The following is a 144,179-nucleotide window of genomic DNA, read 5'->3' on the forward strand; positions in this document are numbered from 1 at the left end:
TGTATCTGTAACAGCACCAGAAAAACAAGCAATTAACGAAGATATCATGCATTTGCGATTCCAATCACAGGCGGAAAGTAACATACGTGAAATCAGACAGTCTGCACAGCAACAAACACGTTTCGAAGTTCTTGATGAACTAACGGCACCACAAACACATGCGGAACCACAAATGTATGTTTCAAGACAGTTTAGATCGTGCAATGAAACAGCAAGGTTAGCCAGACAAGATACCGAACCAATACGTGACAATGGAAACCCGGGCCCGAAGAGTACAGTGCAATGCATGCAGCTACACGTTCACAACCGATGGAAGAAAATTATTGCGTACCACTTCAGCGATACCACGCAAGGGTAGGCGAAAGTTACAGTGGACAATATCCAATGGATCTACCACAACCGGAAAGAACGACGGGAGACATGATCAGAAACAAAAGTGGCGAAGAATTGAGAATTTCAAATGGAACCATGACGAAATACAACGATCATTTCCTCACAGTCAGAAAATTTTAATGCTTTCGAGATGGAAACTAACTACATCCAAGTACTTTTATTGAACAATTCCGAGTAGGATTACCAGAATACTGGACGCTAGCACACAAATTAGACTTTATATGTGCACACATGTCAGGAACAGTCGCAGAAACCATGCAGAATGTTGCAGCGACATGCCGATCGTACAAAGATTACAGAGAGAAGTTTCTCTCACGATATTGGTCCAGCGAAGCACAGAACAAAGTGAAGTACGAATTATTACAGAACCCATATTTTGAAAATTCAGGAGAGAAGAGTCCCGTGAAATTTTTCGAAGTATTGGCAAAGAAAAATCAATGCTTAGATGTACCATATAGTGACGGAGAGTTGATTAAATTATGCGCGATGAAGTTACCATTGAAATACCAGCAATAATTAGTAGGTCGCGGAGGCAATGACGTCGAAGCATTTAAAGGAATTCTAAGGGAACTAGAGTTTATATTTTCGGAAGATGACGCAAGAAAAAGACGAAGCGCATGTGAAAACGAAAGCAAAAATCAGTGGAATCCGCAAGACACAGTACGAAGAAACAATAAGTACGAACCACGTGATAACTTCGCACCAAGAAACGACAACAGATTTCAACAAGGATCGGTTATGGATTTAGAAGAGAATATGGCAATAACTATAATTCACCGAGGAACGGCAACAACTATTACAGAGGGAATAATGACAACCGGAACGGGTATTGGAGAACCAATGGATCGACAAATTATCAACAAAGAAACCAGTATCAACAAGCGGAACAAGAAAAGAGAATACAGATAGAAGAGGTGGAGGTAAGACCACCAAACCTCGAAAAACGTTCGAATTGACAGCTAAGCGCCCAAGCCAAAGAGAACGACGCACCGACCCAGGATAATTGCAGCACATTGAACCGAGAAGTAAACACGTTATCACGGGAAGAGAAGAAGGAAGAAACAAAACCCGAGGGACCAGATGAAAACGAAGACAGTAAAATAACAATATCGTGTTGGGACGAAATTAATTGGAAGAATACTGACGAGGAAGATGAATTACCAGAGGCATGTACAACGAATGTAGGAGGAAAGGATGAAGTAATGAGTATTGCAGAGCCATTTGAGATGGAAAACCAGGGAAAGCGAATTCAATGAGGACAATGCGCAGTCGACAGAAGTTGAAAATAAGTTACTAGTGGGCACACAACCCAACGAATGTAATGAAGGAAGTTTTGAAGCGATAATTAGAGCGTTTAGATGCGATTATCTGGAAGTAGCGACGAAGAAGGAGAAGATAGACGAAGATGAGGAAGAAGTAGAGGATGTTGTGGAAAGCGTAAAATAAGGAAGAAATAGAGAAGGGGAAATAAAAGAGAGACAAGTAGCAGTCGAAGCTCATCCTAGAGAACGAATTCACAGGGGAAAGTCCTGAAAGGACTCATGTATGATTCAGTGGAGGATTCGTTGATGCAAGAAGAAGAAGAACAGAACCAACCCTTTCAAATTCAACCAATTGTGAAGGCCATGGTAAAACATATCCCATTCAAAATTGTAATTGATAGCGGAAGTGAACTGACCACGATCTCAGAAAATTTATTCATGCAGTGTAATGCCAATGAGGAATTGCCAGTTCTGAAAACACGTAAGATTAAAGTAAGAGGTCCTATTAGAAACAATGCTGCGGAAGTTACGAGACAAACAAGGTTAACTCTTTCGTGCCAAGGTCAAAAGATCGAAGCCGACTTCGTGATTATACGCGAGCCAGACGCTCTGTAGCGTGCATTGCAGTACCCTTAACCACCGCCATTTGCGACTTCAAGGGTGTCAAGCGAGAGCTCATTGGAAGGCGGAATGGAGGTCTGTTGTGTTTTATGATGAAAGCTGGTTCCGCCTCAGTGCCAGTGATGGCCGTGTTTTGGTCAGGGGGAGGCGATGCGAGGGCCTACAACCAATCGGTCTGCGTGCTAGACACACTGGACCTACATCAGAAGTTGTGGTCTGGGGTGCGATTTCGTATGGCAGCAGGAGCACTCTCGTGGTTATCCCATGCTCCCTGACTGCAAATTTATATGTCAATCTGGTGCGACCTGTTGTGCTTCCATTCGTAAACAACATTCCAGGGTTGTCTTCCAACAGGATAACGCTCGCACGCTCACCACTGTTGTAACCCAAGACGCTGAACAGAGTGTCGACATATTACATTGGCCTCTTCGATCACCAGATCTGTCTCTACTTGAGCACATATGGGACATCATCGGAGGCCGACCCCAGCGTCATCCATAAACAGCGTTAACCGTCCCTGCACTGACCGACAAATGCAACAGGCATGGAACTCCATCCCACAAGCTGACATCCGGCACCTGCACAACACAATGCATGCACGTTTGCTTGCTTGCATTCAACATTCCGAGGGTTACACCAGTTATTAATTGTAACACCGAAAATGCAGGATGCATGGCACCTGCTACTGATATATAACTTTTTGAATTGTATGTAAATATTTGTAATTTAAATGCTTTCTTTTAATAAGTAAGGACATTGCTTCACTGTATGTGTATATTTAGGTAGAATTCTGTTGATGTTTCATTGTATTTCTCTGTGTTTTACTGTGAAACTTATAAGCTCTGGGAAAAAGCCAAAGGAATTGTTATTTGCAACGACTATCAACGATAATAGCAGTGCTTGTGCTTTGTAAAGTCTTTGGGTAGGGAGTTGTTGCGCAGAGCGCGCGGAGAGAGAGGGAGACGGGTTCCAGCGCCTGTAGTGTGCGGAAGTGTAGTGTTAACGCTCTCGCAGTAGAGGGTGCCAGTTTCGGCGGCATCATGTACGCGCGCGAGCCAGGTGTCTAGAGCGGGAGTACCGACAGTGGACGGGCGGAAGAGGCTGTATTCATTACGCTCGCCCATTCGTATAATTAGCCGTGGCTCCACAATATACTACCGCCTTCAACAACAGCCGCAGTTCCAGCAACACAGTTTCGTCGTATGCACAGCACTAAAGTAAGACTGTTCATTGGTAGAAAGTATTAACGGCTAACCCAGCAGCACAACTGAATGTGATTTGATTGATAAGATTTATTTAAATAATAATCAGTTAACTCAGGGCGATTGTGTCCTCATTGTCCCCATACATTGTTACCAAGCATGATCCTTGTTTCTTTTTTTCCTAATATACTGAGTGTCATAAGAAACAAATTGAATAGTTACAGTCAGTTTATTAATGAATAATTTCTCTTTTAAGAATTTTAGCCTCAGTCTATTTGCAGTTAACTGTTGTACAATAGAGGCTTCAGTATATGACTAAAGTAAAGCAATTTCATTTTTCAAGTTTGAGAATCAATCACTGGAAAAAATCCAAATCTAAAGAAATGCACAAATTAAGAGTGCGGAAGTTTTATTTATTGTACATATAGCTTGGAGCACATGGCTGTTTGGTTTGGTACGTATTCTAGTATTTAATTCTGTTCAAGTCAGTAAAAAAGGCTCAGTTGTTCAGACAATAATATGAAATCCAATTTGCAAAATAAGTAATGGCAAAGTAAAAAGTGCTTGCTTTTTTTCTAAATTTCTTTGATGACATTATGCTGAGATCACTGAAAGTCATTGTTCACGTAACGAAGTTCAATACTAACATACAGTTTAATTGCATATTTTCAAATCATTACTCGATTGCCTTTTTCAAAATGTAATGCCAAACATAACGTAAGAGCGACTTCTCAGTTTCCTTTATCTTTACATACTCACTTAAAATTAGTGTCAAAAAAAAAAAAAAAATAGTGGCAGCCTTTAGTTGACACGTCAGTGTTTAATAATATGTGTTTCTTTCCCATCATCTTGTACAGGATTTTGGATGTTAATTGCCCTAATGGGCTGGCGACCGTTAATTATTTCCTTTTCGTTCATTAGTGTACCTTCTGGATTCATGATCAGTGGTACCCCTTTCTGTCCACTGTTGTTCGTGAGTGAATGCACAAAATAACTTTCATTTTCCAAATTGTAGCCCTGTTCGGTTTAATTACTTTTATTTTTAGTAGGCTTTCAATCAGAAGGGTCGGTTGTACACTTTCCTCCTACTTATCGGTATCACTATCTGTATTACTTCTTCGGAAAAGATAGCCTTATGCAATTAGAAAAAAATCCATTAGGCATACACGCGATCCACGGTCATTTTTTATATCGCAAGCTGGATATTCCGATTAGTAAGAGGGAGGTTACATACTATACCAGCGTTTCACATTTGCAATGGTTTATCTCAGGCTTACATTAACCAAAAAAAAAAAAAAAAAAAAAAAAAAAGTGGTTCAAATGGCTCTGGGACTTAACAGCGGTGATCATCAGTCCCCTAGAACTTAGAACTACTTAAACCTAACTAACCTAAGGACATCACACACATCCATGCCCGAGGCAGGATTCGAACCTGCGACCGTAGCAGTCGCACGGTTCCGGACTGAGCACCTAGAACCTCTCGGCCACCACGGCGGGCTTACATTAACGTGTGATCTTGCAATGTTAATCACTCAAGTACGTTACCTAGACAATGTGCCCCCGAAATGTCATTACTCTTCATTAATTATTTTTGTTGTTGCAATTTTTTCCATCAGTGTAATTTGGGGCAAAGACGTTGAGAGCACAATGACGACAGAAAACCTGCCTGTTGAAACTAGGTATGACGAGGCTCACTTAAGGTAAGGTGTGGCGCTGACGACCGTTGCCTGCGCGGGAGAAGAGCCTCACATTGCACGTTCCGCGTGAGGCGGTAATTCCGCAGTGCGTTAACGCACAGCACTGTCGTAGACCGGTTTCTTGCTTTCGCCCATCTAAGTGAGGTGCGTTTCACGCGCTTTCGGCAGCACGCCATTTCAGAATCGCGAGCAATTTCCATTAGGGAGCGTACGGCGGCCATATAACAGGGCCAGGCGTGCGGAATTTGAGGCGGTGCGGTAGTGGCGGCCGAGGGAAACAGTTGGCGGGGCTTTAGTGCCGTGTTGTCCCCGCTGTTAATGGCGGCGCATAAAGCCGTAGCGGCCAGCCGGCGCAATTGTTAAGGAGCCGTAAAGGAGGGCCCGGCCGGCACTTCTGCGGCTGCCGCCGCCGTCTTCACGTCCTGGGCGCGTCTGCGTAAGAACATGGCGCCACCACCCCTGCGTCGCTACACCACCAGCCACACACGTTACACTCGCGTTCATCCTTCTACATCGCTCGTTGCTTGCCTTGCTTCGTTTCTCTCCAGAACATGTACAATTTTTTTCTGAGTCACCAGGCTGATTTCTATCCTGTGCAAAACTCAGTCTCAGAGTAACGATTGCAACTTACTTTCTCAATTGGGTGTTGTGTGCTGTCCTTAGGTTAGTTAGGTTTAAGTAGTTCTAAGTTCTAGGGGACTGATGACCATAGATGTTAAGTCCCATAGTGCTCAGAGCCATTTACTTTCTCAGTTACTTGCTGGATTTATCCCAGTCTGTGTCTTCCTCTACAGTTTTTACATTCCACAGCTCCCTCAAGTGCCATGGAAGTTATTCCCTTGTGTCTGAATATATGTCTTGCCATCCTGTCTCTTCTCCTTGTCAGTGTTTCCCAAGTATTCTTTTCCTCGGCGATTCTGCAGAGAACCTCCTTTCTCCTGTCCACTCTCTCCACTGCATTTAACAATGGAATTACCATTGCGCTTCTAATGTTACCGTCCTTGGTTTTAATTCCACTGAAGGTTTTTCTGATTTTTCTCTACGCTGAGTCTGTCCTTCCGATAATCATTTCCTTTTCGATGTCTTTATATTTTTCATGAAGCCATTTTGCCTTAGCTTCGTTGGACCTCCTGTTAACTTCATTGCTACGTGTCTTGAATTACTGATTTTCCGAATTTCACTGAACGCTTATGTACTTCTTTCTTTCGCCGATCAAATGAAGTGTTTATTCTGTTACCCATGGTTTCTTCGTAATTACCTTCCTTGTACCTAAGTTTTTCTCTCCAATATCTGTGATTGCCTTTTTTAGAGACGTCCATTATTCTTCAGTTGAACTGTCGGTCGAGTTATTCATTATCGTAGTAAACAGAAATTCAAGGTAATCTCTTCATTCCTGATTATTTCCGTATCCCACTCCTTTGCGCATTGATTCTTCCATACCAGTCTCTTATACGTCAGCCTAATCTTCATCATTATTAAATTCTGATCTAAGTCTATATCCGCTCATGGGTACGTCTTACAACCCAGTATTTGATTTCGGAATTTCTGCCTGACCATGTAGTAATCTTCCTGCCCTTTCCCAAGTATAGCTCTTCCTCTTGTGATTTCTGAACAGAGTATTCGCTATTACTAGCTGAAATTCATTGCAGAACTCAATTACTCTTTCTCCTCCTTCATTTCTACTACCAAGCCCATATTCTCCCGTAACGCTTTCTCCTACACCCTCCCCTACAACCTCAATCCAACCCCCATGAATATTACTCCCCCTGCTATTACTCCCCATACGGACTGAATTACCCGTCCAATATCCTCATATTCTATCTCTATCTCCTCATCTTCAGCTTGCGATCTCGGCATGTACACCTGAAATCCTGTTGTCGGTGATGATTTGCTGTCCAACAACCCCGTCACTGAGCTCTTCACAGTAACTCACTGTCCAATTTTCCTAATCATAACGAATACGGCCGGCCGGTGTGGCCGAGCGGTTCTAGGCGCTTCAGTCTTGCGCTTCATGCCTTGCATAGGTGTGTGTGGGATTTCAGTGATGCTGATTACAAAAATAAGCAAAATACTGCTGCCGCTGAGACCGTCATGTGCGATCATAACATAGATGGTTTGACAATATCTGAGCTGCAGGGCAAAATTTATTGTGTTAGGAGCACATATACAACTGAATTAAGAAAAAATAAACGCAAGTGTAATTCTACCTGTGGCAATGCTCTCGTCTACAAGACTAAAATCCCATCGTTCGAGTTGACCAACTGTTTGTTAAGGAATATTGTTGACGGATGGAAGGCTATACAAATTCAAGAAGCTACATTCTTTATTCAATATTCATCTGTTTATAACGTCGCTGCAGTGCGCTCCCCGTTCACATATGTTAGAATTTTGAAGTATTGCCGCTGTACAGATCTATCTTCAAGAGAGTAGTTTGCAAACCATTCTCTTCTAAATGCGGCCCGCTTCGAATAATTATTGTTGCTAATGTTCAATAATTATAAACATTAACGGTAATAATTAGCGTGTTAATGAAATAGCTCTGCCTCATGATGACTGGGTGTTGTGTGATGTCTTTAGGTTAGTTAGGTTTAAGTAGTTCTAAGTTCTAAGGGACTGATGACCATAGATGTTGAGTCCCATAGTGCTCAGAGCCATTTGAACCATTTTAATGAAATAGCGTCATCACCAACTAAAACCGTATCTTACAGCATGCCGAGTGTTCTCGATTGTAATGCACGCAATACGATATGTAATTTCTGTGTTGGCGATAGTGATTCAAGCATTACAGTACCTTTATTCCTTATCGCATAATTAACTCTATTTACAAGAAACTTGAACAGTTCTGGTGATATTCTAAGACAATTTAAAGAACTTCTTGGATCTTCCGTTATAAATTATTTCAGCAAGGATGCTGAGCAACCGAGATGACGTCTTTTCTTCATGCAGTCACTAATCGAAACACGTTACTTTTTTTTTCTTATGCAGCGATTCCTCGCAACAAGCTATAACTCCCGTACAACTCGTGCGACGTGCAGCTGCCAAAACTTTCGTTTCAGTAACGACTCAGGGACCCACAAAACGACGAATCTGAAGTGTATACTGGTGTCGCCGTGTCTACAGTCATATATGAAACCACTTGCATTCCACACAACGAGTGGCGCAACCCAGTGTCGCCCTGTAAACTAGGCTTTAGACTGCGCGGCCACTTTGAGGGGACTGAATTTTTAAAATGGAAGAAAGGACGTAAGTCAGCTGCTCCTTACATGGATGATCCAGCTGAGTGGGGGGGTGGGGTGGGGGGGGGGGGGAGGGGGAGGGGGGGCGGAGAAGGGGGGGGGGTTGTGGAAAGCGTTCTGGTGGAAGTTCGAGAAATATTGTTGATACTTCGGGTTCTTGACAAACGCACAATGCCGGTTGTTGCCAGAAATCGAGGGCTGATTTGTGACCACTATCAAACAGTAGTGGACTGCGAGCCCCCTAATCCAAGTCACCGAGCAGGTCTCTGCACGCGGAAAATAGTCCACGCCCGTGAAGAGAATCGTTTGTGGGGTGATGCTGTCCGGGGTCGTGCGTGTGACGAGCGCCTGCATCTGGCCTACCAAATGCCAAACATTACTCTACTCGCCGCACACAACTCTTGCACTCCCCAGATGATGCATAATGATGATTGCGCCAGGCGGATCCGGTGTAGACGCTGTCAGACCTGATTCCCATTAACTGTCACACACCAGGTGGATTGAACGTCAGACGCAAGAGTAGGGGCGTGCACTGCCCGCAACTCTGTGTTCCACCGTACGAGGGGATGTTTTTCTTCAACCACGACTGCAGCGAGGCATAAACTATCTCGGCCGTCGGTCGAAGTGGATCGAGAAGCGCGGTTCTGATGTACGAGGGTTGTCCAGAAAGTAAGTTCCGATCGGTCGCGAAATGGAAACCACAGTGAAAACCAGAAACGTTTTATTTGCAACAGTTAGGTACACCGTCCACCTAGCACTCTACAAAGTCACCGCTCCAACTTCGAATTTTGTCGTAGTGTTGTATCAACTTCCCAATATCCTCGTCAAGAAAGCAGCCGCCTGTGCTTTCGGCGCCCGCATCTCGTGGTCGTGCGGTAGCGTTCTCGCTTCCCACGCCCGGGTTCCCGGGTTCGATTCCCGGCGGGGTCAGGGATTTTCTCTGCCTCGTGATGGGTGTTGTGTGCTGTCCTTAGGTTAGTTAGGTTTGAGTAGTTCTAAGTTCTAGGGGACTGATGACCATAACTGTTAAGTCCCATAGTGCTCAGAGCCATTTGAACCATTTGTGCTTTCGGCCAGTTATCTGCACTGGTCTCCAGCTCGTTGTCTGTGGAAAAAATTTTGTCTTCATAGCCAGCGGTTCTTCTGAGCAGAGATGAGACTCAGGGTGAGCCAATTACGGACTGTATTGTGCATGATCAAACACTTCTCATCAGAAGCGCTGCAGGAGCGTCTTCATTGCCCATGTAGTGTGCGGAGGAGAATTGGCATGAAGAAGGAACTGCTCGACAGTTGTGTTATGTGGGCTGCATGACACAGGCTAAATCTCTAACCAGGCCCGGGAGACACTATTCCCTACGCATCTTTACGTGCTCACTGTTCCATCAAAACTGAAAAGAGCGACGCGACACGATCGACGGGCATACTAGAGACACTGCCCAGTACGTCTGTGCAAAGCTTTACTGGATTTCCCCAGTGGTTTACATTTCGCGACCGATCGGAACTTACTTTCTGGACAACCCTCGTAACTATATTCAAGAAATAAATAGCTTGAGTGGAAAAAGGGCGCTGGGACCTCTGTCAGCAGTTCTGGAGCAATGAGTGAGCTCGGGGTAAAAGCCCTCTCCAGTAAGCCGGTGACACATGTCTGAGTGTGTCGCCACATCTTGACATACGTGCTTACAACGAGGGGTGTTGCTCGATGGTTAACGTGACAGATTAAGGCCTCCTTTGTCCTTCAGGAGGGTGAAGAACTCATAGCTGACTTTAAATAACGAGCCTTGACTCACAAAGGAACCCAATAAAGCCAACATGCATCTAGCCATTGACGGCGAGATGGGAAAAGTCTGGGCCACGTGCGGGATACGCGACGCGACATAAACATTACCATCCATTGCAGTATGTCCAGAGTTCAGAGCATATGGTCAAGGAGGTCTGCTCGGATCGGGCTTAATAATCGCCTACTGTTATGGGCCACTGATCGCCGCAAGTCGGTCGTAAAATCAATTCGCAGACATCGTACAACGTCGCAGATCCGCAGTGGAGCGACGTATTTACCGGACAATCCACAGCTTACAGGTAAAGCGCGAGGTTTGCGAATAAAGGACGCTGACCGAAGCAGGGTCGTAGGAGTACACCCACTTAGCGCTACATGAATATGGTTGCCGTTGCGCAGAAGGAAGACCAAATAGTTCTCATAGACCATGCAATAAAGAGTGTGTCGTCGCGGAGTCATTCCAGTAAGGGGTTGGCGCAAAGTAGCGGTTCCTTGGCGAGAGCATACAAGTTCGTGGAGAGAGGGCATCCTTGCTGCACTGATCAATGCACCAGGATGGGCGACGTAAGACGACCATTGCACAGTACCCTAGATTTCGCACTCCGGAGTAGATGCATTATGACCTCCCCAAAGCTGTCTGGGAATCCCATATTCCAGCCGGCCGGGGTGGCCTAGCGGTTCTAGGCGCTACAGTCTGGAACAGCGTGACCGCTCCGGTCGCAGGTTCGAATCCTGCCTCGGGCATGGATGTGTGTGATGTCCTTAGGTTAGTTAGGTTTAAGTAGTTCTAAGTTCTAGGGGACTGATGACCTCAGAAGTTAAGTCCCATAGTGCTCAGAGCCGTTTGAGCCAATCCCATATTCCGTATCACCCTGTCAGATAGAAGTGATCAACCCTATCGACGGCTCTACTGAAGTCAAGACAGGCCAGGATCACTGTAATGCGCCGCGTCTGGACAAGTGTGATCATGTCACGGTATCGGCACGAGGTAGTCTGGATATCGTGATCGCCTACTAAAGAGCCCAATAGTGGGACACCACGTATCAGCGACGCTCCTGAGACGTGCTGCCAAAATCCAGACAAAGGTCTTCATGCCACATTTCACGAGTGATAGGGGACGATAATCACTGATGGAGGCTCCGCCGTTTGGCTTATGGACAGAGACAAGCAATCATTGGAGGAAGACATCAGGCAGCTGAACTTGAGGTATCAAATCACGACGTATGTCTTCCAGGCAGGCATGAGTAATTGGCGGTAGATCCTGTAAAACTCTGAGGCCGTGAGTTCTGGGGACTTGCGAGGTGTGGCTGACAGTATAGCTACAGGGACCTCCTCCTCATTCACTTACTCAAGTAATGCCATCTGCACAGTCCCGCGGAAGTGTGCCGTACATAAGACGAGAGATTTCCTCAGTCGTATCTGGGGGACGATGGTGCTCCGCGAACAGTTGACTATACTGAGCTTGGAGAGCATTTCCGATCGCACTTCGTGTTGTGACACAGCGACTGTCGGTTGAAGTTACAGCATGGATCAGCGCCCGTCACCGACGCCGGCATTCCGCGATGATGTGATACCTCCACGGCCCTTCGTGGTCCGTTGTATCCATGATGCGCGCACGAACAATTGTCCCTTCCAGGTGCTGCCACGTGAGTGCCGTGATCCGCGCTTTTGCACGGTTCGTTGCTTGCTGACGGGCAGGTGAGTGCGGCATTGCGAAATAATCATGCAGAATGCGGTAGTAAAAATCTAGTGATAGCCGTCTCCAGGCGGCAATCTCCTTAACTGTGACCAATCAACGCCTTCCTGAGAGCCAGCTTGGCGCGTATCAGCTACCAAGACAGTGTGATCGGGTAAGCCCCTCGCTGACTGGCGCATGACGTTGCCTCCACGACCTGTCGACCTTCAGCAGACTGTAGATGTGTCACGTTCAATTTACAGGGGCCTTGCCCATGCCTTTCTACCTGGCAGCGCAAGGTGACTGAGCATATATAAGCCGCATGGTCGGAAAAAGCACGTGGCCATATTTCAGCGGTCCGTGTGCCCCAAACAACGAAGCGCGAGAGACAGATGTGGTCTCTACGGCTGCAGGGGTGGCTGGTATAGTGCGTGAAAGCCGTCCAATCACCGTGTACGTACTCCTACATGTTCACAATTCGAAGGTTGGCTATGATGGCGGAGCGCGACGGACATGGAAGGTGGTGTGAAAGTTGATCCTTTGGCGCCTGGGTAGCATTAAGATTCCCAGTCAAGATTAAGCGTCCTGCGTCCCACGAAGATAGGTGCGACGACATCTGCAAAGAAAGCCGACCGTTCACGGCATCGTCCCGATCCGAAGTGTTCATAGATATTCACGATTCTGACGTCACGGAAAGTGAGCGCCGTGCCTCTCGCGTCATGGAGAATAGCAAAGTCTTCGGGAATTAGGCCATCACGAAGAAGGATGGCCACGCCACTGCCAGGGGCAGACGCGTGGGGAACGTGAGCAGTGTATTCGAAAGGGCCGAGGAAATCATCGACATAGATCTCCTGTAGAAAGACAATGTCTATATCCGCTGCATTCAGCGTATTTTGTAACATCGTCATTCTTATTTAACATATTATTTTTACCGTACGGCCGCCTCGTCATTTAATTTCAGTTACTGGTGTTACTGAATTGCTACCCATGAGAGGCAGCAGCAGCGCGTATCGATAAGTGCACTGTCGTACTGTCTCTGGACAACGGATAGTATTTCCGGGTCGTCGTGTGTCTGGAAGTCAGTTGGGGTTGGAACGCGGCAGAAGTGCAGTCGGGGATGAAGCCACCGTGAGGTCCCCACTGCAAGTACCATCGGGGACGAGCGTTGGTTGGTCGTTCGGTCGGTCGTCTTATCGATGACATGTATTTGGGTGGTGGGTTCCTTCCTGTGCAGAGATGTCGGTTGTGTTCCCTCTGCATGGTTGAGTCCGAGCCAGTGTCTCCGGGACGTCGTCCGTTCAAAGAGGCTCAGTGGGAGATCGGACCTGGAGCGGTTGGAGTTGGAACGCGGCAGAAATGCAGTCGGCACGTAGCAGCAGTCAGGGACGGAGCGCTCTGGAGGCGCGGACAGCCAGTACTCGCCGACCGCTCGCGACGTATGATGGCAGCGGGATCGACCGTTGTTCGGTCGTTCAGTTGGTCACCTTTTTGGGCAACGTGTGCCTGGTCTTTTAACCGTTGCTGGGCCTCGTCACTGGGTCATCTTACTGGACGTGGCTCGGTTCCTTCTTTTGCGGGGACGTCGTGGCCAAAGCGCAAGAGTTACCTCTGCATGATTGGGTCCGAGCCAGTGTGCCCGGATCGCCGTGTCTCCCAGTTCCCGACGGTCAGCGGACGCACAGGTTTTGAGTGCTAACGACATCGTTTGGTTGTTGGTCGGTCGTCTGGTCAGTCGACGTGTGTTTCGTCACCGATCGTCCTGCGGGTTTGTCCGCCGGTGACTTGTTCTAGTTGTTCGTCAGTGATTCGTTTCACGAGTGTTCGAGTTTCTTGTGGCAATGTTTCGTGCAACACTGTGTACCCCGTGTCAGTTGGACAGAGCAATGCTTTAAATGCTGTAATGCTGTCTGTGTACTGCAGTAGCCAGCTGGTCGCCTGCGACAGAGCAGCGAGTGAGTGTTTATTTACGGTGTCTATGCTGTCCGCCACGCCTTGTAGTTCCACAGCCGTTGCGATGGTCATGTATGTCAGTATTGTGCCTTGGCTTATAACCAACCAATATTTGATGACGAGTTTTACTGGTCTCTTCGCCTCGCTCACATTTTGGTTGCAGTGTTTTTTGTCTGGTGACCGAAATCGGATGGTTGGTTGGTTCGTCGGTTGTCTGTCGACTGGGTTGCCTTCCGATTTAGAGATTGTTGGTCAGGCTGCCTGTCTCGCCTAATCGGGCGTCAGTGTTACAATTCCAGGCCGACCCTTTGAAACTTCTGAGCACCGTTCCGTGTCTGGTAAATAGTAACTTCCCTGTTTGAGTTATTTGGTTGATGTGTGGCCTTCAGTCGAGTTTTTATATATCCTGAATTAATGTTCCTGTCTTGCCCTTTAGACATAATATTGTTATTTATTGTACGAGGCTTGCCGAATTTTACGTCAAAATTTTAATGCCTTAAGCCGTTAAACTATTGTGTTGATGTGTGGCCTTAAACCGAGTATTAATATCCCTTAAATTAATGGCACTGTCTTGCCCTTAAGGCATGAGATTGTTATTTTTTATTTTATATGAAATGTTTTAAGATAAGGCCTTCTGCCTTTTGATTGAAACTCCTCTTATTGCTTAATATGCGACCTCCAGCCTAGACCCATTAAAATTAAATTGCTAAGGCCTTCAGCCGATTAGATAGAAGATTTAGGAAATATTCTTTGGTGAAACTTCCAGAAGAATCTTGTATTTCAATTTTGCTTAGGCCTTGTGTCTTGCATTTTGAATGTGGCCTTCAGCTGATCTAAAGTTAACTAAAGGAGGTCGATTAAAGTTTTTTTTAATATTGTGTGTTGATAAATAAAGTTTGTATGTTGAGTGTAACTGACAGGAACTCATTTTGGCGCCTTTCCACAATTTAATCCGCTCTGACCTGCTAGCCCAGGTATTTCAGTCAGTTTATGGCGCGCATGGATGACAATCGCCAGTCGGTAATGTTGGGTCTCCACGTCCGCCGGGAAGGTGGCATCTGCTCTGGCGGCGGCCGCCGGGGCCGACCAGCCGCAGCATCCATCGCGTTTTCAGTCGCTGTGTCGTAGCTGTTCCGACACCTCCATCGGGACATGCCCTTCCGCAGCACCAGGGAGTGGCACACAGTCATCCTCGACGTCATCAGCCCAGAAGCTCGTCAGTACAAATGTAGTGCCTGCGCCGTGGGCACCTCGTGTTCATGCCGTTTATTGCTTGGCCTCTTGTCATTGCGGTTATGGCATCTCGTTTCCTATTCGATTTACTGGCGTCACTGAGTTACCGGCTTGCCTGCCATTGAGTGGCAGCAGCAGCGCTTGTCGAAACGAGTACTGTGGTACTATCTTTGGAGCAAATGCTACTACGTCCGGGTCACGTTGTGTGGAGTGGACCTGACATCAGGTCGGTTGGGGGCGCAGCAGCATGCAGGTGCGTGTAGCCACTGCCTGATCGAGGAGGGGTAGCTGCGAGAGCGACGACTTCGTTGCACGCCGAACCCTGGAAGTTTAAGTTGAGTGAAGAGTTTACTGCTAATGCAACCTCGACTATTCTGGTCGGCCGGTTGTTGCTCACAGGCTCGCAGAGCCTGGCAACAACGAGTGAAGTGTGATTCTTGAGTTTCTCCCGGCGTATTTGATAATCAAAATATCCACGGCTTTACTGCCGGTCTACAGGGTCCAACGGGCACAATATTTCAGCGATCATACATGTCGCCAGCATCAGGTGAACTGACGGACTGAACTCAGTACAAATCCTTAAAGCAAACCTCACAATCTTAGGAATCAGGACAAGCGGTTCTCAGCAAGTGTTCCAAGGGTCGGCCTGGGAAGGTAACTCAAACATAAGGTAAGGTGACACAGGCAGTCAAGAGTTGTACTCACGTAACAGGATGGCAACTCAAACTAGGGGCAGCTTAAGCGCCGACCGCCCGACTAACCAACCCGCCTAACGTCCGATCACCGGTACAACGATGGAATATTTTTAGGCAACACCCGTGGATATTTTGGAGTGAAGTGTTTCGAGGCGGTGAAATATTGCATCCGTCTTTCTCTTTTTGTTATTCATCACTGAATTTAGTATTATTCTCATTAGTGAAGTGCAACCAGCATTATTTTCTGCCTTGTGACCGCTAACGCCCCAGTTACCTGCCCTGGAGGTCAGCATACTTTTCCGGCAGTGTACCTTTCCTCGTCGTGTTGATGCTATCTGACCCGGCGTGTAGTTCGACAGCCTCTTGTATTGTACTGTGCATATTTTTTTTTTTTTTTTTTTGGGGAGGTCTACCTTGGTTCTAGTGTTTCCTTTGGCCTTCGGTGTTTTCTGAAGACGTAGTGCTGTCTGTCTCTTCGCCGTTGCCTAAAAATATTCCATCGTTGTACCGGTGATCGGACGTTAGGCGGGTTGGTTAGTCGGGCGGTCGGCGCTTAAGCTGCCCCTAGTTTGAGTTGCCATCCTGTTACGTGAGTACAACTCTTGACTGCCTGTGTCACCTTACCTTATGTTTGAGTTACCTTCCCAGGCCGACCCTTGGAACACTTGCTGAGAACCGCTTGTCCTGATTCCTTAGATTGTGAGGTTTGCTTTAAGGATTTGTAATTTTCTAATTGTTCTTGGTGTGGCCTGCAGCCGAGCAATAATTTCACTTCTTTTGTGATAAGCCCTTCAGTCGTGCTACAGTAAGCTAGTTTAAGCAAACTTGTTTTAAAAGCAAGGTATTTATTTTAAAAGTGCTATCTGGAATTGTTTTCCTGACTTCTAATTCAGACCTTCAGCCGTTTGTTATTTAGTATTGTGATAATATCACTTCTTTTATAATAAGGCCTTCAGCTGTGTTACAGTTTGTTTTAAAACGAAGCATTTACCTTAATATGTGGTATTTGGTATGGTTCTTCTGACTTCTAATTCAGGCCTTCAGCCATTTGTTGTTTGAGGTTGCCGGCCGGTGTGGCCGATCGGTTCTAGGCGCTACAGTCTGGAACCGCGTGACCGCTACGGTCACAGGTTCGAATCCTGCCTCGGACGTGGATGTGTGTGATGTCCTTAGATTAGTTAGGTTTAAGTAGTTCTAAGTTCTAGGGGACTGATGACCTCAGAAGTTAAGTCGCATTGCGCTCAGAGCCATTTGAACCATTTTTTGTTTGAGGCTATTGTTGGTGGCCTTCGGCCCTAAAGTTGTGGAATTATTTTTTTCTGTGATGAGGCCTTCAGCCGTCATACCATCAATTGTGTTTTTTTAAGAGATCGTTTTAAAATTTTAGTTTCTTTAAATAAAGATTACGTATTTGTTGTGCAACCAAGAGTAACTGATTACGGCCCAATCCACAATCGTTACCTTATCTGTCCCTCGACAGGTCGTCCGCTGTGCCCACAGACGAAGGGACGCCACCCAAGGCCGGCCACTGTGGCCGTGCTGTTCTAGGCGCTGCAGTCCGGAACCGCGGGACCGCTACGGTCGCAGTTTCGAATCCTGCCTCGGGCATGGATGGGTGTGATGTCCTTAGGTTAGTTATGTTTAAGTAGTTCTATGTTCTAGGGGACTGATGACCAAAGAAGTTAAGTCACATAGTGCTCAGAGCCATTTGTACCATTTGAACGCCACCCAGGGTGCTTGCGGGAGGGTGCGACACCACCAAGTCACTGCGATGTGAAGCTGTCGTGGGGTGAGGTGGATGAACATTACCGTCCGACATCTGCGTGTCAGAGGACTTTGCGTCATCGGTTATGTTGTCGTTTCCTTGTGGCCACATTCTTTGAATATTATCATCCGCGGGTACGCAGTGCTACTTCTGGCGCTTGCATGGGACCTTATATGCTCCTCTGTGTCGGAATGGGAGCGTTTGTCTGTCACCTCCTTGCCAAGTGGAAGGAAGTCAGGAGTCGGTACAACGCCAGGCGTCAGATCCGTCATCGTGTCGCAGTCAGCGGTACTAGACAAACGATCGTCTCTTACCGACAGTCCACAGCTCCTGGTCTCGCGGTCGCGTTCTCGCTTCACGAGCGCGGGGTCCCGGGTCCGATTCCCAGCGGGGTCAGGGATTTTCACCTGCCTTGAGATGCCTGGGTGTTTGTGTTGTCCTCTTCATTTCATCGTTCATGACAGTGGCGAGATTGGGCTGAGCAAATGTTGGGAATTTGTACGGGCGCTGATAACCGCGCCGTTGAGCGCCCCACAAACCAAACATCATCATCATCATCTTACCGACAGTGCCTCTGGTTGCAGTGATGTGAAAAGTGTTTCATTAGTCTCCACTACGGTAGTCGTCAGCTGCGACGGATCGCGTGGATCGTGCGGAAGATCGACAATTGGGGCGGTGACCGCAGCATAGGTGACAGGAAGAAGTGTGGACGGCGGAGTGGAGGCGGCGTCGTTTAGAGGTGTCTGTACAATCCGGCGCTGGAGACAGTTTTGGCGGACATGCCCTTCCTGACCACAGTCAGCGCAGGTACGGGGCTGTTCGTCATTCATAATTATGACCCTGCATCGTCCTAAAGCCAAGTAAGACGGCACATGCTTCAGCATTTCAATTTTCACTTGATGGACTCCTTTGAGTACAGGGTAAGTGTCAAGGGTTTTCAATTTTTCAGCCAGATGACTAGGTACATCTACAAATACATCTACAAGGATACTCTGCAAATCACATTCAAGTGCCTGGCCGAGAGTTCATCGAACCACCTTCGCAATTCTCTATTATTCCAATGTCGTATAGCGAGCGGGAAGAATGAACACCTATATCTTCCCGTACAAGCTCTGAATTCCGTTATTTTATGGTGGTGACCGTTCCTCCCTGTGTAGGTCGGTGTTAACAAAATATTTTCGCATTCTGAGGAGAAAGTTGGTGATTGGAATTTCGTGAGAAGATTCCGTCGCAACGAAAAACGCCTTCCTTTTAATGATTTCCAGCCCAAATCCTGTATCATTTCTGTGACACTCTCTCCCATATTTCACGATAATACAAAACGAGCTGCCTTTCTTTGAACTTTTTCGATGTACTCCGTCAGTCCTATCTGGTAAGGATCCCACACCGCGCAGCAGTATTCTAAAAGAGGGCGGACAACCGTATGGTAGGCAGTCTCCTTAGTAATACATTGACATAAAGCTTAAAGACCGACATGACGACGTCCGGGTGCGACTCCTAATGGGAGTACAGAAAACACTGACGGTAAGCAGGTCGAAACCTGCGTGGTCAATGATTACGTCATCTATTGTCCGACGGAGTGCTTAAACTTGAGGTTTCGAGCGTGGTGGCGCACAGTTTCGTTACACAGTTCTCCTTTTACCACCTTTTGGCCAACTTGGCTGTAGAGCCCTGGATTTTTCCTAGAAATTGATAAGAACTGCAAAATATGACCACATTTGCAAATGAAATAAGAGAATTAGGAAACAAGATGAAAATCATTTCTGATATTGTGAAAGGTGGCTACACTGAGCCACAGCGCCAGAGATTGCGCCAAAGAGTATTATTCAGCCGCCTCCACTGGCAGTTGTTGTTGAGATGTGGTGGTGGAGAGTGCTTGCTGAGAAGTCGTAGTGGAGAGTGCTTATTGAGAAGTAGCGGTAGGGAGTGCTTATTGAGATGTAGCAGTGGTGAGTCGTTGTTGAGAAGTTCCCATGGCGAGTGCTTGTTCAGAACTTGTAGTATTGTTTTGATGGGCTAGACACCAGATGTTGTGGGGATGCTGTAATGATCAGAGTGTGCTTTTCGTCAATATATATGAAGGTAAAAAAATTCCTTTTTTTTATTTCAATGTCTTAAACAATAATTCCTCTTGGTCACAGGTTCAGTCAACAAAGCATCTGGCTCGTGTTCTTCTATTAGACTGTATTTCTGGTTTCTATGTGCAATTATAGTATTTCTGGTTTTTTTAATTACTTCAGTATAAATGGTGTTTAAAATATCTGGTCTTATTGAGGAAGAACCGTGCCAGATGTGTACGTTGAATCACACTTCCACACACAGAACAGCGACACTTGTGCTTTGTTGTTTCGTAGGTTTTATAGTTGCTGGGGACTTAATTAATTAATTGTGTTAACGGAAGTTTTCTTTCGTTCTTTGTTGTTATTCTATGCAGTCAGATTGCGTACTAGTACTGGTCAGGGCCAACCGGTTACGAGACTGCGTAACTGGACAGTCAGCTACTAAGATCAAAATTATTTGCATTCTATTTAATTAAGCCCCCATGCAATTGAACGAAAGTTTATTTTATTAAATTAAATTTTATTCTTTTGCGAATTTTGGCCTCACAATAGAAGAAATAAAATGAAAACAGTTTTGACAAGAACAATTCGCCATCGAGTTTTATACATGTGTGTAGTAAAGGGCACACCAGATCTGAACAAAGTCAACTTCCATACCAGTCACTAATCACTTGTGTATACCCAGATTCAAAATCTGAAAGTTCCTGTCTGTCTTTCTTTCTTTGGGCCTTAGTCCCCTGCTAGCGTGGGGTCGGACATGTTACTATGGATTTGGTAGCGTGAGTTGCAGAGGGTGACCGGATGCCCTCCCCGAAACCGCCAGCAGTCTGCATCTAGTGTAAGCCATGAAATAGAGTGAACGTGTTCAAATGTCTGTGAGTCGTGTAACTGAGGCGGAACATGGGGACCAGCCCAGCATTCACCTAGCGGGATATGGAAAACCGCCTAAAAACCACATCTAGGCTGGCCGGCATACCGGCCCTCGTCGTTAATCCGCCGGGCGGATTCGAACCAGGGCCGGAGCGCCTATCCGAGCCCAGGAAGCAGCGCATTAGCGCTCTCGGCTACCATGGCCGGTCAAAATCTGAAAATTCCTATATGTCATAAAAAATCGGAAATTAAAGTTCATTACTTAATTCTGTAGTAACTAAAGACCAGTAATAAGAATTTCATTAAAATATATTTTGTTTCTCATTAGCGCTGCTACTTCAAGAGAAATTAATTTAAATAGTTCATTGCAGCACAGTGTGAAAAACTGCAAAATATCTGTTCACTTTCTAACATTCGTCTAGAGTTATCGAAGTCTGCGAACCAACGAGTGATAAATTGAAAATTTAACACATAGCGTAAAATTTAAAATCTTTCATATTCGGCATAGTCGATGTCATGCACCAAATCTCTTTCCAGTAGTGCCTGTTCCGAACTCATCACCGATGTCGTAACTGCGACTCGGGCGCAAAAGCTGCTGCGCCACTGGTGCGTCTCCCTTATACAGTGTTGCTGACGTCACACCGCCATGTTCGTTACGATGAAAAATACTTCTGCGTCATCAACCAAGTTCTGCAAATGAGACATTAAAACTGTACACCTGTACAGATAGCCCTCTTCTTGCGGTCATTTGCCGCCTACAAATTACGTTGTACATCATTTCGTTCCCTGTTTATTGGTAAAATACGTACTGGAATCCTTTCGCAACATTGGTTTCCACCATAAAAGTAAAACAAATAGTCGGCTGTGGTGGTCTAGCGGTAACGCGCTTGATTGGAAATCCAAAGTTCGCGGGACTGAAGCCAGGTTGGGCCAAGGATTTTTCAACGTTCTAAGTTAGTAATCACCTCTCATCGGTATGAGGATTCACTAGAAACGACACTTGGCTCGGGTTCCACGTTAAGGTGTAGGTTCCCTTTCCCCGGCTGGATAAATGGGGTAGGTTAGGGACACGCAAATCGCCAAAGTGGCGTCCAATTGAAAGACTTGCACCAGACCTGTGAACCACAAGAAATCAGTATTATAAATAAAAATTAAGTGTGCTGTTACGGTAACTCGTCTTTCGGTTACCTTTCGCCTGTGGCCCTCGGAATTTACAATACATGCACGGCATTCAATGGTAAAAGCCTGTATTAATTGCCGTTTTAAAAGAGCTAAATACAAATATTTAAAAAACCGAATATCACAAAATGAATGTCTAAACCGGGAAACGGGTAGTGGATGTGCCTACATGGTGCTGACTTTATAATGCGTGTTTCTGTGGAGAATTGCGAATTTTAACTTAATTTGCTTAGCGGCAAAATTGCTTGTTGATTGTAGCGTTAAAACTGTTTGGTGTCAGAAAACATGGCTCTTACAAGTTTGCGTATAAACAAGTACATTAAATTAGCCATCTCGTTTGAATTTGTAGCAAGCAGTGTCATGCGGCATGTTTATTTCACCCGTGAGCAGTTTAGTGGCTAGAGACAGTGGCACGCCTTCAGAGGGTGAGCTGCCCTCCCCCCTGACCAATGCGAGTGATAGAGGAGAGGTGGTCGACAGCCAACAGCACAAAGTCGTCTCCAAAGCTGTTGCGCCCAGGAGCGAAGATGGTAGTTTGGAAGCGGTCAGCGTGGAATGTGGCCACTGGGTGTGAAACACGTACTACCATGGAAGGCTGCTGTTGTCTCTTCCTGGCGGGAGCTCGGTGATTCCAGAGGAGACGCAAACAAGAGTTTCAGATTACAACAAGAGCATTAACAGGGTACTTTAGTGACTGACAGTGGCTTTGGTCGGCACTGGCACGCAACTTAGTGCACAACGTGTGCTCTTCACAGTACACTGAGTGTGGCTAATTATAAGTGATATTCCAAACAGAAGGTCCATGCGTACAGTGTGGTGAGTTAAGGTTATTGTGTTTGCTGGCACACTATGTGTATCGTCGTTTTCTCAAAGAAAGAGCCATATTGATCTTGTTATTATTAAGGCGTGAGCATAACTCATATTATACTCGTATATACCATTGTACAGGTACCTGGCTAGTACATTTGCGTAGGTAGTATTTTAGTGGGTTGGTAGTTGCGTTGCTTTAGTAGGAAATTGGTGATGGGAGTGATAGTGGATATGGATTGCTAATGTAAGAAAGCCGCAAGTAACCTAGCGGGCAAGTTATTTTCATTCGTCGTTATTGTATTAAATGGTTCAAGTGGCTCTGAGTACTATGGGATTTAACATCTGAGGTCATCAGTCTCCTACACTTAGAACTACTTAAACCTAACTAACCTAAAGACATCACACAATTCCATGCCCGAGGCAGGATTCGAACCTGCGACCGTAGCAGCAGCGCTGTTCCGGACTGAAGCGCCTAGAACCGCTCCGTCACAAAGGCCGGCATTTGTGGATTAGAGGCGTATATGGTGAACGGTCTTTTTGTTGGCCTAGTCTTAAGCAAAGCTTAATTTAAACTTTTTTGTCATTCTGAAGAAATTTTATGCTGATATTGTCTTGTTTCAAGCCTTGATTCAAGAACAACAGTTGAACTACAAATTAAGTTCAGTTATCTATTTGCCAGTTGTCTGGAAAGATATTTTATGTTTAATAAAATTGTAACATTAAGCCCATGTCTGCACAATCCCTAGCCTGAACTCCACTCCACCTAAATCTTACTCCACAATTTGTAGCAGAGTGTGATTGTGAGTTGTCAGTGTGCTGCTATAGGTTCATTGTATTAGACTGTAAACTAGAGATCGTGTCTCGCTGTTGTGTGCTGTTGCGGGTAGGGCCACTAGGAATGTGCGAGTCGTAGCACAGCTGCGTAAGGACGAGCTGTTGTAGATGGTAGCGATTCGTGGACAGGCCCCTGTGAACATGGTGGCGGAACTGTCTCTGCAGCTTCAGCAGGTCATGGATGAGCCGGTACATGCAGCTGATGGTGAGAGAGCTCACGAATGTAGGTCGCGAGATAATATTACTCTGCTGGCCATTTCAGAGTTGGAGTTAGTATCACAATTTATTAGAGCTGTGTCACCTTCCTGGCGACGACTGTGTAGTTTGCAAGTAAGAGGCATATATTATGTGAACAGAATTAGTGATTTATTGGCAGTAGTTGACCGAGAAATTAGGCTGGTGCTGAATGAATTACAGGAGAGAATGACAAGGCTAGAAGTTATAATTAGTGTTTTATTAGCAGAATCTTTGCTGCAGGATATCAAAACGGATTTAAACCTAGTATTGGGAGATGAGGTGAGGCAGTCAGATAATATAATGGGCGGATAAAAGCCTAAGACACAATTCACCACTCATACAACGAAAGCTTTCACGACCGGATGGTACTATTGTTGATAATTCTTCCGGGTTATATGGCCGTGGTCCATGGGATTCTTCTATTCCTAACGTTTCGTCCAATACTACGTTGGATATCCTCAGAGGTATGGCTGGTCCTGCTGAGTTGGCAGGACTCAGCAGGATCAGCCATACCTCTGAGGATGTCCAACGTAGTATTGGACGAAACGTTAGGAATAGAAGAATTCCATGGACCACGGCCATATAACTCGGAAGAATTATCAACAACACAATTCACCACTGTTCCCCACCTGTTGTCAGGAAAGTTCGATAACAAGGACTTTGCGATATATTCAATACCTGCTATTATGAAGTGTTTGTACCACGTGATTTTATCGATGGAACCAAACTTGGTGTTTGACGGAGATATGTGGATGTGTTGCAATTAATGTGTCCTCACACTAGAGGTAACTTGGCAACCAGAATAACAAGGGCCTTAGTTGTAGCATATTACGTGGAAACTTCCACCAATGATTGTGTAAAGATTACTTCTTGAAAGGTCATCGCAGAAATTGGTTGGTCTACGGTAAGGACACCAACAGGGAATAAATGAGGCGTTTAGAAAGTATGTTAATGGGGATTGTACAGCTGTGTCTAGAAGGTCCAGGTGGTGGCTTCTGTCGTGGGTTGCATTAAATCAGCTGACCATTCATGAATGATATACACTCAGCTCCCCTGTACCTTCAAGGATTTAGAGATACTAGCAAATCAGATCAAACAATTAAGGTACGTGAACCAAGGTCAGGACCTCGAACCGCAAGTGAATATGATAGATGAAACGAACGTGGTAGCGAGGAGGAGGCTCTAAACGTAACAGCTGTTTTCTCTGCACAGTGGAAGTGTTTGAAGAAATGGTCCACAGCAGAGAAGGGGTTTGGTAATAAATGTTCAAATGTTTGTGAAATCTTAAGGGACTTATCTGCTAAGGTCGTCAGTCCCTAAGCTTACACACTACTTAACCTAAATTATCCTAAGGACAAACATACACACCCATGCCCGAGGGAGGACTCGAACCTCCGCCAGGACCGTTTGGTAGTAGGAAAGGTACAGTCTCCGCCTCTATAGAAATAAAGGCACAGCTTGCACACAGCAACATACGACACCATTTATTTGCTGTGAAATTAATAATGAGCCAATAAGTGGTCTGTTGAAGCTGGTACCACAGTGACATTAGTGAGTGACGAATAGTTTTGCACCCATCAGGCAGTGTGCAGGTGGTCAAAATTGAATGAGGATAACATCCAGTATGTGACGGCCAATTCTAGTGCATTGCGAATGTTGATGTTAGATTTACTCCATTAATTTTATACATCCATTCCCTAACCTGATCGCCTATATGAACTGTAAAAATAGATGGAGACAAGCTACAACCCTGCCTTTTAGAATTTTAAATAGATGATTCGCATATCCTCTTTGAGCCATGATTTCCCATAATTTTTCACTACTTACTTGGTCGAACGCTTTCTCATTATCAGAAAACGCTAGAAGAGTTGTAAGGTTATATTCTCCTTTTTTCTGTTACTTTTTAACTGTGAAAGTGGCGTGTGCACAAGATCGTCCGTTTCTAACACCGTTTTGTTCTTCTAGCAACAAAACATATGCCAGGGTTCATACTCTCTTACTTAATATTCTTGGATATATTTTACATCCTGTATTCAGAACTTTTATTTCCCTATAATTTTCACACTTGTTTCTAGCATCTTTTTTGAATATGGACATAACCTGAGCATGTGACCGTGATCTTGGAATTTGATATCTATTTAACATCTATTAATTAGATTCAGGAATGTTAGGGGACCAGAAGTAGCATTAAAATCCTTTGAAAAAATTAATAGAATGATAAAAATTGTAAAAAACAAAAGCTCATTTGGTGTTGACGCAATTTGAAGTAGAATATGAAAAGTTGTTTCAACTTAATAAGCAGTGTGCTGAGCGATATACGCAATGCATCACTGGCACAGGGAATTTTTCCAGACAGGTTAAACTATGCAACTGTTAAACTCGCATTGTTTGCGGGTAGACTGCAGCTAGATCATGTTACTCTACTGGAAAAACCCAAGGTTTATGGAACTGATGGGTTTACACACAACTGATTTGAGTCATACTTCACAGATACGTTCTGAATGATTCAAACAGTGTTGGTAGGGAACAAATTTTATGGCTGGGGAAAAAAATCACAATGAGAGTCTCACAAGGTTCACATTGCGCATGTGAATGACATTCCACTTAATATTCGACAAGCAGAATTGGTAGCTTTTGTACACGATACTAGTGTTATAACAGAACTCATTAGGTAGAAAGTAACAGAAGGGACTGTAAATGATATTTTCAAAAGAATTATTAAGTTGTTCTCAGAAAATGGACTGTCTCTATATTCTGAAAAAGAAACTATGTTCAGTTCTGTACAACAAATACAGTCATTCTAACGATTGATGTAGCACGTCAGCAGCAGTCAGTAAGTGGGGTAGAATGCTTCAACTGTTTTGGTGTACACGCTGATGAGTCTTGGAACTGGCAAAAAACATGTTAGTGAACTTCTCAAACAACTATGTTCAGCTAATTTTCCTGTTTGTATAATTGCTAATCTTTGAAATAAACGAATCAAACTTTTGACATATTTTTCACATTTCCACTTAATAATGTATTGTGGAATAATTTTCCAGAATGACTCGCCACTTAAAAAGAAAGAATTGATTGCGTAAAAGCTATCAGTAAGAATAATATGCGTTAGTCACCCACGGGTCTGTTCAAGAAGCTGGGCAATTTAACTGCGCCATTGCAATACAAATATTCGCTAATGAAATTAGTCATAAACGAAACAATTTGAGAAGAACAGTGACGTCCACACCTGCAGCACTAGAAGGAGAAACAAACTTTATTAACCATTATCAAAACTGTCAGTCTCCCAGAAAGGAGTCCAATATTCAGCAACAAAAATCTTTGATAATTTGTCCAATGATATAAAATGTCTTAGAGGTACCAAAAGAAATTTTAAATCTAACCTAAAATCATTTCTCCAGGACCAATCATGTATACATTTTCCGTAAACTGACTCATTCCACATCATTTCGATAAAAGAATCGTTCATATGATCTGTGGAAAATGTAACTGATTAACTCTGGCGTAGTACTGGGCCCCTATTTCTCCGTAATTCTACATTTATTATTAACATTGATATTAAAATTATTACTGTTGCTATTATTAATACCATGATCATCGGTATTAGGTACTACCATTGGATTATGTATTTTAACGCTGACTCACCAATTATGTCAGGTTAATGTAAGAGAGGACTGGTAGGCCATAATCTTGCTGTTGAAATAAATCCATAAACAAACAGGCAGGACGACCTTACCTGCAACTACGTTATTATTGTACGGAAAAGGAACGCAGTTTATTACAGAGTTACGTATGTCACGTTCACAGTAGCGTGTTACTGGCGGGGCGTGAATTTTCCGTACCTCAGCGGTGATGGCAGCGCTATGGTCTGTCGTGGTGGCTGGTCGCATAAAGAAAGATCGTCGGCGTAATGAGTATTTGGCAGCAGAAAGGGACAACGCGGGTCCCCAGGGAGCTGCCTAATCCAGTTATTCTAATAAAGCGGTCCCGGCTAATGACGTTCATAGGGCCAGTCCTTTAATCGAAATACGATAGCTCGCCCGTTAGCAGCACCGTCGTTGGGCGCCACTTGAGACTAATGTATCGACCACGAACGCCCCTTTGCGTAAACTTGACTGGGACACCTCGGCACGTAACAACTTTTTAAAACGCTGACGCTCGTTGTTCGCAAGTTCCCTAATTAACGGGAAAAAGGGAAAGAACGTTGTACGCTCTTACCTCAGTCAACAAGGTTACTTTCCAGACGAAGCGCTGTGTATGGCGTGCGATTTTTATTATGATTAGACATTGGTAATGGTAAGCAGCAGCCTTGCCGTTTTTGTGGATACCATGATACGTTATGTGCCTATATTGCTATCAAACTCTTTCATTTTGCAAGGCAAGCTAATAAAACGCTGCCACTTTTGAAAGTGAAACGAGTGTCAGATAACAACGATGCCCAAAAACGACCAGCCCCTCTTTGTGTGGTTCTGTTATGAATTATGGAAACCATTGAAGCTATATACAAGAAATGATACAGCCGGAAAGAAATAAACATACACTGACAAGAGCAAAAAGATACTACACTCATTCGAAGACGTGAAGAATTCCTAGGTACAAAGCCGTTCCTGGATCGAGAGATACGAGGATTAACACTCATTTTCAAGACTTTCTGCAAACGTGACGTCGTTTTGACGTTACACGCAGTACTGTCAGCCTCAGGAATTGCTACAGACTTTGCGCCAAGGAAGAACGTGAATGTTATTGCTTCTCGTTTCACTTGCAGCACCTTAAGTTGTTCTCTTTGGTTCCTGACTTACCACACATTGGGAAATCCGCGCAACCTCCATGAAACACCACTGCGTGATGATAAGCTTGGAGTTTGGTGTGCAGTGTCTGCACGCCGCATTATTGGTCGTGGTCGCATCTTCTTTCATCAGATACTGACTTCGGCGCATTACATTGCCAACATTCTGAAACCATTTGCGACAGAATTAATGAAGGAGGAAAAGATATACAGTTACTTCCAATAGGATGGAGCAACTGCCCATACAGCCGGTCGAACCTTGGAGCACATTTGCACAGTCTTCATGGCCGAAAAAGTAGTTAGCAAAGGTCAGGCTGGTCGCGGCCCTAGCTGGCCACCCGGCTCACCTAACTGTCACACTTCTTACTGTGGGTCGTCCTCAAGTCTAAGGTGTATAACGACAACCCCCATAGTGTTCAAGAACAAGAGCAGGGCATTAAGGATGAGATTCCAGCAGTCTAGCTTCGACCCGCCTTCAGCAACTTGTTGGCCAGGGCCCAGAAGTGCAAAGAGATGAATAGTGGTCACTTTGAACATCTGCGTAGTGTAGTTAGTACTGAATTTCATTTTCTCTGCTATGTTTCTTTGTTCACTGGAACTCCGTTCTCCGGGCCACTTTCGTTTGCCCACCCTGTATATCTGATTACAGTGCGACAGTGCACAGTCTACTTTTGCTCATGAGGTTAAGCTCTGAAGTACTATTTAGCAACGTCGACACTGGAAACACGAATTACTATGGCGGGAAAGGGAAAGAACAGATTTGATGTATGGTCTGCACCATGCCTGTAGGCGGTCCGTGATTCCATATATCGATTGGAAGGAAGTCATATGAGGTACAGTGGCCGGCCGAAGTGGCCGTGCGGTTAAAGGCGCTGCAGTCTGGAACCGCAAGACCGCTACGGTCGCAGGTTCGAATCCTGCCTCGGGCATGGATGTTTGTGCTGTCCTTAGGTTAGTTAGGTTTAACTAGTTCTAAGTTCTAGGGGACTAATGACCTCAGCAGTTGAGTCCCATAGTGCTCAGAGCCATTTGAACCATTTTTTGAGGTACAGTGTTCACTTGGAATATTGACTGCATTTTTCCCTGCGCTCTGATTGACATCAGATTTTGTTGTCTTGGTTGGGTGGTCATCGACAGAAATAGAAATAACATCAGGCTGCTTCAGGTAAGTGTATCTGGGTACTTTCTGTTCCTGTTTCCTGTTGCTGACGTTCCAGGCAGTAGTACTAATAACTTCAGCCTTTTAGTGGCTATGATGCAGTTGTTTGTAATGAATTACTGTCTGATAAAAAGCTGCTTAAATATTGAGTCGTGTCTTTACGTTTTTAAAGAGGTACAAAGATGGAAAGCTTGCTTAAATGCCGCACCGGGTGGCGCACGGCTACAGGCGCCATGTCACAGACTGTGCGCCCCCTCCTGTTGGAGGTTCGAGCCCTCCCTCGGGCAGGGGTGTGTGCGTTGTTCTTAGTATAAGTTAGTTTAAGTAGTGTGTAAGTCTATGGACAATGACCTCAGCAGTTTGGTCCCTTGGGAATTCACACACACACACACACACACACACACACACACACACACACACACACTTGCTTAAATGAACAGAAATGTACAACTGTGAACTTCGCATCGCATAAAACTAGTATCTTGTGGCTACAATGTCAGTGAGTCACAATTGAATTACCCAACTCTTCAGGATAATGAGGCGAATTTTTTGCATGGGTATAATGTTGAACGATCGCATAGGTTCAGTCGTGGGCAAAGCGGGCGGCAGACTCTGGTTCATTCGCTGGATACTGGGGAGCAATACCGTTTACAAAACACTTATGCTTAGATTACTGTGGATGTGGAATTCTATAGGCTTTGCGCCAAGGAATAACGTGAATGTTATTGCTTCTCGTTTCACTTGCAGCAGCTTAAGTTGTTCTCTTCCTGCCTTACCACACATCTGGAAATCACCACTTATTCGTAAATAAAAATACAAATATTCATATTCCGAAGAGAACAGGGGATACTGAACGTACTCAGATAAGGGTAGAACGAATGGTCACAGGTTTTTGTTTGACTCACAGAAAAGCGCGGCGAAAAGGCTGTAAAGTCTGAATTAACAGATGCTTGAACATAGTCGCAAATTATGCTGCGAAAGCCTGATTACAAGATTTCAAGGAATGGGGCTAAGGCAGGAACTTGCAGGTATACTGGAACCTTCTAGTATCGATCTCGAAGGCTAGGTTAAACTAATATAAATGTGACATAAAGTCCTGTAGGTGGCAGGCGACTATTGTTATAATAATCAGTAATTCTGGATATAGTAGTGGCGAATATTGGACCTAAATTCTGGGGAGGCTAGAAGACATATCGGAAAATTCCCTTTCTTTTTAAAATACGCTTACCTAGCGTACCTGATGACCATCACCACCACTACCACCAGCACCCGCACCACCACCACGTTTCATTCACAATAATTCTTTTCATATTGTTTTCCAGAGTGAAATGTTTCTTTATGCTGTGCCTTAGAAGATCCCACCACACACCGAATTTTGCGTTGTTGTCTTCAAACGCCTTTTTTTTAAGTCTACCGTTTTTATTTTCATTGTTTTTGCTGCTGTTGAAAAATCAAAATGAACAGAAAACGTTTATATGATAATTCTATACATCAGTCCGGAACCGCACGACTGTTACTATCGCAGGTTCGAATCCTGTCTCGGGCATGGATGTGTGATGTCCTTAGGTTAGTTAGGTTTAAGTAGTTCTAAGTTCTAGGGGACTGATGACCTCAGATGTTAAGTATCGTAGTGCTCAGAGCCATTTGAACCATACTTCTATTGAAAGAGTACTTGAACAAGTCTTGAATGAATCAGATTTAGATGAAAGTGAAGTGGATGATGATATGGAAGAAATTGGAGCTGATTCACCATCTGAGAATGAAGATGAAGTTCAGCCCAACCCACCAGATGTTAATGATGCCAGTTGTGATAAATTCATTGCAAAAAACGGCGCGCGAGTATGTTACGGACCATCTCGAGAATATGGGCGTTCTCTACAAAATGTATCTCGGGAAAGAACGGGACAAAGACAACAAGGAAAAACTGAGTCTCCGAAAGAGGCTATAGAGACTATTTTACACCTCATGTTGTGAATCTAATAAAACTACACTTAAATGAAGAGGCTTCTCGATTAGGTATTCAGGACACCAACGAAGGTGAATTATTTTGTTTTATAGGGCTTTTACTAATCATGGGTTCAAATCATGACAATAACATATTTATCCAAGACTTATTGTCTGTACTATGTATAAATGAGTCGAACCAGAATTTTCGAACTTTTTATGCTAAGAATACCAAGGAAATTCGTCGCCAGGCTGAGAAGTTTGCTACAGTGAGGGAAATTTTAGAAATCTTGGATTCTTCAGTTTCATTCTATCTCATTCCTGGCCTACACACCATACTGGATGAGATGTTGTCTTTTTTCCGTGGTTGCTGCCTGTTCAAGGTATTTATAAAAGAAAATATGACATTCTACTTAGAATGCTGTCTCATTCTGAGACTAGATACAGCATTGACGTCTATACACGAAAGTTGAAAATGCACAGCATCTAAATGGACCCATGGATATTGTAAAGAGACTAATAAGACCCACTGAGAAATCAGGTTGCAGTGTTACTGTGGTTCGGTACCACACCTGAGTGGAACCTGCTGAAACTCTATGGAATGATAAAAAGTTATCTTTCTACGACATGAAAACATATACAGGCACATAATCAGAGCATTAATAAATGTGCAGAACAAACATATGTGTCACAATCAAGGCAGTTCAATTGATATATACAAAAAAAAAAACAGAAAGATATTACATAATGATATTACAGAAAGATATCCTATGTCTCCCTCCACAAGGGTCCCTGGGGAGACAAATTTACAATTGAAAATGTCACATTGTAAGTAGGCTGTTTAGGTTTTTATGTTGGTAATGCCAGGTAGTGCTCTGTATGAAAATCACTGACTGTGCTGTGTGCAGTCTGTGGCTGGTTGGACTCATTGTTGGAATATTCGCTATTGGAGTGTTGGGCAGTTGGATGGGAACAGCGTGTAGTGTTGCGCAGTTGGAGGTGAGCCGCCAGCAGTGGTGGATGTGGATAGAGAGAGATGGCAGAGTTTTGATAGGTTACTATAAGTGGTCGATCTGAACGTATAACCAGAAAAAGGAAATTTGTTAAGATGGATCTCATGAATTGATATATATATATATATATATATATATATATATATATATATATATATATGATGACTTTTGAACATTAATAAGGTAAATACACTGTTTGTTCTCTATTAAAATCTTTCATTTGGTAACTATGCCTATCAGTAGTTAGTGCCTTCAGTAGTTAGAATCTTTTATTTAGCTAGCAATATTGGCGCTCACTGTATTGCAGTAGTTCGAGTAAAGCAGATTTTTGTGAGGTAAGTGATTCATGAAAGGTATAGGTTATTGTTAGTCAGGGCCATTCTTTTGTAGGTATTTTTCAAAGTCAGATTGCGTTGTGCTTAAAAATATTGTGTGATAGTTTAGTGATGATCAGAATAAGTAAAGAGAGAACTGTCTGAGTACAATCAGTTTTACTCAGCTGTCTTTGTATCAAATAATGAAGAAGTTTACTAGCACAGTCATTCATAGTTTTTCTAAGGGGACGTTTCAACGTCAGTAGGGGAGCAAAGGTCATCCTGGTGCACTCTGCATTGTTGCCAAATTTACTCAAGGTGGCTGCTCTTCTTGGATGGTCACCTCCCCCCTCCCCTCACTTTTCCTCTGAGGGGTAGAGATGCAGCAATGTCACAACAAAACTGATATGCAAATTGATTAATATGATATGATAATACATATGTGACGCCCCCTTAGAAAAACTATGAATGACTGTGGTAGTAAACGTCTACGTTATTTGATATAAAGACAGCTCAGTAAAACTGAACGTACTCAGACAGTTCTTTCTTTACTTATTCTGATCATCCCTAAGGTGACACACAATATTTCTTTAGTGCAATGCAATCTGCTTTCAATAATCCCCAGCAATTTGCGCCAGAGTAGAGCGACCTCTCACTCAGCACATGACGTGGCAGAAGTGGTAGCAGATGTCTCTGGCGTTTTTCTCATCTCACAGCATCTGGCGAGTGGGCAGCAACGTGCGTCTTGGGCAGCTTGAGGACCGCAGCTGGACCATTGGCATCATACTGGTCAGGCAGCAGTTAGCTGTCAGCAACTGGTGTGACAGCATTGAATCTGACATGCAACCCACCCCCTGGAGTAGAAATCCATTCAGCATTAGCGGGACATGGGCAGCCCTGCTCTTCCCATTCACCTCTACATTGGAACGTGCCTGCCAGTGCGGGACATTGGATTCGCTCGCCTTTTGTCGTTGGGACGCGTCCCTCACGGCACCCCACTGAGTCGGTTAGGCTCAACACACGCATTGACTGTGGTGCCATGCGACTCGCTTGTCCCTCGATTTGCGGGCTGGCAGGTCGTTGGCTGCTAATGGTTGCTGCTGGCACATGTTTGTGTCCCACTGTCTGAGCTGGTATGAGATGTCCCACCTACACTGGCAGAAAACTATGCTGCGTGACGTAGGTGCATCTGTTGGCAGGCCAGTTCTGCTGCAGCAGGGGTGGGGTAGGGGGCTGCCACAGCTGACTCATTACGGCCACTTGTTCCCTTCTCCTCTTGCTGGCTGGTGTGGGCTGTGATGTCCAGTCTGCCGTGTTGGTTCTGGAGTCTGTGCAGTCCTCAAGTGTGGTCAAGTGCCATGTTCTCTCACAAATGTCATTACATCGCTATAATCCATTTACATAAAAAGTAAATAATGTTGAATACAAAATTTTTTCTTTATTTAATATAATTATTTATTTATTTATTTACTTTATTACTAAGGGCGCAAATCCAAAAATAAATTTAATGACTGCAGGGCCCTGCTAACGTTGCATGGACGTAAATTATGTGGTGTGAGGCATCTTTGTTTCTGTGTGCACTTGTTTTTTGTTAGCTTTTTGTTACTTATACTCCTGTCATGCACTCTAATTTTACGCTGGCGAGTACCTCTATATGTCCACCAAACATGCAGATTTCTCCCAATAGTAAATACTGACTTATTGTACTACCCTATTCCTTTGCCAATACTACTGAAGCGTATTTTCACGCATTTTATTCCTTGTTTACTTCTCTTTTATTCTTCGATGTCCGTTGGTGTTGTCTGCTGACGCTGAAGTGGCCAGGAAGTGTGTCTACTCTCTCAGGTGCTGGTGGTTTGCCTTAAATCCTTGAAGTGGCATTTCATGATTGTGTATTTGTAACTGTACATATTACAATGATGCCTCCTGTCTCCTCTGTCAGGATCGCTCCTGCTGAAATGAAGCAAAACCATACTGAATTATATACGTATCTAAATATTTTTCTGATTGAAGTCGAATCCATGGTCCATCATTTCGTTTCTGCTTCCTGTTTCCGGGTCTGGGGTTCTCCATTCTACCATGACTTGCACTTGTCCGTACTAATTCCCCATACACAATATTTCGCCAACGGCGCTCACATGGCGCTGGCAAAATTCCACCTCGAGACAGGCTACATCGCACGACAGGCGATGGCTCATATCACACCGAGTCATGGGCTAAACGCAAATTGAGGCGCTTATAGCACGTGTGACATGACACGACACTACAGCGTGACGCGCACGTTCTGCGAGTGTCGCGCGGGTCCAACGCATATTGAGACACGTACACTTACTTTGCACGCGCCGGTTGGCGACGCTCTGGGCTGACAGCAATGAAGCGCGCGCCACACTGTAATCTTTCTCACACGATTTTACAAAAGCTATTCAGTAAAAGTATTTCATTTTTTAAAAAGAAATTAATTGCTCAATTAATTACCCCCTCCCCTGTTGACATCATGGGTTTTCAATGTCATCCCCTCTCACTCCTCTTAACGTATTGTGCCGCTTTCTCCCCTCTGGCACCATTTCTGGTATCAAAGAAATAGCGCAGTTGCTCTACAAGTTCGTTGAGCAATTATTTATTGTTTTGTTCCCTGTCACCCCTTAACTTGTTGTACCCACTGCTCTCCCCTCAGCCCACTGGGAAATCCCCCAGTCCTATTCCCTCCCTCCCAGAAACACTGCACCATTTCGGTATAAAAAATGTACTATCAAATTGATTTCTTAATTAATTAAATCGATATCCTTTTGTGTGTGTCTATGTGGGACAGTTTTTCTTTCCTTGCATCCTGCTGGTGGAGTTTAATAAAAATCCATTGTCCTTCGATCTCACAACCCACGGTTCAGTCCCCCATCCCCTCCTGGACAGAAAAAATACAGATTATTGCATATAATATCTCATTGACTATTTTGCGGAATATTAAAACACAGGACAGGGCTGTGCATCTCAGATACTCCCCTGGTGAAATATGGGCACCGCCATTTCATTCGCTACAGAACTCTCACGCATTTCTAGCAATTATTATCTGCGACACTGCTGAACTGCAAATTATATTGAGCCTGAAGGGAAACACTTTCAGCAGTCACTAAGTATCTTGGATTTTTTTATTTTTTGTTTTTTTTTTTTGTTGTCACAATGTCCACGGAGTATTATGCAAGATTCCTAGAGGCGGCGGCGATTTCGACGCTGTTCTTCAGGCGAGATGGATGTGAAACTTAACACAAACGTGCTGAATCAGTGTCCTCAATCATTTCTCTGTCACTTACTAAAAATAAAACTAAAATTGTAATGTATCGAGTTATTTAAGGAATACTGCAATCAAGTAGCAATGATCTACATTCCATTTCTCACGTATCAAATGCTCAGTCAGTATTTAAACGGTATAATACCAGGTGTATGTTTCTAAGGTCTCATAAAGAATATACGACAACTACCAACAATAAGACAAACGAACAACTTCTGAATATCTTGTAGTGTCCTGACATGCAACACTCCAAGTAATATATCAAAACACACAAACACAATAAACATACATAAACACAAACTATTTCAGATGAGAATAACTCGAGCATCTAAAGAGACCTTACCTAAGATAGGTAGAAATAGGCTATTATCAACCAACAAGCCACACGGACTATAATACACATCCAAATATAATGTATCACTTCCCTCTATGTACTGCAACTTATTTTCACCACACTTATTGTATTACACTTTTTTCTTTGACATTTGCATTATATAAATTATATTATCATCAACTACACAGAAACAAATTATATAGAACCACTTTAACAATTGTTAAGCATTCATATCTCTGTAACTTTACAAACATTTTTATATATTACATTCTTTATATTTTTTTAAAAAAGTTTTAACAACTGTATACCAATAAGATTGTAAAAATAAGAAACTTTAGCTGTTGGATTTAGAATTGTCCGACCTACCTTACATTCCAAGGCGGTGGGTTCCCTGTACTGTTAATGAAATAAATAAATACATGAATAAAATAAATGTCACTTCATCACACTGCCCTTAGCGAACTGCAAATTCACTGGCGCTAGGATTCCGAGTCAAGTTCCCAGAAAAACATAATCATGGCAGCGGTAAACGTCATCCATCCAAAATCCCCACAAGGACGCCCCCGTCCTTTGCTGCTCCGTGGAATCACAACAGTAGCTTACCACTTGTCTGTGGACGAACAAGAGCCGTGATGGCCTGCTGAATTCACCTCCAGCTTTACGCGGTTCAGCTACCGCCGCGCTCTCTGAGGAATATCGTCATGCTGTACTGCAGGTGAGTACATTAATACTTAATACTGGAAACTAAATACGTCAGTCTAGGGAATGTGATACCGTTTTCTGCGGTAGAAGAGAGGAGGACAAAAACGTGAAACTTCGAGGTCGTAAAGATGTCCTCTCCAGGGGTTTGAACCTTCTTAGATTCTGTGGGGCGCAACACAGAGCACTTACAGAGCAACAAATTTTTCCAGTCCAGTTAGCCTGACTGCACCGTCATGCGACAAACTGAAGAGACGAGCATTGCCTTGGATCAGGCATACGCTGTTGAAAATCGGTTTTACCGGCATATTTGACGGTTGTTTTTGGATATTTCCCACGTTCAACCAGACGAATGCTAGCTCTGGATTCCAGTTTCCAACCAACCCAAATATTGTAGCTTTCAAAACATTTTATTTAACTGTAGTTATGCCAGTCTACAGCGAGAACAGAAAACGCAGACGTAATGCAATAGATCCACTAACATTATCGGATGTGAACCTTTGTAAGCAAGCAAAACGTAACGGAAGACATCAGAGTTGAATAAGTGTTTCTTCTTTTAATTTATTCTCTGTTTCTCCATCTCGTGGAATTCTGAGATTCTGAGCTGCATGTTCTGTTGTTTATTATTGTTGATAACCAACAGGATTTTTTAAACTTGTTCTGAATTTTTATGTTTGAGATTTTTAATTTGTGTCAGTCTAATGGTAATAGAATAACATATTTCTTGTGAATATTTTCTGCATATATTTCACAGATCTTTGGTTACCTTGTATGTAATCATATGATGATACAATGGCTGAAAAAGGTACTTTCGATATTGTAAAAAACACTGCATACACTACCGAAGTGCATACCGTTTGGGTATCAAAGTAATCTACCTTAGAAGAAGTGGATGATTATGAATCGTTTGAGAGACAACTGGTTTTGTATACTTCCTGTCAAAATTAGTGCTTGGGGCGCAACACGTTTTCAAACCCAAAAAATCAGTTACATCGATAATGGTACTTTTAGAATTTTTTCTCCTAATGGATGAACTTCTGCGAATGCCCGCGCTTAGGTGGTGCAGAGGATTCCAGTGTGTTCAGACAATTAGGAATGTTGAAGAATGGCTCGCGCAGTGCTTCGATATGAAATGGAACAAAATCCTTGCTGTCTCATTCCATCATTCAGCCTCTTTCTCGAAGTCCTTCTCAGTAGCAGGAACCCGGCTCTGGAATAACTTACTGCATTATATTAGAGAACTAAACAGCATCTGTAGCTTCAGAAGACATATCTGCTAAAGTAATATTAATGTTACCATTGCCCCTGTACTCCCTCGTACCCATTGTATATCATTCTTTTCAGGTAGATATTCCTCATTTCCCAGTATTGGTAGCTGGCGCAGTCCTCTTAAATTTCCTTTCGCATGAACTCACTAACTCAGAAAACATGTTTTGTACACCTATAAATTATTTTTATATCTGCCACTGTCATTGTTGTTATTATTGTCATTATTATTATTATTATCATTATTATTATTATTGTATAATTATAACTATTAGTGGCAGCAGCTGCGGTAGTGCAAGTACTTCCAGTTTTAACTTTATTGGTTCATAGTCATTATTTTACTCTAAGACAAAAAAAAAAAGACACACGACGAAGGAACTATTCGAATGGGCGGAAGTCGGCAGATGTGATGTACATGTACAGACAAGCAAACTGGATGATTTATTCAACAGAAAGAGCTCCACAAATTGAGCATGTCGATAACGCGTTGATCCACCTCTCACCCTTATACAAGGAATTACTCGGCTTGGCATTGGTTGGTACAGTTTTTGATGTCCTCCTCGGGGATATCGTGCCAATGTCTATCCAGTTGGCGTGTTAGATCGTGGAAATCCCGAGAATCTTGGTGTGCCCTGCCCATAATGCTCCAAACGTCCTCAATTCGGGAGTGATCTGGCGATCTTGCTGGCGAAGGTAGGGTTTGGCAAGCACGAAATCAAACAATAGAAACTGTCGCCGTGTGCGGGCGAGCATTATCTTGCTGAAAAGTAAGCCCAGGATGTCTTGCCGTGAAGCCCAACAAAACGGGGCGTAGAATATCGTTGGTGTACTGCTGTGTTGCAAGGGCGCCGCGGATGACAATCGAAGGGATCCTGCTCTGAAAAGAAATAGCAGCCCAGATTCGGCCTTGGATCTCATTGACTGGAGTAGAATTGTTTTCAGTGATGAGTCCCTCTTCGAAATGAGCCCCTATGACCAGCGTAGATGTGTCTGGAGAAGCCCGGGACAGTGGTGGGATAGCAACCTGAGTGTCGCCCTCCAAAAGACCCGAAAACCAGGAGTGATGGTCTGAGGTGCCATTTCTTTTCACAGCACGATTCCTTTCGTTGTCATACACGGCATCCTTACACCCATTTCTTTTCTGAAATTATTACATCTAGTGATTTCCCCCCCATTCGGGTAATCAATGCGTCTTTTTTTTTTGTCTTAGAGTTATTTACGCATACTGTCATTTCAGACACTCATAATTTTAATACTATCTGCCATAGTAAAATGGATATTCTGCGGGTAACTTCGGTGTAAAAAGGTACTGTATGGGTGAAACCGAGATCCGATGTAAGCGAGAGCCCGATGGCCGTAATCACATCGAGTTAAGTAAATGAGTAAAAATAAATATATTTCACATCGTTTTGCAGTTGTCCATTGGCTGTTGTGATCGGGGGTGATTCTGGAACATCTGTTAACTGAAATATTCTTCTGTCTCTTCTACTAGTACTTGATTTCATATTGTGCTTTATTGAGTTTATTTTGAGATAGAACTACCTTAGTGAAGTAACGCTTTATGCCAGTCTAACGGTTTGGCAACTCAAATGAAAATTGCTCAAATTTCCAATACTAAATCTTTGCTGCTGATTTTCTTGCATTAATTTGAGTGCTCGAAGGTTGACATACCGTAATCTAGATGATAACTGAAGAATTGAAAATCACTCACCAATCAGTTTTCATCTTGCGCGACATTTTGAACGCGAGGAAGGTCGCCTGCTGTCTTCCGCCACTGCTCACACCAATGTACTTCCTTTCTACTCTACTTGTTATTCCGATTTTCAGCCATATGGATGTGGCACGACAGTCGATTCAAAATGATTCAAATGACTCTAAGCACTATGGGACTTAACTTATGAGGTCATCAGTCCCCTAGAACTTAGAACTACTTAAACCTAACTAACCTAAGGACATCACACACATCCATACCCGAGGCAGGATTCGAAACTGCGACCTGTAGCAGCAAAGCGGTCCCAGACTGAAGCGCCTAGAACTTAGAACGACAGTCACTAATGCACTAGTTAATAGCCGTGTACTCAGCACATTCTTGTTAAGCAATTTCAGTTCATTTTAGTCATACAGAAACCTTAAACAAAATGTAATCTTTGACCGTAGATGTATTTTCGGATGTAAACAAATATATCACGTCGACAACAACGTGAATACTGGGCTGTTTTTGCGCAAAACAGAAGTATACAAGTATTTGAGCCACACCCGTAAGGGCGAAAATCAGTCTGACAACAAGCAGAACAGAAAGTGAGAACACCTAAACAGCAGTACAGCATGAATATACAAATCGTGAAATGTAGCAGCTAAACAAAATTGGTATTTTGCACAGGGAAGCTGTAGCGTCCAATTTGCTGTCGATTTTGTAACTGTGTACTGACAGAAGTCTCACATACGTAATACGCTACGGCGGGTGAGAGCCAGAAACGCGTATTAGCTTTAATAAAAATAAATAACGAAGTGGCTGTTTGTTTTATGTATTAAAAAAATAGTTTGCTGAGCAGCCGAAATGCAGACAGCCAAGGTCTCCGCCAAGTGATACGTCGATGGGAAAAATGTGTTGCATTTCAAGGTGACTATTTAGTGGATGCCTAAACCCAGATTCACCATTGCAGCTTGATTTGTTTTTAAAGTGATAATTAAACTTTATCTTTTTTACCTGTCTTCCAGTGGTGAGGTGTTGCAGCTCGAAGCGATGCGGGTGGGTGCCACAATTGGGTCCAAGTGACATCGAGCCAGCTGTGATTTGAAAAGCGGGTGCATGCAGGAAGCGAGGTAGGGCGCGAGCTGCGGCGGAAACAGGCTCTGCGAATAGCTCCCATACCCACCCAGCAAGAGAAGAAGCGCTCCAGCGACGCACGCCGCTATTTTCACTGCCGCAAACAGTTACAATGCGCTTCCGTGCCTGTTAGACGAAGCGCCACACATGACCTGCATGATCGATACATCGATGCTGCACCAACTGTCAGCTCTGTTTTTTTTTTTAGGGGGGATGGGGGGGGGGAGGGGAAGTGAGCTTGTTCCATTAAGGCTAACGGGTTCTGTACGTTAAGTAGAGCCGCCGTTTTGTTGGGAGTGGCTTGCACTCAAATTCATGTAATTGCTGGGGTGACACTGCTTTGCAAAATACTTCCTTGTCTCCCATTAGTGGATTTGAAACTAGAGCAACAGACTCACCGTATCACATTATAAGCAGTCCTGGCTTTTTCCTAATTTCCGATTGGTTTGGTAACAATGAATGGACACCAATGCTAAGCTGGAGGAAAACAAAGCAGGGCCACACACCAAGTTTGGCGGTCACAGGATGCAGGCCTACTAGACGAGGGCGCTCATCTGCGAAAAATGCTGGCTAGTGTACATGGGAGTACTCACATTTTGCGTAACAATTTCGTGTAATAAGTCGTTATGAAAATTGTGAAATGCTTTATTCTCTCGCTCAACAAAAAGTCTTCGCATCCTAAACGGTAAGTTGAAAATTCATTACCAATTTCTGTCAAGTCCATTTCTTCCTAGCGATCAACTTACCGTCAAAGATGGATGACAAAATAACGCGCTGCGAACTACGACAAGAGATACCGTACGAAGATTCGGAATGAATGCAAATTAGATTTCTTTCGATGTCTTCCTGAGGTCCATATGACAACCAGCTACATCTCACATGAACTGTAGACCTATTACATTCAAGCGCCAAAGAAACTGATATAGGCATGCGTATTCAAATACAGAGATATGAAGACAGCCAGAAGACAACTAGTGTCTGCCGCTGTTGTTAGATCGGTAACTGCTGCTACAATGGCAGGTTATCAAGGTTTAAGTGTCTGAACGTGGTGTTATAGTCGGCGCATGAGCGATGGAACACAGTACCTCCGAGTCAGCAATGAAGAGGGGATTTTCCCTTACGACCATTTCACGAGCGTACCGTGAATATCTGGAATCCTGTAAAATATCAGATCTCCTACACCGCTGCCGCCGGAAAGCATCCTGCAATAACGAGACCAACGACGACTGAAGAGAATCGTTCAACGTGACAGAAATGCAACCCTTTGACAAATTGTTGCAGATTTCAGTGCCGGGCCATCAACAAATGTCAACGTGTGGACAATTCAACAAAACATTACCGATACGGGGTTTCGGAGCCGAAGCCCACTTGTGTACCGTTGATGACTGCACGACACAAAGCTTTATACCTCGCCTGGGCCCGTCAACACCGACATTGGACTGTTGATGACTGGAAACATGTTGCCTGGTTGGACGACCCTCGTTTCAAATTGTATTGAGCGGATGGACGTGTACGGATATGGAGACATTCTCATGAATCCACGGACCCTACATAACGGCAGGGGACTATTCAAGCTGGTGAAGGCTCTGTAATGGTGTGGGGCGTGTGCAGTTGGACTACTGAGGGACTCCTGATACCTCTAGATACGATTCTGACAGGTGACATGTACGTAAACATCCTGTCTGATCACCGGCATCCATTCATGTCCATTGTGCATTCCGACGGACTTGGGCAAACCCGCAGTACAATGCGACATTCACACGTGCATAATTGCTACAGAGTAGCTCCAGCAACACTTTTCTGAGTTTAAACACTTCCGATGGACACCAAACTCCCCACACAAGAACATTATTGAGCACATCTGGGATGCCGTGCAACGTGCTGTTCAGAACAGATCTCCATCCCCTCCTACTCTTACGGAGGTATGGACAGGCCTGCAGTTTCCTCCAGCACTACTTCTGATATTAGTCGAGTCCATGCGACGTCGTGTTGTGACACTTCTGTGTGCTCTCGAGCCATACACGATATCCGGCTGTTGTACCTGTTTCTTCGGCTCTTTGGTGTATAATATTTATATTTTCACATCTTTCGCAGTAACCTCATATGAGGTTATTTTAGCCGCTTGCAAGCCAGTTGGAGAGTTCCTGATATTTCCCTATTTAACCAACTGGTTCGAGAAAAAAGGAAAAGTAGGGTTTGATACCCCACTGACGATGAGGTTATTAGAGAGCTTAATTTTATTGCTCTTTTGATATTTTATGCAGACACAAAGGATGGTCCGTACATCTCTCAATTGTGGATTGTCTGCTCGACCACCGCCGTTACATCCTCACCAACAGATAGCCCTAAGACAGTCAGTTATAAGAATAGTTATTGGAGTCCACTGTGCAAACGCAACTAAGATACGAATCTTTCGCCGTTCAGTCACATAAAACCACAGCGTTAAACACACATTTACTTAGAGTGGCCTTGCCGGCCGCTGTGGTCGAGCGGTTCTAGGCGCTTCAGTCCAGAACCACGCGGCTGCTACGGTCGCAGGTTCGAATCCTGCGTCGGGCATGAATGTGTATGATGTCCTTAGGTTAGTTAGGTTTCAGTAGTTCTAAGTCTGGGGGACTGATTACGTCAGATGTTAAATCCCTTAGCGCTTAGAGGCATTTGAACCATTTAGTGTGGCCTTGCCATCGATAATGCTTCACTGTAAACGTTATAAGAGAAGGAGGGCTACATTTTTAAATAGCTCACGAGCCATTATTTGTGTTTGACTCTATTGACCATAAAAGTACTTGGAAGTTCAACCAATATTTCTTATGACACCAAAGCAAAAAAAAAAAAAGGAAATGTAGATATCGGGAGAAAGGGAAGGATGAATATATTTTATAAATAAAGGTTTATCATATGGATGTACTTCCGTTATTTATTTACCTGTATGTATTTTGGAGCGAAAGCTGTGGCTCATGTGTCTTTTCCATACATTTAACAGAACAGTATAATCTCAGTCAGGTGTGTCTGCTTCATCAAGCCAAGGTGAATAGCGTCGACTGAAATTTGTAAACCTTTGAGTTGGAATTTCCGCTACGAAACTTGTGTAAGTAAATAAAATAGCAAAGCAGAGACAGTCGATAGCCTTAGATTCTTAAAATATGTATCTTCCACTGTCTGTGTGTTCTGAGTTTTCCAAGGATTGCGTTTATGGCAGGACGCAGGCGTATATTACATACACAGCTCATGTCCGAATGCACCAGCGCTTTAAGGGCCGCTATCGGTGTGGGCACTTCACTACCTAATATGTTGGCTCAACTTGCTTTTTGAGGAAGATCGGTCGTGCACTATTGCTTTAACGCCCATACATTTAGAAAGGAATTAATTCTAAAATCCTTTTATGTAAATAGGTAAGTAAGCGGGTAATATACATAAATAAGAAAACAAGTGAATGAATTATGTTGACAAAATCAGATGGCTACAGTGCAAACAAAATATTGGTTTATAAAATACTGTTCACTCACGTGTGAACTGCGTCCTCACATGAACTGCAGTTTAAAAATGAAGAATAAAAAAGTTAATCAATAATTAATGTATGTTGGTTGGAAAATAAGAAGTAATGAGGGGATCTACAAAAATATAGAGATAATACACTACCGGCCATTAAAATTGCTACACCAAGAAGGAATGCAGATGATAAACGGGTATTCATTCGACAAAAGTATTATACTAGAACTGACATGTGATTACATTTTCACGCAATTTGGGTGCATAGATCCTGAGAAATCAGTACCCAGAACAAGGACCTCTGGCCGTAATAACGGCCTTGAAACGCCTAGGCATTGTGTCAAACAGAGCTTGCATAGCGTGTACAGGTACAGCTGCTCACGCAGCTTCAACACAATACCACAGTTCATCAAAAGTAGTGACTGGCGTATTGTGACGAGCCAATTGCTCGCCCACCATTGACTAGACGGTTTCAGTTGGTGAGAGATCTGGAGAACGTGCTGGCCAGGGCAGCAGTCGAACATTTTCTGTATCCTTAAAGGCCCGCACAGGACCTGCAACATGCGGTCGTGAATTATCCTGCTAAAATGTAGGGATTCGCAGGGATCGAATGAAGGGTAGAGCCACGGGTCGTAACACATCTGAAATGTAACGTCCACTGTTCAAAGTCCCGTCAATAAGAGCAAGAGGTGATCGAGACGTGTAACCAATGGCACTCCATACTATCACGCACGATGATACGCCAGTATGGCGATGACGAATACACGGTTTCAATGTGCGTTCACCGCGATGTTGCCAAACACGGATGCGACCATCATGATGCTGTAAACAGAATCTGGATTCATCCGAAAAAATGACGTTTTGCCATTCGTGCACCCAGGTACGTCGTCGAGTACACCATCGCAGGCGCTCCCGTCTGTGATGCAGCGTCAAGGGTAACCGCAGCCATGGTCTCCGAGCTCACAGTCCATGCTGCTGCAAAGGTCGTCGAACTGTTCGTGCAGATGGTTGTTGTCTTGTAAACGTCCCCATCTGTTGATTCAGGGATCGAGACGTGGCTGCACGATCCGTTACAGCAACGCGGATAAGATGCCTGTCATCTTGACTGCTAATGATACGAGGCAGTTGGGATCCAGCACGGCGTTCCGTATTACCCTCCTGAACCCACTAATTCCATATTCTGCTAACAGTCATTGGATCTCGACCAATGCGAGCAGTAATGTCGCGATACGATAAACCGCAATCGCGATAGGCTACAATCCGACCTTTATCAAAGTCGGAAACGTGATGGTACGCATTTCTCCTCCTTACACGAGGCATCACAACAACGTTTCACCAGGCAACGCCGGTCAACTGCTGTTTGTGTATGAAAAATCTGTTGTAAACTTTCCTCATGTCACCCCGTTGTAGGTGTCGCCACCGGCGCCAAACTTGTGTGAATGCTCTGAAACCCTAATCATTTACATATCACACCATCTTCTTCCTGTCGGTTAAATTTCGATTCTGTAGCACGTCATCTTCATGGTGTAGCAATTTTAATAGCCAGTAGTGTATCTGAAGCAATGGCCAAACGAAGATTAACCTTTCTCGGAAACCTCTACCGAATGGATGGAAATATACTAACAAAACTAATACTCCTATATTTGTGGAAGAAGAAATCGACAATAGCATGGATTACAGAAGTAATGAAAGATCTAGAAAGAAACAACATCAAAGAATGAGAAATAGCAGAAAGAACCCGTTTTAAAAATATGATACTAAATTTGGAAGGCTTTCAGAGCAGAAGAAACAAAAAATCGGGAACAACGTGGACAGAAGAAAGGAAGAGACTTCACGGGGAGAAAATGAGGGAATACTGAAAAAATAGGAGACAACAACAAAGGAAGAAGAGGAACTAAAATTGTTAACGTGATCCTGACTGGTTTGATGCGGCCCGCCACGAATTCCTTTCCTGTGCTAACCTCTTCATCTCAGAGTAGCACTTGCAACCTACGTCCTCAATTATTTGCTTGACGTATTCTAATCTGTGTCTTCCTCTACAGTTTTTGCCCTCTACAGCTCCTCTAGTACCATGGAAGTCATTCCCTCATGTCTTAGCAGATGTCCTATCATCCTGTCCCTTCTCCTTATCAGTGTTTTCCACATATTCCTTTCCTCTCCGATTCTGCATAGAACCTCCTCATTCCTTACCTTATCGGTCCACCTAATTTTTCAACATTCGTCTATAGCACCACATCTCAAATGCTTCGATTCTCTGCTGTTCCGGTTTTCCCACAGTCCATGTTTCACTCCCATACAATGCTGTACTCCAGACGTACATCGTCAGAAATTTCTTCCTCAAATTAAGGCCGGTATTTGATATTAGTAGACTTCTCTTGGCCAGAAATGCCTTTTTTGCCACAGCGAGTCTGCTTTTGATGTCGTTCTTGCTCCGTCCGTCATTGGTTATTTTACTGCCTAGGTAGCAGAATTCCTTAACTTCTTTGACTTCGTGACCATCAATCCTGATGTTAAGTTTATCGCTGTTCTCATTTTTACTACTTCTCATTACCTTCGTCTTTCTCCGGTTTAATCTCAAACCATACTGCGTACTCGTTAGACAGTTCATTCCGTTCAGCAGATCATTTAATTCTTCTTCACTTTCACTCAGGATAGCAATGTCATCAGCGAATCGTATGATTGATATCCTTTCACCTTGTATTTTAATTCCACTCCTGAACCTTTCTTTTATTTCCATCATTGCTTCCTCGATGTACAGATTGAAGAGTAGGGGCGAAAGGCTACAGCCTTGTCTTACACCCTTCTTAATAGGAGCACTTCGTTCTTGATCGTCCACTCTTATTATTCCCTCTTGGTTTTTGTACATATTGCATATGACCCGTCTCTCCCTATAGCTTACCCCTACTTTTTTCAGAATCTTGAACAGCTTGCACCATTTTATATTGTCGAATGCTTATTCCAGGTCGACAAATCCTATGAAAGTGTCTTGATTTTTCTTTAGCCCTGCTTCCATTATTAGCCGTAACGTCAGAATTGCCTCTCTCGTCCCTTTACTTTTCCTAAAGCCAAACTGATCGTCACCTAGCGCATTCTCAATTTTCTTTTCCATTCTTCTGTATATTATTCTTGTAAGCAACTTCGATGCATGAGCTGTTAAGCTGATTGTGCGATAATTCTCGCACTTGTCAGCTCTTGCCATCTTCGGAATTGTGTGGATGATGCTTTTCCGAAAGTCAGATGGTATGTCGCCAGACTCATATATTCTACACACCAACGTGAATAGTCGTTTTGTTGCCACTTCCCCCAATGATTTTAGAAATTCTGATGGAATGTTATCTATCCCTTCTGCCTTATTTGACCGTAAGTCCTCCAAAGCTCTTTTAAATTCCGATTCTAATACTGGATCCCCTATCTCTTCTAAATCGACTCCTGTTTCTTCTTCTATCACATCAGAGAAATCTTCACCCTCATAGAGGCTTTCAATGTATTCTTTCCACCTATCTGCTCTCTCCTCTGCATTTAACAGTGGAATTCCCGTTGCACTCTTAATGTTACCACCGTTGCTTTTAATGTCACCAAAGGTTGATTTGACTTTCCTGTATGCTGAGTCTGTCCTTCCGATAATCATATCTTTTTTGATGTCTTCACATTTTTCCTGCAGGCATTTTTTCTTAGCTTCCCTGCGCTTCCTATTTATTTCATTCCTCAGCGACTTGTACTTCTGTATTTCTGATTTTCCCGGAACATGTTTGTACTTCCTCCTTTCATCAATCAACTGATTTCTTCTGTTACCCATGGTTTCTTCGCAGCTACCTTCTTTGTACCTATGTTTTCCTTCCCAACTTCTGTGATGGCCCTTTTTAGAGATGTCCATTCCTCTTCAACTGTACTGCCTACTGCGCTATTCCTTATTGCTGTATCTATAGCGTTAGAGAACTTAAAACTTATCTCGTCATTCCTTAGTACTTCCGTATCCCACGTCTTTGCGTATTGATTCTTCCTGACTAATGTCTTGAACTTCTGCCTACTCTTCATCACTACTATACTGTGATCTGAGTCTATATCTGCTCCTGGGTACGCCTTACAATCCAGTATCTGATTTCGGAATCTCTGTCTGACCATGATGTAATCTAATTGAAATCTTCCCGTATCTCCCGGCCTTTTCCAAGTATACCTCCTCCTCTTGTGATTCTTGAACAGGGTATTCGCTATTACTAGCTGAAACTTGTTACAGAACTCAATTAGTCTTTCTCCTCTTCCATTCCTTGTCCCAAGCCCATATTCTCCTGTAACCTTTTCTTCTACTCCTTCCCCTACAACTGCATTCCAGTCGCCCATGACTATTAGATTTTCGTCCCCCTTTACATACTGCATTACCCTTTCAATATCATACACTTTCTCTATCTGTTCATCTTCAGCTTGCGACGTCGGCATGTATACCTGAACTATCGCTGTCGGTGTTGGTCTGCTGTCGATTCTGATTAGAACAACCCGGTCACTGAACTGTTCACAGTAACACACCCTCTGCCCTACCTTCCTATTCATAACGAATCCTACACCTGTTATACCATTTTCTGCTGCTGTCGATATTACCCGATACTCATCTGACCAGAAATCCTTGTCTTCCTTCCACTTCACTTCACTGACCCCTACTATATCTAGATTGAGCCTTTGCATTTCCCTTTTCAGATTTTCTAGTTTCCCTACCACGTTCAAGCTTCTGACATTCCACGCCCCGACTCGTAGAACGTTATTCTTTCCTAGATAATTGAATCTTTTTCTCATGGTAACCTCCCCCTTGGCAGTCATCTCCCGGAGATCCGAATGGGGGACTATCCCGGAGTCTTTTGCCAATGGAGAGATCATCATGACACTTCTTCAATTACAGGCCACATGTCCTGTGGATACACGTTACGTGTCTTTAATGCAGTGGTTTCCATTGCCTTCTGCATTCTCATGTCGTTGATCATTGCTATTCTTCCGCCTTTAGGGGCAATTTCCCACCCCTAGGACAAGAGAGTGCCCTGAACCTCTATCCGCTCCTCCGCCCTCTTTGACAAGGCCGTTGGCAGAATGAGGCTGACTTCTTATGCCGGAAGTCTTCGGCCGCCAATCCCGATTATTTATCAAAATTTAGGCAGTGGCTGGGATCGCACCCGGGACCGAAGACGTTTTGATTATGAATCAAAGACGCTACCCCTAGACCACGGGTACAATGTCAACACGATTGCAAAAAAAAAGAAAAAAATTTATGTAATGCAAGCAGGCCATCGAATACTGAACCATGTATGTTCATGCACATTAGTTCACGAAAATCAAAATCGAACTTTCAAAATCCGAAAATGTGGTTTTCCACTATAATTCGGGACGTAAGCTAAAGTTTGCTATCCTGATTAACACCGCAAAAAAAGTCCCAGTAAGCCCACAAAACACGAATAAAAAAACAAATTATCGCGATAATTACAGTCCACAGTTGCATCACAATTAGTCACGCAAAATTAATCACTGAAAACATGATCCATTGAAAAGTTGTAGTCTGTAACTTGCGCTCACAATATTCTTCGAGGTCCATATTTCATGCGGCTGCTTGGCACACAGCCACTCAACAAAAGCACGCTCACCGATGCCAATCAAATACGAAAGACACCGACAAAAGAGCACTGACCGAAGATCCCGGACGCCCTACTGTTTTTCTTAACACACTTTCTGTGACGTCACAGAACCCAAGTTAGACAAATAACAACTAGCATCAAATTTACAGCTACTTGTGCATAAATTCCACATGCATATGAGGTATTATAGACCATAGACAATTACCGTGGTCGTGTTGCAAGCTCTCTATAAAATAACAACAGTATTAAACAAGTTATTAACAAAATTCACGAAGCATGCCTACATCCTGTTTTTCGTGACAAACTTGCGTCACATTAAAACTATGTATGAAACAGTGAACTGTGGCTACTCATCCGCCGGCCGATGTGGCCGAGCGGTTCTAGGCGCTTCAGTCTGTAACCGCGGGACCGCTACGGTCGGAGGTTCGAATCCTGCCTCGGCATGGATGTGTGTGATGTCCTTAGGTAAGTTAGGTTTAAGTAGTTCTAAGTTCTATGGGACTGATGACCTCAGATGTTAAGTCCCATAGTGCTCAGAGCCATTTGAAACTTGAACTTTTTTTCCCCCTACTCATCCACTCGCGAAATTCGTAACGACTCGGGAGCTTCTTGCTACCTTTATACTACGTGTAACTGTGGACAAATTTTAGTATTGCCACGTATGCATTCAACTTTTTAGGAAGTCACCTACAGTTGCGGTGTTTACTGACATAGTCTTCATATAACACGTAATGTGGTCAGATTTCTCCGCTGGATCTTTTGTTCTTCATTTTATTATCTATCATAATTAGAAACATGCTCTAGTAAAAGGAGCCTTGTCAAGATTGGGATGACAGCCTGAAACCAGTAATGAGAAAAACTTGAAATTTTTTTATATAAAAATGTTTGCGGCTTGATTTCGATCTACATCAATAATTCTTAGTAAAATTAAAGGTCTAATTACTTCTGTTGAGAAATGTTTGTTTAGAATGTGTTCTGTTCTATTGTTTTTACGAACACAGTGGCCAGAAACATGGACACAGTTTCAATACGTTCTTGTGAGCTATGCCTATTTCTAACATTAAACACTGGAGTGTTTTTTATAAATATACTACTGACCACTGTTGCGGTACTGTCAATATTGTGGCGTGTGGGAGCGTTTCACTCATCAGATTCGTGTTCATCAACCACTGTTCAAACTTCTTGATTGCGTAAATCACGTAAGAAGTCCAATTTATTGACCAAGTTCTGATTAATTGGATTGGTTGTTAACAACAATATCTTTTAATAGTGTATCGTCTTAACAATAACACTAAGCTACTGATTTATTACAGTATGCGATCAGACTGTGTTTTGAAAGGATAAAAATCAGACAAAATGTCATTAAAATATCTATAAGGCAAAGAGATTTTAAATATTTGTCCCAGTCACCAAGCATCGCACTAGCAACTGTAACTTTCACACAGTGAAACCTTCCTTACACAAATACAAACTGTTTGATTACTAAGTGACAATTCACTGGTACCGCGGTCTTCTACCAGTTTTTATTACATATGTGTACACAATATGCACATGGCGAACAAAAGCAACTTTATGGTCGATGCAAGGGTAAGATAACATTTATTATGTAGCTTTAAACAATAAGGTTAAACATAACACTGAAAAACGGAAAACTTTCATGTGTATACTTCTCTAGATGAGTGAAGACATCATTATTATTGTTATAACCAGCATTTCAACCAAGCAGGATAACCACTGGCTCAGTAACAGTCCACGATCAAATAGATACTAGCATATACTCTTTGGACTAGTATGTATGCTTTCAAGACAGCTGTCCGCCCTAACTACGAGTCACATGCAGTCTCACATGCTGCCTCGCTCCAACGGTATTTAGTCCACAATACGTAGTGTAGACAGACTTATGTTACAAGTCACTAAACAGTTCCGAGTCTCGTGGCCTGCTTTTTCTGGCTTCGCACTTCACCTGCATGTTACTATTTCCAAATTCAGCCAACTTCATATAGCCTTTGTCCCACTTCTCAAGTTGTATCGATCCTTCCGCATTGCAGTCAGGTCGGTGGCCGAGCACCAAAACTTGACAGACAAGGTATCGATAAGCTGGTGAACGCTTTTTCGCAGGGAGTTAAAGATTAACACTCGTAATTAGAGTAACAGCCTTCTTTAAGCTGTCATGAATGCTGGCATGTGCTTTCTAAAATAAAAGACGAATCAATCTTTTCCAGTTAACGATGTTTGATCGCAAACCAAAATACGTACCACAATACCAAGTATCAGCGAAACAATTCGATGTGCTATGATTCTCGATCTAGTCTGCTACGAATCGCAACTAGTAAACGAGGCTGCAGCACATGAACAACAAAAACCACTGGTTCGTTTTTTTACAGCATTTGCGAAATAACTGTTTCTTGTATGCACTAAATTCCACATATATTTCCCTCAGTGTGATGGGAGCATCGCAAAACTCAGGCATTCCATCACTAAATTTAGTCTATACCTATCAGAGTCGACCTTGTCACTGCACAGAAGCACTGTTCTACGTGGACACTACTCACAGGGAGATAGTTCGCAACGTCGTCGTATACAAAAATGATCAAATGTGTGCGAATTCCTAAGGGTCCAAACTGTAGAGGTCATCGGTCCCTAGACTTACACACTACTTAAACTAACTTATGCTAAGAACAACACATACATCCATGCCCGAGGGAGGACTCGAACCTCCGTCGGGAGACTCCGCGCAATTCGTGACGTAACGCGTCTAATCGCGCGGCCATCTTGCGCGGCTCGTCGTATACGGTTTGAACACAAGGCAGCCAGTAGTTCAGTCGTTCTGCCACAAAAGATATGGCCATCCACAATCCAAATAAGTTAGTAATAGTAAAATGTTGTTACTCAATATGTCTCCAGATTTCACCCTGACTGCTGTATCACTGCACGTTGATGTGATAGATAGACCACTGTAGTAAATGTCCAAGGGAGAACGAGATAGGTTATACTCAGTAGTCATCTGCGTATTGATGTAGGGTATTGCACGACACAGTTCTTCCAATTCTGATTGATTAAATCGCACTTTACCACCTTTCAACACATTATCAATCTCCATTACAACATACCAGTCACTTCTGCTGCTGCTTCTATGCCTACATTCAAAAGCATTGATCCACTAGCAGTTAAATTATATGTAGAATTGAATAGTATAAATAACACACTGGGAGCAGCAATTGGTATCTTCTCGTCCACAGTCTGTCCATGCAGTATGACTGGAATGTTCCACAGTTCAGTGGATGGTGTGTATCTTGGAGTCCAGTACAGATCTTCAGAGTCCATATCCATATTTATCTGTTGAGTGTCCTGTTCCAACACGCCGAGCAGTTCCACTAGAGGACCACACGGCACTGCTGGTGCTGCAGGTCCTGGCAAGGTCCATTGCTGAAGACAGAAGAGGAAAAACCATTACTCACGATAACACTACAGACAGATGCACGAACATGTATTTTTATTAAGCAAGGGGTGCTTACTCTTCTGCTTCTTCTTCATCCTATTATTACGCTGTTGGGAGACGTTGCATGATCTCACCAGCCTCTGTAGTTAATGCTTCATGGTCTATCCACTGAAAGGAGACTAGCGAGCTACCACGTGTGCCTTATATGCCCTACATCATGAACACGTGACCGGAAATTAATTAGTCAATCCGTTTATTGACATCAGCAATATTTCTCGACCGAATCCCTGTCAGTCATCAGTTGCCTCGGAAAGAGTTCTCGCATGCGCCGGCAGCCGAGCAATCCTAGCAGTACCAGTGACAAAATTAGACCGCATGCATTCCATAACGGCACCCCACTTGCATTCCTCGCGGGCGGCTCGCGAAAGCACGCTGCAGCGTTACCTGCCCGACAGATGGTGCCGGCGGCGGGCGCTGGATGATGCTGTCGTGGTGATTTTTATTTCGGCAGGTTATATTTTAAGCTATCTATCTGAGATCCACAGCCCTGTCCTGTGTTTTAATATTCCGCAAAATAGTCAATGAGATATTATATGCAATAATCTGTATTTTTTCTGCCCAGGAGGGGATGGGGGAATGAGTACGTTTTTCTCTATAGAAATATCTATTAAGTAGTCGTAGCACTTTTGTAGTTTTTCACACACACACACACAGACACACACAAAATCACAGGCGTCGCTGGCATTAAGTCCTCAACAAAACAGCCACAACCATATCAGCATCCAGCACTGGCAAACCAACTATGTAAGGCAGGAACTTTCCGATTTCATTTCTGACAAAGGGGTCATGTGCAAGTCTCAACGTACGTATCATCCGCCACCAGCTCTGTGTGAAATTTACAACCTTGTATTCTTAAATTAGTGTGTTCCGAAGGTCTTACAGTACGCACACAACACACAAATTGCCCAGATTAGCACAATATTCAACTGCCTTGCTTTGTTTGGAAATAAAGGGTGGCATTTTTTGTAGATCATTTTTCCTATCCTTGGTACGCGGTGAATTTGTTGGTAGTTCCTATAATAGTGGCAGAGTTCTGGAATTTATCTAAGATGTGACTCCAGGTTTGAAGACATTTCTCCTTCAAACATGATGCATAACGCAACCTTCTCACATTGAAGTGTGATTCCTACATAATCATAATCTACGGAATGCAGATGGCGTTATTTCTATAATCTGTGTGCTATTGCGTTGAAATGCTAATCAGTAACATAAGCAAACATGTAGTACACGTTGTACCAAATTTCCGTTTCTTGAACGCTGCCTTCGTGGTATTAAAATTGTGATGGCCCACAGTGTATTTTTCATATTTATGTTTTTATTTTCCACATTGTTGAATGTGGAATCTGTATGGCCGAAGAGCGGGTATTTAGCTGCGGCCAGCCGGCTCCAAACGGATAATGAAAAGCTGTAAAGAATGTGAGCATCGAAGTAGTCCAATGCTGCTGCTGATGACAAACTACAGCGCTGTGAGCTGGTGCGTGAGCAGAGGCAGTTCTTCTTATGCTCTGAACATCTAGGTAAATCTGTTGACTAAAAAGTGGTGTAAACGTCCACCATTTTTAATCCTTTCCAGCACTTCCGTTTCGCGTGACCAAGCGCTAAATTAAAACAAACTTTGCAAACTCGAAATGAAAAATTTATTTTAAAGTTTTATGCTTCTCTGCGGGCCAACGGCTTAGCCGCGCCTCGGAATTAACTCCAAAAGTAAACTCGGCCGACCACATAAAAAGTTGCGGGAGACGTTCTTTGTTTGGACTCCTTGGCGTGGGGTCTCTCGCTGGCTGTTGATTGTTTACTTCAGCTGCATTTCATTCACTTTTGCGCCGCAGAAACTGGGGCCCAGTTCTCCGCTCTTACTGGGTACTTAAACTTCTGCACGGAAAGAAGCCGCAGCAATGAAAATGTGGCCGTCACGAGGGTCTGGGGACAGCGCGGGGCTCACGTCACTGAGAGCTGAGTAAACAAGGCGCGAGGGAGGCACGCCGGTATCTGTCTGCCACAGCAGGTGCCCAGCCTGTCCAGGGCCGAAGCACTAGCGGCGCGGATTTCCTCAGCAATCGCTGAGACCGCCACCTTACGGTACCTTAGCCCTGTAGGCACGAGACCGATCATTTGGCGGCCGAAAGAAAGCCTGTCCTCGCTGCTACGCAAACCATTTTTAAGCCATCAAAACAATCAACGTATAGTTATAAAATGTTTCAATTCCTTCCTTCTTTTAGTACTTCATTTTCTGACAACACTTTTTGATTGAAGTGTGTGTAAAAACACTGCACAGAAAAATGTTAGAGGTAAAATTTGCGGATAGTACCATGAAGAGGTCTGAAAGCCCCTTGAAACACAGACAACTTGCTTGTGGGAGTGAAAAGCCTCCTGGAAATGTGTTCTTTCACGAGACTCCCAGGGGTCAGTTCTCGGACCAGTGTTGTTCTCATTGTATGTAAATGGCATCTTATCAGTTCCGTGTTCCTGTAATAATTTCTACCCCTACAACCTCCAGTTTTACTCAAACATCAGACACTGCCATCAGCCAGAGAATGACGACATCTGTTCTGTGCTCAGATGGGCACAAAACCATTGACTTATGCTAAACGTGAAAAAAAAAATCCCATCTAATGTTAGTATTCCATCAGGAACTATTAGTTTTAAACTGCACTGACTGAGTTTTCCTTTTCTGCTTCATGTTATGAATACCAACAATAGAACAAAAATAGTGAGTCAACCACTTATCACAAATTTGGAAAATCATTTTATTGTTGAGCTTATATTGGTATTAATACTCAGAGCAGAGATTTAGTAACGCAAAATTAATATGTTGCGCAAAGCAATTGTAATGCAAAACTGGCTCTGTAGAGTTATTATAATTTTCTCTGCGGTTTCAGATGATTGTGGTACAAAACTGCAAGACATACAGAAAAATAACAGAAGTCACTAAATAGAGCATCTCTCCAAATTCCGAATCGTAATACGCTCCCTGGATTAATTGCACTAGATGGCAGGTGTGTCGTAACATGGAGGGAAATCATCTGCTTCATGTTGTTGTATGTCGAATTAGTTTGCGCCTGCAAATAGGCGACCCAGCATAGCGACTTCCAAAGCAGTTTGCTGCCAATCATGCCCAGGCAATTCGTGTCGACTAATTCAACGATTTATTAATGTTTACGGCGTCACAATCAGTCCCCATACTGAGCATACCCATGCTGAGCATCTGTAATATGAGTTAAAAACTTCTAGAGATCCCCTGTCCACTGTTGTGTATCTATTTTCAACATGTGTTATAGTTTTCACGCAGTCTACTCAAAGATCTAATGAAGTGTACTTACGAAAGACTTTGTATAAGAATATAGTAATAGCATACAGTGCACCGCCCGGCTAGCCGCGCTGTAAGCTGAAGCCTGCCCTCAGATTGTTTGTAAATATTTAGCGGGGCCCCTTCACACCCACACTTGCATGATGACCATTCAAAAAGATCTGTCACATCTTTGGTTAGTACGTAAAAAGAATTGCAACGAAAATGCAGCTATTTATTTTCGCCTCGTTTGTTAACCATTTGTAACTTTCAGAGAAGTGTCATGAGTGGGAAATTTTGTTCTTCTTCTTGCGTTACGGTCTCTGTAAGACTACGGGTAGCCCCTTCGTGGACTGCATTTTCCTCTTCTTCTCCCAGAACCTCTTCATTCTTTCTCTTCATCTCTCCCGCTCTTCTTCCGAGATCTTCAGTTTCCGTTTCTTCTGGCGGCTCCACTGGTGACATTCTAATCTTTTCCTGTCTTCTTCTCTGTCATTGATCTCCGGCATATTTGTCGGTGTATATTTTTTCCTCCACTTTTCCTTTCCTTAGGCCTTGATCCCGAATTCCAACCAGTCCCTGCGAAGTTCAACAACCCACTTGGTTCCTGTCTTTCCCCTTGTCCTCCCTGTTGTTTCCCACACTCTCTTCGTCATTCTGTCCATACTCATCCTAACTACATGCCCAGAAAACCTTGCCCTTTTGAGTCTGATTTCCCCGATATTGTTCTCATGTTCCGGTACAATTTTGAGTAAAACCTACTCATTATTCTTGTTGCCATGTTAAAATTTTCTTCTTTTGCCAAAACTCAGAGGACTTTAGACAGTCTTACCTCACTAACATGTTGTGCAGGCGCAATTGTGAGAGAATTCTGAAACAGTGGTTTATTAAGTGAGGAACTGAGGAAAAGTAAGGTCAGCATCTTATGAAAAAATACACCGTGGAGCAAAATAAACGTGTAATGATCTCACTTATGTTATTCCAAAACCCATAGCGTGTCTCATTTCACTAGCTATAGATGGCCCTTAAAAATTACATTCTTTCACCGGAAAAGTCTATAGTTAGTGGAACAATACAGTAGATAATTAAGTTTTGCATTATAACAATACGGCAAAATACTCTCTTCTTTGTGTGCTATCATTCGTCAAAATCTCATTTCAATATCTCAAACAGTTTTTCACTCTGGCTTTATCACTGGCACAGAGCAATCGCAAATGAGTGCAATATGTCAAATCAATTTTCTCGAGACTGTTGAGAGGCAGAACACATTGTGACCCAAGTCTAAAGAAAAATGCAATATGTTAGCTAAAATTCATACACAGCAACATATTATGTAATATCCGCCAAACTCAAAATCATAGTGACATATATTTTTCATTGCAGACTTTCACAACCAGGGGTTCGGCTTGCGAGTTTAGGATCCTCTGTCACCTGTATAAATTCGGGACGCTGTGACGCCTATAACTACAGAGTGTCACCTAATTTTTTCGCCAATTTTATGTACTGTGTAATCGATATTATGTAAAACTGCAACAATTACCTGTTTATTTGTGATGCAAATACGTCAAATGTTTTGTTAGTGTTACATAATGTAAAATTATTAATGACAAACATTGTACTGATACTCAAAAACTGCCAATGGTCAAAGGGTACAGATCCTGCTCCTGAATTTGCTGTGGTTAAAGCAAGTGCGCTCGCCGCAGTTGGAGCTGATGGAGCGTTGCGCCTAAGACCACTTCACCATCTCGACGACTACAAAAAACTGTAAGGTCGTATAAAATCATTTACGTTGTGTAGAAACTGTGAAGCATTACCCAGTGACTTGATTGCGATAATTTTTCAAGTAATAAGAAAGGCAATAACATTTTCCTATTATTTTCATTGTAACCTAGACAGGGTCGAAACCATTCCTGTGTATGCTAATCCGAGTGTTATGTGTGAAAGGAAAGACCTGAATAAGTAAATGAAAATATGCCCAGCTTAGTTTGTTATTTAAAAATTAATAATATGGAACTATTAGAAACGTGTAATGTAGTTAACTGGTTGTCTTCTATAACAATCAGAGTCACTCTTCACTTTGAATTTGAGAATAAAAGTAAATGTAAAGGAAAATGTATTTAAATAGCAGTCATACATAACATTTCTTAATACATTATGTGATCAAAAGTATCCAGACACCTGGCTGAAAATGACTTACAAGTTCGCGGCGCCCTCCATCGGTAATGCTGGAATTCAATACGGTGTTGTCCAACCCTTAGCCTTGATGACAGTCTCCACTCTCGCAGGAATACGTTCAATAAGATACTGGAAGGTTTCTTGGAGAATGGTAGCCCCTTTTTCACGGAGTGCTGCATTGAGGGGAAGTATCGATGTCGGTCGATGAGGCCTGGTTCGAAGTCGGAGTTCCAAAACATCCCAAAGGTGTTCTATAGGATTCAGGTTAGGACTCTGTGCAGGTCAGTTTATTATAGGGATGTTGTCGTGTAACTACTCCGCCATAGGCCGTGCATTATGAACAGGTGCTCGATCCTGTTGAAAGAAGCAATCGCCATCCCCGAATTGCTCTTCAACAGTGGGAGGCACGAAGGTGCTTAAAACATCAGTGTAGGCCTGTGCTGTGATAGTGCCGCAAAAAACAAGCCCCCTCCATGAAAAACACGACCACACCATAACACCACCGCCTCCGAATTTTACTGTTGGCATTACACACGCTGGCAGATGACGTTCACCGAGCATTCGCTGTGCCCACATCCTGAAATCGGATCGCCACATTATGTACCGTGATTTGGTCACTCGACTCAACGTTTTTCCACTGGTCAATCGTTCATTGTTTACGCTCCTTCCAACAAGCGAGGCGTCCTTTGGCATTTACTGGCGTGATGTGTGGCTTATGAGCAGCCGCTCGAGCATGAAATTCAAGTTTTCTCACCTCCCGCCTAACTGTCATAGTACTTGCAGCGAATCCTGATGCAGTCTGGAATTCCTGTGTGGTGGTCTGGATAGACGTCTGCCTATTACACATCACGACCCTCTTCAACTGTCGGCACCCTCTGTCAATCAACAGACGCGGTCGGCCTGTATGCTTTTGAGCTGTACGTGTCCCTTCACGTTTCCACTTCACTATCACATCGGAAACAGAGGGCCTAAGGATGTTTAGGAGAGTGGAAATCTCGCGCACAGATGTATGACACAAGTGACACCCAATCACCTGACCACGTTCGTGAGTTCCGCGGAGCGCCCCATGCTGCTCTCTCAATGTCTAATGACTACTGAGATCGCTGATACGGACCACCTGGCAGTAGGTGGCAGCACAGTGCTATATGAAGAAAGTATGTTTTAGAGGGTGTCCGGGTACTTTTGATCACATAGTGTATCGTTCTCCTTCAGTGTACTAACTTGATTCAAATTTCATTATCAGTAATGTGTTGCAATTCACATAGTCAAGCACATGATCAGTTTCCTTTCTAATTAACTTTCAGAATTGATAAGGAATCGTGTTACAAACTATTTCATTAAACTTCAGTTAATTTGCGTTTCTCAAAAACTGCAAAAACTGCTAGTATCGAATAATCATTAGCGTGAGGTTACGTAAGTCTTGTCGCAAGAATGGTGAGCTTCAGTTCCACTAAATGCAGTGTCGTTTATTCCAAATGACATTCCCAATTATTTCATTTAACTGCATTATATTACCTAACATTATTTAATGCAATATTCATTTATTCTTATTTTTTGCTTGTAAGTTTAACTACGTGTGTGTAATCCTTCTGCTGCCACGCAGTTACTTCAGTATTACACTCCTGGAAATGGAAAAAAGAACACATTGACACCGGTGTGTCAGACCCACCATACTTGCTCCGGACACTGCGAGAGTGCTGTACAAGCAATGATCACACGCACGGCACAGCGGACACACCAGGAACCGCGGTGTTGGCCGTCGAATGGCGCTAGCTGCGCAGCATTTGTGCACCGCCGCCGTCAGTGTCAGCCAGTTTGCCGTGGCATACGGAGCCCCATCGCAGTCTTTAACACCGTATGCCGTGGCATACGGAGCGCCCCTGCCGTAATAGCTTTCGTACTGGTTTTTTCTTTTTTTTTTTTTTTTTTCTTCGCGGAAAATCGGGTCAACGAGTCTATCAGAACAGTGATAAACTTCAATTATGTGTGTTGTGGTACAGTGATGTGAAACATCCACAAGCTTAAGTGGAAAAATTGTGCATTAACGTGACATCGCATCTGCACTGAGCTGGACTCGCGTTGGACCTCACCAAAGGTATCTCACCTGCAACTAACACTCATGGAACATTACTAACACTCATAGGAACAATTGACGGTACTAACAATACTAATAACAGGCTGTGAAGTGCAATTATGAAGTCGAAAGTAAGAGATCCTGCGTGTGACGAGCCAAGACCGTAACATATGGTAGGCCGTTTTTCATTCTGGAACGACCACAATTCCACCAAAACTGTACGTAAACAATAGAACAGTGAAGGAAAGCTTCTGTAAAAATTTGGGCTCGTTAACTTTAACTTAAACGGAAATAGCAAGGAACATATGGAAGGCCAACACTAACATATGTTTGTGCATCCCACGAAATAGACTAAATAGATCTGACTAAAACCAGCATTCAAATAACCGTTACTATGAATGGAAGTGACCAACTGAAAGTTGGAACCGAATTCGTTTTCTAAATGACTTTTTCCTTTACAATTAACTGTGAGATAAAGTCGACACAGTTACAAAGCCTTCTCCGCATATCGAAGTAATTACCATAGTAAAAGACCAGAATAGTGCCTGTCAGTAAGCAATACAATCCCCCAACAGCATTAAATTCGTGTGAACTACATATATTCAACTTTAGGAAATTACGATAATTACAAACAGCCATGTCAAACACGGTGACAGAACGCAAGTCCCTCAAGTAGGTTGCTAGGCGCTGGTCGGAGTGCGTGTAAGTGTCGTAAGTAGGCCGGAGTGCGTTAACTGACACCCAACGGTGTTGCTAAGCGCGACACGTGATTTCGCGCCCTGCCACCAGAGGCAGCAGTGCCCGGGAGCTACTGCAGCGTGTCGCCTTCTGTGCACCGCGCTGGCGTTTCGCTTCGAACGCATTTCTATCCATGCCGGCTACGTGATGGCGCATCGCCCCTACGATAACTGAACAACTCTCACTAAAACTTAACAACCCTGGATCGTGTGCGGCAACTTGGTGGTGCGTGCACCACACCAACGTCAACCAGAGGCCCTTCTGGAAGAGGCAATACTGGCAGTAAAGCGTCGCCGGTTGGCATGGCGTCGGGTGTTCATGACTACGTGGTAATGTCCCCAAGCCAAAAAATCGCCGCCATCGACGATATACTAAACGAGATTGGAGCTGAACTCAAAGCCAAACACGTGTCGTCAAGTGTCCTACAAACAGTCAGAAACAAGATATTCCCCCTTGCATTCCAGTTAACATCCGCGGAAGCAAAGGTAGATCTCTTAAAAGAGCAGAACAAAGACCTTCTACGTGAACTACAATGTTCGGCAGACCCAGTCAAGGAGCTCCGTATTGAGACACTTAGCGAGCAGGTCAATAAACTCGAGGAGGAAAACTCCAGGCTCACAGAGATTAATCACGAACTTAGAGGGCAGGTCAGGGAGCTAACAGAAAAAGTCACGGAACAGGCTCAACAGCAGGCCAAAACTTTAACGTACGCTGCAGCCCTGTCCACCGCCCCAAAAGAACATAAACGAATTGAGGCGGCCAAGGCGAAACAGGCAACCACCCTCTTCATTAAGTCAACATCCAACCAAGACTCCAAAGCGGTGAGACAGACACTGACCCAACACATTAATCCAAGGCAGGACAATTTACACATCAAGTCGATAAGGAATACAAAAACAGCGGTCATAGTCGAGGCAGCCACACAGGAAGATTGCCGAAAAATAATCGAAAAAGCAAAGGACATCGACAACATTACCTGTGAAGGGCCCAGAAAGAGAAAACCCCTAGTCGCGATCTATCGGGTGTCCGACACAATTACTGACAAAGACTTCTTAGAGTGCCTCTATGACCAAAACCTAAGTGACGACTTCTCGAAAGACGACTTTGACAGCGAGGTCAAAATAAGATTTCGAACAGGACCCAAGGGCAGGGGTTACAACCATCAGGTCCTTGAAGTCCCACCGAAATTATACTGGTACCTAACAAAAAAGGGCAAAGTGTACATAGATTATCAATCACTAACTGTCAGGGATTTCACAGCCGTTAGCCAGTGTTACAACTGCTGTGACATTGGGCACACAACGAAAGGGTGCACCGAACAAGCCGCTATCTGCTCAAGGTGCGGTAAGAAGGGCCATAAACGTGCCGAGTGCCGAGCCAAGGAGGCCATCGACTGCATCCCTTGTCACAACAGGAATCGAAGGTGCAACAAAAGCAAGGGAGGTGCTTGTCAAACGTACAAACAACTCCTAGACCGCCTAATTGACAGCACAGACTATGGAAACTAGCAATCCCTCAAGTCCAACCGGTGGGAGACATAAACCTACCCAAGCACAGACGCACCCATACAAAGCACCCTCGACAATAAATCGCAATCATCAGCGTGCCATAACTTGGCGTAAGAGGCAGAAACTTCTCCCTGACGACTACCCAAATGACGGCTACATCCCAGGACTGTCACACAACACGAACTTGGAAGACAGCCACTATGCAACCATCGAATTCATAGACGACCTCACGTTAACTGGACAGATACCATCAGACGCAGCCAAACTAATCAAGAGACAAATCCTGCATTGGATAACTTTCCATACGACGCTAATGAACAGAATTGACGAACTAGAAGACGAATTAATAGTAACAAGCGTTACATCCTCACACAACCAAGACAACCATGACACATATAACCAACCGCAGCAACATCACAAAAGCACGACGCCGAAGAACCAAGACTACACTTCTACTCCAGTGCGCCCCCGTACCTACGACACCAAAAAATGCGAGGGGCGTATAAAGCCTGTCAGATTTGTACAAGGTGAGACCCTAAACCCCAAAGAAACAGACGTACTAGACATCCAAATCAACAAGACTGGCATACTGACGAAAGACCAACACACTGACAACACCACTCATCATCTGCAAAACAAACGAAAGATATGGCACACTGACATACCCACAGAAGACGACGATGACATATACTGCTGCCCTTACGCCAATGAGTGCAGCGTACACAATCATCAAAGTAACAAGACCACCCCTGGGCAACCTGAAGCGACACCCGAAAGAGCCAACAGCACACGTGTGACAGAAACATCCAAGGAGTCTAAACAACCGAAACGCGAGGGGAAAGTAGTTGCGTGTGACGATAATTTCCGACAACCGCGGGCGCCTCCACCCAGTGCCACAAAAGTTCCTTCTACAGGCGACCCCGGCCCCCTCTCACCACCCAAGTCCGTGTCTGCAAGAGGAACGCCAGCACCACCAGCTGCTCCCCCTGCGCACACCAACAGCAGCATCAACAAAGCACCCATCGCAGAGGGGCAGCGTGTAGCTGCCACTCAGCCACGACACCCCAAGACGGCGCAGACGCCGACACCCGCTGCCACCACCAGCGATTTTAATTATAACAACATAGATTTAAACTTAAAATTAAGTAGATTAGAAAAAAGGGAGCTCTTCGAAACAGCGCAAAGAATGATCATTAGGCTATACCACCCCCATGGCAACTCAGTCTGCTTTCGTACAACGGAGCAGACGGACAGAATAATCCTGAAAACAGAGAACATCCCCACGGACTCAGATAGTCTGCTAGACCTACTCCTGCAGGTTTGCGCTCGCAGAGAAGAAAAATTTGATCTCGAAAAATTATACAAAGATCACGTTAGGGCCTATGGAAGGACCTACTTCGATTTCAGTCAAACAGGAAGTAAGTGCTACGTTCACGTGAAGCATCCGATCTGAGGGTTGCTCAACTGAACGCCATGAGAAGCACACACGTCAGTCTGGAACTTCCACAGGTCCTGAATGAGCTAAACTGCGATATCCTGTGCATACAGGAGCCATATACGAAACAAGGCCATATCACCAATATCCCCACCCACGCGATATCAATATCGGGTAAGGCAGACTGCAAGGCGTCAGTCATAATCCTCAACACAGACATTCACCCAGTTAAAATAACGGAATTATGCACAGAACACGTTGCTACAGTGGAGATCACGTACAGGGGCGATACATGGGTCGTTGCATCGATTTATGCTCAATACAGCCATTGCATTAAACCCTATGCAAATGCTATCAGAAAAATTGCACAATACGCCGGCAATAAAAAATTATTAATCTGTGCAGATATTAATGCAAAATCCACTCTATGGCACTCCAACAGAACAGATGACAGAGGACGAATAATCAATGACGTAATACATGAAAATGGACTGAACGTCATCAACGAGGAAGGACACCATCCTACATTCACAGGGCATGACGGCTCCTCATCCAACATAGACATCACCCTTGCAAATAACGCCGCGACTACCTACATACTAGACTGGACGGTACATGACCACATTACCACGAGTGACCATAATGTTATCACACTAACTCTACAGAAGACAGCAAACAACAACACTGCAACACAACCCAGAAGACTGCTCTTTCATAGGACAGACTGGGACACAGTAAGACACAAGATACAGGAACAATCACTGCAGAACATCAGAGGCAGTGTTGACTACAGAGCACACAAGTTAACAGAAATCATTACACACATACAAAACACCTGCATCCCCACATCACGCAAAACAAAACAGCAGACCAGCCCTTGGACAGCACACCTAACACAACTCAAGCAGGACACCAGACGTAAACGCAGACTCTACCAAAGGGCAATCTCAGACAGAGAAAGACAAGTAAGACTACATGAATACCGGCTTGCCAAGGACAGATACAAACAAGAACTAAATAAGACTAGAAAAGACCAATGGAATGACTACGTAGCAAGACAAACACAACTTAACATATGGGGGGAACCTTACAAGATCGTGACCGAAAAAATCAAGAGCCCACTGGTTCTGGGAACGCTACGACAGGATGACGGGGTGATGACTAAAGGATGGAGAGGCACAGCGGAGTACCTGCTAGGCAAACTCCTTCCTGACGACATCGCCACCACAGACACACCTGAACAAGCAGCATTGAGACGAGAACTTACCACAGCCTACACCACACCAACCGTCACCTGTCCGTTTGCGCAGGAAGAGGTGGCGATAGCGATCTCAGAACTTAAAAATAAGAAAGCGCCTGGACCAGATGGTATCCACTCTGAGGTACTAAAACAGATAGCACCGCAGATCACCCCCTACCTCACAACACTGCTGAACGACGCATTAAGGCTAGGCCGTGTGCCTGCAGTGTGGAAAGCCTCTAGGGCGGTCATCATCAAAAAAGCACCAGACAAAGACCCCTCAGAACCCAAATCATACAGACCCATATGCCTCATCAATACACTCGCTAAAACACAAGAAAAACTCCTTTGCAAAAGATTACAAACACATCGCACACTTCGGGGACTGACACCACACCAATATGGCTTTCGGGAAGGAAAGTCTATTGACGATGCAATCAACAAAGCACTTCAAATTGTACACAACACACCTACAAAGTACACACTAGCCATTATGATTGACATCTCGGGTGCATTTGACAATCTATGGTGGCCGGCCCTCTTCAAGAGGCTCAGACACCTGCAGGTACCGGAAACCCTGTACAACAGTCTTGTAGACTACTGCAGGGACAGAACAGTCGCTTGGCACATGGATGACAAGAAAGTAATCAAACGCATTACCAAAGGTTGTCCACAAGGATCGATCTGCGGCCCCATCTTCTGGGACATAATGTTAGAACCGCTCCTAGAATTACTTGAGGAGCACAATGCGACAGATGGAGTTGTCGCTTACGCTGACGACCTTCTTGTGGCAGTGTCAGCAAACAACCGTGCCCAGCTAGAAGACAGAGCCAATGATACACTCAAAACAATTACACAATGGTGCACAGACAACAAGCTCAAGGTAGCAGAAAATAAAACAACTTACACACTACTAAAGGGCATCCTGCATAGGAACCCAGCAGTCAAAATCGGGGACACAAACATTAAAAGATCAAAAGTAACACGCTACCTTGGAGTCTACATAGACGAACGGTTGAACTTCCACGAACACATACGAATATCCACGGACAAAGCAGAAAAAATACTGCACAAACTGGCAAGGCTAAACTCGAAACAATACAGACTACCACTGTCAGCCATACGAACATATCATTGCGCTCTCTTCGAGTCTGTACTATGTTTTGCTGCCAGCACGTGGGCCCATAGACTCAGCCTATCCACTAACAGAACCGCCGTACGGCGGGGGCAAAGAAGCATTCTGCTTCGACTAACAGGGGCCTTCAACACAACCTCAGTCGACGCACTTTGCGTCGTGATGGGAATCTTCCCAATAGACGTAACCATAAGATACCGTGCGGCAAGGTACTGGCTAAAGATGGGGAAACTAGACCAGGTTCGGCAGATCACTGGTGTACCATATGCTACATCACGTCAACTCAAAGCATGGCGTGTGGATACCTGGCAGAGCGAGTGGGCTAACAGCGATAAGGGCCGACGAGTCTATAGCTTTTTCCCTGACATCAAAGAACGATTAAGACTGAAGCATATCGATCCTAGCCGCGGTATGGTACATTTTCTGACAGGCCACGGCCCTTATCCCATGCACCTGAGCCGCATGAGTCTGCAGCAGACTACCAGATGCACATGTGGGGAAGAAGGCTCCCCAGAACACACTGTCCTATTCTGCGGGCAACGCACAAACATTAGACACACACTACACATTACCCGGCAGAATACCCAAGATGAAATATACACCATTCTACGAGACCCAGACCTATGTGACAAACTTAATACACTAACTGACGAAATATCCAGGTCTCTGTATACCGAATATCTAAACAATAGACCATTCAGAAGGCAAGGCCGGGGACGCAGACCACAGAGTGCCCATGAGATGGATAGCAGTACAAACACCTCGGGCGAAGACACAGATGTTGAGATAGGCCATGTCGACGACCCATTGTGGCAACCTGCGGATGAGTAGTCTAGGTACCTGAACAACATCCAACACTAAAGTACACACACATGCACACAAAATCACAAATGAGTAATAGTCAAAAGCCAGGCACTTACCCCAGGGACCTACGCATCCTGGCGAGAAGCAACACCCAGCCTGGATGGAAGGATCTTAACTGTGGTTCCCCTTAGCTGGGCCCTACCCGACGGATACTTAACGTAGATCGGGGAAAACCACCGTCCAGGCTGAGTTGCCGCGTAACCAGGAGGCGGGAACTGGTCTTACATGCACATGTACACACATACACACACACGCACATAGCACATATATATAAGAACACACACAAGAGGATATGCAGTCAAAGGTGACATGACACCTGTAAACAAGGGTTAACTCCAAGATAGGCACCTACCATACGAACCTACGCCTCCCGACGAGAGGCAACACTGGGCCTGGATGGAAGGATCTTAATTGTGGTTCCCCTTAGCTGGGCCCAACCCGACAGATACACAATGTAGATCGGGGAAAACCACCGTCCAGGCTGAGTTGCCATATAGCCGGGAGGTGCCAATCATTCATCAAGCGAGAACTTGTCTGACAAGCACACACACACACCCACAACCACACATAATGACACAAACACAGACCTAAACAAATTCAATAAAATCACTCCATCACATCTAGACTAGTTAATATTTAATTTTGCACTATGTAAGTAGTAATAAGCTAATGAAGTATACAAGTACATATGTGAACTGTGAGTGGCGGCCAGCGTCTTGAAGGTCATTCCAAGACCCTGACCGCAACCCACACATAGGTGGTGGTAATTTCTCTATCCTTTTCTTTCCTATCTTTCTGTTTACTCCTTCTTAAATTCAAAATGTAATTGTTTTCCATTTCCGTATTATTTATATTATTTGTAATGTATCTAAAAGCTGCACAACGAACAAAAACGAACAAATAACGTAAAAGCCCGCCTCCACGTGGCAAGACTTGGGCAACAGTGTGAGTGGGATCGGGAACAGGGGAGGTAACTCACATAACCACTCCTGGGCCCGAGCCCAGTCACAGTGGCTAAGAGGCTTAATACGACCCACCATAAGCAATTAGAAGGTGGGTCAATAAATAAAGAAGCAGCAAGTGAAAAAAAAAAAAAAAAAAAAAAAAAAAAGTCTTTAACACTGGTAGCATGCCGCGACAGCGTGGACGTGAACCGTATGTGCAGTTGACGGACTTTGAGCGAGGGCGTATAGTGGGCATGCGGGAGGCCGGGTGGACGTACCGCCGAATTGCTCAACACGTGGGGCGTGAGGTCTCCACAGTACATCGATGTTGTCGCCAGTGGTCGGCGGAAGGTGCACGTGCCCGTCGACCTGGTACCGGACCGCAGCGACGCACGGATGCACGCCAAGACCGTAGGATCCTACGCAGTGCCGTAGGGGACCGCACCGCCACTTCCCAGCAAATTAGGGACACTGTTGCTCCTGGGGTATCGGCGAGGACCATTCGCAACCGTCTCCATGAAGCTGGGCTACGGTCCCGCACACCGTTAGGCCGTCTCCCGCTCACGCCCCAACATCGTGCAGCCCGCCTCCAGTGGTGTCGCGACAGGCGTGAATGGAGGGACGAATGGAGACGTGTCGTCTTCAGCGATGAGAGTCGCTTCTGCCTTGGTGCCAATGATGGTCGTATGCTTGTTTGGCGCCGTGCAGGTGAGCGCCACAATCAGGACTGCATACGACCGAGGCACACAGGGCCAACACCCGGCATCATGGTGTGGGGAGCGATCTCCTACACTGGCCGTACACCACTGGTGATCGTCGAGGGGACACTGAATAGTGCACGGTACATCCAAACCGTCATCGAACCCATCGTTCTACCATTCCTAGACCGGCAAGGGAACTTGCTGTTCCAACAGGACAATGCACGTCCGCATGTATCCCGTGCCACCCAACGTGCTCTAGAAGGTGTAAGTCAACTACCCTGGCCAGCAAGATCTCCGGATCTGTCTCCCATTGAGCATGTTTGGGACTGGATGAAGCGTCGTCTCACGCGGTCTGCACGTCCAGCACGAACGCTGGTCCAACTGAGGCGCCAGGTGGAAATGGCATGGCAAGCCGTTCCACAGGACTACATCCAGCATCTCTACGATCGTCTCCATGGGAGAATAGCAGCCTGCATTGCTGCAAAAGGTGGATATACACTGTACTAGTGCCGACATTGTGCATGCTCTGTTGCCTGTGTCTATGTGCCTGTGGTTCTGTCAGTGTGATCATGTGATGTATCTGACCCCAGGAATGTGTCAATAAAGTTTCCCCTTCCTGGGACAATGAATTCACGGTGTTCTTATTTCAATTTCCAGGAGTGTATTTCAAACTATTACTGTTCAGATAATAATTAACGTATCGAACAGTAATTGCCCTTCAGTGAAGACGACCGTAATTATCAATCATTTCGCTTGAGTTATTGTGCTAGTTGATCCTTGTGCCCCCCCCCCCCCTTTTCTTTAAGTATTTTATGTGAACGATTGTACTAATTATGAACCAAACGACATAAAGTATAATAGCAGCACATAGTAGTAGAGGAATAAGATATTTTTTCGGAATAGCTTGTACACATATTCACTCCAAGCGGTAACAGATTCCTTCGGAAACGGTAGCCTTATTCGAAATTTTATCATTTCTTTTGGGCACTTACGAAACACGGCCAAATTTCCGCAGTAACTGATTAGCGAAGGGAGGGGGATTTACAACAACCTGTATACTCGTTCTGTTGTTAATTTTCTCGGGTTTCGTAACGATTTCATAATGATGCCGCCTCACTGTACTCAATAAAGTTGTCGTCCAACAGCGTTTGTCTTGCTTAAGTTCTTACACTACTGGCCATTAAAATTGCTACACCAAGAAGAAATGCAGATGATAAACCGGTATTCATTGGACAAATATATTATACTGGAACTGACGTGCGATTACATTTTCACACAAGTTGGGTGCATAGATCCTGAGAAATCAGTACCCACAACAACCACCTCTGGCCGTAATAACGGCCTTGATACGCCTGGGCATTCAGACAAACAGAGCTTGGTAGGCGTGTACAGGTACAGCTGCCCATACAGCTTCAACACGATACCACAGTTCATCAAGAGTATTGACTGGCGTATTGTGACGAGCCAGTTGCTCGGCCACCATTGACCAGACATTTTCAATTGGTGAGAGATATGGAGAATGTGCTGGCTAGGGCAACAGTCAAACATTTTCTGTATCCAGAAAGGCCCGTACAAGACATGCAATATACGGTCGTGTATTATCCTGCTGAAATGTAGGGTTTCGCAGGGATCGAAAGAAGCGTAGAGCCACGGGTCGTAACACATCTGAAATGTAACGTCCACTGTTCAAAGTTCCGTCAATGCGAACAAGAGGTGACCGAGACGTGTAACCAGTGGTACTCCATACCATCACGCCGGGTGATACGCCAGTATGGCGATGACGAATACTCGCTTCCAACGTGCGTTCACCGCATTGTCGCGAAACACGGATGCGACGATCATGATGCTGTAAACAGAACCTGAATTCATCCGAAAAAATGACGTTTTGCCTTTCGTGCACCCAGGTACGTCGTTGAGTACACCATCGCTGGCGCTCCTGACTGTGATGCAGCTTCAAGGGTAACCGCAGCCGTGGTCTCCGAGCTGACAGTCCATGCTGCTGCAAACGTCGTCGAACTGTTCGTGTAGATGGTTGTTGACTTGCAAACGTCCCCATCGGTTGACTCAGGGATCAAGACGTGGATGCGCGATCCGTTACAGCCATGCGGATAAGATGCCTGTCATCTCGACTGCTAGTGATACGAGGCCGTTGGGATCCAGCACGGCGTTCCGTATTACCCTCCTGAACCCACCGATTCCATATTCTGCTAACAGTCATTGGACCTCGACCAACGCGAGCAGCAATGTCGCGATACGATAAACCGGAATCGCGATAGGCTACAATTCGACCTTTATCAAAGTCAGAAACGTGATGGTACGATTTCTCCTCCTTACACGAGGCATCACAACAACGTTTCACCAGGCAACGCCGGTCAACTGCTGTTTGTGTATGAAAAATCTGTTGTAAACTTTCCTCATGTCAGCACGTTGTAGGTGTCGCCACCGGCGCCAACCTTGTGTGAATGCTCTGAAAAGCTGATCATTTGCGTGTCACAGCATCTTCTTCCTGTCGGTTAAATTTCGCGTCTGTAGCACGTCATCTTCGTGGTGTAGCAATTTTAATGGCCAGTAGTGTAGTAAGACAAATAAAGCAGAAAGATGACTTCCTGTCACTAAATTTCTGCGACGAATTTAAGTCGAAACCTAGCAAGCCATTGTTATCGTTGTTACGAGCGACTGCACCTCTGTGTTTGGCGCTGCTACCGCTTTTTCTTATAGCTGGGTGATCTGGGTGGGGGTAGCGCTGCAGAGCGGGTCCTTCCCACAGCGCCATCCATCCTCTTTACTGCCCGACGCCACCCCACGCCGCCGAAGACCTCGCTCCAAGTGGCCCCCGTAACCCAATAAGCACATCTGCGAGACGCGCCCCGGATCCCAAGTGCGCTGATTTCAGCCACATTGCCGGGCCGAGCCGAGGCGGGAAAATGTGATCCGCATAAAGCGATCTTCCGCCGCAGCGGCGAGCCTAATTCGTCCGCCAGCGCGTTGCCTCGGGGCGGCGACAAATCGTATTTCGTGTTTCCTTTTACCGGTGCTGCAGCGGCTGCGTTTTAGCGCCGCTGCTCTCCGGTTCCCTGTACGTCCGCACCGGAGGTGTGAGAGTGGGGTGTGACCGGAATTTACTGTGACCTATGAAAACGATATTGCAATGTTCTGATTTACATCCAGACTTTCTCGCAAGTGCTTTGCGTTTCGACGGATCACATTATATCGGAAAGAACGTGTCCACGAAGCTAGATACCGTTTCAACTGGGAAACGGTTCGCCATAAGTTGGGGCAAATGCCGCAAATAAAGGTAGTGACATTGGCTGCATTTTAAGCAGTTGTTTGAGGCGACATCGATACATAAGGACAGGGAAGTTACGACGTATCTTTTTCTACCGCTGCACTGGGTGCTTCGAGAGAAAACGAGTTCACGTTGAGAGACTGTAAGTTCCCTGTCTGGTTTACAAGTGGCAATACTTGCATAAGTAAATCCGAATATGCCCTGATATGAAAATTATGCCCTCTCATACACAAAACTTCGGCCCTGAATCAAGTTTAGTAACACAATCTCGCTTGCAAAAGTTGTAGAAATTTACTCAGACAGAACACATTACTAACACAACTGTTTGTTGTTGTTGTGCAGTCTTCAGTCCGAAGACTTGTTTAATTCAACTATCCATGCTACTCTGTCCTGTGCAACTTCATCATCTACGAATAACTACTGCAACCTTCATCTTCTGAGTCTGCTCACCGTATTGATCTCTGGGTCTCGTACAATTTTTACCCCCTCACACTTCCTTCCAGTGCTAAATTGGTGATCTTTGATGTCTTAATATGTATCGTACCAACGGATCCCTTTTTTTAGTGAAGTTGTGCCACTAATTTCTTGTCTCCCAGGTTATAGTCAGTACTTCCTCATTAGTTATGCAAAATCTTCAGCTTTTTTCTGTAGCACTACATTTCAAAAGCTTCTATTCACTTCTTGTGCAAACTCTTTATCTTCCGTGTTTCACTTTCATACGTGGCTACACTCCATACAAATGCTTTCAGTAAAAACTTTCTAACACTTATATCTGTATTCGATGTTAATAAATTTCTCTTCAGAAACACTTTTCTTGCCATTGCTCAGTCTACATTTATATCCTTCCTACTTCGGCCATCATCAGCTATTTTGCTGCCCAAATAAAAAAACTCCTACTACTTTACGTGTCTAACTTTCTAATTTAGTTCCCCCAACATCACCTAATTTAGTTCCACTATATTCCATTATACTTGTTTTGCTTATATGATCCTTTCAAGAAACTGTCCATTCCATTCAACTGCTCCTCTAAGTCCTTTGCTGCCTCTGACGGAATTACGACATCACCAGCAAACCTCAAAGCTTATGCTGCTTCTCCCCGAATTTGAATGTATACTCATAGAACTGACTTTACAAAGCACTTAAAACACAGTAGTACAGGTACTGTTGGTGCACAAGATGCACGTGACATGCAGTTTCCAATACGTGAATAATTGAAGCAAACTAGATTCAAAATATTCTGTAACATATTTGCAATGATTCACTCATAGACAAAGCGACTAGACAAACTACACCTTGCTGAAGATGACAGCAAGCAGATTCTGTAACGAGCCTCGAAATGAACACAAGGAACCAATATCCACGCATGAAGGGTATACCAAATTCGCGGATCGAACTAAGAAATTACTTATGCATGTACCATACGTTCGTCGTGAAACTTCAACATCAACGACCAGCGACCTGCGGAATTCTGTCACCAACACGTTCTTTCTTCAGGCTATACAACGGAAGACAAGAATGTTTCTACACAACACAAGCCCCAGCGTCTCTAGCGTGGCGGGTAGCGGTCTGATTGGCTCGCTCACGCAGGAAACAACCGTCCACTTCCAGTTTCACCTAGAAATAAGGCCCCTCAACACTCCGTGTATGACGTCATTAAAAAATCCTTATCTAAAGCGAAAAGGATTTTCTCATACTTTAATAATGAATGTTTGTTCTCTTATTTTATGATACACAACCAATTTTTTCGTGAAATCACATAGAAACATAATTTGAAATTAAGTGAAATTTTCGGTTATCTGCTCAAATACCTGTTTCAGGGAATCAAGGAAACGTTTGGAAATTCGGTTAGCAATTAAATCGAATTCACATTTACACAATTAATAATTTTTTGTTTGTGCTTAAAAATTTAAACCCAAATGTTCAGTACACAGTATCTCCCTCTCTTGAAGGTTGTAACATTATTTGCACTTACAATGTCTTTGACCCATTTGCTATAAATATTTAAAAAAATACTCACTGCAGGACCAAGCATGACATAAATGATTTCAAGGACAATGTGATTTGGAGTATAATCAAACCCACCAAATATATAGGGTGGTCCATTGATCGTGACTGGGCCAAATATCTCACGAAATAAGCGTCAAACGAAAAAAATTCAAAGAACGAAACTTATCTCTAGAAGGAAGCCAGATGGCGCTATGGTTGTCCCGCTAGATGGCGCTGCCAGAAGTCAAACGGATGTCAACTGTGTTTTTTTAAATAGGAACCCCCACTTTTTATAACATATTCGTGTAGTACGTAAAGAAAGATGAATATTTTAGTTGGACCAATTTTTTCGCTTTGTGACAGATGGCGCTGTAATAACCACAAACATATGGCTCACAATTTCAGACGAACACTTGGTAACAGGTAGGTTTTTTAAACTAAAATACAGAACGTAGGTACGTTTGAACATTTTATTCAGGTTGTTCCAGTGTGATACATGTAACTTTGTGAACTTATCATTTCTGAGAACGTATGCTGTTACAGCGTGATTACCTGTAAGTACCACATTAGTGCAATAAATCAAAATGATGTCCGTCAACGTCAATGCATTTAGCAATACGTGTAACGACATTCCTCTCAACAGCGCCTTCCGTAATGTTCACACATGCACTGACAATGCGCTGACGCATGTTGTCAGGCGTTGTCGGTGTATCACGATAGCAAATATCCTTCAACTTTCCCCACAGAAAGAAATCCGGGGACGTCAGATCAGGTGAACGTGCGGGCCATGGTGTGGTGCTTCGACGACAAATCCACCTGCCATGAAATATGCTATTCAATACCGCTTCAACCGCACGCGAGCCATGTGCCGGACATCCATCAAGTCGGAAGTACATCGCCATTCTGTCATGCAGTAAAACATCTTGTAGTAATATCGGTAGAACATTACGTAGGAAATCAGCATACATTGCACCATTTAGATTACCATCGATAAGATGGGGACCAATTATCCTTCTTACAATGATGCCGCACCATACATTAACCCGCCAAGATCGCTGATGTTCCTCTTGTCGCAACCATCGTGGATTTTCCGTTGCCCAATAGTGCATATTATGACGGTTTACGTTACTGCTGTTGGTGAATGACGCTTCGTCGCTAAATAGAACGCGTGTAAAAAATATGTCATCGTCCCGTAGTTTCTCTTGTGCCAGTGGCAGAACTGTACACGACGTTCAAAGTCGTCGCCATGCAATTCCTGGTGCGTAGAAATATGGTACGGGTGCAATCGATGTTGATGTAGCATTCTCAGCACCGAAGTTTTTGAGATTCCCGATTCTCGCACAATTTGTCTGCTACTGATGTGCGGATTAGCTGCGACAGCTGCTAAAACACCTACTTGGGCATCATCATTTGTTGCAGGTCGTGGTTAACGTTTCACACGTGGCTGAACACTTCCTGTTTCCTTAAATAACATAACTACCTTAAATAACGTAACTATCCGGCGAACGGTCCGGACACTTGGATGATGTCGTCCAGGATAACGAGCAGCATACATAGCACACGCCCGTTGGGCATTTTGATCACAACAGCCATACATCAACACGATATCGACCTTTTCCGCAATTGGTAAACGGTCCATTTTAACACGGGTAGTGTATCTAGAAGCAAATACCGTCCGTACTGGCGGAATGTTACGTGATATCATGTACTTATACGTTTGTGACTATTACAGCGCCGTTAATCACAAAGCGAAAAAAGTGGTCCAACTAAAAAATTCATATTTCATTACGTACTACACGAATATGTAATAAAAAATGGGGGTTCCTATTTTAAAAAACGCAGTTGATATCCGTTTGACCTATGGCAGCGCCATCTAGCGGGCCAACCATAGCGCCATCTGGTTTCCCCCTTCAAGCTAGACGAGTTTCGTTCTTTGTAGTTTTTTCGTTTGACGCTTATTTGGTGAGATATTTGGCCCAGTCACTATCAGTGACCATCCTGTATAACTAGGCAAGTTGCTACGACATGAACAAAACAATACATTTATTTTGCACCTTTCTCGAAGAAACAACTCTTCTATTTCAGTAATTAATTTCTGTGTAGCAACATATTTTTATGCTACACAAGTTATAACATCCTGATTAGGATAATACGGTCTACCTCTACAGGTAACAGCTGTTAACTGATGCAGGTTGTATTTCACATTTTCATCATCAGCTGTTAGATGCATTTTACAATAATTGCATTTACTTTTCTTAATGACTCGATATGAGCAGTAACCACTTAGGTAATGAAGTACAAGCTACTCATCCGCATGAAACTCCTGTATGTCAACATCATCTAAAACTAAATTTAATTCTTCATTAAATGCCACTTGTGAGAGGCCATTTGTAACTGACTCCTTAGACAAAATATAATCCTTGGAGACTACAATATCATCTATTTTTTGTGAGTTTAATATTAATGGAACATAGCTTTGTACCCTCAATTTACTATCTGTCTCAAAAATCGGTCTGAGACACGGTAAATACCACCGCTCATCTGACAATACTTCCCAAACCTGTCTTCCAGTGAGGCGCCCTGCTAAACCTGCAGAACAGGACAAGTAGTTTAAATTGTGGAAAGGGGCCAAAATAAGCGGCTGTCAGTTGCACTCGAACATACAACTTTATTTATTTGACCAAACATTACAAGAGCCAAGAAACTTTTTTTTAAAAAAAAAGAACACAGCATTAATTTTTTGAACTTAATTACCGCCTGAATGCGCCATACAATCTCATGCCTTAAGGACAAGACCACTTTAGTTGCCGGCCGGAGTGGCTGTGCGGTTCTAGGCGCTGCAGTCTGGAACCGAGCGACCGCTACGGTCGCAGGTTCGAATCCTGCCTCGGGCATGGATGTGTGTGATGTCCTTAGGTTAGTTAGGTTTCATTAGTTCTAAGTTCTAAGCGACTGATGACTTCAGAAGTTAAGTCGCATAGTGCTCAGAGCCATTTGAACCATTTTTGAACCACTTTAATTTAAAATCGGCTAAAAGCCAATAACTTAAGACTCAAATCAAATCAGGAAGGTAAAAGGCAGAGGGCCTAATCTTAAATCAGTTCTTTCAATTAGACTGAAGTCCCCAACAATCTGACACCTAAAGAGCAAACAACTCTATTTTAAAAATCGGCTGAAAGCCCGTCACTTAAGAATCAAAGCAAAACAAATTTTTAAAAGGTCAAAGGCCTTATCCTAAAACTGTTCTTTAAATTAGGTTGAAGGCCCAAACAATCTCACGCAAAACAACCTTAATTTAAAAATCAGCTAGAAGCCATAAAAATACAAACAACAAGAACAAATAAGAAAAGGCAGTACACCCAACGGCGCTCAGAAGGTGCCGAGGGTCGGCCTGGAATTCAAACACTAACGCTCGCGTAGGTGAGACAGGCAGTCGGCCCAACCATTCTCGATCCGATGACAACCCAACCGACAGACAGTCAACGGACCCACCGACAAGATGCCTTCCGCTCCACCCGACCAGCACTCAACAGGCAGTTCAATGGAACAACGTAGAAAGCGTTGGTGCCCACAACCAATTATACATTCAGCCGTCAAACTACACACCATGCTGGATAGCGACAGCACGATGAGGAAAATACATTGCCTGAATTTGCGTCAACGACCAGGGCAGGTAACCGGAACGTTAACTGCAACAAGGCAGAAGATTCCGCTGGTGCACTTCAATTCAAAATAACCAAGTACAGTTAAACTCCACCGGAGGGTGGCTAAAATTTGCCAACTTGAAAACACACGTTGTTCCTCGCGGGAATGTCCCAACAGTCGACAACGAAATCCAAACGACACAATGTGAACAGTCGTGACTTGCTGGTAGAATAAGTCAAAACTCAACTCTGGTGTCCAGTATCGATGACCCACGGACCTCGTAGTAATGGGAACAGCACCACACATTCCGACCGCGCCTGGACACCGCCAGCGGCCTCGGCCAATCTGCGATCCGCAGAGATTTCCTCGCTGCTCCACGCCAACCGAACAACTGCTCGCACACAGCACAGCCGGAAACTATAATCGCCAGGCCAAAGATAGTACAAGGTGCGAATATCGATACACTTCACTGCAGCCACTCGCAGAGAGAGAGAGGATAACAGCATAATCGCGATAACCGCGGGAGACTAAACACAGAATAGCAACCAAGTTTTAATCTAACGCATCACATGAGCCAGCCACGGCGCATCCAGATCATCAGTTTGAACCTTGACCGTTAGGAAATATTGTTTATCTTTCTCATTGAGCCAATATCCAGCAAAATCCACCAAGGCAAGAGTGGGTGCGGCGCGGCACGTTTCTCTTTACCGCTCTGCCAGTGTCCAACAATGTTCATTTGTCTAGCTAAAAGCTGTAGTAGAAAATACTAGACCACTACTGTCTACTGCAGGTCGCAACATACATAGAATTGTCCGGTAGACGGGATGTGGCCAGCTACTGAAATAAAAGTTTTAACTTGGCAATGTAAATTTTCAGGTGTATTTTTACGATAAAGACCACAGTTAATACTACCAAGTCCGTACTAAGTGGCTGCACAATGTAAAGTTCCCATGCACACCACAATCACACACGTAGCCAGTTTATGGTATTTACACCCGTTACCGAAGTTAATAGAGTTCACTGGATCGTTTAGTTATGAAAATGCTTGCTCAAGTGTTGTGCACTCTGCTCTACACGTAATTCCCGTTCCAGTCTTAGATCGCACAACACGCCATGCGGTTTTAACTAACAGTCAAAAGCAATAATTTTGATATTCCGTCCGAAATTCCACACGACTTCTTCTATACCGTTCACTTAAATACGCTTTGTACTACTCGTAATTAGCATTTTTCCGCGATTTTACAGTACTTTCGTCGGAGCTGCTTTCAATGAGATGTTACTAGTTCGAACCCTCAGCCCCGACTCCCTAGATCACACCAAAGGCTTTGTTCCCTGCATAGATTGGCGCGAGCCTGCATTTTTCTGATTGGCTGATATCACAAACAGCAAATCAGGTTGCAGTATTATCCCGCTCTAAATCGCGTTTTACTTCAATGACCAATCATAGTAAAACATTTCTTTCTATGGCAATTGCTAAATAAATAAATTTAGAAAAGTATCAAATATAAAATTACTCCATCCGAAATTACCGATTAATTTGTGTTCTACTCACGATTTATTAGTACCATAAACTGACTGCACATTTAATTATAGTAAATCCCCTGTATAGTTTAACTGGTACTTCCTGAATAAACAAAACAATTTTCATTTACTTCTGTTCTTCTTCACTCATACAACACTCACATTGCTAATTACTACACATATAGAACAATTATAATTATGCAAATACATTAAATATTAGTCAAACATAACATTACAACATTGTTTTGACTACGACTGCTAGCACCGTCCGTCAACTGCTGACCTCTGCCGCCTACTAGTGCAACTACGTGCAGCTCTGTAACTCAGGTCCATGTCAGCTGATGACATCTGTCGATGACTCATGCCTATAACGATATCGTCCTGACAAGTGACAGGAGCGATGCGAAGGCGCTACGCCTCATGGTGTGTATACGACCCAAATGAGATTTTTTTGCTAAAACGAGTTTTGGCCTACCCTTAGAACTTTCCATCATTAACCCGTTTTCAAACTGATTTAGGAGAGCTAGTATGTGTTTATTGGTCTTGAACCCTATTTAATAATCTCTGAATTTTTAACAAGCTTTGAACATTAACTTCATCCCACCACTTGCAAATTATCTCCATGAAATTTGCAGTATCATTCCAGTATTCAAAATTGTGTCTAGAACCTGATTCTTTGTGAGATATAGCTCTTGTACGTTCAAACATATCATTCTGCCTTTCTATGGTTGATGTATACTGTGATTTAGGACACAGTTGACAGATTTCATTAAATTTGCGTTTTCAAGCACATGAAGAGTTTTCAGACTATTGAAATATACAAAACCACCAGCAATTTCATAGTTGAAACATGGAAATTCTATAATGTCTTCTACCTCATTTAGCCAGTTGTTACATATGCATTTCAATAAGTGCACACTATCAAACAGACTGTACAAAAAGACCTGTATCCAACACCTGGAGAAGGATGTGGTTTTTTAATTTTCGGTTGTGGTGGATCACTGAAGTATCATACAGCTTTCTTGTTGATGGAATTATTGTCAGATACAATACTAACAGCTTCAAAGCCTATGTGTTGCAGTTTCAATACAGTATCTTTAAGGAAGGTGAAAAGAGCAGGGGCGGAATGACTGACACGCAGAATACGAACTACATCAGCATACAGTGTATGCAAACCACACGCCATGAATACACATGCTGTAGATGCACAATAACTACTACTATAAACCTGATCCACAATATTTCACCCTTTGAAATCCATTTGTGACTTTAAATGGACTTCATCCATCAAGAGGAGAAGTGTTAGGTCTTGCTGAGTTAAAGATGACAATTTCTTAGCTATGTGCAGGAACTTGTTCAAGAACAGGGTTACTAGAAAATCTACTACATGTTCTAGTCAGAGAAGCAGGATAGGTATCATTATTATTCTACTGCTACTTAAAACCTTATAACAACGAGGAGAAATGAAATTAACAAATGAGCATAACACTAAAATATGTGATAAACATCTTGCCCTATTCTTTCAAAAGTGTAATAATTTCTTGTTTACCTGGCAGCTTTTTAGGTAAATAATTCAAAACAGAAAATACAAAATCAATATTCTCAGTAGTATTCTGGTCTTCTCTATTGCTCAGTTTCAAGTTCACAATATCAAGCATATTAGTTAACTGTGTCATATTACTTACAGTTACTGGAAACTTGAAGTTCTCTATTGGACCAATCTGCAGATCAGTACATGAATAGTGATGCTTAAGTTTGCAGTAACTGTGACGTGACACAGAACTTTCAGAACTGGCACTTCACTAATTAAAAAGGAAATATTACTAGTTTCCAACACAGATCCTCTCACTCAAATCACAGGTATTAATTTCATCATTCGTATGTTCTTCATGACTCATCAAACTTTCCTTTAGTGCAGCATTGATGTAAGCATTTTCCAAACGCCGTCTTCGATCCTCAGGAGGTTCACTAGACACTGAAGGTGCAGTTAAATATCCAGGACATCTAGATAATAGCGATGGCACTGCACCCATAACAAATATACGAACTGCCAATATCGTACCTGATAAGCCATAGGGGCAACAGATTCATTCACTAATTATATATCCTGACACTAAATCAGTAAACATCCATCTAACCTTTCCTTACCCGTGTACGATCAAGAGGTGCTGTTATTAATTTTCCAGTCTTACGGATCGTATGCTGATATACTTCTTTCTATATCGTGTGCATGAAAGTGCCGCTTACAAACCTGTTAAAGATAATGGATTAGCTTGCATTAGTGCGATGAAACAGTTTCTTCACATAGTTTAGGTTTATAAATTACAGTTAACATCCAGTTTACATACAAGTGTTTGATAGGTTCATTTACTAAAGTTGCTGTTTATCGCCGGCCGGAGTGGCCATGTGGTTCTAGGCGCTACAGTCTGGAGCCGAGCGACCGCTACGGTCGCAGGTTCGAATACTGCCTCGGGCATGGATGTGTGTGATGTCCTTAGGTTGGTTAGGTTTAATTAGTTCTAAGTTCTAGGCGACTGATGACCTCAGAAGTTAAGTCGCAGAGTGCTCAGAGCCATTTGAACCTTTTTTTTTGTTTTTTGTTTTTGGCTGCTTATCACACAGCCATCTGTCGGCGTAAAATTATCTCGATGAACTGCTCGTATCCAGTCATTTCTTGTACTGACTTTTTTTGAGTATTGTAGTTGCAGGCATACAACATCTACGTGGCATAGTTAAATGTTAAAGCAGTATTAACTAAAGCAATTAAGATTTCTTCTCCGTATTCAATCTCCATACGACGACAGAGAAACAACAACCGACAGTGTTTATCTCGTTCTGTTTGTTATGATCCGTAGCGCTTGGGTTACGAGCGATTCCGAAGACAGTGTAGAGGCCTTGTTGCTAGGTGGCACTGCTACTTCCCGTGTACTTCAAAGACTAGCCGAAGCTAAACAAGCTGCTCACGAGCAATACTAGACACGGCACAGCATCTCTGCAGTGACTGGTGTGCGAAGTAATTGAAATATAGTAATAATAAACTGGAATAAGAAAACTGCAAAGTAACAACCAAGTTCCAAGATGATAAGAAGATAGGTAATTGTAGAGAGAAAAGATACGATAAACAGATTTTCTGTTCTCAGTACCGTTCGAGACATAGTTATTTGAAAATCTCACGAACAGGAGTGTAAAGGGACTAGCTAATTAGCATATTGCTACTTGTCGGGTTTAACTGTGAATTTCCCCTTACAACACATATCCAAAATTTCCACCACGAGCTTCAGATACAAATTTTGCACTTTACTTAGGCAAAGCCTGTGTTGAAACGTCCTAGCAGATTAAAAAAAAAATTGTCTTGGACTGGGGCTCGAAGAGGGAACCTTTCTTTTTGTGAACATTGCTCTTAACAACTGAGCTATCCACAAACGATTGACGACCCACTCTCACAGTTGCACCTTAGCCATTGCCGTTCTACCACTTCTCACAGAAGCGCTCCTGATAATGTGCTGGACTAGCACGTCTGGAATGGAGTATGTCGCGGAGAACTTGGCTTACGAGGAGATCACATGACAATCGGATTTTAGTATATTTTTTAATGTTATGGTAAGTGAAGTTCAGAATCAAAACACCAATACCGCAAAGTAGTACGGTGCAACTCCTAAGAACTCGCGAGGTGATCGATTGAAGCTTTCTGACTGTGTTTAATACACTAACGCAGGTCTGACTAACATTTCTGCTTCTGGAGCGCGGCAACTGTGAGTGAGATGGTTGTATGATAAAGGCTAAAACACGCAGAAACCTAAGGAATACGTGTTTGTAACACAGTGCAGCAACTTATAAGAGACGAATATTGCAGCATACTTTTATAAGCAGCTGTTTATGATGTGTATCTATTTTCAACTTTTTAATTTTATGCCAAAGCAATTACTTTTATTAATCGACTAAATAAATGCATTATACTGAGCTAATCCAGTCAGCAGAACCACAAAAAGCATTACACACAGGCATTTAACATTGCGTTACCAAGTTTATAAACTTATACATATTTCTCTTCTAGAATACGTTATAATTCTGGAAATATGGTTGGCGATACAATCAAACACACGGAGTTCTGTAGATTATAATCTGTTAAACTCGAATGTTAGTGGGACTTCGTCAATTGCATGAGACAAGAAGTAACGTTCATACACTCTGTTGAACGAAACATTGAAACATCTTTATCAGCTCGCCGGCCGCGGTGGTCTAGCGGTTCTGGCGCTGCAGTCTGGAACCGCGGGACTGCTACGGTCGCAGGTTCGACTCCTACCTCGGGCATGGGTGTGTGTGATGTCCTTAGGTTAGTTAGGTTTAAGTAGTTCTAAGTTCTAGGGGACTTATGACCTAAGATGTTGAGTCCCATAGTGCTCAGAGCCATTTTATCAGCTTGTCTGTGCAGTCAAGCGTATTGTTCTGGGGTAACAACTTATAAAAGTCTTGTAAATTCCTGATTGGAAAAACGGGTTGTTGAGCTATATTCTCCACTGTACATCTATTACCTCGAGTCGGCGATAATGAGGCACTTGAGCAGCAAGAACCGCACGACCGCTACGGTCGCAGGTTCGAATCCTGCCTCGGGCATGGATGTGTGTGATGTCCTTAGGTTAGTTAGGTTTAAGTAGTTCTACGTTCTAGGGGACTTATGACCACAGCAGTTGAGTCCCATAGTGCTCAGAGCCATTTCTTTGAGCAGCAAAAACAGTCTGACAAATAAATCAGAATCCATATTCAGTCGTGCAACGTTTTGCAATTAGTTTGAAAACCTATGATTAAATGTTTCAATTGTTGTAACGTATTCAGTCATGCCTGATCCAAAAATGGCTGCAAAAAACCGTTCCTTTACCTCCGACACTGGAATACATGTAGTAGTACTGTTGTTGCTGATATTTTAGGGTGGACAATTTCTAGAAGTGGTAGTATTGACCAAAACAAGGAAAAAATGTCCAGTAAACAAGGGCTCTAAAATGCATACTTGAGGAGATGACTCCGCTACTGTGGAACACATCTCATAGCTCTTCAGGTATGCATTTTAGAGCCCACGTTTACTATGCATTTTTTTTACTTATTTTGGTCCACACCGTCATCTCTGAGAGTTGTCTTCCGAACAGTCTTAGCAACAACCGTAACGGTACATGTATTCCTCTGTCAGAGGTATCGGAATGCTTTTCGCCTACAATTTTCGACTCCGTTTCCAATACAGGCATCGTTACCTCAAATTGAAACATTTATCCTTCTCCATCATCCTAGAAAATTTGTATCATTATCCGGAATCACCGTACATACGTACAGGCGCCGGTGCCTATATGTTTAACGCTTTTTAGCGTCGTTGGATGACGTTTCCGGACATGGGTTCTTATGTACAACTTGATCTACTAAGCCCCCTTTACAACTTCTAGAAGTGTGTAAAATGAATTGCGAAATACCCTGCATAAAAGATGGGTAATTAAGAATTTTTATTTGCACTGAAAACTGGATTTTTGTGGCCGATATGTAATTAGAAAAAAAGACGAGCATTTTTCATAAAAATGACAATTAGAGATGTGGTAATTAGCTTATATTCGACTGAACGTAAAGAAACGAAAAAAATTATGGCTGATAGAAACTCGATCCGGCGATAACGAGTATCGAGCGATACTTCTCCATCTTCATGTATTTTGCGCTCCACGGAATCCTCCTAGAACGTGCAACATTGTTCATTAATTTTGTTCGGGTGGGAATCAAATCCAGCCCAGCCACCTAGCAGGCAGCACAGCCACGATGCCTGCTGAAAAGCTCACCTTGCTGTAGCGTATTAAAGACGCTCGGAAAACTTCGAAGTCGATTTTCTCGAGAATTTTTTAAGATTTGCATCTAGCTGCTTTCGAAGACTCATATTTCAGTTCCGAAATTCACGTATCATACACGATGCGTGATAAAAAAGTTACAAGAGTTTTTGTTCTTCTTAAAGTATCTTTATTTATTTATCAACATCAAGAAGTACTTCTGAAATTCACTTATCGTTATGGTGTTCAGCTCCCTCAGCGATTTTGTTTTTATCTCATCAACGGTGCCAAAACGATGTCTTTTCGGGATTCTCTTCAACCACAGGAATAGAAAGAAGTCACAAGGCTGTTGTCCGGCGATTGCCGAGGCTGAGGCAAAACAACGTTTATGTTTTTTGCCAAAACTCAGGAACAAGCATTGAAGTGTGGGCTGGGATATTGTCGAGATGCATTTTCCACGAGTGGTTTTGCCACATTTCTGGTCTGTTTCTGCGGACTGCTTAACGCAAACAGCGGATAACATCCAGGTAGTATTCCTTACTGACCGTACCGACCATAAGGAAAGAAGTCATAATGTACTATTCCATTAAACTCGTGGAACATTTCAGATCTTGGCTCTTCAGGCAGTTTCGGTTGGGACGATTTGACATCATACCCATATAGACATGTTTCGTTATCTCTTATAACCTTCTTTAGAAGTACTGGTTCCTTGTCAACTTCATTCAGTAATTCCTGACAAATGTCTACTCGACGTCGTTATTGGTCGAAGTTCAACAGTTTCGGAACAAACTTTCCTGTTACACGTTTCATGCTCAAACCATCCAAAAAAATTTGCTTAGCATGAGCCCAAGATATTCCGACATCATCACCAACCTCTCTGACGGTGATAGACGATTTTCTAGAACTATTTTCCTTACTTCTTCGTCATTATCATCAGTAATTAATGTGCTAGGGCGTCCATTGCGGTCTTCGTCTTCAACGTCTTCTCAATTCTCTTTTAAACATTTATACCACTCGTAAATCCTTGTTTTACTCATAGTGGATTCGTTAAAGACACTGTCCACATTTTGAATGCGATGCTGCACTTTATTCCATTTTCAAGCAAAATGTAATGCAAATTATATTTTGATCCACTTTTTCGTCAGTAAAAATTCGCTGAGCACACGAAAACACGTATAACCTTTTCGACTGTCAACAATAAACTAAATATTGAAAACAGCTGAAAATGCAGATATACATCAGGAGCATGTGCATCAAGAAGATAAGAAAAAAGCTTTGGAAATCGGTGTATAAAATCAGTGAAATTAAAAAATTCCAGTTACTATTTGAACACAACGCGTATATAAATAATTACGAAAGGCCGAAGGCTTATTTACAGATTGAATCACTGTGCAGCATGCTGTTTTAAATTACCCAGCACACACTTTCGATCTGTCAGGAAGTGCAAAGTAAAATATTCATTCTGAAATGATTTATTAGTAATCGGAGCTACTGTCCGCATACAACATGCACATGTAAAATGCACTGAAGCTGGCGTAGTCATTTTTGGACTCGACTTGAAATGGAACATTAAAACAAAATGTACGAAACCAGTTGTTAATGTAGTGTCACTTGTTACGTTCCGACTACTGACGTTTCCAAAAGCATATTTTTGGGAAACCCTTTTGAATATAAAATGTTGTGTTCACGCTTCAGTACGATCCAGATTTTTGTCCAATTCCGTTTGTTCATGAGACGCTATCACTGTATGTGACCATTTCTCGAAGTGGATAGCACAACAGAAAGGGTATCTTCTGTTCTATGTCGGAGGAATGGTCTAATCTCTAAACTGTTGAGATCTTAGGATTTGCAACGGGAGCAGGAGGCGATCATGTACAGGCTGGAACTCGGAAGAATTATCAAGAACTTAGCTGTAGACGCCTGCATTCAGATTCCAAGAAAGAGAATGCGTGTGCACTGTGCTAGCCATTGGACCGCCTCTCTTTTTACAGCCTTGAGCTATTTTTTATTGAAAACGACAATCTTCCATCATAGAAAGCTGCGAATAGCCCTAGATACCTACAAGACGTAAATGAAGAAATTTTATTTTTTGGAAGACATAAATCACGTAGTTGTAGTAACAAAATGGTACTGAGATAGAAAGCGACAATTTTCGGTAACGAATTGGAACTGCATTTATAACTTTCAGTCCGAAGACTGGTTTGATCCGGCTCTGCATGTTAGTGTATCCCATGTACGCCTCTTCATCTCTGCATAACTACTGCAATACAGATCCAGTTGAACCTGATTACTGTAGCACCCGCCCCTGACAAACATCCTTCAACGGCTAAACTGACTTTTTCTTGAGGCATAACGATGTGTACTGTCAACCGATCTCTTCTCCTCTTCAAGTTATGTCGCAGCGCTCATTTCTCACCACTCTTGTTCAGTCGCTCTTCTTCAATTATTCAATCCATATACCCACTCTCTAGCATTCTTCTGCAGCTTGAAACACCCTCGTTTAATTCCTTATTGGGTTTTGTGTAATTTATCGAAGCCGCCAAACAGGTAATTATTGTGATTATATGACCGCGTGCCTAATGGATGAAAGGCTATTGGTTTTTCTGCTGAGGTTTCGGGGGTATTTCAGCCAAGTGCGGCTGTTTTGCAACTGAATAGTGAAATGATTGAAAGTTTGTCTATTATTAATGACCACAAAGGTTGCGATGTACAAACTGAAATGTATTTTCTACTAACACACAAATTCTGAGGCAGTTGCTACCTTCGCCTTACACGTCTAATTACGGTTATATCTTTTTATTGATTGCTGATTTTCAGTACTTCGTCACACGCAATGATGATGGTTAACATTCATAACAACCCTCACTGCAATCCATGGTTGTTGCTGGCCGACGCGGTTGACGCGAAACACGTAATTCGGCACTTGTCACTTTTGGTTTCATATCACTCGCGAATCGGTATCGATGAGGGTCGACCCCACGACGATCAGGGGGACGCGCTCACTCGTCATACTCCGGTGAATTTATTCGACCACCATTCTTGCCCGTCTCTCTAACACCACTTGCCGCTCGACACTCTCCAGTACCACTCCGCACTCGACACTAATCTCACTGCCTACTGCAGCGCTCGACAATCGACTCCTGTCTACTATCGACCTGGGCGTCGGATACTAGCATCTGTGTTCATAGGATCACGGATCCCTTACAAGCTGCACATTTTTCTTCTCGTCTGAACGTTTTATCGTTCATATTTCTGTCGTATATTATGCGACACTCAAGACAAATACTTCCAGAAAACACCTTCTAATTCATAAATTTATATTGGATGTTAGCATGTCTCTCTTTTCAAAACGTTTTTCTTACTGTAGCCAGTCTACGTTTTATATTCTTTTCAGTTTCTGTCTAAGCAATATAATTAACTTACTTCTCCTGTGTCTCGTTTCTTAACCTAATTTCCTCAACATTGTCTTATTTAATTGGACTATATTACCATCGTTTCAGTTTTGTTGAGGTGTATCTCAAAACCTCTTTTCAAGACACTATTCATTCTATTCATCTGTCGTTCCAAGTCCGTTTCCGCCTCTGACAGATTTATAATGTCAGTGGCAAACTACGAAGTTTCTATTTTACTTCCGTTAATTTTAATTTCCTTTCCATATGCATCTTTGGTTTCCTTTACTGCTTGCTTTATGTACGGATTTAATAACATCGTGGAAGGCTATAGCTGTGCCTCCTTCTTTTCTGAGTTTTCTCAACTAATGCTTCGCTTTCGTCTCATTGGCACTCTAAGGGGCAGAAATATGGACACTGAGACAAGATGAAAATTAGCTAGAAACATTTGAGATGTGGATATCGAGGACAGTGGATATGATAAGCTGGAGGGAAAGAATGGGTAACGAAAGAATCTTGGAAAATATTGGCGATAGCAGAAGACTGCTGCAGCTTAGGAGAAGACTACTGCAGGTTACGAGAGAAAGGAAGAAGAACTGGATGGGGCATTCGTTGAGATGGGAATGCCTGCTAATATACGCTTTCGGGGAGTAGACTGAGAGGAAGGAGGAGAAAGGAAATGATAGAAGACCTGAAGTGTAGCCCCAATTACGCGAACATGAAGAGGATGGCAGAAGACAAGAGGGAGTGGAGAGTTGCCATACAAAATGGACAGAACACTCATGATGATGACGATGATGATGGTGATGATAATGATGATGATGACGCTTACAACTGCAGTCTGATTTCTGTAAAAATTGTTGACAACTTTTTGCTTCATATATTTATCCGTGCTATCTTCAAGATTTGAAAGAGTTACGGTGAACATTGTCAATAGCTTTGTCTAAATCTACTAAAGCTGTAAATGTAGGTTTGCCTTTCTTCAGTCTGTCTTCTGTAAATCGTAGGATCAGTATTAAATTTAGTGACACAAGAAAAAAAGGTCATTTAAATGACACTGGCTTTTCAGTGAACTGTCATTTGACGTTATCTTTGAACGGTAGTTGTTCTTTCTACGTGCAGACTCGTCTACCGCTGCGAGTTTAGGCCCACTGGTCTGCTTCGGGTGGGCTCCTAGAAAGGCTATCTTCGTCAAGCTATCTGCAGAGATTGCCGAAGGCGGACCGTGCTGACACACCAGGGCGAGGGCGGAGTGGACCCAGCTGCTCCGCGACATAGCACGGCCGTAGCTTCCTGGATTGCTTTGCTCGTGGGCCGCTGTGACTGCGAGTTTCACTTCCATCTTCCCTTCCTGTTGAACTCACAAGAAAGGTAGCGCTCGTTGAGAACGGTACCATGCAAGTTCGGTTTAACAAATATCGAGGACTGTACAGGATGTGTTTAGGAACAAATTGAGGATAGTAATGCATGTCTTCAGAAATTTAACGACGCTACAGAGCGTAAAAATTATAGAGGCTACAACCATCCGCTAGGCAACGCCGCCCGCACTTTTAAGTGCCTTTATTACCGCAAGTAGGATTCTTCGCAGTAAACAGAACTTTAGAAGAATCCAACCGCATCCACACCTGACACAACAACGCTGACTCAATGTTCAAACTCACCTGCTAATAAAAAAAGCAAAACACTTTTCTGAGTATTTCCTGCAGAATTAATTTATTATCAAGACACGAGCTGCCAGTGGGCATTGATTTATATCAGTGCGCCGACTTAAAAAATCTGTTGAGACTGGGATTCGAACTCGGATTTGCCGCTTAACGGGCATACCCGCTGATCACTACGCTATCCTGACACAATAGTCACCACAACCACACCAATTACACTAGCACGTCTACAGTCAGACCCAAAAACCCAACATGCCAGGTACTACTGTCATAGTGTCCCTGCTCTTTAGCAGCATCTCGCCGATTCCCGTAAGAGTTAGAGCTTGGTATGCATGAGCACTGAAGGAATCAATGCCGTCATCGCCGTGATTATATATGTGGTATCTACTCTTTCGTACATGACTGAAACAACGGACACCAGATATTTAATTTAGTATGTTAACCAATCTTCAGCTTTCAATTCAGAATTAAACGGACTATCGTCATCAAAGAAGGTACAATATTCGTGAACAACACTGAAAAAGATGTAACACGTAAAGAGTAATACATGAACATAGAATAAATGTCATCTTCGACAGTTGTTAATAAACATCACTTATTTGTCACCAAATTAACTTTATGTTATCGATGCACACGTAACACTCGTATCTTCCTTTTTTCCACACATTCGCTTGAGCTACCAGAGACACGGACAATTGTAGATTCTAGATTCCAGATTGAACCATGCTTGTGAATCTTACGCTTTCACGACGCCTTCTTTCTGCTTTTGACTTACACGATTGTATCTATGCGGTCGAAAATTAGCTTCACAGCCCATGGATCGCCCCAGTGTATCACATGGTAACTAGGCATCAGTTATAGTACTGTCCCACATCTACATCTACATCTCCAGTTCGCACTTAAGTGCCTGAGGGTTCTTCGAACCCTCCTTCAAACTATTTCTCCACCATTACACCCTAACAGCAAATCGAAAAACTGAACACTTAAATCTTTCTGTACGATCACTCATTTCTCTTATTTTATTACATCATTTCTCCTCGGATAGGTTGATGACAATAAAATAACTTCACGTTCAGAGAAGGAAAGTGATGACTAAATTTTCATGAAAAGATCTCGCCACAACGAAAAACGCCTTTGTTTTATTGACTGCACACTAACTCGCTTATCATTTGCATGACACACTCTCCCCTATTACGCAATAATACAAAACGAGCTGTCCTCTGGATTTTTTTTCGATTTCTTCCACCAGTCCTATCTGGTAAGGATCCCATGCAGCACAGTAGTACTCTAGCAAAGTACGAAGAAGCGTAGTGTAGGTAGTCTCCTTAGTAGACACGTTGCTCTTCTAAGTGCTCTATGAATGAAACGCAGTCTTGGTTTGCCTTCTCCACAATATCATCTATGTAATTGTAATTCCTAGATTTTCAGTTGAATTGTCAGCCTTTACATTTTTGTGATTTATCGTGCAATCTAAATTTAACAGATTCCTTTTCGTACTCATGTGGATGACCTCACACTTTTCCTTATTCGGATACCACTGCCACTGTTCACATCTTACAGATATCATGTCTAAGTCATTTTGCAATTCTTTTTGATTTTATAATGGCTTCAGTAGACGGCTCATGACAGCATCAGATGTTAATAATCCAAGAGAACTGCTCAGATTGACTCGTAAATCGTTTATATAGATCAGGAAGAGCAGAGGGCCTGCAACATATCCTTAGGTAGAGACATCTCACTTCTGTTTTACTGTGTGATTTTCAGTTACTACGTACTATGAACCTTCTGACAGGAAATCATGAATCCAGTCGCACAAATTGAAGCGACACTTCACAAGCACATAGGTTCATTAGAAGTCTCTTGTGAGGAAGTTTGTGAAAAGCCTTGCGGTGGGGCTGGGTTTGTTGTCGTCGTTACTCGTTCATACAGTCTCTCATTAATTGTCCACCTACCTCAGTACGGCTTCCTTACGACGTCCCTTCATTCTGCAGTAGTAGATACTCACTAGCCCGAGTAAAGCAGCGTTGATGAAACCACGACCTAATGTCTACCACAAAGAGGCCGCGTAACTCAGTTTTCGAATCAGTTCCTGCAAGTTCATTTCAACAAATTTCGGGTGGTGGTAAAATGTAGTTTAACTGTAGTAAGCCTTCGGAAATTTTAGTAACCTGGCGTTTATTCTTAATTTGCTGTCAAGTCCGAATTTACTATTTTAACTGCTCTACTATTCCCATCTCACAGTCTGTACAAAATGTTCTCACACGAAAAAAGCAGCCAGAATATCTACCAGTCCGGCCCGATTAATGTTCGAGCTGACAGTTACTGACCCACTACTGTAGCGAGTTGAAACTTCGGTCGTATCAGTGGTCTTCAAAGTTACAAGTGCTCGCCCAGTATTCCATAAAGTATACGGAATATGCCACGCGGAATTTCACTAAGACCGAAATATCACACGCTCATAACACATCAATTAATAAATCAAATTGTCCTCAAAGTGTTCGTAACTTTAACTGCCTGAGTCACGACAGTTCCTAACAGCAATGAACTCAACAGTTCTTCATTTTACGAGTTATTTTCTCTGCGTCGTTTAGCATGATGTTACATTTACGAAGGTTGGCTAACGACTCTCTCGATGCCACCCCACTCTATGCCTATCTAACTTTCTACGTGCGGGAACAGCTTAATGCTGATTGGCTAATGGTTTGAATGACCAGTCAGAATGATCCTTCCACATCATTCTCGCGGCAAAACTTGCCAGAGCCAATCACTAATCAGAAAATCGTTTACGTCATTCCAATGACAATTTCTAATATAATATTTAATAAAATAGACCGAAATGCAAATAAACTTAAAATTAATTTAGAAACATATTCCACATCTGACTTCAATTCTGGCTACTCTCAAGCAAACATCGACATATGTCATCATCTTTGTGGTTGCACCACAAAATAATAAACAGATAATAATTTTGAATGATTTTTGGACTACAAAATGCAGAGTAATTAAAGCTTTGAAAAGAAAAATTCCAATTAAGTAGTTTTATACACTGAGAACTCTGGTTATGACTTTAGATGATAATAAAAGACAAACTGCTATTGTTCCTAATTGAATTTTGAAACGTAAGTGTCGGTTTTTGGACATTTAAGTAATTTTCTCAATCTCCGGAACTATAAGAGATAAAAGTCTGAAAATTTTACATGATCCTTTACTTAATAAAAAATGATGGTATTCCAAGCTTGAGCAAAATCGGATGATAACTACTATAGTTTATTTAGATTCGTAGGGCGTATGAATTTACGTCCCTACTAGATGTTAGTTGAGACCTTTCTCATGGTTAGTAGCGTCAGCTGCGCTGTGAGTCATAGCAAAGACACAATCCTGCTGCCATCGGGCTGCACAGCTGCATGCTTTACTGCAATGAATCGTATCTCGTAATAACTTGATACGTTACAACCTTCTGGAAATCTAGAAATATGATAAACAATTTGAGATCCGCAATCGATAGCACTCATTACTTCACGCAAATAAAGAGCTATTTGTGTCTCACAAGAATGATATTTTCTGAATCCTTGCTCACATGTGTCAATAGTCCGTTACCTTCGAGATGATTCATAACATTCGAACTCACCCCATTTCAAATCCAAGTCAATTATATGGTTCTGCAATTCAATGGAATACTCTTATTTCCTTTCTTGAGTACTGGTGTGACCTGCGCAAGTTTCAGGTCTTTAGGTATGGATCTTTCGCCGAGCAGGTGGTCGTATATAATTGCTAAGTATGGGGCTATTTTATCAGCATGCTCAAAAAGGAAGCTAATTGATATGCTGTCTGGAAGAGAAAATTTGCTTTTATTAAGTGCATCAAGATGCTCCGGTGTTCTTGGTTCGAATTCAGGAATATTTAGTTTGTATTCTTTGCTAGAGGAATTTCGGTAAACTGTTTTCAGTAACTCTGCTCTAGTGGCGCTGTCATCATTAATAATACCACTGGCATCACACAGTTCAGTTTCTTGTCACTAGTGTACTTTACATACAACTTGTAAGTAGGCTGTTTATGTTTTCTCTATGTAAGTAGGCTGTTTATGTTTTCTCTATGTAAGTAGGCTGTTTATGTTTTCTTATTGGCAACGTTACGTAGTGCTCAATATGAAAATCACTGGCTGTGCTGTGTGCAGTCTGGGGTTGCTTTGCATTGTTGTAATACTCGCCATTGTAGTGTTAGGCAGCTGGCTGTGAACAGCGCGTAGCGTTGCGCAGTTGGAGGTGAGCCGCCAGCAGTGGTGGATGTGGGGAGAGAGATGGCGGAGTTTTGAAATTTGTCATGAACTGCTATATTTATATATGATGATATCAAGGTAAATACATTGTTTGTTCTCTATTAATATCTTTCATTTGCTAACTATCCCTATCAGTAGTTAGTGCCTTCCATAGTTTGAATCTTTTATTTAGCTGGCAGTAGTGGCGCTCGCTGTATTCAAGTAGCTTGAGCAGCGAAGATTTTTGTGAGGTAAGTGATTTGTGAAAGGTATAGTTTAATGTTAGTCAGGGCCATTCTTTTGTAGGGAATTTTGAAAGTCAGATTGCGTTGCGCTAACAAAATATTGTGTGTCAGTTTAAGCACAGTCAGGTATAAATTGTTCAAAGGGGACGTTTCATATGTCGACCCTTAGCCTAGGATACCTCACTGGAATCTTCTGATTTTTCTTGTAGTTTGTGTATTTAGTGTAGCTTTTGTTTATTGCTAGCGCGTAATTATAGAGAGAATTTCCTTGGTAGTTGTAGTTTTTCATTGTTGTACAGTAAAACAGTGGTGGCATGCATGTAGATTTGCACCAAGTATTTCGCAGCTGCGCTGGCAATTAAGTAGACATTATTTCCATTGCTATGTTATTTTATTTTTGCTCTTCAAATTGTGCTTTTCTGTTTTATCGTGTGAAATATTGTGACAATAATGGCGTGTGAAAAACGTAACACTCGGCTCCAAAGTAAACTGAGAAATGACAGTGAAGACGAAAGCAGTGTGTTGGCCCCTCCATGTAATGAATTAACTAATATTCAAAGTAGTAATTTGGTAACTGTGCATAGGGAAATGGAACGGGCGTCAAACAATGGCGTAGGCAGTGAAACAGGTAGTGAACAGGGAAGCATTATCGATCGATCGGTCGGCAACAGCTCGCCTCAGGAATCCGAAATGATAGGACACAATTTTGCAAACACTGTAGATTCAGGTTTTGCGTCCTCACCGTTTTCTCAAATGAATCAAGACACGTTTTCCGCTTGTCAAAATGTGAATGTTGCCGGTGCAAATTCACTGCCGAAAAGCACTGAGAAACATGTTTCAGACACCAGTGCATTGTTATTACAGTTAATGCAACAAATGGGACAAAGGCTACAAAAGTTAGACACAACGCTTGAACAAAATCAGAGACAAACACAGCAAAAGCTTCAAAAGTTAGACTCATTGGAACAAACTCTCGAACAAACACGTGAGGATTTAACTGCTGAGTTACATAACATTGAATCGAAATGTCAGAAAGTGTGTAATGACGTAAAAACACAAATTTGTGAGCATTTTCAACCTATTTTTTCGCGGCATGAAAATGCATTACAGAATCACGAAGCAGCCATAAAAGAACTGCAAACCATTGTTCATGAAAATCATGAGACCTTGTGGGCTAAAATTGACTCAGTTGCATCTACCGATTCGGTTACGCAACTTGCAAAAACTCAGGATAACTTAAAGGACACAGTAGATTCGATTTCAACACAAATGGACACTCTGAAACTTGGTTCAGAAAAACACACTGAGGAAATGTGTTCATTATCAGAGAAAGTAGTTGAACTTTCGCATCAGCTAAATAATTTATCTACGAAGGTAGATGATAATCTGAATGACGCAAAACCGGTAGTCTTTAATGACACAGAACAGAGCGAACAAATTAGGAAACTGAAACAAAATCTGAATCAAATTGATATGCAACACCAAAGAGAAATCCGGGAAGTACAAGATCAGCTGACACAGGTAATACAAGAATTACGTATTTCAGAAGACACTCGCGCTCCAACACGGGAAGAGGGACTTAGAAATACGCAAAAGCCACAAAATAATAACACAGGGCATTTCGGTAATTATGAAAGAAATTGGCAAGGTACACCGAATTTTGAGATGGAACCGCCGACACGACGTAACTATGACCGAGATGCTACTCGCCGACACGATGATTTTGACTATAAGTTGTTCATTACTACACGTAAATTCAAAACGTTTAAGAATTCTGCCAACGACATTCATCCACAAGCGTGGCTCCATCAATTCTCTCATTGTTTCCCTCCCAACTGGTCATTGGAGCACAGGTTAGAATTTATGTGTGGCTACTTAGAGAATGAACCAGGTGTAAGAATGCGATCGGTCATTCACGATTGTCACAGTGAAGGAGATTTTTATCATGCCTTCCTCTCAGCGTATTGGTCTCAAGCTACACAAGACCGTGTAAAACATAACATCATAATGATGAAACACTTCGAACAATCTGAATTTTCCAGTCTTGTGAAATATTTTGAAGACATGTTGCACAAGAATCAATACCTGTCAAACCCATACAGCCCCTCAGAACTCATCCGCATTTGCTTAATCAAACTGCCTAAACATTTACGACATATTATTTTAGCAGGACGTTGCAAAGACGACATTGAAGCTTTTCAGGGACTGTTACAAGAATTAGAAATTGACACAGACAGTCGCGGGATGCGAAAACAGGAAAACAATCACTACAGGTCACTTCCGTCACAATTCCGTGACGACAGAAACAATAACTGGACACGACAAGGCTATTCTTACAACGCAAATCGTGACCAAAACAGACACCATCCATATGACAACCGCTGGCAGAGTAATAATAGTTACAGAGAAAGATCGCATTTCCGTAGTAATGACTATTACAGAGACAATCAGAGAAACAGACAATATGGGAACCAAAACAATTATTATCAAGGGAGACAGAATAACTTCAGACGCAACGGTCCAGCGCGCAGTTACGATTCAGGGAGAAATTCTCCACCACGTGACCGACAAGAAAGATACTATCAAATCTACCGACATGACGACAGACGATATGATCGTAACGACAGACCTGAATTGCATCAGAACTGACGAGATTTAAACAGAGCAGAGCACTCTCGTCACGATGAATTTGTAGAAGTTAGGTCTCCAAATCCCAATAACGACGCGCGCCAACAAAGAGACAATAGGCAATGACTCACTCAGCTGGCAGCCACAATACGTACTTATGAAACTGACGACGCAGCTGCCGTAGCTAGTAATTACGTAAAAATGGAAGACATTAGGGACATCTTACTCCAGGAACACGACGTAAAACATAACATTGCATATCCTGTGATTCACATTACTGTAAATGACGTAAAATTTACGGCAGTACTTGACTCTGGCAGTCCCATTTCAGTAATTAGTGAAACAGCTTTCAGCAAGTGCAACAAATCGAACGATTGTCCCACACTTCCGTTACGTAATATTAAATTACAAGGTGCAATCTTTGGAAAAAGTGTAGATGTACGCCAACAAACCAACTTAGAATTCTTTTGTCAAAGCCACAGCTTCTCTATGAGCTTTCTTATTGTTCCATTATTGTCGACGGAAATTATATTGGGAGTAGACTTTTTGAATGAATACAAAGCAATCTTAAACTTTCACGATGCTGAAATAAGTTTAGAGAAAGAAGGTAAGTCAATAGCTTTGAAAGTTGAAGATTGGCTCTCAAACCATGACGAGGAAATTAATCGGCTTTACCTTCTGTTAGACAACAGTTCGGACTTTTCTACGGAACTAGACACTAACAATCACTCTGCAAGTACTGACAGGGATGATATCGACGGCGCATTTGACACTAATAAGTTAATTCAGAATAAAATTCAAACAATTGAGAATTGTAATGACAATGACAGGCAAGACCTTTTTGAGATTTTACAAGCACATTCCACAGTTTTTACTCACAAAACAGGAACAATCAAGAGATTTCAATACCAATTTCGTGTTCGTGAGCATACTAAATTTTGTGTTAGACCATACGTAATTCCGGCGCATTATAGGGACCGTGTTAGAACAGAAATACAATCTATGCTTGACGAGGGCATTATTGAGCCTGCAGTAAGCTCATACAACAATCCATTACATGTTGTTGAGAAGAAAAATGGATCGATCAGGCTTGTCTTAGATTCGAGACAAATCAATACGATCATTATTCCTGAAACAGACAGGCCGCAAACGTTAGAAGAACTTCTTCAAAATTTTAATGGTGTAAAAGTGTTGTCTTCCATTGATCTCAGATCCAGCCTTTATCAGATCGAACTTCATCCAGAATGTAGAAAATACACAGCTTTCCTTTGTTTCGGCGTTTGTTATCAGTTTCGGAAACTTCCTTTTGGTTTGAACATTTCTTCGGCAGCATTCATTCGTGGGCTAAATTCCATATTACCTGAATTCTTAAAACGTCACATCACCTTATATGTGGACGATATTCTAATAGCAGAAGCTTCATGGGAACTACATAATCGCATCCTCAACAGTTTGTTACGTATTTTTGCAGAATCTGGAATTACAGTTAACTTGGAAAAGTCTGAATTCGGTAGGTCAAAGGTGAAGTTTTTGGGACATATTATTTCTTCTGAAGGCATTCAGCCGGATCCTGAAATGTTAGAAGCAATCAGAGCCATTCCAGTTCCATCCACAAAAAGACAAGTCCGCAGTTTTCTAGGTCTCGTAAATTTTTACCGTCGTTTTCTGAATATGCAAATTCTTGTTACACCAAAACTTTGTTCTCTCACTGGAAAAAATACTATTTGGAACTGGGACGAACAAGCACAGTTGGAATTCAATTCTTTGAAAGAAGCGTTACTTCACGCGCCAATCTTAGCTCATCCAGATCTGTCACAAGATTTCTGCCTTAGCACGGATTCTTCTAAAGTCGGTCTTGGTGCCCATTTATTTCAAGAAGCCATAGAAAATGACACTACCGTTCAGAAAACCATTGCTTTTGCTAGCCGAGTGCTAACAAAATCTGAAAAAAATTATTCCGTTACTGAATTAGAAGCTTTAGCTATCGTTTGGGCATTTAACAAATTCCGTTTCTTTCTTTCTGGTAAGCACGTAAAAGTGTACAGTGATCATCGTGCTTTACAATTTCTTATGTCTTCAAAATTAAATCATGACAGGTTAAAACGTTGGGCATTGTTTCTGCAAGAATTCCGCTTCACAATAGTCTACATTCCCGGCAAGGAGAACATTGTTGCGGATGCACTGTCACGCGCACCGGCTGGGCTTGAGAAAAGTAACACAGAAGGCAACCTCGAGAAAAATTTCAGTATTCTTTACATTCAGAAAGTCGCCTTTGAAAACTTCATCACCACATCTTTAAAAGATATTGCTCATGAACAAGATAAAGATCCGATTTGGAGAGACATCAAAAGTAAATGGCATGAAAAGACACACACTCAGATTCGGCATTATTACCTGGTTAGAAACAACATACTCTTCAAACGCTGCACTGTTGATGACAAGCTATGGGTACTTTGCATTCCAGACGATTTTGTTAATAAGCTCATTTGGTACATTCATTTCAGCTACGCACATTTTGGCCCACGAAAATGTTATCATATTCTTCGAACGACTTGTTATTTTAACAATATGGAAAAGAGAATTCGAAGAGTCTTGTCTATTTGTAAACTTTGTCAAAAGGCGAAACCATCTACTATCTCCCATAGTGCTCCGCTGTTTCCTATCATTCCTTCTAAATTAAAAGAATTTGCTGCTGTTGATCTCTTGGGACCGCTTGTCAGAACATCTAATGGATTTTCGTACGTTCTGGTCGCTGTTGAACTTACTTCAAAATTTCTTTCTTTCACACCGTTACGTAAAGCCACTGGACGGTCTGTATCCAACGCCTTTGTTAAAAATTTCTTACGAGAAGTTGGCCACGTTGCTAAAGTCATTTCAGATAACGGACCGCAATTTAGATCTGCTGTTTGGTCACGCACGCTTCGGAATCATAAAATCAAACCTGTGTTTATTTCATTGTACTCACCACATTGTAACCCGTCTGAACGGATTATGAAAGAAATCAATAAGCTTTGCAGACTTTATTGTCACAGAAAGCATCAGCATTGGGACAGATATTTACACTTATTTCAAAATGTGCTGAATGAAATGCCTCATGATTCCACTGCTTTACCACCTACTCTTGTACTAAAGAATGAAGAACCACCGAACAGAATCAGAGAGCTTGTACCTTTCCCAAATACACGTAAACTTCGACACAAAGACATAATTGATTTGGCTCTTAAAAATATTAAATCTGCAGCAGACGAAAGGAGAAAACTACACGGTAAAGCAAATGCAAAGAAATTATGTATTGGTCAGAAAGTTCTCATTAAAGCTCATTCATTGTCACATAAGAAGAAACACTTGAGTCACAAATTCTTTCTAGTTTACAATGGACCTTACAGAATTCGACGTATACCACATGATAATTGCGTTGAAGTTGAAACTCTGCGTACTAGGAAGAGTAAAGGTTTACACCACATTTCTCATGTAAAACCATTTATTGACAGATAATCTGCCTTTTAACTTTGTCTTTGCTATAAAACGTTTCACTTCACGTTACTAGTATGCTTTAGAAACTGTTACCATGCAACAATGTTTGAAGTTCAATATCCAGCCAAGAACCAAGAGAAATTATTTAAACAGAAATTACGAATGCATTGTTATTGCGAACAGACGACACAGTGTAATTGTGTGTGTACATTCTTGCTTGTTAGTTGTACGATTAGAACATTTACCAGTACTGCTAATGAGATTTTAATGCAACATTTTGGTTTACTTGAAAATACATTCCGGATTTAAAGTACTTTCTGTGAGATACCAGATGAGACAATAGTTAGTTTATGTGACAGCTACACGATTTTATCACGACGCTACTAATGAGTGACAATTTACAATGTTGCTTTTGCAGTGTTTCTGTTTTATATCCGCACAGTTTTTCTGAATTCTTCTGGAAAGCAAAACATGTTTTAGTAGTAAGCTACAATGTGAGGGCCTTTTTCTTAGCACAACAATACTTTACAGTATAGTATTTTCTTGATCACAGTAATGTACATAATAATTATGATATCTATACACAAAGCATTTCACTTTCGTTTCTGATGGGGTAAGTACATTGACTTCTGCAGAACTTAGCTTTCGGAGGACGATAACTACGACACTTCCACAGAGATTATGCTGCAACAAGACGCACATTTAGCGCTACAGGACACGTATTTGAGTGATTGATTATGTACTTAAAATATTTATTTTTAAAGATATTTGGAGTACAATGATACAAAGGTTTTCAGTGATACATTTCATTTCATTGCTGTAATCTGTAACACCTGAGGGTATAATTACATTAATCCTCAGGGGGGTACACGCTTACTTTGTGTACCATGTATGTGGCAACCACAAGGAACCCTAGCTAATATGGTATTTGCTTATACAACTTTACACATCGGTACCATATTTCTCTAACACACAAATTACACAGCTATCTGATCATGTAACTGAGAGATAAACTTTTTTTATTACATCAGTGACATATGTTTACGCAATTACAGAGTTGGATTACTTCACACTTACGAAATTGTATTTTGTCTGTACTGTGTGATCTGTTCATATTTTTTTGGAACCATTGTGATACTATGAGAGCTTTGAATGATGTATTTGGTATGGACTCATGATTTTTAAAGTACTTTTGAGGCAGATGACACTTTTGACATGAGCAGAGAATTTTTTTAATTATTGGAGGAAGCTACGACGATTTTGAGATTTGACTGAGGTGTTATGACGTTATTTTTACGACGACGATGTGTATTATGCTGCTGAGGTATGTTTATGATTAATAGGCTGAGGCTATATGAGTTATTTGATTATGCTTCATATTTATAATGACGAAATATTGACGAGTGTCGATGGATACGTATATGTGTAATAAGGTAAGGAGTAATGAATAGTGATTAGGGACTCTGACTTATGGAAAAGGATGTTGGAAACCAAGAATCATACTTTAGAATTATGAAATGTGTGTACATGTGTGAATCATGTGTGAATGTATCACAATGCCACTGAAAATTTTTTTGGACACTGTTATATTCATAGGATTTTGTTTCTACACATTTGAAACGTAAATTCTCGACCTGTGAAATTTTGTATATATGAGACTGTCACTGTAGCGAAAACTGCTGTCGTCGTAAATATTTCCGTAAGAAAGTTAAGTGACCACCTGCACGTAATGCGTCGTGGGCACGCAGCTGTGTCAGACGCCGGGAGAACAAGTCATTAGTGAGTGCCTCATCAGAAGCACAGGTAGAAAAAAAAAGAAAGGGAAGGCCATTGTCCGCGCTACTGACATTTCCTTGTTGAAAGCATACTGTGGAGCTCGTAATTTATGATATTTACTGAAATGCCTACTAAAATGACAAGAAATGTTTTTACATCTGCACACCTGATTATGACAAGCGTCTTTCTATGAGAGTTGAGAGAATTTCTACTAACTTATGAAATGTCACATGACTACTGAATGATATTTTTATACTTTGCTTTTCGTAGTTGCTTATTTCACTTGATATCTGGTTTCCAGCTGTGTTGCAGCATTGCTTTTATAAAATAAAATGCATTTGCTAATGTGAACACTTTCTGTCAACAGATCTATTAAATAATAATTTTATGATCCACATTCTTTAAAAAAGGAGCACTTGGAAAGGAAAGAACAATAAGAAGGAACTAGTAACAGTAACACATAATTTTCTTTTCAAGCACATGGTAATATTTCTTTTTACAATAAGTTGTTGTGGTGCACCACTTTAATTACATAGACATTAAGATGTGAATATACATTTCCCTTATCTGCATTGTTGTTTTTACTGTAATATTTTTCTGCTTCAGCTATGTCATGTTTAGGTATAAGTTACTGCTGTTTGCCAGGCATAGTGCTGCTAAATTTAACTTTGTATTACTCTGTTAAGCTTTTCTTGTTGCTGCACATTGGCTCATATTAGTTGTAATTTTGCATTTTTTTCTGTTAATTTAGATTTACTGTAGCTTGCTTTGCAATTTTCCATTTTTTTGGTCATTGCTGTTTGTGTTACTTGTTTTGTGCTGCTGCATTGCCTCGTCCCTTAGTTTAGCATCTGAGCTCAGTAGATTTAAGTTAGCTTAAGAGGGGGTAGCCTCTAAGAGAATGAGTTGCGATGAATTGGAAGAAATGCATTGAGAAAACAGGTTTAGGTAGGATTTTCTTGGAAATAAATGTTGAGGTAAGAAATGTGTGAACATATAAATACAGAAAGCATGCTTAGATAGAATTTTTTTGGTGGAAACAAAGGATGAAGTAAGAGGAAAGATATATGAAGTTTTGGGTTGGACTGCAGTTCCACATGTTACACTGAAAACGAACCCTATCCTTTCCTATTGGTGTTATCCCACTATGTGTTTGTGTACCCTTGTGTAGTTGTTTTCTTCCTGTCTCTGTGTAGTTTCATAGAATTTTTTCCTCTTTTAATATTAAGCTACATTCACTATGATGAGGAATACTGTTATCCTCAAATATAATTGGCATTAATAATATGTTATTTACTTTGTAAAGATGTTAGACATTATTCATTCTGTTTAAATGCTCATGTGTGAAGTTGATGTTTCGCAAGTTATTCTGATCTTTTATGTATTTACTAATGTCATAATTCCTGTAACACTGATGTATATGTCTATTTCTATTCTTTTGTAAAGCCTGTATTACAAATGTTATCTGTATTATTATGTTCTTTAATGATGTATTTTGTACCTTTTGTAATTATATTTTCGTGTTATAATATTGTAATTGACACCAGTTAATCAAATTAAGTAACTTGTAAGTTACATTTCACTGCACACGTTTCTGTTGGTCATAGTATATGGACAATATGTGAGAAGTAGGGACTGATAGTGTTTGCATGTGTGTTAATAATTCTGCAAGGGACTGGATAACAGCATTGCTGGTTCTAAGGACAATTCCAAAAACATTGTGAGTGCACAAGTGGTGGTTTATGGACTTGCTATATTCTCTGCAAGACTCTTCGATGGTGATTGTTGCTATATTCTCTGCAAGACTCTTCGATGGTGATTGTGCACCTGCACAGTCGCAACAGATGGCTGCTGGCTATCTCTACAAGGACTACAGTGGGTCTGCATCTTTGATGACCCACCAGCACCATTATCTCTACAAGGACTACAGTGGGTCTGCATCTATGATGACCCACCAACGCCATTATTTCTACAAGGACTACAGTGGGTCTACACCTTTCCTGACTCACCATTACCATTATCTCTACAAGGACTACAGTAGGTCTACACCTCTGGTGGCCCACCAATACCACAATCTCTACCAGGACTACAGTGGGTCTGCTCTGTGATGACCTACCTACCAATACTCTTCAAAATTTCGACTGACTCTGCTGTGGGTTTGCTCTGTTGTGGCCCATTACCTGTCTGCATGTCGAGAGTCAGCACTGTCTTTCCGTTGGAAGGACAACACTACTTCTTCAAGACTGCATGGAAATCCACTACTTCCGTGTGCATTTTCTTTTACTGCTCGGACTTTGAGAAAAACTCTGCATTTTTACTGTGATGAACAATGTGGACTGTCTTTATGGACTGTGAGAAATTTTGACCTTTTGACCAACATAATATTAATAAGTGTGTGCATTTTATATCTTTGTTACTGTAATTGTGAAAAATTTTTGTCAAATCTGTATTGGCCAGTGCCCAACACCATTTGTAAAAATTTTTGTGGGGAGCATGGGGGCTATGTAAGTAGGCTGTTTATGTTTTCTCTATGTAAGTAGGCTGTTTATGTTTTCTCTATGTAAGTAGGCTGTTTATGTTTTCTTATTGGCAACGTTACGTAGTGCTCAATATGAAAATCACTGGCTGTGCTGTGTGCAGTCTGGGGTTGCTTTGCATTGTTGTAATACTCGCCATTGTAGTGTTAGGCAGCTGGCTGTGAACAGCGCGTAGCGTTGCGCAGTTGGAGGTGAGCCGCCAGCAGTGGTGGATGTGGGGAGAGAGATGGCGGAGTTTTGAAATTTGTCATGAACTGCTATATTTATATATGATGATATCAAGGAAAATACATTGTTTGTTCTCTATTAATATCTTTCATTTGCTAACTATCCCTATCAGTAGTTAGTGCCTTCCATAGTTTGAATCTTTTATTTAGCTGGCAGTAGTGGCGCTCGCTGTATTGCAGTAGCTTGAGCAGCGAAGATTTGTGTGAGGTAAGTGATTTGTGAAAGGTATAGTTTAATGTTAGTCAGGGCCATTCTTTTGTAGGGAATTTTGAAAGTCAGATTGCGTTGCGCTAACAAAATATTGTGTGTCAGTTTAAGCACAGTCAGGTATAAATTGTTCAAAGGGGACGTTTCAAACTCTTGGATTTTATATCAGATTTCAAGACAGAGTTTCGTAGCGGAAGCTATTAAAACCATCTCGCATTGAAGACCGCACTAAGTTTCGAGTTCCAGCAAAACATTTCCAGTCTTGGACATTTTGTATTCTTTTAAATTTGGAATGCTCTTTCTGTTACTTCTGCAACACTATTCTGACCTATTTTGCGTGTCACGGGCTTCAGTGACATCTTTTACTAATTTATTCGATATAAATCTCTCATTTGACTCAGATACCATTCTTTGAATTTAAGTCACACCTGGCCTACACTTACATATTTAGTTCAGAAGGAGTGGAGATTATGTCTTAGGAAGGCGTCAAGAGAATTTTTATCTGATTTTTTAAATAGGTATATTTTACGTTTGCTTTTGGCGAACTCGGGTGTTATGATGGCTTGTCTCAGAACAACGACCTTGTGGTCACCTACCCATGTATCAGTCATGATGCTCCCTATTTTCTCAGGATTATTTGCTGCTAGGAGGTCAAATATGTTTTCGCAACCATTTACACTTTAAGTAAGCTCCTGAACTAACAGCTCAAAATTATTTTCTGAGAAGGCATTTAGTACGATTGCTGACGATGTTTTTATACGTACCACCGGCTTTCATCACGTATTTTCGCCAACATATCGAGGGTAGATTGAAGTCACCACCAACTATAATTTTATGAATGAGGTACTTATTTGAGATGATATCCAAGTTTCCTTTGAACTGTTCAGCAACTGAATCATCTGACTCGGGTTGTTGGCAAAAGGAATCAATTATTTATTTTGGTTGTCAAGTATAACCTCGACACATAAAAACTCACAGGTAATATATACTTCAGGTTCGCTACAGGTTGAAACTACTTGTAATAGCAAGAAACTATATTTAATCTATCCATTCTGAGCACCGTTAGGTTCCCTGTACAAATTTTGTCTTAACATACATATTTCCAGCTTTAGCCAGCTTTCAGTACCTATAATAATTTGGGCTTCTGTGCTTTCTATTAGCGTTTGGGGCTCTCGTTCTTTGCATGGACATCTACGACAATTTACAACTACAATACTGATTGTTGCTGTCTGCTTTCTTCCTGTGTTTTTCTTGCTCTCTTCGAGACTGAAGCCCTTTCTGAACATTCTCGAGGCCCTCTAACCGACAGTCAAACACACATCTACCACTACCTATGTAGCTGCCTCCTGCGTGTAGTGGACATCTAACTCATGAAGTGGAACCCGAAAGCCCATCACCCTATGGTCCAGTCTAGAAATCTGCAACTTGTATGGTCACAGAACTGTCTCAGCCTCTGATTCAGACCCTCCATTCGGCTATGTACCAATTACCGCAATCACTCCTGTCAACGATGCTATGGGTGGTGAGTTCTGCCTTCATTTTGCACGTACGTCTGGCAGTCTTTATCACTTCAGCTAGCCTCAAGAGAATTCCTCTTCTAAAGCGACACATATTGTTGGCATCGACATGAGCCATCACCTGAAGTTGGCTGTTCCCTTTGCCCTACATGGTATCCAGAAGCACTTATTCCACGTCTCGAATTACACCTCCCGTTATGTACCCAGAGTACACAGTGGAATTCTTCCCCTCGATACTAGCTGTATCCCTCAGGAGCCACATATGCGCCTTGCATTGGAGCTCCCAACTGCCAGTAATCCCACTCTCTGTGACGTCCAGATATTGTGGCTTGAGAGTCTTCCACTGGAACAGGGCGAGTGATTGAATCTGGCTCTGGATACTTGCCAGCCACCAGTAGTGCCTGAAACCTTTTCATCAGATGAACTGGGGAGCCCCTTTGATCGCCTCCCTGCCCCTTCCTGAAAGTCTTTCGTTGTTTGCTGTACTTTGAAACAATCTCCCATTTGATCATTGATGAGAGGTAATCCGAAATGCGGGCAGTAACTGGGATGGTCACCATCTTGGACCGATCGGTGAACGTGAGGGACTTGCTCAACATACCCTGTCTGCATCCCTACATCTAGCCACCCATAGCAGTGCCCGTTGGCAACAACCTCAACATGTGAGACCGAAGCTAGTTCTTCCTGGAGCTGTGAGCAAAAGGTCACCAACTCAGCTCACATCTGAATGCTGCAACCACAGTCCCTATCCAAACTAAAGATGGTGGAACTGTAGAGTATACAGTAATTGGTGGTTAATAGATATGTAGGTACACAAGAAATTTAATATTTTAGACTAAAATGCGCACAACAAAAAATATAACTTAGTTCTAGTTATTAGAAACTCTTTACCACTCACAACAGGGACTCTGCGCTCTGACGTGCAGCTGTTGCCCAACTACTGAGTTCCACGACTGAAACTGACTGCTCACAATAAACCAAAGGCTTCTTCTTAGAAACTTGGCACATTTCACATCCCTGAATGATTTCAGTGATGCAACGTTTGTGGAGAACATTGTGATAACACGCCCGACATTTGTGAATGTGATGAAGGCCTTAAATAGCATTATACTTAAATACAAACTGTCCACATTCATCGTAGAAGCCTCAAGCGTCTGTAATGATGTTCACGCTTTGAGGGGTTATCGTGAAATTCTTTAGATGTGATACAGCACCTATTAATCTGTACAACTCATTACCATGTATGATGGATAATTAATAACACGATCATGTAGTAATAATTCATACCCTGCAGTTTCTTTAGGGAATTTTTTAATGACTCAAATTCTACATGAACGTCTTTTGGATCTGATTCAAAGTTACATTTTTCTTTTCTGCTTTTAGCAGTCTATCATGGCAATGGGCGCCAATTCGTTAAACTTCTGTGAACACGCATTCGAATTATCATCACTCTCATAATAGGGACGGTGAAACCTTACACACACTTCAAATGGTAGGCTGTAGATGCTATTACCCCATTCCAGCTGTAAATTATCGTAAAACACTGAGTTAATATAAAGTTTAGTTGTAGTTAACTTGCAGCGACTGAATATGCTCCTGTTCTTTTTCAGACTCCTCTTCCTGTCGGTTTGCAGTACCAGTATAATGAATCAAGGTATTTGAAATTAAACAACCAACTTAATGACCCACGTCTGCCTGCATGAAGCCAGTAGAAGTGGATATTCTTACACTTTCTATGAATAGAAAATTGCTGGCAGTTGAGTACTAGAATCCAGAACCTCTAAAAATTTGAAATGCTGCTCATGTGTTAAAGAAGTATGAGGCATTACCCTTTCGAATTTGTCCAGCACAGTTTTATTCTTTTCTTCATTAAGGCATTCGAAATTAAGCAACCATCTTAATGACCCATGTCTGCCTGCATGAAGCCAGTACAAGTGGATATTCTTACACTTTCTATGAATAGAAAATTGCTGGCAGTTGAGTACTAGAATCCAGAACCTTTAAAAATTTGAAATGCTGCTCATGTGTTAAAGAAGTATGAGGCATTACCCTTTCGAATTTGTCCAGCACAGTTTTATTCTCTTCATCATTAAGGCATTTGAAATTAAACAACCATCTTAATGGTCCATGTCTGCCTGCATGAAGCCAGTAGAAGTGGATATTCTTACACTTCCTACAAATAGAAAATTGCTGTCAGTTGAGAACTAGAATCCAGAACCTTTAAAAATTTGAAATGCTGCTCATGTGTTAAAGAAGTATGAGGCATTACCCTTTCGAATTTATCCAGCACAGTTTTATTCTCTTCATCATTAAGGCATTTGAAATTAAACAACCATCTTAATGGTCCATGTCTGCCTGCATGAAGCCAGTAGAAGTGGATATTCTTACACTTCCTATAAATAGAAAATTGCTGTCAGTTGAGAACTAGAATCCAGAACCTTTAAAAATTTGAAATGCTGCTCATGTGTTAAAGAAGTATGAGGCATTACCCTTTCGAATTTGTCCAGCACAGTTTTATTCTCTTCATCATTAAGGCATTTGAAATTAAACAACCATCTTAATGGCCCATGTCTGCCTGCATGAAGCCTGTACAAGTGGATATTCTTACACTTTCTATGAATAGAAAATTGCTGGCAGTTGAGTACTAGAATCCAGAACCTTTAAAAATTTGAAATGCTGCTCATGTGTTAAAGAAGTATGAGGCATTACCCTTTCGAATTTCTCCAGCACAGTTTTATTCATTTCTTCATTAAGGCATTCGAAATTAAGCAACCATCTTAATGACCCATGTCTGCCTGCATGAAGCCTGTACAAGTGGATATTCTTACACTTTCTGTGAATAGAAAATTGCTGGCAGTTGAGTACTAGAATCCAGAACCTTTAAAAATTTGAAATGCTGCTCATTTGTTAAAGAACTATGAGGCATTACCCTTTCGAATTTCTCCAGCACAGTTTTATTCTCTTCATCATTAAGGCATTTGAAATTAAACAACCATCTTAATGGTCCATGTCTGCCTGCATGAAGCCAGTAGAAGTGGATATTCTTACACTTCCTACAAATAGAAAATTGCTGTCAGTTGAGAACTAGAATCCAGAACCTTTAAAAATTTGAAATGCTGCTCATGTGTTAAAGAAGTATGAGGCATTACCCTTTCGAATTTGTCCAGCACAGTTTTATTCTCTTCATCATTAAGGCATTTGAAATTAAAAGACCATCTTAATGGCCCATGTCTGCCTGCATGAAGCCAGTAGAAGTGGATATTCTTACACTTTCTATGAATAGAAAATTGCTTGAAATTGAGTACTAGAATCCAGAACCTTTAAAAATTTGAAATGCTGCTCATGTGTTAAAGAAGTATGAGGCATTACCCTTTCGAATTTCTCCAGCACAGTTTTATTCTTTTCTTCATTAAGGCATTCGAAATTAAGCAACCATCTTACTGACCCATGTCTGCCTGCATGAAGCCAGTACAAGTGGATATTCTTACACTTTCTATGAATAGAAAATTGCTGGCAGTTGAGTACTAGAATCCAGAACCTTTAAAAATTTGAAATGCTGCTCATTTGTTAAAGAACTATGAGGCATTACCCTTTCGAATTTATCCAGCACAGTTTTATTCTCTTCATCATTAAGGCATTTGAAATTAAACAACCATCTTAATGGTCCATGTCTGCCTGCATGAAGCCAGTAGAAGTGGATATTCTTACACTTCCTATAAATAGAAAATTGCTGTCAGTTGAGAACTAGAATCCAGAACCTTTAAAAATTTGAAATGCTGCTCATGTGTTAAAGAAGTATGAGGCATTACCCTTTCGAATTTGTCCAGCACAGTTTTATTCTCTTCATCATTAAGGCATTTGAAATTAAACAACCATCTTAATGGCCCATGTCTGCCTGCATGAAGCCTGTACAAGTGGATATTCTTACACTTTCTATGAATAGAAAATTGCTGGCAGTTGAGTACTAGAATCCAGAACCTTTAAAAATTTGAAATGCTGCTCATTTGTTAAAGAACTATGAGGCATTACCCTTTCGAATTTCTCCAGCACAGTTTTATTCTCTTCATCATTAAGGCATTTGAAATTAAACATTCATCTTAATGGTCCATGTCTGCCTGCATGAAGCCAGTAGAAGTGGATATTCTTACACTTCCTATAAATAGAAAATTGCTGTCAGTTGAGAACTAGAATCCAGAACCTTTAAAAATTTGAAATGCTGCTCATGTGTTAAAGAAGTATGAGGCATTACCCTTTCGAATTTGTCCAGCACAGTTTTATTCTCTTCATCATTAAGGCATTTGAAATTAAACAACCATCTTAATGGCCTATGTCTGCCTGCATGAAGCCAGTAGAAGTGGATATTCTTACATTTTCTATGAATAGAAAATTGCTGGCAATTGAGTACTAGAATCCAGAACCTTTAAAAATTTGAAATGCTGCTCATGTGTTAAAGAAGTATGAGGCATTACCCTTTCGAATTTCTCCAGCACAGTTTTATTCTTTTCTTCATTAAGGCATTCGAAATTAAGCAACCATCTTACTGACCCATGTCTGCCTGCATGAAGCCAGTACAAGTGGATATTCTTACACTTTCTATGAATAGAAAATTGCTGGCAGTTGAGTACTAGAATCCAGAACCTTTAAAAATTTGAAATGCTGCTCATGTGTTAAAGAAGTATGAGGCATTACCCTTTCGAATTTGTCCAGCACAGTTTTATTCTCTTCATCATTAAGGCATTTGAAATTAAACAACCATCTTAATGGCCTATGTCTGCCTGCATGAAGCCAGTAGAAGTGGATATTCTTACATTTTCTATGAATAGAAAATTGCTGGCAATTGAGTACTAGAATCCAGAACCTTTAAAAATTTGAAATGCTGCTCATGTGTTAAAGAAGTATGAGGCATTACCCTTTCGAATTTCTCCAGCACAGTTTTATTCTTTTCTTCATTAAGGCATTCGAAATTAAGCAACCATCTTACTGACCCATGTCTGCCTGCATGAAGCCAGTACAAGTGGATATTCTTACACTTTCTATGAATAGAAAATTGCTGGCAGTTGAGTACTAGAATCCAGAACCTTTAAAAATTTGAAATGCTGATCATTTGTTAAAGAACTATGAGGCATTACCCTTTCGAATTTATCCAGCACAGTTTTATTCTCTTCATCATTAAGGCATTTGAAATTAAACAACCATCTTAATGGCCCATGTCTGCCTGCATGAAGCCAGTAGAAGTGGATATTCTTACACTTCCTGTAAATAGAAAATTGCTGTCAGTTGAGAACTAGAATCCAGTACCTTTAAAAATTTGAAAAGCTGCTCATTTGTTAAAGAACTATGAGGCATTACCCTTTCGAATTTATCCAGCACAGTTTTATTCTCTTCATCATTAAGGCATTTGAAATTAAACAACCATCTTAATGGTCCATGTCTGCCTGCATGAAGCCAGTAGAAGTGGATATTCTTACACTTCCTATAAATGGAAAATTGCTGTCAATTGAGAACTAGAATCCAGAACCTTTAAAAATTTGAAATGCTGCTCATGTGTTAAAGAAGTATGAGGCATTACCCTTTCGAATTTGTCCAGCACAGTTTTATTCTCTTCATCATTAAGGCATTTGAAATTAAACAACCATCTTAATGGCCCATGTCTGCCTGCATGAAGCCTGTACAAGTGGATATTCTTACACTTTCTATGAATAGAAAATTGCTGGCAGTTGAGTACTTGAATCCAGAACCTTTAAAAATTTGAAATGCTGCTCATTTGTTAAAGAACTATGAGGCATTACCCTTTCGAATTTCTCCAGCACAGTTTTATTCTCTTCATCATTAAGGCATTTGAAATTAAACATTCATCTTAATGGTCCATGTCTGCCTGCATGAAGCCAGTAGAAGTGGATATTCTTACACTTCCTATAAATAGAAAATTGCTGTCAGTTGAGAACTAGAATCCAGAACCTTTAAAAATTTGAAATGCTGCTCATGTGTTAAAGAAGTATGAGGCATTACCCTTTCGAATTTCTCCAGCACAGTTTTATTCTTTTCTTCATTAAGGCATTCGAAATTAAGCAACCATCTTACTGACCCATGTCTGCCTGCATGAAGCCAGTACAAGTGGATATTCTTACACTTTCTATGAATAGAAAATTGCTGGCAGTTGAGTACTAGAATCCAGAACCTTTAAAAATTTGAAATGCTGCTCATGTGTTAAAGAAGTATGAGGCATTACCCTTTCGAATTTGTCCAGCACAGTTTTATTCTCTTCATCATTAAGGCATTTGAAATTAAACAACCATCTTAATGGCCTATGTCTGCCTGCATGAAGCCAGTAGAAGTGGATATTCTTACATTTTCTATGAATAGAAAATTGCTGGCAATTGAGTACTAGAATCCAGAACCTTTAAAAATTTGAAATGCTGCTCATGTGTTAAAGAAGTATGAGGCATTACCCTTTCGAATTTCTCCAGCACAGTTTTATTCTTTTCTTCATTAAGGCATTCGAAATTAAGCAACCATCTTACTGACCCATGTCTGCCTGCATGAAGCCAGTACAAGTGGATATTCTTACACTTTCTATGAATAGAAAATTGCTGGCAGTTGAGTACTAGAATCCAGAACCTTTAAAAATTTGAAATGCTGCTCATTTGTTAAAGAACTATGAGGCATTACCCTTTCGAATTTATCCAGCACAGTTTTATTCTCTTCATCATTAAGGCATTTGAAATTAAACAACCATCTTAATGGCCCATGTCTGCCTGCATGAAGCCAGTAGAAGTGGATATTCTTACACTTCCTGTAAATAGAAAATTGCTGTCAGTTGAGAACTAGAATCCAGTACCTTTAAAAATTTGAAAAGCTGATCATGTGTTAAAGAACTATGAGGCATTACCCTTTCGAATTTCTCCAGCACAGCTTTATCCGCCGGCCGGTGTGGCCGAGCGGTTCTAGGTGCTTCGGTCTGGAACCGCGCGACCGCTACGGTCGCAGGATCGAATCCCGTCTCGGGTATGGATGTGTGTGAGGTCCTTTGGTTAGTTAGGTTTAAGTAGTTGTAAGTTCTAGGGGACTGGTGACATCAGATGTTAAGTCCCATAGTGCTCAGAGACATTTGAACCATTTTTTTGAACAGTTTTATTCTCTTCATCATTAACCACTCCCTGAATATATAACTTATTATCTATAGCACTTTCTATTATTAGAATCAGTTCTTGCATTGCACGATTTGGAAACCTATCGATTCAAGGAACTTGTTATTCTCGTGATGTCCTTGCACAGTGAAGTGGTGTACCAATATCTGTGTGCATCATTTTTATGCATTACATCCACACTGCTGCTCCTGCTTCGAATGTAGATGTATTATGATTTTCTTCCCTCAAATGTTGACTAAATGCCTGTCCTGATGTACTATGTTTACTTCAAGGTGGTGAAATGTCTGGACTGTCACTGGAAAGTATATGGTACTGGTAAGCATCTGAGCGACTTTATATTCTGAATCACAGTAGAGAGGAATATGGACATCACGTGAATTAAGCTGTCATGTAGCTATGAACATGTTGCAATCTTACCCTCAACAAGAGTCGTGGTAACTCATAAAATTTATCACAAACTCTTTCACAAAATTTGAATCTTTGAGAAACCTAGTAGTGGTCCTATTGAACCTTCCTAGCTAAATTCTATTGTTTTTTTCCGCCGTTTTGGTTTCTATTTTAAATTTATTAACGTTTGTACACAACTCAATTCCTTCTATAGATTGTTTTACAACAGTATTTAAATCATTAATATTGTATGAGACAGGGGCTATCTCCACAACTTTACCACTTCCTAGGTGTAGTTTATTGTTCACCTCTGTGATATTATTAATGCTGTTGTATGTTTGCAAACCAATCAATGCAGTATTTCATTCCCCAGTGCTTAGGTCAATTGGTGGAATGTAATTTGTGCATGGAATTTATGGTCGCTTTTTTAGAGTCAGAGTGTATGACATAACATCTAAACCTTGATTGATGCGGATATATCCACGCTGCTTGTTTTCATGTGGGCATCAGGAGGAAAATGAGACAGAAATGTCCACACAGACATGTGTCACAGTCTTGGTGGCGTCAAAAATTGTAGAAAACATGGTTGTTGGTAAAGTAATGGCACAGTTCTTCTGGCAGATGTTAGTATCTTAATGGATCAGGGTAATGGACATTATTCCATTTTTAAAAAAAATGTAATCCAGTGAATTCCTTATCCTTCTGCAACATCTAGATTTATAATCCTGCATTTTCTATATCTTCACATTGTTTTAAGCACTGTATCCCACACAAACTCCCGACAAAATCTTGGAATATGGAACCTTCTAGTCGAATTTAAGGAGAATTGTTTTTGTAAGTGATCTATCAGGGCTTATAGCTAGGACCTTTTTTGTATAGGGGCCAAGCTCTTTCCCGTGTGATTTCAAAGATGGACCTTTCCCATTGTCAACAGATTCCATCATTCTAATGTGGTTTTTCACCTCGACATGTTTTTCTTTGGTGCTTCATGCATTTTTTAGTTTTTGGGTTATGGCTGATACTCCTCCGGCTAGGCATCCAATAGCTGAAAGTCCCATCATTATAGGAATTAGGAATTAAATAACTCCATCTGATAGGAGCGCTCCTGTGAACGGGAACGCGTTATGCAGATCTTGGTGCCTCTCACGTCCATCTAGAAAAGATAACCTGAAGATGCCTAAATAAGGCTAAACGCGTCGTTGAAAAACAAAAAACTTAAATTGCAACCAAGACTGTTTTTAACCAATATTGTTTCCATTTAATGGGAGGCATAAAGTTGTATTTATTTTAGATCAGCTGTTCAATGTGAGGCTTCATAGAAGAGATGAAGAAGCATGTCAGATTCAGCATGTAGTGTACTGCAATATTTCGTCTTTGTAGCTGCATAAACTGAGAACCCCATTTCACATAATTATGTTGTTCGGAATGGGAGAAGCGCTTACAGTGCCTGTGTGGTAAGTTGAGGATATTCATCACAAACCCTGCACCAAAAATCATCTGCCTTTAAAACTGATTTAACGCTTGAGTCTATCCTTTCTAAGAGGATTTATAGGTTCCAAATAATTTCTGGCTTCTGCAAATTCAGTACAAAAGGATTCTGAACCCCATGAATTCAGTTTCGGTTTTGTATCCTGCGCTTAACTCCTACCCGTGGTCTAGGGGCGCCGGCACGGTAGCTCAGCGTGTTCGGTCAGAGGGTTAGCTGCCCTCTGTAATAATAAAAAAAAAAAACTGAGTTACTCGATCATCAACGAACTTAAACGGATGTCTTACGACGTCCGCCCCGTGCAGATGCAACGAACGAAGCGAACAAAATGAGATTATACAAAATAAAAAAAGGGGTAGCGTCTTTGATTCATAATCGAAACGTCTTCGGTCCCGGGTTCGATCCCCGCCACTGCCTAAATTTTGATAAATAATCAGCACTGGCGGCCGAAGACTTCCGGCATAAGAAGTCAGCCTCATTCTGCCAACGGCCTTGTCAAAGAGGGCGGAGGAGCGGATAGAGGTTCAGGGCACTCTCTTGTCCTAGGGGTGGGAAATTGCCCCTAAAGGCGGAAGAATCAGCAATGCTCAACGACATGAGGATGCAGAAGGCAATGGAAACCTCTGCATTAAAGACACGTAACGTGTATCCACAGGACATGTGGCCTGTATTTGAAGAAGTGTCATGATGATCTCTCCATTGGCAAAAGATTCCGGAATAGTCCCCCATTCGGATCTCCGGGAGGGGACTGCCAAGGGGGAGGTTACCATGAGAAAGAGATTGAATAATCAACGAAAGGATAACGTTCTACGAGTCGGGGCGTGGAATGTCAGAAGCTTGAACGCGGTAGGGAAACTAGAAAATTTGAAAAGGGAAATGCAAAGGCTCAATCTAGATATAGTAGGGGTCAGTGAAGTGAAGTGGAAGAAAGACAAGGCTTTCTGGTCAGATGAGCATCGGGTAGGATTCGTTATGAATAGGAAGGTAGGGCACAGGGTGTGTTACTGTGAACAGTTCAGTGACCGGGTTGTTCTAATCAGAATCGACAGCAGACCAACACCGACAACGATAGTTCAGGTAAACATGCCGACGTCGCAAGCTGAAGATGAACAGATAGAGAAAGTGTATGAGGATATTGAAAAGGTAATGCAGTATGTAAAGGGGGACGAAAATCTAATAGTCATCGGCGACTGGAATGCAGTTGTTGGGGAAGGAGTAGAAGAAAAGGTTACAGGAGAATATGGGCTTGGGACAAGGAATGAAAGAGGAGAAAGACTAATTGAGTTCTGTAACAAGTTTCAGCTGGTAATAGCAAGTACCCTGTTCAAGAATCACAAGAGGAGGAGGTATACTTGGAAAAGGCCGGGAGATACGGGAAGATTTCAATTAGATTACATCATGGTCAGACAGAGATTCCGAAATCAGATACTGGATTGTAAGGCGTACCCAGGAGCAGATATAGACTCAGATCACAATATAGTAGTGATGAAGAGTACGCTGAAGTTCAAGACATAAGTCAGGAAGAATCAATACGCAAAGAAGTGGGATACGGAAGTACTAAGGAATGACGAGATACGTTTTAAGTTCTCTAACGCTATAGATACAGCAATAAGGAATAGCGCAGTAGGCAGTACAGTTGAAGAGGAATGGACATCTCTAAAAAGGGTCATCACAGAAGGTGGGAAGGAAAACATAGGTACAAAGAAGGTAGCTGCGAAGAAACCATGGGTAACAGAAGAAATACTTCAGTTGATTGATGGAAGGAGGAAGTACAAACATGTTCCGGGAAAATCAGGAATACAGAAATACAAGTCGCTGAGGAATGAAATAAATAGGAAGTGCAGGGAAGCTAAGACGACATGGCTGCAGGAAAAATGTGAAGACATCGAAAAAGATATGATTGTCGGAAGGACAGACTCAGCATACAGGAAAGTCAAAACAGCCTTTGGTGACATTAAAAGCAACGGTGGTAACATTAAGAGTGCAACGGGAATTCCACTGTTAAATGCAGAGGAGAGAGCAGATAGGTGGAAAGAATACATTGAAGGCCTCTATGAGGGTGAAGATTTGTCTGATGTGATAGAAGAAGAAACAGGAGTCGATTTACAAAAGATAGGGGATCCAGTATTAGAATCGGAATTTAAAAGAGCTTTGGAGGACTTACGGTTAAATAAGGCAGAAGGGATAGATAACATTCCATCAGAATTTCTAAAATCATTGGGGGAAGTGGCAACAAAACGACTATTCACTTTGGTGTGTAGAATATATGAGTCTGGCGACATACCACCTGACTTTCGGAAAAGCATCATCCACACAATTCCGAAGACGGCAAGAGCTTACAAGTGCGAGAATTATCGCACAATCAGGTTAACAGCTCATGCATCGAAGCTGCTTACAAGAATAATATACAGAAGAATGGAAAAGAAAATTGAGAATGCGCTAGGTGACGATCAGTATGGCTTTAGGAAAAGTAAAGGGACGAGAGAGGCAATTCTGACGTTACGGCTAATAATGGAAGCAAGGCTAAAGAAAAATCAAGACACTTTCATAGGATTTGTCGACCTGCAAAAAGCGTTCGACAATATAAAATGGTGCAAGCTGTTCGAGATTCTGAAATAAGTAGGGGTAAGCTATAGGGAGAGACGGGTCATATACAATATGTACAACAACCAAGAGGGAATAATAAAAGTGGACGATCGAGATCGAAGTGCTCGTATTAAGAAGGGTGTAAGACAAGGCTGTAGCCTTTCGCCCCTACTCTTCAATCTGTACATCGAGGAAGCAATGATGGAAATAAAAGAAAGGTTCAGGAGTGGAATTAAAATACAAAGTGAAAGGATATCAATGATACGATTCGCTGATGACATTGCTATCCTGAGTGAAAATGAAGAAGAATTAAATGATCTGCTGAACGGAATGAACAGTCTAATGAGTACACAGTATGGTGTGAGATTAAATCGGAGAAAGACGAAGGTAATGAGAAGTAGTAGAAATGAAATCAGCGAGAAACTTAACATCAGGATTGATAGTCACGAAGTCAATGAAGTTAAGGAATTCTGCTACCTAGGCAGTAAAATAACCAATGACGGACGGAGCAAGGAGGACATCAAAAGCAGACTCGCTATGGCAAAAAAGGCATTTCTGGCCAAGAGAAGTCTACTAATATCAAATACCGGCCTTAATTTGAGGAAGAAATTTCTGAGAATGTACGTCTGGAGTACAGCAGTGTATGGTAGTGAAACATGGACTGTGGGAAAACCGGAACAGAAGAGAATCGAAGCATTTGAGATGTGGTGCTATAGACGAATGTTGAAAATTAGGTGGACTGATAAGGTAGGAAATGAGGAGGTTCTACGCAGAATCGGAGAGGAAAGGAATATGTGGAAAACACTGATAAGGAGAAGGGACAGGATGATAGGACATCTGCTAAAACATGAGGGAATGACTTCCATGGTACTAGAGGGAGCTGTAGAGGGCAAAAACTGTAGAGGAAGACAGAGATTAGAATACGTCAAGCAAATAATTGAGGACGTAGGTTGCAAGTGCTACTCTGAGATGAAGAGGTTAGAACAGGAAAGGAATTCGTGGCGGGCCGCATCAAACCACTCAGTAGACTGATGAGCAAAAAAAAATAAAAATTCTGCGTTTCAGAAAAAAGCCCCAAAAGATGCACACATACCATGGATGCTTTGGACCAGTTCCTCAAGTATTTCATTATGTAATGCTGCTATTTCACCAGCGAACACATTTACTGTCAAAAAGCTTTCTTGTTCTCTCTCTCCAGCACAAACAACCCAGAAACCTAATATTTCTTAATGCAATTGTTTTGTTATTAATATTGAAAACCGTTGTCTGTGTTCCTTGTAAAGATACATTTAATTCGCTTATTTTTCCAAAAATGTCTGAGAAACCAAATCACATCACTCAAATGGTCCCCTAATTTAAAAGAAATGTCAGTCATAAAAGCTTGTATTCAACTCTTGGTTATTTCAGCGTAAGACGTTAACAAGGTTATTTAAACTAAGCTGAATGGGGAACAGTAGTGTTTTATGTCTGCTCCCATAATCTTCACACAATATTTAAAACGATCTGTTTTTCCTTAGACTTGGGTAGAGACATCTATTTGTCACCAATATCGAGAAAATTGATCTGATGTAGCACGCTCATTTGCGATCGCTCCACGCCAGCGATAAAGACAGAGTGAAATATCCACAACGTTCCTCATATTTTATAAACGGTTTCAGATGTCGAAATGCGATTTTGGCAAATGCACACCAAGTGTAGAGTATTTTACTATATCGTTATTATCTAAAACTTCATTATCTACCATGTTATTACAATATCTACAGACTTTTTTGGTGAAAGCCATCGATAGCTGGTGAAACAAGAAATGCTATGGGTTATGGCTGATACTCCTCCGGCTAGGCATCCAATAGCTGAAAGTCCCATCATTATAAGAATTAGGAATTAAATAACTCCATATGATAGGAGCGCTCCTGTGAACGGGAACGCGTTATGCAGATCTGGGTCCTCTCCCGTCCATCTACAGTAGAAAAGATAACCTGAAGATGCCTACATAAGGCTAAACGCGTCGATGAAAAATAAAAAACTAAAATTGCAACCAAGACTGTTTTAACCTATATTGTTTCCATTTAATGGGAGGCATAAAGTTGTACTTATTTTAGATCATCTGTTCAATGTGAGGCTTCATAGAAGAGATGAAGAAGCATGTCAGTATAAGTGAAGACATTATGCGTTTATTTTGAACCGAGGATATGCTTCTTCATAATCACTGCTCTTACTTTTCCTCAGTTCCCCACTTGATAAACTTAATAAATCACTGTTTCAGAATTCTCTAGCAATTGTGTCTGCACAACATGTTAGTGAGGTGAGGCTGAGTATACTCCGCTGTATTTTGGCAGAAGAAGCAAATTTTGACTTGGCAGACAGAGAAATTCGTTACTCATCACGCTTCTCTGAAAGTTGCCAACGGTTAACAAGCAAGGAGAAAATAAATAGCTGAATTTTAGGCAGAATTCTTTATAGATACTAACGAAAGCAGAGGTGACAATAGATCTTTTTGAATGGTCACCATGCGTCAGCAAGGAGAGGCCCTCTTAAATGTACAAAAAACTTTTCCTACAGCGCTCTGAGCGACCCACCGACCACTGCCGTTCTCCCCACACTTCCTCAGCCGACAAGGCATCTAGCGGCAACGGCATTTCGCGTACACTGTAGTGCGCGGATTCTCAGTGCCAAATTGGACTGCAGGTTGCAGTCGTACGTTCTGCACTGTGCGTCGCAGGTTTATATAGCCCCTGGAGGTGAAGCACAAATAGTTAAGCGGTGAGAGAGATGGAAAGAGTGTAGTGAGATGCTCATGGCATACGTAGATAGCGTGCAGAGAGGGGAGACGGAGACGGAAGAGAGAGAGAGAGAGAGAGAGAGAGAGAGAGAGAGAGAGAGAGACAGAGAGAGAGAAGGTGAGTGAGCAAGGGAAAGGGGAGGTGGAGGAGAGAAAGCGTCAGAACAGCCACTGCATCATGCGTTTCTAGTGGCGTAATGAGGAGTATCGAGTCACCTCATATCTTCCTACAAGTTAAATTCTTTTGTCTGTAGTTTTTAATAGTTGCATTATTGTTCCTTTATTACGCTGCTTGCCATCTTATTTTTGACTATAACACACTGAAAGAAAACATACCTTTTACAAAACAAGCATTGATATGACATAAAAGAGTTGTCTTTCTCATAGTACTGAAAGGTCTCTGTTGGATTCCTTTCATGTTAATTTCTTAAATCTGTTGTCATTTACGGCATAAATTCCTCTTCTAAATTTACTGTGGTGTTTCTGACTATCTGGGAGGAGATAGAGCAGTGAAACGTGTTACTTTTACACATAAACAAGAACGATCTGTCACACTACTACACTTTAAAACACAGTTTATATGCAATTCATGTCACACAGTCTCATACTGAACCTACATCCACTTTCTTTTATATACTGTATATGATAAGATACTGTCATCCCCCTTCCCTTCTGTGTGAGAGGATGAATGAGCAAATGTATTTCTAGTTGCATGCTTGAGGGTAGCAGACAAGCCTGTCTGCTAGAGAACAGTAGGACCAACGTCGAAACAGGTAGCTACGCTTTCTAAAAGCAGAGAGGTTTCTATTCTTAGTATGGTCCTGTCCGTCCCTTGTCATGTTGGTATAGGAAGCTGCCTCTCTGGCCCCTTCCGTTTGTATTTGTGAGCCACCCTCAGGATGGGACCACGTCAGTCTGTCCGCGGCGAGCGTCTGAAGTGGTAAGATCTCTGGCTAAGCGCGTGTCTGCTAAGTCCGTAGGACAATGGATTTCTTAAGTTCAGCCTAACTGAAAATTTAATCACCTTTATTTCAGGTTTAGCTCTAAAATATCTAATGTTATCTTAAATTGCAACACAGACGGAAAGCGACAACAATACTACACCGGTAGCGGTCGCAGAGACCGAGGAAGTGCGTTCGCTTCTTAGATTTCAGAAGGGACAGTTTGAAGTGCACAGGCGGCACAAAGCTGTAACAGGCTAATTACAAGAACACGTGGCGCATCTGGAAAACCGCATGGTGTGTGATTCCGAACTGGCCAATAGCACTAAAAATAGCCGTACGAACAGTGCAGAGAGGGACTCCGGCCACTAGGGAGATTTTGACGACAGGGAAGAATGTATTTTGAGGGGCAGACATGAGAAAAATAGAAACATTCAAGGGCCTCACCAGGAGGAAATGCGGAGATTTGATTTCAAACATTTCCTTACGGTGAGAAAGCTTGAGATATTTCGAAATTCGCAAAAAGGAATACATCCACGAGCATGGCTCGATCAATTTGAGTTTTGTCTTCCTCCCGACTGGGCAAGTTCACATAAGATAGAATATATGTGTGGCTATTTGGAAGGCGAACCGGCGATTCGCATGAGGTCGGCAGCGCGTCACTGCAACTCCACTCGGGAGTTTCGACAAGCCTTTCTGTCCGCCTATTGGTCGGAAGCGGCACAAGATAGGGTGAAGCATGGCATAATTATGCTACCAAATTTGAACCAGTCTGGTTTCGGCAGCCCAGCATGCCTATTCGACCACATGCTGCAGGCAAATCAATTTTTATACGATCCATACGGGCGTGCGGAACTAATTAGGATATGCATCACCAAATTGCCGATGCACTTGCGCCACGTCATTCTTGCGGGACGACGCAAAGAGGACGTGGAAGCGTTTAAGACACTTCTCCAAGAGTTGGAATACAATACAGGAGAACGCCCGCCTAATCAGGCACAAAGTTATTACGGGGTACAGCAGCGCGATCGCGGTCGTGGCCGTAGTACTAATCAACGGCGTGACTGGTCGTCGCGACGTGAACGGAACAATAATCGGGACCGGCCGTATAGAAACTGGGGTAACAGTCGCGAACACAGGTGGAACAATGGAAATGATCAGGGACGTGGACAGGATCGTGAACGCAACAGTTACGGCAACCAGAATCGATACTACGGTGAACACAGTGGAAATAGGACTGTAGGCGGAGCACCTCATGATGTTGAAATTCGGCCGGCTACCCCTAGACATATTCCAGCAAATGGAAATGAACAAATGAACAATGACAAACGATCAGCGCAGAAGGCACCCAATCGGAACAAATGAGCGACATGGCAAATGAGTAGAAAGGACAGTGAGAAGTAGAGAGGACGGTGAGGAGAAAGAATTGATTAGTTTAAATTACTGACGTATGCATTTTGAATAATATGTTGGTAAAAACAATGATGAAGATGTTTCTATATCATTGATTGAAGTGATGTTTTTAAATTTTTTTTCTTTCCTTGTGCAATTAGGATTTAGGTTGGTTCAAAGGTGAAGATAAAAGGTTTCTTTGTGAATGAGTGAAATGCTGTTTATGTTTTTTTTGTGTAAATTGAAACGAGTCGCTCCTGAGAGAAGCAAGATCTGTGTTGAATTAATGCAAAACTCAGGGGAAAATCCCATCTATGGGTATTATGGGTCTGGCAAACCCAGGTCCCCAGCTGTTAGTAGCCTTGTTTCCGATTTTCTGCTTTCAGTGCTACTATCTATCTATTACTGTTCTATAACTGTCAGTATGAATATTTTAAGATAGGAGAACTCTGAGAAAGGAATGAGTAAGTTTAAAATCAGGATGCGATAATACGATTATTTAACCATTGGCTTCCCCATATGCGATGATATGTGAAACATCCCCTTTGAACAATTATACATGACTGTGCTTAAACTGACACACAATATTTTGTTAGCGCAACGCAATCTGACTTTCAAAATTCCCTACAAAAGAATGGCCCTGACTAACATTAAACTATACCTTTCACAAATCACTTACCTCACAAAAATCTTCGCTACTCAAGCTACTGCAATACAGCGAGCGCCACTACTGCCAGCTAAATAAAAGATTCAAACTACTGAAGGCACTAACTACTGATAGGGAGAGTTAGCAAATGAAAGATATTAATAGAGAACGAACAATGTATTTACCTTGATATCATCATATATAAATATAGCAGTTCATGACAAATTACAAAACTCCACCATCTCTCTCCCCACATCCACCACTGCTGGCGGCTCACCTCCAACTGCGCAACGCTACGCGCTGTTCACATCCAGCTGCCGCTGCCCAACACTACAATGGCAAACAACAATGCAAACTACCCACAGACTGCACACAGCACAGCCAGTGATTTATCATACAGAGGTGGCGTTACCAATAAAAAAGACCTAAACAGCCTACTTACATAGCCCCCATGCCCCCCACAAAAAATTTTACAAATTGGATTGGGCAGTGGCCAATACAGATTTGAAAAAAATTTTTCATAATTACAATAACAAAGAAATCAAATGCACACACTTATTGATACAATGTTGGTCAAAAGCTCAAATTTTCTCACAGTCCATAAAGACAGTCCTGATCGTTCATCACGGTAAAATAGTAGTGTTTTTCTCAAAGTCTGAGCAGTAGATGAAAATGCACACGGAAGTAGTGGATTTCCATGCAGTCTTGAAGAAGTACTGTTGTCCTTCCAACTGAAAGACAGTGCTGACTCTTGACATGCTGACAGGTAATGGGCCACAACAGAGCAAACCCACAGCAGAGTCATTTGACAGTTTGAAGAAGATTGGTAGGTAGGTCATCACAGAGCAGACCCACTGTAGTCCTGGTAGAGAGTATGGTATTGGTGGGCCACCAGAGGTGCAGACCCACTGCAGTCCTTGTAGAAAGTGTGGACAGGCCCACTGTAGTCCTGGTAGAGATGACCAGCAGCCCATCTGTTGTGATTGTGCAGGTGCACAATCACCAGTGAAGAGTCTTGCAGTTAATATAGCAAGTCCATAACCACCACTTGTGCACTCACAAAGTTTTTTGGAATTGTTCTTAGAACGAGCAATGCTGTTATCCAGTCCCTTGCTGAATTATCAACACACCTGCAAACACTAACAGTCCCTACTTCTCACATGTTGTCCATATACTATGACCAACAGAAACGTGTGCAGTGAAATGGATCTTACATATTAATAATATCATGAACTGGTGACAATTACAATTTTATAACATAAGATTACAATTACGAAGGTACAAAATACATAATTAAAAACATAATAATACAGATAACATTTGTAGTAATATGGGCTTTACAAAAGAATCGAAATAACATATACATCAGTGGAATTATGACATGAGTACATACATAAAAGATCACAATAACTTTTGAAACATCAACTTCACACATGAGCATTAAACAGAACAGAATTAATAATGTCTAACATCTTTACAAAGTAAATAACACATTATTAATGCCAATTGTATTTGAGGATAACAGTATTCCTCATCATAGTGAATGTAACTTAGTATTAGAAGAGAAAAAGGTTCTATGAAACAGTACACAGAGACAGGAAGAAAACAAATACACAAGGGTACACAAACATATAGTGGGATAACACAAAAGGGAAAGGACAGGGTTTGTTTTACTGCAGTATTTTGCATGGAGATCTCCCTTTGTTCATCATTATTCCCAAAAAGTCCTATCTAAGCCTGCTTTCTGTATTCTGTTCATATTTCTTTCAAAATAATTATTTCTGATTTTACAATACTCATTTAGGCCCAAATCTTTTTTATATAACTTCGCAATGCATTCTTTACCTATTCTCCATAGTCAGTTTCTCATATAGTCTACCCCCTCTTAAGCTAACTTAAATCTACTGAGCTCAGATATATATACCAAGGGACGAGGCAATGTAGCAGCACATAAAACAATTAATATAAACAGCAATGAAAAAAATGGTAAATCGCAAAGCAAGCTACAGTAAATCTAAATTACCAAGCAATTCAACATTACAACTAATATGAGGCAATGCGCAGCAAACAAAAAAATAAATCTGGCTTAGCAGAGTAACACAAATTAAAGTTCAGTAGCACTATGCCTGGCAAACAGCAGCTTATATCTAAACATGACATAGCTCAAGCAGAAAAAATAGTACACTAAAGATAACAATGCAGATAAGGGAAATGTATAATCACATCTTAATGTCTAAGTAATTAAAGTGGTGCACCACAACAACTTATTGTAAAAAAAATATTACCATGTACTTGAAAAGAAAATTATGTGTCCAGTTACTGTTACTAGTCCCTTCTTATTGTTCTTTCCTTTCCAAGTGCTCCTTTTTTAAAGAATGTGGATTACAAAATTATCATTTAATAGATCTGTTGACAGAAAGTGTTCACATTAGCAAATGCATCTAAGTTTATTTTATAAGACCAGTGCTGCAACACAGCTGGAAACCAGATATCAAGTGAAATAAGCAACTACGAAAAGCAAAGCATAAAAATATCATTCAATAGTCATGTGACATTTCATAAATTAGTAGAAATTCCCTCAACTCTCGTAGAAAGACGCTTGTCGTAATCAGGTGTGCAGATGTAAGAATATTTCCCGTCATTTCATTAGGCATTTCAGTAAGTAGCAGAAAGTAGGCGCTCCACAATATAATCATATGTTTCCAAGTAATGAGCGTGTCTTATTTGCGATGCTTTCCACAAAGGAATGTCAATAGCGAGGTTAATGGTCTCTCTTTTTTTTTTCTCCACCTGCGCCTCTGAAAGGCACTAATGGCTTTTTTCCAGGTGTCTGTCGCGCAGCTGGGTGCCCACGACGCATTACGTGCAGGTGGTCACTTAACTTTCTTACGGAAATATTTACGACAGCAGTTTCCGCTACAGTGACAGTCTCACATAAAAATATTTCACAGGTCAAGAATTAGCGTTGCAAATCTGTAGAAAGAAAATCCTATAAATATAAGTGTCCAAATAAAATATTCGTCAGCATTGTGATACAGTCACGCATTTACGCACATTTCATAACTCTTAAAGTACGATTCTTGGTTTCAAACATACTTCTTATTCCTCATATATGGTAGCATCATCTTATTGATCATAAACATATCTAAACAGGATAATACACATCGTCGTCGTAAAAATAACGTCATAACACCTCAGTCAAATCTCAAAATCGTCGTAGCTTCCTCCAATAATTTCAAACCCTAAAAAATATTCTCTGCTCATTTCAATAATGTCATCTACCTCAAACGTACTTTAAAATCATGCTCCCTTACCACATATATCATTAAAAGCTCCCATAGTATCTCAATGGTTCCGAAAAAATATGAAAAGTTTACAAAGTACAGACAAAATACAGTTTCATAAGTGTGAAGTTACCCAACTGTGTATTGCGTAAACATGTGTCACTGATGTAGTAAAAAAATGTTTATCTCTCAGTTAAATGATCAGATAGATGTGTAATTTGTGTGTTAGAGAAATATGGTACCGATGTGTAAAGTTGTATAAGCAAATACCATATTAGCTAGGGTTCCTTGTGGTTGCCACACACATGGTACACAAAGTAAGCGTGTACCCCCCTGAGGATTAATGTAATTATACCCTCAGGTGTTACAGATTACAGCAATGGAATGAAATGTATCACGGAAAAACTTCGTATCATTGTACTTCAAATATCTTTAAAAATAAATGTTTTAAGTACGAAATTAATCACTCAAATGCGTTTCCTGTAGCGCTAAATGTGCGTCTTGCTGTAAGATAATTCTGTGGAAGTGTCGTAATTATCGTCCTCCGAAAGCTAAGTTCTGCAGAAGTCAATGTACTTACCGCATCATAAACGAAAGTGAAATGCTTTGTGTATAGATATCGTAGTTATTAAGTACATTACTGTAATCAAGAAAGTACTACACTGCAAAGTATTGTTGTGCTACGAAAATGGCCCTCACATTGCAGCTTACTACTAAAACATGTTTTGCTTTCCAGAAGAATTCAGAAAAACTGTGCGGATATAAAACAGATACACCGCAAAAACAACATTGTAAATTGTCACTCATTAGTAGCGTCGTGATATAATCGTGTATCTGTCAAAGAAACCAAATGCTAAGTCATCATTAATTCCACAGAAAGTACTTTAAATCTAGAATGTATTTTCAAGTAAACCAAAATGTTGCATTAAAATCTCATTAGCAGCACTGGTAAATGTTCTAAGTATGTGAGCCTTATAGTCGTTCCATAATCGTGCAACTAACAAGCAAGAATGTACACACACAATAACACTGCGGCGTCTGTTCCCTATAACAATGCATTCGTCATTTCTGTTTAAATAAGTTCTCTTGGTTCTTGATTGGATATTTAACTTCAAACATTGTTGTATGTTAACAGATTCTAAGTCTGACAAAGCATATTAGAAATGTGAAGTGAAAAGTTTTATACCAAAGACTAAGTTAAAAAGCAGATTATCTCTCAATAAATGGTTTTACATGTGAAATCTGGTGTAAACCTCTACTCTTCATAGTACTCAGAGTTTGAACTTGAATGCAATTGTCATGCGGTATACGTCGGTAAAGAATACTGGAATTTTTCTCAAGGTTAGCGTCTATGTTATTTTTCTCTGAGGCAGCCGGCGCACGTGGGTGCCTGCGGCGCGAGTCATTGTCTGTCTCTTTGTTGGCGCGCGTTGTTATTGGGATTAGGAGACCTAACTTCTACAAATTCACCGTGGCGAGAATCCCGCCAGTTCTGATGCAGTTCAGGTCTGTCGTTACGGTCATATCGTCTGTCGTCATGTCGGTAGATTCCGTAGTTTCTTCCTTGTCCGTCACGTGGTGGAGAGTTTCTCCCTGAATCGTAACTGTGCGCCGAACTGTTGCGTCTGAAGTTATTCTGCCTCCCTTGATAATAATTGTTTTGGTTCCCATATTGTCTGTTTCTCTGATTGTCTCTGTGATAGTCATTACTACTGAAATGCGATCTTTCTCTGTAACTGTTATTACTCTGCCAGCGGTTGTCATATGGGTGGTGTCTGTTTTGGTCACGATTTGTGTTGTGAGAATAGCCTTGTCGCGTCCAGTTATTATTTCTTTCATCGCGGAATTGCGACTGAGGTGATCTGTAATTGTTGTGCTCCTGCGTTCCGCGATTGTCAGTGTCACTTTCCAGTTCTTGTAACAGTCCCTGAAAAGCTTCAATGTCGTCTTTGCAACGTCCAGCCAAAATAATATGTCGTAAATGTTCAGGCAGTTTGATTAAGCAAATGCGGATGAGTTCTGAGGGGCTGTATGGGTTTGAAAGATACTGATTCTTATGCAACATGTCTTCAAAATATTTCACAAGACTGGAAAATTCAGATTGTTCGAAATGTTTCATCATTATGATGCCATGTTTTACTCGGTCTTGTGTGGCTTGAGACCAATATGCTGAGAGGAAAGCATGGTAAAATTCTCCTTCACTGTGGCAATCGTGAATGACCGATCGCATTCTTACAGCTGGTTCATTCTCTAAGTAGCCACACATAAATTCTAATCTGTGTTCCAACGACCAGTTGGGAGGAAAACAATGAGAGAATTGATGGAGCCATGCTTGTGGATGAATGTCGTTGCCAGAATTCTTAAATGTTTTGAATTTACGTGTAGTAATGAACAGCTTATAGTCAAAATCATCATGTCGGCGAGTCGCATATCGGTCATTGTTAGGTCGTGTCGGCCGTTCCATCTCAAAATTCGGTGCACATTGCCAATTTCTTTCATAACTTCCGAAATGCCCTGTGTTATTATTTTGCGGCTTTTCCGTATTTCTAAGTCCCTCTTCCCGTGTTGGAGCGCGAGTGTCCTCTGAAATACGTAATTCTTGTATTACCTGTGTCAGCTGATCTTGTACTTCCCGGATTTCTCTTTGGTGTTGTGATTTATTTGATTCTGATTTTGTTTGAATTTCCTTATTTGTTCGTACTCTTCTGTGTCAGTGAAGGCTACAGGTCTTGTGTCATTCAGATCATCATCTAACTTTGTAGATAAGTTAGTGACCTGATCCGAAAGTTCGGCTACTTTCTCCGATAGTGAACACATTTCCTCAGTGTGTTTTTCTGAACCAAGTTTCAGAGTATTTACTGTGTCCTTAAAGTTTTCCTGAGTTTTTGCAAGTTGCGTAACCGAATCGGTAGATGCAACTGAGTCAAATTTAGCTTGCAAGGTCTCATGATTTCCATGAACAATAATTTGCAGTTCTTTTATGGCTGCTTCGTGATTCTGTAATGCATTTTCATGCCGCGAAAAAATAGGTTGAAAATGCTCACAAATTTGAGTTTTTACGTCATTACAGACTTTTTGACATTTCGATTCAATGTTATGTAACTCAGTAGTTAAATCTTCACGCGTTTGTTCAAGAGTTTGTTCCAATGAGTCTAACTTTTGAAGCTGTTGTTGTGTTTGTCTCTGATTTTGTTCCAGTGTGTCTAACTTTTTGAGATTTTGTTCCACTGTATCTAACTGTTGCTGTGTTTGTCTCTGGTGTTGTTCCATTGTGTCTAACTTTTCAAGCTTTTGTCCCATTTGTTGCATTAATTGTAATAACAATGCACTGGTGTCTGCAACATGTTCCTCAGTGCTTTTCGGCAGTGAAGTTGCACCGGCAACATTCACATTTTGACAAGCAGAAAATGTGTCTTGACTTATTTGAGAAAACGGTGATGACCCAAAACCTGAATCTACAGTATTTGCGAAATTGTGTCCTGTCATTTCGGACTCCTGAGGCGAGCTGTTGCCGACCGATCGATCGATGATGCTTCCCTGTTCACTACCTGTTTCACTGTCTACACCATTGTTTGCAGCCCGCTCCATTTCCCTATGCACAATTACCAAATTACTACTTTGAACATTAGTTAATTCATTAATCGGTGGCGCTAACACACTGCTTTCATTTTCACTGTCATTTCTCAGTTTACTTTGGAGCCTAGTATTACGTTTTTCACACGCCATTATTGTCACAGTATTTCACACGACAACACAGAAAAACACAATTTGAAGATCAAAAATAAGAGAACACATTAACATAGCACTGAAAATAATATCTAGTTAATTGCAGCTGCGAAATACTTGGTGCAAATCTACATGCATGTGCATGCCACAACTGTTTTACTGTACAACAATGAAAGACTGCAACTACAAAGGAGATTTTCTCTACAATTACGCGCTAGCAATAAACAATAGCTACACTAATTACACAAACTACAAGAAAAAATTAGAAGATTCCAGTGAGGTATCCTCGGCTAAGGGTCGACATATGAAACATCCCCTTTGAACAATTATACATGACTGTGCTTAAACTGACACACAATATTTTGTTAGCGCAACGCAGTCTGACTTTCAAAATTCCCTACAAAAGAATGGCACTGACTAACATTAAACTATACCTTTCACAAATCACTTACCTCACAAAAATCTTCGCTACTCAAGCTACTGCAATACAGCAAGCGCCACTACTGCCAGCTAAATAAAAGATTCAAACTACTGAAGGCACTAACTACTGATAGGGATAATTAGCAAATGAAAGATATTAATAGAGAACGAACAATGTATTTACCTTGATATCATCATATATAAATATAGCAGTGCATGACAAATTACAAAACTCCGCCATCTCTCTCCCCACGTCCACCACTGCTGGCGGCTCACCTCCAACTGCGCAACGCTACACGCTGTTCACATCCAGCTGCCGCTGCCCAACACTACAATGGCAGACAACAATGCAAACTACCCACAGACTGCACACAGCACAGCCAGTGATTTATCATACAGAGGTGGCGTTACCAATAAAAAAAACCTAAACAGCCTACTTACATATGTTAATATTGATGATATATGTCTTTTTTGTTCTTTATAGCTGAGTATGTAAAGCGCTGTCTGTGGATTTTGTCAGTATATTGATTCCCTTCAAAGTGAAAGAAGAATTGGGGTTTGTGTAATTTACGTGGGCCTGAAATATTATTGTGGTAGTCAAATACGAGCAGTTTTTCAGCAAATGGAGAATGGAACAGAAATATGGATCCTTTCTGTAGTCTTGATTGATGTTGAGCCAAAGCCTGAAAAATTATTCTGCGTTAATACTTGTCCTAGAAAAGCGATGTTTATGTGTTTTGCTAATGCTGTGAGCATTACAGCTTACTGTTTTCGCTGGTGTGGGATGCACTGCAGGGTATATGATTTTTACTGAGGAAATTTCCCTCTTGAAGGTAGAGGAAGATTAAATAATTTTGATTATGGGACCGAAGGAAAGCTTGGTTTAAGGTAATAAGGATGAAGCAAAACATTTGTCATTTAAACTATAGGAGGATTCGGATCTTTTGTGTCTGTTGTAAGTTCAATATGTTAAGATGAAACTGTTTTACAGAATAGAGGAGACCACAATTTTGCCATTCATGAGAAATGAATCCAGAATAACCACCACAGGCGAAATACCTGATTTGGAAGCGAAAGATAACTTAAAGAAGGAACGAAATGGGTAAGAAAATATGGTATAACTTGTATAAGGAAAATATTTTTACCCCGCTCAGAGTCATCTATGTGATTAATTCTTGTGATAGCGTAATTTTAGATAAAATTTTCTTACTGTTTTATGTGTGAATATATGAGTATGATAAATGTATAATTGCGAGTCTCTTATTTGGCGTGTAATTAACCATTGTTCTTTTACTGTGTATGTTTAAGGAAAGTTTCTCCTTATTTATCATGTGACAAGACATGTGCGGCGAGCGTCAGGAAGAGGACGAATTAGAACAATGTTGTAGTTGAAGTAGCACTGAAGCAGCTTGTTGGATTAACTAGTAGTGGATAGAAGTAGAATTTTGAGTAATACATTTTTATGGGCAGTTAGTTTGTAGTATAGACAACAGGTGTGCATGTGGGTGTGTGTGTGTAAATAACATGTGGACCCTATGCTGCCCTGACCTATATTTGCACATGGCATAATCCTATTCACTTTAGTGAATTAATACGTAGCATTTGATTTATTAAAACGGAAGTGAACCACATTAGTGATGTGGATTTAGATATTATATTGTCAGTTCATTAAATTTTTATTTTTTACATTGTCAAGTCATTTCACTTTTATTTTTTATATTGTCAAGTCATTTAACTTTTATTTTTATATTGTCGATTCACCTAACCCTTTTATTTAAAAAAAAATTATGTCTCACTTTTGTTCTTAAAAATTGTGAAAGACAATACTAAGTGGTATTATGTATGACATTTCGTAATCACATAACTATGTTGAATAATTTCTGTTAATGCAGTTGAGAACGTGAAAGCGAACCGGCTAAACTCTTACGTGACAGCGGGAGCAGCGAGGAGGAGGGCTAGTTGTAAACTGGCGGGTTTCCCAGCAGGACACACTGTCAACCGGGCCACTTCGGGTGCGCGGTCACAACAAAAGAAGGGTACGGGACAAACACTTTCCCTTGCGCCTGGAGCTAATGGCCGGCTGCACCAGTGCGACCCTTCGCGGAGGCGATGACCTGAGATGGCCGAGCAGTCCACCGCGCGGAAATCCATCTGCTGGCAATGCACCACACGCACGCGACCGTGACGAGACGGCCGTGGTGAAATGACAGAAGATAGGGGATAAAGGGGCGTGGAGCCTTTTGACACGTACTGTCCAGAGAAATTGGCAGACTTCAACGATGCCTATCAACATTCCTGACGGATGCCCACTGTCAAGCGACAGTAAATCATGGTTCGATGTTCTCTGGTCGCTAAGGGTGGCACAAAGAAGAGCCACTAAGTGTCATCCTTGCCCAGGAATATCAAACCGGCGAGCCAATTGAGGATAACTCAAGAATGTAACAACACAAGGGGTGTGGAGCCTTTTGACACATACAGTCCAGAGAAACTGGCAGACTTCAATGACGCCTATCAACATTTCCTGGCGGATGCCCACTTTCAAACGACAGTAAATCATAGTTCGATGTTCTCTGGTAACTAACAGTGGCACAAAGAAGAGCCATTAAGTGTCATCCTTGCCCAGGAATATCAGCCTGGCGTGTCAAACGAGGATACCGCACGAATTTGACAACACAAACATGGAACCAAATCGAGATGTACGTGACACGTGCCACCAAGAGAAACTTCGTGAGAGGGCAGAGACGGCGGGATTGCATGCAACAGATGGACAAAATTCCCTACTGACAGCTGCGGCGACGAACACCCCCCCCCCCCTCCTATATTGTGCCTCGGAACAGTGGAACTACTGAGTGTGCCAGTGAACAGTGATTATACAGTTCTTAGGCCAATGCATATACGTGTGTTCTTTCAGAGAAACTTTGATCGTGTATTTTGCAGGGGTTCAATTTATTGGTGTTTATTAGACTGACTCTTGTATTTTGCAGGTGTTCTATTTATTGTTTTTTTTTAGACTTTGACTCTTGTATTTTGCAGGTGTTTTATTTATTGGTGTTTTTTTTTTAGATGTTGACCATTGTACTTTCAGAGCTGTTTTATTGATCAATGTTTGTTCTTGTGTGATGTATTAGATTTGTGATATTTTGTTTCGTAAATTCATTCCTGTGGCATTGCTTCGTTTATCAGTCAGATAGCTATTCATTCTCATTGGACTATGATCGATTAGCCTTTGCATGGGGCATATTTATAGTGAAAACCCCATAAGGGTAACAATCACATAATTATTGTAGTTTCAGTATAATGACACAGTGCTCATTGTTTGCTAACTAACTGAAATATAGTAGAGTGATTAAATTAGTGCCACACAGTTATTTTAATTCTACAAATTATTAGTTTTATAAGATATAGAATCTTTTTTGCGATAACCACTTTGTAAAACATGTTTTTTCTCTTATCTTTTTTTTGCTTTTGCGGATTATGCATTGTAATGTTCTGCTTTATAATACTGATGTTATTTTCATGTTTTTTTGAAATTGCTGTGGCATCTTTGCTATTTTCATAAATTTTACTTGTTAATAAACAGTCATAAATTTTCCTGTGATCATTTGGCTCTTGCGATGAGCAAATACTGGTGAACTCTATAAGGGTAACAACCAGAAATTGTTTTCATATTAATGACACAGGAACCACTGTTTTTACTTGCTGACCGAATTAGGTCTACACTATCTTTTAAACAGGTGTCACAGATTGTTTTTTTTCTCTTTGAAATTGGTAAATTCTAAAGATGTGTTGAAATGATTGTGTTTGAGCAAGTAGCTGGTGACCTTTTGCCTTTTCTTTACATTTTTGATTTAAGTTGGGTGTGAGAAGCCTGCTTGGGAATGTCTTTGCATGGCCAGAAAATTCCCTGCACAGTCTTTTCCCGGAGCGTTGGGGTTATGAAAGGGCTCTGTTGTCATTTACGGCATAAATTCTTCTTCTAAATTTACTGTGGTGTTTCTGACTATTTGGGAGGAGATTGAGCAGTGAAACGTGTTACTTTTACACATAAACAAGAACGATTTGTCACACTACTACACTTTAAAACACTGTTTATATGTAATTCATGTCACACAGTCTCATACCGAACCTACATACACTTTCTTTTATATACTGTATATGATAAGATACTGTCATCCCCCTTCCCTTCTGTGTGAGAGGATGAATGAGCAAATGTATTTCTAGTTGCATGCTTGAGGGTAGCAGACAAGCCTGTCTGCTAGAGAACAGTAGGACCAACGTCGGAACAGGTAGCTATGCTTTCTAAAAGCAGAGAGGTTTCTATTCTCAGTATGGTCCTGTCCGTCCTTTGTCATGTTGGTATAGGAAGCTGCCTCTCTGGCCACTTCCGTTTGTATTTGTGAGCCACCCTCAGGAAGGGACCACGTCAGTCTGTCCGCGGCGAGCGTCTGAAGTGTAAGATCTCTGGCTAACCGCGTGTCTGCTAAGTCCGTAGGACAATGGATTTCTTAAGTTCAGCCTAACTGAAAATTTAATCACCTTTATTTCAGGTTTAGCTCTAAAGTATCTAACGTTATCTTAATTTGCAACGCAATGTGATTCGAATGTGAAGTTCAGAATAATATTCCGGTAGTTGCTTTGTCACCACTTTGTGAGTAAAGCAGAACCACGTGATGATCAGTAACTCTAACTAAGTTCATCAGTCTTAAATGCGAATGTGCGTGAGATTATAACGTCTCGTCTTGACAATATTTTTCAATATAACAACTTTTCTTTATGTTCAACCCATGTGGGGTGTAGTTTGTGAGACCAGTACCACGTGCTTATACAATTGTTTGACCCATCAGGTTAATAGTAAGACGATAGTAACGAGTTTGAGGTTTTTCTTTTGTAAATTGCTGTTCGATCTAATTTATTTTAATTATCAAAATTATTGTGGAGTTACACTCTTTGTGTAAACCAAGTTGACCACGTGAAGCATGTGGTGTAATCATCAAAGTAGCCCTTAGCTATTCTTTTCAGGAAGACTTCACAGAGAGTTAGTATGAATTTAGTATACCAGTGTGTGGTAATTACGTGACGGACAGGATTGTGCTACGAACATAACTTCTTTGGGTGAAAATTGAATCGGTTGGTTGTGGTTAATTTCCTCTTGCATATGTTTCAACGTTCTTCGTGTGTTGTTTTATGAATGCAGTGTTGTGTGCAGTCTCCCAATCTTGGCTCCATATTTGACGTGTTCCGTAAGATTACAATCTCACATTTTCACAATCCTAAATAAGCCACCATTTTAGTTATCAATCAAGTTTAAGATGCTGAAATTTCAATGATCAATGTTAAAATAAATTTCCAAATGTAAACTGATTTATTTATTTTTATTTAAATTCTCTTATATATATATATATATATATATATATATATATATATATATATATATATTCTCTTATATATATATATATATATATCACCGGTTGTCGTATGACTATTAAAAGATTATAATTAATGTTAGTCTGGTTGGGAATTTGGTAAGTTAGACTGGATACCTGGTGAAGCAGTTGCTCAGCAATGCAAGGTTGACTTCCCCAGACAGCTCACAGCTTTTAAACCGCTTTTATTGTCCATCAGCACCGCATTCATAGCAAATTAAACCAACAACGTTACAGTATGACAATACTTCATGTGCTCCATCTTGCAGGTTGATATTTTGGCAGAGTCCTCACAGAGGTCTTGCGGAGCCCAGTGGCTCTGCGAAGCACACTTTCAATATCACTGGTTTAAAACGTATGGTGACTACTTTGAAGGACAGTAACAGGTGCAAACATGTAACTCTTTTGTATTGGTTGTGAATAAATAGTTGCCACATTTTAAGTTCGAACCCTCGAACTTCCGAATACATCACGATGCTGCAACTAGAAGAGAAGAGGGTTAATGCTTATTATTTCTCCAACTGACTTAAATCTAAAAATGTGTTTAGGGTGCTTTCTGAAATTTATAAATAAAAACGTATGGAAGAGTACCATAATTTGAAGGTAAGAGCACAAGTAGGCGATCTTTTTGCACAGCTGTCATTTTGAATCATATATTATAGGCTAGAAGATTAGGATAAAAGCGTCTGGTTGTAAATTAGACTTCTGTAAACTTAAGAGCATACCAAGCCTGTTTGCATTATGGTCATAAATTACACTTGCGTAAACGTAAGAGCACAAGTGAGTGGTTTGCACGAACTGCGCTAGCCGCTCTCAGGGATCCTCGTCTGGCCTACAGATTTTTTTTTTTTTTTTTTTCGAACCAGACACATGCGGTGTACCGCATATTTTGAATGGAATACCGATAGAAACGGTAAGAAATCAAACCAAATATAATATCTCTGTAGCGAGCCACAAGAGACCACAGGTTAACAGGACCAAAATACTGGGAAAATATCCTTGAACAACCTCCGAAATTTAGTCAGTGGCGTTCTGGCTTGCCCTGCGAATACAGGCTGCCTCTAAACAAAATTCTTATCTAAATTAATTTTAAAAATGGTATGCAGGTTCTTTTATCAACAAGAGTGACAAAAGCTGGTAGGAGAAAAACGGGTGTGACGGCAGTGATTAACGTCTTTAATTTGCTCTCTCGTCTGTTAAATGTGTGCTGTGATCGGCACAGAATGACTATGTGAAAAAAAAGTACTAAAATCGTTTTCTTGACTTGAAAATGAGCCGCTACACCAAAACTAACGTTCCATACCCGTTTTAAATGTGCCATAAACCTCTCAGTAACTCTGCAACACGCAAATAAGTTTAACCATTCCAATGTAAATGAGTAGCTACTTGTGATTAATATGAGCTGTCATTCACGTCGAAATAAATGTGGTTATAATTCAAAGAGACCACAGTAGTCATACAGTAATCTTCCTCCATCAGAGAATAACAAAATACCTCTCTTGTTTAAGTAATTTTGTCAGTCTCTTTGAAAGATCTACACTCTTATAATATGCCCTAATGTTCTACACTAGTTTATTGTCTCTCCTGCAGGAGTTAGTTCTGGCGCAATGGCAAAACTCTGACTTAGGTATGTTTAAGTAAAATGCTAAGACAATGATAAGCTCAAGTTACTTTGATAATGGAAGTAATAGATCTACAGCCTTTTGGAACTAATGGAACACCCGAGGACAGTACAGCAGCGCTTTAACGATAAGCGGTAGCATTCGATATATTTGGAGCTGGTGACCAGGCACTCGACCCAGGCGTCACATATTCTCCCGGTGATCTCCAGTTGCATGAAAAAGAAACGGAACACAATTTACGCAGTTGTATTGTATGTTAACCGGGGACCTAGAAACGACGGAGAGGCTCCGTCCCCGCCGCAGCCGCAGTGGTCCACAACCCCGACTACCGCAGTCCACTTCACCCCTCCGCCGTCCCACACCGAACCAGATTTTCATTGTCATGATTTCCAATATACAGCCGATGGTGGCTCATATTCGCAATAGCGAATACATTTCCTGTATAATTAATCCTGTTGAAATGTATACTACGTACGTTTGGTCCGCTATTGGGGAAAGAGTATCATAAATGAGTCTGAGACGCACTTCCTTTCAGTAAAGACCGATCTTTGCTGAAAGTGATTAAAAGAAGTTACACAATACATGAATGAAGATAAATAAATAGGAATCCGACTTATTTAGAATCAGTTCATCTAATTCTTGAATACTTAGTTAAGTTATATATGCTGTGGCAACTCATATCACACCCCCCAGAAGTGCATCCGTTCTGTTTCCCGTTCCAAACGAAAGCTGCAACAGGGACTCTGATACACCTCGATCTGTATGTATAGACGGGTACATCCTCTTGTTTCCAAACAAACATCCTGATCAGAATCTGCTAAACTTCAGGCTGCTCTATGACGGGTCCGATAGGCCTCTTCCGACAGGTTGTTTAGCGAGCTGCGGCGCCGGCGAAAGCGTTCTGCCGGTTTCACTGGCTCGTTTAAGGCGCGCTGCGTATGGGCGGCGTTGCCGAGACGGCCAATGAAACAGTTACGTGCGGCGCGGTGCTTTAGTGCGGGGTGCGGGGTGCGGCGCTGCCGGATACTGCAGTACAAGCGCCGAGCCGCCGCCGAACGCGGGTCATCAAAGTAAACAGCCCGCAACCCCAGGGCGCGCCGGCACTTGCACGTGTCTGCGTGTCGGGCCGAATCGCCTCGCCGGCGGCGGCGGAGCTATCCGCGGCCGTTGTTACCCGCTGCAGTTTCAGCTGGGACCGCCCCGCCGGCGGGAAGCTTCTAGGGTGTCACCAATAGGTCGGCTTTCCGCTTGGAGCGACCCCTTTTGTTGCTGGCTTGCTAGCGCCAGAGGAAGGCGTGTCTGTGAACGCTTCCGTGTTGACTGTTTCTCTGTATCGTTCGCAGCTGGTGTGTTGCCTTCACAGACTCGTGAAGCTGTCGATGCTCAGCTCTGAGACGGTGAGAGCCGAATAGTGAGGACGGGGGGAGCGGGGAAGACTGGCTTAACTTTCCGTCGAGGAAATGGTCATTAGTGAGATAGCAGAAGGATCTGATGAATATGTTCACTGCGGTCTCGTACATGGTAAATCAGCTGCCCCTACATCTTGGTTTTATGCAACCCACAACACCTTCAGAAACCACGTGCGATATTTTCATATTATCTCGCTCGTTATGCGCAGGCTGACAATACGTCAAAAAAACGAACCTTTTTGTAGGAAATTTAATGTAGTATTTTCGTTAGATGTCGTAGTTTTAGAATTATTTTTTAATGTATTTTTTTTTCGCTAGAGGCTGTAATTTTACAATTATTCAAGAAAAACATACAAAAGTGACCTTCAAATGTGTTTTTCTTGAATAACTCGAAAACTGTGGCCTCCAGCGAAAACGTGTAGCAATACAGAATTTAACTACATAAAACCCAGCACTAGGAGGGCAGCTGAATCACCCTCACCCTGTACGTGCGCTGTGTGTGTGTGTGTGTGTGTGTGTGTGAATAGGGTGAGGCTGAATCAGTTGCCCTAGTGCAGGGTTTTGTGTAGTTGTATGTATATTTGTTCCACCTGCTTCATTTCTGTCTTTATTATGTTACCAGTAATTGGACACCTAAATGATTCCCATATCATTGTCCCATCGTTTAAAGTAGACAATGCTTGTTCGTCCTCTTGTGGAGTGCTGCTGCGCGGTACGCGACCTTACCAGATAGGATTGATAGAGAACATCGAAAAAGGTTGAAGAAGTGAAGTTTGTTTTGTATTGCCGTGATATAGGGTAGATAGTGTCACGGTTGTAATAGGCGAGTTGGTGTGGCAATCATTAAACATAACTGTTTGTCGTTGCAGCTTGACCTTTTCACGAAATTTCAGTCACCAACTTTCTTCTCTAAATACGAAACTATTTTGCTGTTACCCACCGACTTAGGGAGAAATAATCATCATAAAAAGAAATCGGATCTTGCACTCGAAGAATTACGTGTCGACTTTTCTTCCGTGCTATTCGTCAGTGAAACAGTCTGAAAGTGCCCAGAATGAGATTTTCACTCTGCAGCGGAGTGTGCGCTGATATGAAACTTCCTGGCAGATTAAAACTGTGTGCCGGACCGAGACTCGGACAGTTCCAGGATGTGGCTAAGCCATGCCTCCGCAATATCCTTTCTTTCAGGAGTGCTAGTTCTGCAAGGTTCGCAGGAGAGCTTCTGTTAAGTTTGGAAGGTAGGAGACGAGGTACTGGCAGAAGTAAAGCTGTGAGGACGGGGCGTGAGTCGTGCTTGGGTAGCTCAGTTGGTAGAGCACTTGCTCGCGAAAGGCAGAGGTCCCGAGTTCGAGTTTCGGTCCGGCACACAGTTTTAATCTGCGAGGAAGTTTCAGTCTGAAAGTGGTTCTATGAACCCTCTCCCAAGCACTTAAATGTGAATTGCTAAGTAATCATGTAGAGAAAATCTGTGGTATATTTACGTGGGCCGCCGTGGATTGTATACGGAAAACGCAGGTGACTTGATCCGGTATTTACATGCGGAAACAAACAGGCAGTGGTTTCGGGAAACCGCAGAAAACCTATAGCCAGAAACAACTGATGGTGGCTGCCACATCTCGTGGTATGGAAGCGTGTGACACCGATATCAGAGCGATGGTATAACAGATATCCTCTGTAGGGCATGCGTTACATGATCAAAGTATCCGGACATCCCTGTGTAACGCGGAATTGACCAGTAGATGTCACGAGCGGTCGGTAAAAAGGTGGTGAGGAGTATCGTCAGTAGAAAAGGAGGAGCAACAGAATGCATCGGTCAAGAGAGCTCAGTGACTTCGTGCAAGCACTAATCGTTGGATGTCACGTGAGTAGCAAATCCATTAGGGACGTTTCAACAAGTCCAAAGTGGCCAAAGTCGACAGCTGGTGATGTGGCTGCGAAGCGAAAATGGGAAGGAACAACCACCGTTAAACCAAGACTACGGAGATCTCAAGCACAGACCGACATGTACCATTGAGCACTAGAGAGGCTAGTGGTAAAAAATCACATGAAATCAACGTAGTTCTGAAGTGCCATTAATAGTCCACCTACAAAGTGACTGATCGTATGGAATTAAAAAGAGTAGGGCACAATGGTTGACAAGCTCCTCATAAACCAAACATTTCTGAAACCATTTTGCCATGTGCTCACAGCAATACACGTCGAGAGGGATAGAGGAACGTAAGAGAACACAAGCAATGAGGTAATATAAGAATAACGTCTCTTAGAATTATCTCTTAGAATTGTAACGGCCTACACTCCTATCACTTCGAAACAGTTATTTGAGAACATAAGTACAGTCATTCACCTTTTTCGCTATCCTAGTCTGACTTCTCATGATCAGTTCCTAATATACTGCTGCAAGTTTTTAAAACTGATTAGTTTGTAGATGCAACTAATAATAATGGAGAAACTCGGCAATTCTGTTCGTGTGTAAGGGGCAACTTAAATGTAGACTGGGGCATAGTAAGTAGGAAACCCAGGTTCGATTCCCGGCCTTAGTACTAATTTTCACTTGCCCCTTCAGTCTATAAACATAAAAGTGTAATAATTTCCTTAATTTAAAGAGTCAGGTAGTGTACTTGACAAGTGTAGCTACTCATAGTCCGTTAGAGTCATATTTCTATCAAATATGGTTTCATTGGATATAAGGTGCACCTGTTAGGAAAACAGCTTTTTCACACAGACTCAAACATGTTTCAGCACCTTTGTGCCATAGTCAGTGGATTTACTTTACTCAAATCTATGAAATGTGAACATGTTTTAAGTGATAAATAATCTGTAGCTTCCCCTTCAAAAATTAAGAATGACAGTGCTGGAAAAACTTTTACGTTATTTGATTTTCAAACAGCTGAGCAAAACTGAACGTACTCAGACAGTTCTCTCTTTACTCATTCTGATCATTACTAAACTGACACACAATATTTTT

The sequence above is a fragment of the Schistocerca serialis genome, chromosome 1 (genome assembly GCF_023864345.2).
Source record: "Schistocerca serialis cubense isolate TAMUIC-IGC-003099 chromosome 1, iqSchSeri2.2, whole genome shotgun sequence".
Classification (NCBI taxonomy): Eukaryota; Metazoa; Arthropoda; class Insecta; order Orthoptera; family Acrididae; genus Schistocerca; species Schistocerca serialis.